Genomic DNA, 144,179 nt, shown 5'->3' with positions numbered 1-144,179 from the left:
CTCGGCTAACTAACGTAATATCATTACGCCATTGATCGACCCCTAAGCATCATCGAGCAAACAAGAAAATTAATTCAGTTCGACAAGGGCTCCCCCTTAAAAATTATCCAGGTATATAGTCACTTAGATACCCCTGAGTACTTAGCCCTAATTTCTGGGCTAATTCCCACATTGCTGGTATTGACTTTTGAGCATTAAAAGTCAATAACTACGCGTAGTGGGAATTAGGAGTGTATTGGGTTATGCATATATGGAGAGTCAGGGAAAGATGTGGGGAGAGAGGGATAGAGGAGGGGGAAGTGGAGAGTCGAGATGCGAACAGGAGCAAATGAGAGAGAGAGAGAGATAAAGGGAAAGAGACAGAGGAAGGAAGAACGAAGAAGTGAGAGAGAGAAAAAAACGAAGATACATGTAGAGGGGGAGAAAGATATTGCATGAGATTAAAATACAGAAAAGAACAAATGAGAAAGAATATAAAAATAATACTTGTCTAAATGGGGAGTCTACTGCTAAGATGGAGTAAAAGGAGAGGGAGGAGATGGCAATGATGATGGTGATGTTAAAAGTAAACATGTATATTAAGTAAAAATGATTGTCAATGATAGAAAAGAAATTTACATAAACTGAACAAATGCAATTGATAATGACCTAGGCTATCAATTTTCAATGTATCATCTACTTGTACATTCCGATACAGTAATTATTGTATAAAACTGTTTCATTTCATTTATTTCCTTTAAAAACATAAGTAAAGCAAACACATAAAAAAAATTTAAAATCAGAAGGGCCCCAAAGAAAAGCATAGCTTGCAAGTATAATGGGACCCTGTACGGAATAAACAAATAGAAAATTTTTAACTAAAAAGTGTAATGTAATAAATCAAAAATGAAGAACGTACCTTATAAATACACAAGCACACTATCACTGTATTTTACTATCAATGGATTCGGTAGAGTGTTTCGTGAATGGACTTGTCAGACAAAGCATCACTTTATTCTACAGTTACCATAGCAACAGTACTTCTCTGCCAATCAAAATCAAGGAAAGTTGTCAGATCTGACAACATGTCAGACCAAAATGTTGATTAAACGTTCCCCAGATGTCAGTTTTTACAGTGGAATACATCTAGTATTTTTTTAATATTATTTCATGAACATTCACAAATGTACATAGTAAATCTGAATGAGAACTACATGTACATGTGACAGTGTGATGAAATATCAACAAATCTGTCTATTAAAGGAGAATGAAACCCTTGAAACCAGCTGAATCAAAAATCAAAGAAACATATTGTTGAAAGTTTGAGGAAGATTGAATGAATAATAAGAAAGTTATGAGCATTTGAATATTGAGATCACTAATGCCATGTAGATCCTCCCATTGGCAATGCGACCAAGATATGTGATGTCACACACGTACAACTCCTTCATTACTTTAGTACTTATTTCACTTATATTCTCACTTTTATAGAGTCTATCACAAGGTGAGGTGTTCTCTTTATGAGAGGACAAGTACAGAGGTTTCACAACATTATATCATTGATGAATCGTTTGTCATATGATTAGAATGAGCAAAAAGAGATGTTTTGGGGTATATTTTCAGTGTCCAAAAGGGGAGAGTTGTTCACCTGTGACATCATAGATCTTGGTCGCATTGCCAATGGGAGGATCTCCATAGCATTAGTGATCTCAACATTCAAATGCTCATAACTCTTCTATTACTAGTCCTATTTTACTCAAACTTTTGTTGATCTTATTCTTTGATTTTTCTGCTTTCACAAAAGCTAACTTGCTCCAAGAGTTTCATTCTCCTTTAATGTCTTTGAAACTGAGGGGCATGCAAAAAATGTATTAGCTCATTCCCAAGCAACATTTTTGTGTGATGTACACTTGTTTCTGTTCTGGAATAGATCATATGCAGTACTTATCATTTATGAAAACTTGAAAGAGGCTTTTAAGACATATGTTAATATCATCTCTGGTCGTGGTCTAGTGGTTATTACCCTAGTCTTTCAATCTGAGAGACGTGGGTTCGATTCCCAACCATGGCATGTTTTCCTTCAGCAAGAAATTTACCTATTTTGTGCTGCACTCAACCCAGGTGAGGTGAATGGGTACCAGGAAGAAAGAAATTCCTCGAAATCTTGAGCTCCTATAGGCAGCACCGCTAAAGCTTATAACATTATTGTAGTGCACAATTGAGTACACAAATATGAAATTTTAACAGTACATACATATAGAAATTGCAGGATATGAATGTACTAGTGTTAATTATTGTTACCAGGGCGATGAACCCCGTACCAATCGTGGATGAGGACATAGACACCATTATCCTGGTCTTCATTACATTCCCAATAGAACTATCTGAGGCAGATCTTATCAGGGGTGACAAATACCAACAGAACCTCTACGTAACCAAGAGTGTAGATGATGGACGGACATGGTCAGAACCTTTGGATATTACAAGTCAAACCCTTGGTAGAATGGATCCAGAACCACTCATATATGCATCAGGTTGGTTGGTATGATGAAGATGAGCAGGATGATGATGATGGTGAAGATGATGATGATGATGATGTTGATGATGGTGATGATAACGGTGATGATGATGGTGGTGGTGATGGTGATAATATTGATGATGATGATGATGATGGTGATGATGGTATTGGTGAATGATGATGATGATGATGATGATGATGATGGTGATGATGGTATTGGTGAATGATGATGATGAAATTGATGATGATGATGATGATGATGATGATGATGATGATGGTATTGGTGAATGGTGATAATAATGGTGCTGATGATAATGATGATAGTGGTGGTGGTGGTGATGTTGATGATGATGTTGATGATTATGGTGACCATGGTGATCATGATGGTGGTAATGATTATGACAAGCTTGTGTATAATTTGGTACAGTGTTAAGGCTGGACCTACCATTTTCAGTAGGGGTGCTTACGCTGTACATGTAGATGAGAGTTGATCAACTTAATGGTGTATTTTGTAATTATTTGTAGGTCCAGGACATGGTTTACAGCTGAAATCCGGAAGACTCATTGTTCCTGGTAACATTCATTGGAAAGAGAAACCGCAGCCAGGCGCCACAGGTTGGTCCTTTTATAATCACTATTATTCTTCAAATTGGCAATATTTTTTTTCTTTCATGGTTGTATTCATCATCACTATAGTTTATGCATAATTGAATAAAGACTGATATTAAAATAAAACATTATTTTTAGAAGTTTGAACACAAGTTACTTTGCCTATAAAGTTAAATCTTTTGCGAAAATATAAAAATCTGTTTGACTCTGGAAAAATTTCTAGTTTGTATAATTTTGTCTAAAAATAAAATGCTTCAACTTGCCCAAATATTTGACTGATGGAAGGTTTACTTATAATTAACCTGTATTAGTGAATACATCTGTTAAAGATGAATACAGACTATTATTATAATCAGTGGTTTTAGACATTTTTAAGTATTTATTTTCCTGTGAAAAAAATCCCACAGATTTTGATGATTATGAAAAATATTTGTGGAACCTAAAATTATGATATTCATTCTGCAGAGTGCCTGAGGCATTCTTATTGTTACCGTAACTGTAACTGGCAACTTTGCATTGGTTTTTCAATGATTTTAGTGATTGACCAAAAGATACCAATGTTAAAACAAATGTTTATAGTATCCATACTCTTTCAGGAACTTTTGTTAAAAATACTTTGGCCAAAGTACTAAGTATGTTTGATTCGACCCCAAAATATGTGTTGAGTGTAATCTTCACTTGAAACGTTATCATCTTTGTTAGATATGAAAATATTTCATCTCTTGGTATTTTATGCATAAAACAATGATTATTTACATGTATAATGTTCTTTAATTCAATTGAGTCAGTTAGGAACACTATGACATGTACAGTAATCTATGGGTGGATGGTGGAGGAGGAGGGATGAATCTACCTCCCCCGCTTGTCTTTGAATGATAGTATACAAATAGCAAATAGGCATGAGTGCTATGGTGCAAGATTTTGCATGAGGTGAAAGAAAGATGCTCTTTCTTTCACCAAATGCGAAATCTCGCACCATTGCATGAATATGAATACAACGCCTCAGAATTTAGCGAAAATATGAAAAAACAAGAGTTTTTCCCTGTAGTAATCTATGAAAAGGGAGCAAAAATATTGAAAGCGAAAAGCAAAATCGCACAGGCGCACATGACCTTGGGCAGCATTGCGCATTTAGCCAGTAGGCTTATACGCGTATTGCACCTTCATTATTACTGAGCGCAATGAATTAAATCGTATTGTGACGTCACCTCCCAAAGCCGTGCAACGGTACATTTTGGACGGTACGTTTTGGATTGTACATGTATGTCTTGTGTGCAACGGTACGAATGTTTGACATTCAGCCTCCCATTTGCTTGCGTACAACAAGCTAAGTAGGCGTTGTACAATATGAAATATTGTCCTGTATGACTTATTTACTGTTCATTGTTTTTGTTTTCCAGGTTGGTTGTCGGAGTTGAAGTGGTCAATATTGGAGTTCTTTGATAGTTTTCATGGTAGTAGGAATTGTTCTATTGTCCTCTTCAGTGATGACGGTGGTGATACCTGGCAGGTTGGAGGGAAGATACCACCAGCCAAAGATGAGTATGGGGTCGATATACCAGCTAATGAATGCCAGGTAAGTTTACCTGAGATTTGTTTCATGTGATATACCGATTGGCATGATTTGTGCTTATGACTGTCCCCTTGTAATTATTTTATCATAAAATATCATTGTTGATTCATTATATATTGTATGTTCATTTGCTGCATGGAAATAAAATAGTTATTCAATCAATCAATTAATCAACCAATCAATCAATTTGAGCTGGGCGGTATAATTTGTTTAACTTTGATAATACATGATTGGTATATATAACAGATATTGACTGCTCGTTTCTTCGGGCTGTAGTAAAATCTATTGCCTCTCAATGGTCCTGAGACTACGAGCTACTATCGCCTTCATTAGCAGTCGATATCTGTAGATATTGATTGCCTTTCCTGTCATTTTTAGGTTGATTGAGGCAGTATCACTATGTCAGTGATCAGGCTAGATGCCTGGTACTATTCGTTAGACCCTGCCTGTTCACATAATACGGGAAATATCTGTTTTGGTTCCATATTCCATGAGGCAAGAGGCCGAACGGAATATGGGCCCAGGGCCCCATGGCATAAAAGTAACTTTGCCATCCAATGGTAACTACATTTAGCATGAAATCCTTGATTTTGATTGGCTGATGAGCATTAAAGGGGAAGTTCACCCTGAAAAAAACTTTGTTGTAAAAATAGCAGAAAAAATAGTAAAAAATATTGGTGAAGGTTTGAGGAAAATCCGTTAAAGAATAAGAAAGTTATTAGAGTTCAAAGTTTTGGATTTGTGACGTCATAAACGAGCAGCTGCCCCATGTGTTATGTAATATAAAATGCATGAATTTCAAATTTTATATGGTTCCTGATGACTTAATTTTGTTTTCTATTCATGATCGGGTGTGAAATGATTTGTCTATTGATATACAAAAGATACAGTAAAAACCATTTCCAATTTTCTGAGAAAATGAAATTTCATTGATTTTTTACCATTCGCTATGTAGGAATGCTGCTCGCATATGACGTCACAAATCAAATAATTGAAATTCTAATAACTTTTTAATTATTTGATGAATTTTTTATTATTTTTTCTGCTATTTTTACAATAAACTTTTTGTCAGGGTGAACTTCCCCTTTAACTTGTTAGTTAAATACCATTGTATGGCAAAGTTACCATCATAGTAACTATTTCGTAAGAACAAGCAGGGCGTCACGATTTTATCTCTTTAAGTATATCCTTATGTTATTGCAAAATAGGGGAAATCAATAGAATAGAATTTTTTTGTGTGCAAAACCCTGCATGTTGAGAACGATTTTTGAAAGGAAGTCATTCATGACATCGCAGTAAAAACAATGCGCATTTGGCCACTAAAATTAATGCACAAATACATGTAGTAGTGCGCAGCGCGATGCATGAATATGCCTGTAATACGGCGTCATATTACTTGGTTGAAATCAGCACTGGGCATGCGCGTAACAATGAAAACAACATTACAACAACAGCTTAACACCAAATAGGTGATACGGCTCATATTACCGGTTTGATCTTTTTGCCCAGTAAAATACGTAAATACGGGATTGTCTCACAATCAAATCGACCAATCAAATATGGTCCAGTAAGAGATAAAATCTTAATAATACACTGTATTCAGGACGTTTTGCTTTAATACTATTTATAATTGTAATAACAAAAATGATAAATATTTCTAATCGTGCACACTTCTGATGAATCATCAGTCAAACTGTTACATATACAAAAACCAAAATATGGGGCATAATCATAAACATCATAAACATAATATTAATATAACAAAAATATTAGTCTACTATGCGTGGAATGTTTTAAGACTGTCTTTAGACTGTTCATATTTAATTTTAAGCTACATACTTGTATTGCCATTGAGCTTGAAGTATTAGCTTTATGAAATTTGTAATTACAGGTGCATCATCTTTTCCCATGACCTACATTGTGTTGACCCTGGCTTCCTCGTTTCAATCTCTCAAACATTTTCTCGAAAAGTTTGTAAAGGCAGTATTATTAGAACAGTTCAATTTCTCTTTTACAAATCCCTCAAAGTCTTCTTCATTGTAGGTGTCATTTATTGGCGGCTTCACAGTGTTATACTTCACTCATTAATGTGATATACTATCTGCCTTTGTGTCTGTTAGATTGCCACATTACCATTAGAGACCAAGATCAATAGGGAGTTCAACTATTGCAAGCCATCAAGGCATCAACTACAGACTTTGCTCTTATATATTGGCGCATTATCTAGTAGCCTATTCAAGGCAAATCCTGGCCTTAGCTCCAGCTGCTCAATGGCGCTTGGTGCATTCACAGAATTAATCTTGCCGAGCACACATCCACCTCACCTGGGTAAAGTGTGGCAGTGTTGATCAATTTCTTGCTGAAGTAAATTATGCCATGGCTGGGATTCAAACCCATAGCCCTCTGTTACAAAGGCGTGTGTCAGGCCCATGAGACATCCATTCAGCATTCTAGGAGCTGAACTGCTCATGCAGTCATTAGTGAACGGACTGTTATGAAATGTCGTGAAAAAATAAATCCAAAATGGGATTTGTCCAAAGACATGAATACTGGAATATTGCTTGCATTGAGGCTGCCCCGTGGCCATGGTTGTATTCATGAGGTAAACTGAACCCAGCTATTAAACAAAAACTGCACTTCTGTGAACATATCATGAAATAAAATGCAAGAATGCTTTAGGATTCAGTGCAGTTTGCAGATCTACCTGTGTAAAGAATGCTTTTTGACAGACAGTATTTTTTCATTCATTAAAAAAAATTAACCTTAAATATACATTTTTGGTAATTACATTAATTTGATCTGAGGTACCTTGAGCATTTAATTAGCATGGAAAGAATGGTATAGAAATCTTATGTAGTATTTTTTTTTAATTATAGAATCTATATTATACCATCATAGATAAATGGTAAATGCAAATGTGACATGAATTGCTTGCCATAGGTAACTGCAATATCCACCTCCCCCAGTCTCTTTGACTCATGGCTATAAACACTATTCCATAACACATTGTAATAAAAGCTATTTCCCTCTCTGTTTGAAGTTAAGCCATAAATGCTATTGATTTCTCTTCTGCAGAAGCCATCTGTTTCAAATTGATTAGCGATTGTGGCGACCTTGGCTTAATTTAACCCCTGACATACAGTGTAAATTGATTTGGGAGAGTAAAGTGAATATGAGGGTAACTTACATGAATGTGTATTGTAAATTGGGTTATCTTGAATCATAGCTTGACTTTTTGATAGCTTTGAGTGTGATTTATATGCAATAACGTTTTTTTTGATAATTTTTTTCAGATTTTTTATTTTTCAAATTTGTTTTTACATGAAATCCTTTGCTCAAGAACATTCTCATGTAGTTTTTACTGCTTTTTAAAGTCAAATGATAAAACTATCATGCAGACTCACCTTGAGAAATCACTTTGGATTTCTTTGCTGTGCAAGAGCTTGTAACCCGAACGGTGCGCCTCGGACTTCAGCGGTGACTTTAATAGCGACCCTTGGCTATTTTCAGATTTTTTATTCAGAGGGGAATATCATGCCTGCCATCTGCTAGTAATATGAAATGACCAACACACCATAATGAAACTATTTGTACAGCCGAGAAGATAAATGAACTTCATTTTTCTATCTACATGACTGTCTCGCTCTCAATAGCCATTTTGTTTGTATTGTGTGGTTATTAATTCTATTTGTCAAGATCCTGTCCAGCCAAGTCAATATTCCAGTTCTGTCCCCCCCCCCCCCCCCCGCACGCAGCCAAATGGTATTTATGAGATGATTTATTAGTTGCACGGTCAAATCTTCATCTCACTCAATACTCATTGCCTGATATTATTGATTTGTTCGCTGAATCCCATTATGAGCTTTAAAAAGCAATAGTGTGTTTATACTGTCATTGAAAGTGCTCCTGAAGCTGACAGAATATTCACTATTGCCAATTTGAGGATGAAATAAAACTAGTTGTATTGATAATTTATATTCTTTTAATATCTGGGGGAGGGGGTGCAGACGTCGTCTTTCCTTGTGTTTAATTGGACATTTTTCAGTTTTGAACGTGGGGTATGAGATGTACATAATTGCCAATTTGTCGTGACCTGTATTTTGATTTGTGACATAAACGAGCAGCTGCCCCATATGTTAAATGCATAAAATATATATTTTTCACTTCATGTGGACTAAAAATTTTCTTCTTTCAGGAGCTGGTATGAATTAATTTGTCTGTTGATATACTGATGGTTCAATAATTTAACCCATTTTCATTTTTTGAGAAAAAAAGCATCTCATTGACTTTTTAATTCATTTAAAAAATCTTTAATGGATTTTCCTCAAACCTTCACTTATATTTCACAGTAATACACTTTCACAGTGCTTGACCTCTGAAACTTTCAAACAATACCTTAAAACGTTTCTCTTCAATTCTTCTTAATTTCCTTTATAATTTCCTAAAAAGCGGCTTGAGCACTCTACAGAGTGGATTTGGCGCGATACAAGTCTAATTATTATTATTATATTTTTGTCTTGCTTGCATAGCAGAGCGAGACTATAGGCGCCGCTTTTCCAACAGCAGCAGTCGTCAACGTGAACTCTTAACCAAGGTTAAGTTTTTGAAATGTCATCATAAATTAGAAACTATTTGGACCTAGTTCATAAAACTTAGACATAGGTGTAATGATGTATCACTGAACATACTGCCTGAGTTTCTGGTCACATGACCAAGGTCAAATGTCGTCAGGGTCAAGGAGCATTGGTCATGTTGGGGGTAATTGCAGAATTGCTGTCATAACCTTGAAAAGTAATGGATCTAGTCCATAAAACTTTGACATAAGAGTAATCAAGTATCACTGAACATCCTGTGCGAATTTCAGGTCACATGACCAAGGTCAAAGGTCAATGAACTTTGGCCTTAATGGGGATATCTGTTGAATTACCATCATAACTTCAAAAGTTTATGGATCTGATTCATGAAACTTGGACATAACAGTAATCGAGTATCATGGTAAATGATTATAGTGTTTTATTTATTATCATATGAATGGTGTTGTTTTGTGAATAATTATTCAATAGTAGTTTTCAAAGTCAGCACTTCTGCTACATTGAATCGCATAATGCAGGCAAGGCTGCCAGAGGCGGTCAACTTGTTTTATTTTTTTCTGCAATTGTATAATAGCAGAATTATTTTTGTCAAGGGGAACTTCCCCTTTAACAGGGAAAAATAGAAACGAGAAATATTCAACACCATTATCACCATCATCATCACCATCTTCATCATGATCATCACCATCATGACCATCACCATCATCATCATCACCATCTTCATCATGATCATCACCATCATGACCATCATCATCACCATCATTATCATCATTATCATCATCTTCTCCATTATCATTTTTATGAAGTCTGCACAAATTGAATTTACTATTTATCAAGTAATGCTAAATGCAATAAAAAAAGGCTGTTAAATTACTCCATTACTCCAAGAGAGTTGATATTGATGACATTCTACTCTACTGGGACATCCATAAATAACTACATGTGCATGCTAAATTCAATACCCATTTAAACAAAGACCTTAGGAAGCAGGGCTGCCATCAATCATGATTTAATATCCTAACTGACATACATCTAGCAATATATCATCTACAATACCTGGATAATTTATTATTTGATAGAAATTGAATATTAGAAGCTATCAGTAATAGGTTCTCATGATTGGAAATAATTCATTAATTTTTGTAATTCCTTCCAATACCAGTTCTGTTATAAATGAAAATATATTCTTGAGTTACATGCACATATTTTCTATGCTTATTTGTTATTATATCAATTAATCAGAGATACATGTAAATAAAAAAATTAACAATTTTTTAACCTCAAGGTGGCATTGATAGATACTGCATAAAGCAAGGTTCTAGATACAGACATTTTCACAATTTTGGACATTTCTACCATACTAAATATTATGTTTAATACTCCAATATACTGAAAGGCATTATTTTATCCTAAAATCTTGCCTCATATCATGCTTGTGATCCTTTTGATAAAAATAAGAGCAAATTATCTGGGACTAGTTATTTAAATAGTTTCTAAAACTGAATTCACCCTTCTTCAGACGAGTGTATGAATTTCATGTTTCATCCAATACATGTATTTAGTCTTTAATTCTATTGGAGTCAATGGATTGAAAAAAATAAAAGTTGTAGCTGGGCAAGTCCAAGAAAAGGTCACCCTGGAAGGCAAAATTTCATCTTTAATTTAAGAAGTTATCTTTGGTGGGGTAAGAAAGCCCAAATGTTGAATTTTAAAATTTCATTAAGAAAAAATTGATAATATGCATATTTATGCTAATTTGGGGCACCTAATTTGCATAATTTGTAAAATGGGCGTTACGTATGGGACAATTATAAAAACTCAGAGAAAATAAAAACAAAACTTGTGAGATTTAGTCATAGGTGGGACATGGACCCCCTAACATCTTATTACTTTTGGGGGAAAAAAGTGGTGTCATCTAATTAAATATGCAAATTAGGTCTTGTCCAAGGATGGAATGTCCCATACGTAACATTTTGAGGATGTTTTTTAAAGTTATTTCTCATAATACAATACTTGTATTGTTGCATCTCTGGGAAGTTCTAATATATTAGGTATGAAAATGTTATACCCCAAAAAGTTTCAAAAATAGAGTTTACTTTTTAATTAAAAGTTAATTAAAAAATTGTTACGTATGGGACAACATGTTACGTATGGGACATTTACACACAATGTCAATGGGGAGATTTGTGTACAAAGTGAATGGAGAAAACAAATTTCAAGAGTGCTCTTAAAAGTGATTATTTACCTTTTCTTTAGTTTTTAAAGACTGATTTGTTATGAATACTGATTAATGAAAACAATTGAAGCGAAAAAATTGTGAAAATGGAAAAATGTTTTAAAAAATTAAAAACAATAGAAATACATAAGAAATTCATGAAACCATGAAAAACAAGAAAAAAAATGTTGAAATGGCTAATTTCCTTTTCAGTCATATCAAACATGTCTCAATAGAACATTTTAAAAGACAGAAACTCTTTTGTTATTTCCATATTTTAAAAATTATTTCAATTTTTTTAATTATGGGGAAAATTGTGTACGTTCTGTATGGGGACAAAATGTCCCATACGTAACTGTCCCATACGTAACATGTCATTAATTTGTTTAATTAGAGTCTGTAATTAGAGGGATTTGGCTTATGATGTGAAACTTGCCTTAGATATACTACAGTATTGTGATTTCTATCACATTAAGTTAAAAGTTGTCAAATGAAATACTTTCAGAGAATTCTCAACTTGAAAAAAATGTTTTAAAATTTGTCTTTTTTCTGCGTCCCATACGTAACGGCACATCTTTTCTCTCTAAAGGGTCAAGGTCATATGTCACCATTTTTTGCATGATTATTCTTCTCCTACATATCTACCATCATGAGGGTATTCAATCTAATCAAAGTCATTTAACACTATTATTCAGGTCATTAAAGCCTATGAAATGTCCCATACGTAACGCGCGCGAATTCTTGGACTTGCCCAGCTCTGAAAGTCTTGTGTGAAAAGGTTTTATGCCTGTCATGCATCAGTCCTCAATGCAAGAACGCTCTTCATTTCAAATGCATTCTATTGTAAAGTATGCTAGAGTGAATGAAATAGAAATAACTTTGTAGATTTCTCACCGGACAATATCACATGTCAATATCTATTATTCATATTTATTGGGGATATAATTATGATGCACCTGCTGCTACCTGTCTATGAAAGTGGCAAGAGATATCATCAATCAAGTACTTGGTATCTAATGTAGAGCAAACAGTGAAGGATATTGGGGTGAGTTTTGGGGTTAATGAAACCATGGACCTATTTCGTAATAGGTCCATGATGAAACAAAGTATTGGGGTTGGTTTGAGGTTTAAGGTAATGTTAAGTTGCATGTTTTTGGGTGAGGAGTTATGTTAATTGCTCTATAAAAAGTGTTGTAGGTTAATTGATTTGTTATAGATGTATGATGTTTGCTTTATGTGTGAGGTGCATGATTTATGGTAAACTGATAATGTAAGTTTAGTTTAGGAACATTGGTGAGCATTAAATCCTCAATTTCTCAAATCTGGCTAGATTCCTATCCCATAGTGCAACATTCTAAGCCGTTTAGTTTCGTAATATCAGCCAACTTTAATGATAACTCATTATGCAATTCATTATTAAAACAATATTTTTTTTCCCCAAGCAGTACAATCAGTACTTTTCATGTAAAAAAAATGTTCTAGTTTTACTATACAAATAATTCTATTGGCTAATTCTATTCTCTATATTATTAATAATTATATTAATGTGGATACATCCGGGGGATACACATATTTTAAGACTTTGTCAGTAAGAGACCTAGCTTACACAGTGCTGAGTCTGTTCCCTTTAAGATCTAATTTTTCTTTTGATTGATGCCCTGATTTCTTCTTAGCTACCAAGGTGTGACTTAATAAGATGTATCTTAATATAGCAATACATTAACCTTATAATCAGGATGACGTACATCCATCATTCATTAAACTACATACATATATAAAGGTATTGATGACTCACTGTTCGTGTGGATGATATAAGATACTGAAGTCTGTACGCGATTTTTATGGGGGAGGGGAGCGGGTCACTTTAATAAAAAAAATCTTTTGAGGATAAAAGCATTCAACCATGGAGGTAGAAAAGATCTATATTTTGACTTCACATGAATTTGACAGGCACACTGAAAGGAAATGGCTTTCAAGACCAAAATGGTAGACATTTTTGCATTCTGCGGGAGTAACTTTTCTGGGATGGGAGGGGGAGGGGGGATTGCCCGCACCCTGTAGCTCTGTATTGTTTTTGTTTGATAGAGAGTAGCAATTACATTACATGATCTTTACACGATCTAATTGTTTAATCACAGAATAAGCAAAACAAGTATTTTTTCAGGTTTTTTGCACCCTGCCTGAATATTCTACTATGTATGGTGAAATTATATTTACACGTATCCAGGCTGTTGATATACTTTTTTTTGCAATTGCATATGCATCACCTGACAGTGAAAACCCACCTTTTATGTACAAACATGATAATGCCCCACTCTCCCTTCCCTGCCCCAGACAATGAAAACTGTTAAGTGTGTATCTAAGGAAATAACTTCAGTTTCATCTATAACTTTCATGTTTTGTTGGTACAAGTTAAAAAAAATATTTAAAAATATTTGCCTCTCTTCGATTCAAAGCAATTTTCTTTACTTTCAAAATTTTTTTCCCTAAAATGATGATTTAGGCAATTTATATATAGCAATTATTTGTGTGTTTATTCAATATTATATAGGCATACCCCACCCCTATATGTTGTAGTTATTGTGGTGATTTTTTGTTTTTCCTTTTTGTCGTTATCATGCAATGTATGTTTGATGTTATTGGGTTAGCTACATATAATGACAAGGCTTGTTCCTTTCTTGCTATCCCTGTCATACTAACTTTATTGGGGGGTTTTCGGAGGGGGTGAATTTGACTCTTTGTATATATTGTGTATTTCATGGATATTTATGAGTAAATGAATTGACATGATAATAAAAGTTCGTTTTATATTGTGTTTTCTCCAGGCCGCCGAGTTAGAGGAAGGTCATGTTTATATCAACAGCAGAACTTGTGATCCTCAGGCAACGCGTCAAGAGTCCTATAGCATCGATGGAGGGATCTCATTCACCATGGGTGAACTCTCAGATGACCTAGACGAACCTGGATATTTCCTTTCAAGATGGATACCTTCCATCAAGAACTTTGGAGGGTGTCAGGTATGTCATTAGTACTGGTGGGTGTTTGGTAAAGCTGTTTGTAAGTTAAGAGCGGCTTTATGAATGACAGGCGGACCTTCCTTACGCACTAAATTATCACCAATGAACATTTAATGATGAATATCATTTACCACAAGATTTTCCAGTCATTCTTAAAGTCGCCCTTAACTTAGGAACAGCTTTATGAAACGGCCCCCAGGTATGTTATTAGTCCTGGGGCCTGCAACACAAAGCATAGCATTGACTACAATGTATAATTAATCATTAGATTTGAGCATATGATTAATCGCCAACCTTTGTGTTACGATCCTCAGATTAGAGATTGAAAGAGGGAAACTGTCTTTCTGCAAGCTAACATAGAGGCCGTTCTCATTACGCTTTCTAAAACTAGTTTACTGGAAACCGATTCAGGAAACCACTTTGGAAGATCGCTTTGCTAGCGTTCCCACTTGATCACACGAAAGTGGTTTTCAAATTCACTTCACGCAAAGCGCTCTTGTTGCTATGGAATCGCTCTCAGTGGGGTGACACGTTTCGCCCGAAATTCGAAACCGCAGCATAGGCATTCTACACCTGTCCGATTGTCGTGTGGAGTAGCGCGCTCAAAATGTGCGAAGATCGCTTCACGAAGAACGGTTGTGTCCTCACTTACGTTAAAACCAGTTTAACGAGGCAAAGCGATCTTGAAAACTACATTACGAGGTGGTTTTCCAAACTGGTTTGGAAGATCGCTTCCAAGACCGCTTCGACCGTTCTCACTACGCGTTAAACTCGTTTCCACTAAACTAGTTTCCAGTAAACTAGTTTTAGGAACGTAGTGAGAACAGCCTCATAGAGAGATCAACTGAGGGGATTAACACTGGGTTAGAGAATTTGGGTGACATCCCCCTACATTAGTAGCTCTGAGCAAAGGAGCTTCCCTCTATTATTGTGGACTAGTATGTCATGGGCAGGGGAAAACCAGGGTTCCAAAAAACAAAGGTCAGCAATTAATTGTACGCTTGATTTTCACAAGTGATTTAACATTGTAGTTAATGCAGTCAATTGTAAACAAAGAATACCATGATTGCTAAGCTTCACGTTACCGGCCACAGGACCTGGTAGGTGGAGTATGGCAGATTCCTATTATTAAGATAAGAATTGATCTACTCCAGATTAATCCTCTAGTCACGGAAATGAGCATCTGTGGATAGATTTGTTTAAATCTTAATCTTCTGACAGCTTTACCTTCCTTGGCCTTCTGCAAGGGTATTGTTTTTCCCAATTCTGCCCCGCTGCAAAAATTGCACGTTTCTCAATCTCTCTCTAAGAAGATGGGAATGCATGTGCTTTACCCACTGCCTGACCATGTGATGGAGACCAAACAAGTGCAAAAGAGAAATTTGATATATTGAATAGACCTTAGTTAATAGAACAAAACTAATTTGTAAAATGATAATTTCAAAAATACAGTCCGACCTCTCTTATCCGGACACTTTGGGACCAGCATCAATACGGATAAGGGATTTATCCGGATCTGGGAGACCCAATATTAAATACACGCAGCTGCTGCCTCAGCTCCCCAACGGCGGTAGCTACACGTTATCTATTGTAGTGGGCGCGCGTACAGACAGTATTCACTGCAGTGTGAGTGCAAATTATAGGCGGTATTTTTACGGAAATGAAATCGATCGATGGCCAAAATTGTTGGATAATTTACCTGCTAAAATGGTTGAGGTATACATCGAGCATACCTCGAAAGAAAGAATGACTAGATGAAACAAAGTTTTACAATTAGATCATCGCTGCAGGTATCGCAGCTTCGATTCGCAATGTCAGCCATTGTTATACCGACTGTAGGCTCAAACATGATAGATGGTGCTGTCCGTATTGCAGGCCTAGTGTAGCTAGCGAGACATGTGTTGTTTTTCCCGGAAAAAAAAAAAAGAGAACGTGATGAAATGTTTGCGCTGCGCCCTGATTTACTGGAAAATTATCCTGCCTAAGTTCTTTCGGTGATTTGGGTGAGATATTTTCATGAAAAAAAATGTTGTATGTAGACTATATTGGAAAATATATGTAATTAAAGTGAGTTTGCGTATAGGATTGAAATCTCATTTCCTCACGTACTAGATTGAATTTTAAAAATAAAATAAAATATAAATAGAGTAAAAACCATGTCTTTGGGAATGGAAGTAGTTTTTAGTATAAATTAATAAGCTTTTTCCTTTCCCACTCTTTAGTTCAATTTCAATTCAATTCATTGTCCTCTGTAAACCTCTTCATATTTACAATGGTAGTTCAATTTACATATACACAACATATAACTTTTAACAATAGCATCATGAAATTAAAATCAAAAGAAACCAACTTAAAAGCAGAGCCTGTATATTAAAAGGCCCCCTTTTCTAAGAACACCATATACATTGTGGTAAAAATGAAATTAAAATACCTCTCTTATCTGGACATGTTGGGACCAGCACCAATCCGGATAAGGGTTTTATCCGGATCAAGGGAGACCCAATATTAAATTCTCGCAGTCTATGGTTGCTACACGTAATCTATTATAGTGGGCGTACACAGACAGTATTCACTGCAGTGTCAGTGCAAATTATATAGGTGTTTTTTATGGAAATGAAATCAATAGGTTAGCAAAACTCTTGGATAATTTACCTGCTGAAGTGATTGAGGTACATGTATACTAAGTACATCGAAGCTTAACTCAAAGGAAAGAGAATGACTTGATGAAACTAAGTTTTAAAATTGGATCATTGCAGCGAGCAACGCAACTTCACAAAGCCAGCCATTGTTATGACTGTAGGCTCAAACATGATAGATGGCGCTGTCCGTATCGAGGCCTAGAGCTAGCTACTGTGACATACATTGTTGTTTTTCCCTGAAAAAAAAGAGAACGTGATAAAATAGTTGTGCTACGCCATGATTTACTGGAAATTGCCCTAAGTTCTTTTGGTGATAATGTGTAAGATATTTTTCATGAAAAATAATGTGGTTGTAGGTAGACTATACTGGAAATTGTATGTAATCAAAGTGAGTTTGCATAGGAATTTTGAGTTTAGATTGAAATCTCATTTCCCCACGTGCTAGCTAGATTGACAAAAAAATCTCGGCAAGTGTGCATCTGAATAATAGAGAGATCCGGATAAGGGGAGGCCGGATAAGAGAACTCGGACTGTAAAATAAATAAATGAATGAATCTTGCTCTCTCTCTCTCTTGTTTTAGGCAAGTGTGATGAGCTTTGAACCCCCGGATCACGTTCCCAAACTGGAAAGAGATGCCGAGCGTTGGATCATCTTCTCCAACCCCGCCAGTCGCAACACACGTGTCAACATGTCAGTGCGGTTTAGTCGCGATGCTTGCCAGACGTGGAGCCCACCACTCTCGTTGAATCCCGGTCCAAGCGCGTACTCCGATCTCACCTGTTACCGGGTGAAGGAGAGAGCGACAGGGAGGAATACCGTCAAGTTTGCTTGTCTCTATGAGTGTGGTAGTCTTCATCCCTACGAGAGAATCGCCTTTCAGACCTTCTCATTGGCAGAACTCACCGCTAACGCTCTGCATCCATAGCAACAGGGACACGCCCAGTCACCTACCCACCTAGCAACAAGCTCAGCTCGGTTTCTTAAACATTGAATGACTCGTTACCCAGAAAAATCACTTTTCAGAATTGTTGCCTACAGATCTACAGCAGATTAGTCACAGGAATCGAATAGGATGTTTTCATATTAGATTGTGGTCTCCCTCTTTGTTACATCTGGATCTTGGTAAAAGATTCGGAAATGTTTGGATTATTAGTGACCAGTAGCATACGCATTGAACTTATTAGAAATAGCCTCATATTTGGACATTTCCTGACTAATTTACTCCCAACCAATCAGAGAGCAATGTTTTCTGAGCTATTTGCCAGGACCCCTGCTTTTACATGGAATCCTCTTCTAGAAGGGTATTCAAGGCTTACTAAAACCGGTAGCTTATAAGATCTGTCAGTGAAATCTCCAGGGGCTTGGGGTGAGTTTGCACCTGAAATACCCTACAGAACCCTAAAAGAAGAATTTGAGAGCCCCTTTCACATAGGGTCCAATGTAAACTTTTATACTATGTAGCCAAATTGGGCTGGTGACTTCAAAAAGTAGCCCCGGAAAAGATCAAAATTATAATTTTTTACCTGGGATGCTCAGTCAGTGTTGATAAGATAAATTTGAAAGAAATTATTATTATAAATGTTTTTGTAGGTGCTGGATGAATAAATAACAGTGCATAAAAGTCAACAAAACACTACAGGAAATAAAATATTGTTGATGATTGTGTCAAAGACCTTCATCGTTTAAAAGGTCTTTGGCAAGCACGTCAACAATATTTTGTTTCTTGTGTTGTTTAAAACCTATCTTTAGTTAAAGCAAATCCCCAAAAGTGCATAAGTTCATAACACAATCTCAATTCATTAACATTATATGAGCGCAGTTGCCCTAAATGGTTTTGGTGTGAAGGATATGAAATCAAAATGTGTTTTTTGTTGTTGATAGATTTACTGATTTTACATCAAAATTTATTTTGATTCAGTGCCCAATCGAATTAAAGTGTCTTTGTATATTTGTAAAACCCCTTTTTAAGCGTGGATTATTGGGCTGAAAGTTTGAAGATATAATCTTTGTAGCTTTCTCATATCAAATTACAAATCAAGCATGTGCTCATATGCTAAATAGAAATAAAAATATTACTTAGAGGAGGCTCTAGATGCCAAATTTGAATATATTGGCTGAAAGAAAAACATTCAATGACCACTACACTTTTTTCATATTGAAATATTAGATGAAGATTGAGTGTAATTCACATTATTGATAGACCCTTTACTAAACAGGCTTTGAATTTGAAATATTCAGATTAAAGCACTTTCATACCTGAAATAACTACCCTATGTATACAAATCATAACTATTTCATTTATTTATTGATGTATCCCATTTGGCACTTGCTTATCTAGGTATTTCAAGAATCCTCTGTAACCTTCTAAAAAAAAAACCCTGGGTAGCGATAACCTTCTTATGGTTAAATGTGCTGCAGTAGCATAATTTTATTAAGAAAAAAAATACAAAAGCAATAATTTACATTGTATATGTGACAATATGTATATTAGATCTGAATGTAGATGTTTAGCCAAAATATGCACTTTGGTACATTCCACTGATAGTGAAGTATTTTAATTGCATATATTTTAGAATAGAGTTAAATGTAGATACAATGAACAGAAGGGGATGTCCCTAAGGTGGTGTTGCAAAAAAATCTTTGCAATCAATCGAAAATATTTTGTTGCAATTTTACAGTTGATTGATCACTTTTAACTTTAGCATATCAGATTACACTCCTTGTTTCATGGAGCAGATTAGCAATCAACCGCAAATTTGCAATTGATTGCACAGCATATGCTTGATTTCGGGAAGGAAAATAGACTTGCAATTGATCGCAAGTTTCTTGCAACGCCCCATTATTAGAGTTAGAGTTGCACATAACTACCCAGTTGCATGTGGAATAATAGACAACACTGCATTGCTAAGGGAAGGCTACTGTGTATCAACAAAAAGACTACAAGGAGAAGATCGACACTTCAGCGATTTTTTGAAATGGTCGATTAATGCTCATAAGGAACGGCGCCCACTAGCGTTGAGTAAGTAAACCATCGCACATCGGCACGCTGCTGTGTTGAAAACATATGGGGAAAATGAGAGAGGGGTTTTGGGAGAGGGCACAAGGGCGGCGCATGGGAATAAGTCCGTATTTTATTACCCAGAAACCTCTAAAATATATATATATATCTTAAAATGTATAAATCGTCTATTCCTCCACCCCTCCACCATTTCCCTCATATGGTTTGTACACAACCAAAAATGGCGTTACGCGAAGGTTGGCGAAGGTTTACTTACTCAACGCTGTGGGGCGCCCTTCACGAGCATTTCATTGCACACTCTATGACTTGTACTGTCCGATCTTCCCCTTGTAGTATCTTTGGTTTTAATCAATAAGATTGATAAGACTTCTACATGACTGTTTGTCACACCTAACTCTTCGTGAAAAACCCCCAGGTTGTTGATTCAGAAGATAATTTTGAGCGTTGAGTGGAGCGTTGTGGCCCAGTGGATAAGTCGTCTGACTTTGAAACAGAGGGTCGTGGGTTCGAATCCCAGCCATGGCGTAATTTCCTTCAGCAAGAAATTTATCCACATTGTGCTGCACTCGACCCAGGTGAGGTGAATGGGTACCCGGCAGGAGAAATTCCTTGAATGCATGAGCGCTGAGAGGCAGCTCGAGCTAAAGCCGGGGTTATGATAATAATAACAACGCGCCTCGGAATAGAATATTTCTAGATAGATGGCGCTATATAAATGCCTATTATTATTATAATTTTGAAAAACAATGTCAAAATAATCCTAATCATCACAATAAAAATTCAGTGGATGGTTGTAGGTCAATTTGCAGAAAATTATTTAATTGTATATTTATTTGTTTTGAATTTAGAACCATTTTATTTCTTGTGAAGTTATTGAAATCAGTAAGTTCTCGTAAACCTGCCATATTTTTTTTGTCATCTATATCACTTTCCTTGTCTCATAGAAACGTTAAATGTGAAGCCACCCATACAAAGATTTGATTTGAATGAAAAGAGCAAAATCAAACCAGCATAACATTTAAAATTTAGTCAAAATCTGATGTAAAATAAGAAAGTTATGACATCTTGAAAATTTGCTTACCGGTATTTTACCCAAAACAGTTACATGTATATACCACACACAACACAGTTGTTTGTAAATAAGAGATTGAATGATTTTACTTACTCACTATTCTTTTTTTTTATTGTTTGAATTATACAATATTAAATTTCTTGCATATTTGCCAAATGAGACTCTTCATCAAATTATGATAGGTTACAGCAATGACATTTCCACATGTTTAGGGAGAAATCAAACTTTGTTTACAATTTAAGAGAAAATCTAGATATTTCATTTAATAAAATACAAAACAGAAAGTGAGTGGATGATGTCATTAGTTCCTTCATTTGCATATTGACCTGGGCCAGAGATACAATTGATGCGATCAACCTCAAAAGAAATTAGCACAATGTCCTTTGAAAGAGAACACACTTAATTTTAAAGAAAACATAGAATGTATGAATGCACATCGTATCTGAAAAAATATTTTGAACGAACATGCAGTTTAGATGTTGATGTTGCTGGCTTTGCATAGTTGTGGTTGATCGGATTGATTACAACTTTTTGTATGACGGTGCCCAGCATGCAGTGTGTATATAACTATTTTGTGAAATTTAATAAAATTGTCAAAATGTCATAACTTCATTATTTAACATCCAATACTGATGAAAATTTCAGCATTAAGCTTGTATGATTTTTCTCTGTTTATGCAAATCAACTTTTTGTTGGGTTGGACCGCTCTTATTTACTTTTGATATGCATGTACTGTAAAACTATAAAGTAACAGAGGTGATTGATTATCCAATGAAATGGATATGATTCATACAGATTCTGATTGATTTTAGCAAACTTCCAATGATAAAATGATGTGAAACAGGAAAAAATAATATTTATTTTTCATTTGATAAGTAATAAGTCAAATTTCTTACAGTATTATTTGTTTGAAGAATTTTTCCTTGAGCCAAAGTTGTAAGTGAAACTTCTCAATATTTTGTTGGAGAATTCAAGAAGTAGGCATCTTAAGATTTGCAACTCACCTTCTGCAACAGCTTCCATAAAATGACTGTGACAGTTTCCATGAGAGGACCGTACAGTATAGGCCTACTGAATGCTTTGACCAATTACCAACTTGTCTACCATCAGTTCGTCCACTATATCCACAGGGCCTAATTGCCATTTTTTCCATATCCCATTTGGTCTAATTGGACTAAGTGTTAATTGTGCAAAATGAATCAAAATAAAATGGATATCAGACCAACTGGTAATGAGACGAAATGGTCATAGACGAAACAGTGATTAGACGAAATGATGATTGGACCGAATGGTTATTGAACCAAATGGTTGTTAGACGAAATGTTGATGGACGGAATGGCATTAGACTAAATGAAAGTAGACCAATTTACCAACATGATACCACATGAAATGCGATTCCCAGTGCCATGTGTGATGTTGCAGTTGTTGTTGTTGATTGGTTTTTAATGGCGCTCTTATTTTTTTAAAAGTTGGTTTGGTTTGGATTTTTTTACCTGATTGCTAAGAAAGCATGAATGCTTGTAAGCAAGCAACCAGAGGACCGACGGCTTAAGGTCCTCTCCGAAGGACCTGGTAATGAGGATTAATGCCTTACCAAAGGGCACTAGCGCATCAAGTGGGAATCGAACCCGGGTCACCGGAATACGAATCCCGCGCTCTACCGACTGAGCTATCGCGCCTCCTTATTCAAAAAAGAATATATGCACCTATCAAAAGTATCTTATCATATCAAAATAATGGTTTTATTTTAGTATTTTTTGGTTCTTTATTAAACACTTTTTAACCAGAGCTAAACATTACATACTCTAAATTGGCAACACCATGAAAACAATAATATCACTGTTTAAAATGCATAGGAAGTATTTCAGTATTAAAAGTTAAAGAAAGGAGTTGCAGCAAACAATTATTACATGAAAAAGTCTTTTAAATAAAGATTAATGGTCGAAATATTATTGATCTGCATCTAGTATATTAGTGTAAACATATCTTTGTGAAATCATGAAATCTTAGCTGAAAACCGATAATTCTGATGATCACTAACACAGAAAGGCAAGTGTGGGACAGTGTATTAATATTGCTGGGAAAAATACCCAAAATTTGATGGAATTCCGAGCATATTTTGCTAATTTTTCAGCAATTATGCATCTTCTTCCAGAGCCATTTGGCACATATTTATTATTTATCCATACAAACACTTGGGTGATAATTTTATTGGATTCTGCTCAAACTCATTTTGAGGTTGTTAGCACTCCTGGGCCCCGTATTACAAAGAGTTACGATTGATCCAATCAATCGTAACTCTATGGAAATCCATCAGTGTCATAATTTTTTCTACAGGAAATGTGCAAAATGTTCTTTGTAAACAAAGGAGAACACACCGAACTGTCAAGAAATCAATGAATTTATGGATATACATTCATATCTAGAATTTTTTTGAGCAAACATGCATTTTATATGTTGACTTTGCTGGCTTTCCATAGTTGCGATTGATCGGATCAATTGCAAATCTTTGTAAGATGGGCCCCAGGTATTTGTCTTTAAAATCAACTCTTATCATGATATTAATAAGGGCATAACTGAGGGGTACGGATTGAGAAACAACCTCCTCTTTTCTTTCATAATTTTTTTTTCTTATTTTGCCATCATCAATAAGATAATAATAATTTGAATTACCTAGTTATAATTGTACAAATAAGTAGAGCTGATTTTTTTTTTTATTATATGTATAATTGACATACCAAATGGACATTACCTATTGTACACTTATATTTATTTAATCTGTGTGTTTTCAATTATTCTCTGCTATTATCATATTTAGGTAAATGTATCGCAATAAATATTTTTAATGGAAATCTTGTATTATAATATGAGATGAAGATATGCTCCCATATGTTTTTGAAATAAAAATGAATTGTTAAATTGTATCATAAAACACATGTCAATTGTTTCCTTTACTCATTAATCAACAAATAGGCGTGGGTGTGATTCTCAAACTGAATTCATTTGCAGGCAAACCTGTCTATTACAAAAACCCATCAGTGTCCACCAAACCTGTCTCTCATTTAAAAAGAATATTTTATTTGCCGTACAGCGTGTCCCACAAAAAAATGCTAATGCCGGTCTAAATGAATATAATTTTAAAATTACCATATTGTATTCTATATATTTTCATAATCGTAAACTAGCATTTATTTTATAGTAGGCCTACTGGCTTCAATTCTTTTAGCACTCATCAGGAAACATCTAGACTAAAAATTGGTCTGAATGTGATGCAAGAATATCCCAACATAAGAAATTCCTTGCAGGTTTACATCTGTGGCTGAACATGAATATATATAATTTGTAACACTTGAATGGATAACAAATTGTTAGCTTAACCTGACTACATATACTACTTAATACAAAACTTGGATGATAAATATTATGTTGCGCAAGCCTGTTGGACTGACGCATTTCTGAAAAAATGATACTGTCGGGTCATGCAGGGCTAATCTAAGTGTGTTAAGTCTTGGGCGACGGAGAGAAGTTGAAAGTGGGGGGGGGGGCAGGGAAAAAAGGGCACCTTTTGGCACTATGTTAACACAAAGAAAATGACTAGGATTATTCTTACAAGTTACAAGTAGTAACATATAAAAAGGAGAGTATTGTTTTCTTGTTTCTTGACATGCACGTATTCTGGGGAGGGCCAGGTAGGCGAAAAGAGGGCGCCAAAAAGAAGAAGAAAATAAAGGAAAAGAGAAGGGAAAGGAGGGAAAGAAGCAGAGAAAGAGCAAAACAAGGGGGAAGAAAGAGAGAAGGAAAACAAAGAAAAGAAGAGGATCGAGCTAGGCAAGGGGGTGCCGAATTGATTTTCAACGGGGGGGGGGGGGGTCTGGCGCCGAATTGATGTCCGACCAAGGGGGGCCGAATTGATGTTTTACTTAGGGGCGCCAAATCGATGTCAGACTAAGGGGGGCACCGAGCATTGATGTTTTACTTAGGGGTGCCGAATTGATATTCGACAAAGGGGGCACCGAATGGATCTTCGACCTAAGGGCGCCAAATCGATGTTCAACCTAGGGAAGGGGGGCGCCGAACTGATGTCCGACGAATTGAAGCTGGAAATAATTGATGCGAGCGCGAAGCACGAGTTGAAAATTTGTTATATTCTAACCCGACAACTGGAAACTTTATAAGCATGTTTTAAAATAAACAAATTAAGTAGGGGAAGCCGGGGTAAGTTGAGCGTGGTAGAGGTAAGTATAGCCACCACCCCAGGCCGATAATGAATGAGTCAGACATTGTGGTGGTGCCATGTATTGATGACCCATTGCATAACCCCCAATCCCACCACATTGTTTTCAACGTTGAAACAAAAAATAATTTTCAGAGGGAAATTTACGAATTTCAGTCATTTTTTTAAAGTGTGAAATAGATCAGCACTTTTTACCCATACGCATCGTTAGATAAAATAAAGACATAGAGAACAATATTGTTAGTCCAGGTGTGGATCCCTATTCTTGTCATAGTCATTTACATGATGGATGCGTAAGGAATGTGTGGATATGAAAATATCACATTAGGTTTGGACTGGGGTAAGTTGAGCCAGCCAACACAGGGTAAGTTGATCCCAGGACCAAAATCCAGTTAAAACCAATTAGGGCAAAACCAATTGAAACCAGTTGGCCAACTGGTTTCAATAGGGAAATTGGAACAACTGGTTCCAATTGAAAACCAGTTGCCAATTGGTTCCAGTTAAAAACCAATTGGTTCCAATTGAAAACCAGTTGCCAATTGGTTCCAGTTAAAACCAATTGGGCAACTGGAACCAGTTGACAATTGGTGTCAATTGGTTCCAGTTGTTCCAATTTCCCTATTAAAACCAATTGAATCCAATTGGAAGCAACTGGTTTCAATTGGTTCCAGTTGAAACCAATTGGAGGCAACTGGTTTCAACTGGAACCAGTTGAAACCAGTTGGTTTCCAACTGGATCCAATTGGAACTTCAAGTCGGAACGAATTTAATTAGTTACAAATTAATTAGCATTTGCACTAACTATTTCTCATGCCAACACAGAAGCAGTGTTATATATCTATTAATACCAATGTAAAGGGCATTGATAAAATACAGACTTTCATGTGTATATATTTATATGGAAGATCTTCAAATATATGTATTTTTATTTGATGTAATTTGGTAACAGTTAGTGGTGTACTAATTATCCTTTAATCTGTTTTAATTATAATCTATAACATTTATGAACATGGTTTTCACTGCTAAGTATTCTAAATACTTATCTTTAAAAAGTGTGGTACTTGAAATTGAAAAGAACTAAATAGAAACATTGTTAATGATGATTAATCTCATAAAACATTAATCTGTGCACACTGGCAGATAATATGCAAATTAACTGGTTTCAATTGGATCCAGTTGGGTAACTGGAAAATTTCTATTGGAAACCAATTGGAAATAATTTCCAGTTACCCAACTGGTTCCAATTAGAATTCATTTCCAGTTACCCATCTTTCCAGTTAGAAGTCATCTCCAGTTACCCAATTGGTACCAGTTAGGATTTCCAGTTACACAACTGAATGGTTCAAGTTAGGATTTCCAGTTACCCAACTGGTTCCAGTTAGAAATCATTTCCAGTTGGAAGTCATTTCCAGTTACCCAACTGGTTCCAGTTAGGATTTCCAGTTGCCCAACTGGTTCCAGTTGGCATTTCCAGTTACTCAACTGGTTCCAGTTAGAAATCATTTCCAATATTGGAAGTCATTTCCAGTTACCCAACTGGTTCCAGTTAGGATTTCCAGTTGCCCAACTGGTTCCAGTTGGGATTTTCAGTTACTCAACTGGTTCCAGTTAGGATTTCCAGTTGCCCAACTGGTTCCAGTTGGGATTTCCAGTTACTCAACTGGTTCCAGTTAGAAATCATTTCCAATTGGAAGTCATTTCCAGTTACCCAACTGGTTCCAGTTAGGATTTCCAGTTGCCCAACTGGTTCCAGTTGGGATTTCCAGTTACTCAACTGGTTCCAGTTAGGATTTCCAGTTGCCCAACTGGTTCCAGTTGGGATTTCCAGTTACTCAACTGGTTCCAGTTAGAAATCATTTCCAATTGGAAGTCATTTCCAGTTACCCAACTGGTTCCAGTTAGGATTTCCAGTTGCCCAACTGGTTTCAACTGGAAATTGTTGAATTCCAGTTAAAACCAATTGAAACCAGTTAAAACCAATTGAAACCAATTGAAACCAGTTGGAAATCCAACTGGTTTCAATTGGATTTTGGTCCTGGGATAGCCATGGTAATGTAAAACAAAAATCGAAAAGCATTGATATGCAGGACCAAATTGACAAGACATTTGTTTTACTTTTAGAGGATGTTAGTATTTATAGAAAATTAGCAAGTGAAAAGACTTTAAATAAAAAATTGTTAGGCTGGTTCTTGTCCCATACCTTTTGTACATAGTTTTTGTGACTCACCTTACCCCAGAAGGTGGCTCAACTTACCCCATGGGTGGGGCAAGTTGAGCCATTTGACATCTCGTTTTTCAAAGGTGACAGTGACTTTCAGTTTGGGGGTAGAATGACATATTTAGGTAAAATATGTTTACCAAGAATTAAATTTAAGGAATGTACTTAATTCTACAAGATTATGAATAAGTTCTAACATGAAAAAAGCAAAAAGTGGCACAACTAACTTACCCCGCCTTTCACTATATATCAGGTTTGTTCTTACACACAAGATATCAAGATAAGTAACTAAACTATGTAACTAAATTATTAATACGAGCGCGAAGCGCGAGCTAAAAATTTCAAGGTGCAGTTTGCAGTGACTCATGCAGATAATATTGCGAGCGTGAGCTGAAAATTTTAATATACTGATTTAAAAAGCGACCTGTTATAATGAGGTTTCCAGTGACTCACAGGGGCCGCGGAACCGGGGGGGGGGGCTGGGGGGCTTCAGCCCCCCCACTTTTTTCCAAAACCGTGTACAAAAACGTAAAATTTACCATATGATTGTGATTTTTAGCATGGTCAGCCCCCCCCCACTTTGAAAACCGTTCCGCGGCCCCTGTCTCATAAAAAGGATATATATGTCACCAATCACATAATGAGGGCGCGAAGTGCGAGCAGTATAATAGACTTTAAGCACTTTTTGTAAAATATGAACATAATGGGCATATCTAAAAAAAAATTTAAAAAGTATTGATGCGAGCGGCAAAGCGCAAGCTTAAAATTTTCATTTTCCAAGTAGAAAACTGGAAATGTACTTTTCGTAATTATTAAGAGGTATACTAAACAATTTGTGCGAGCGCAAAGCGCGAGCTGAATTTTTTTCTTTCTTTTAGTACTTTTTGTAAATAGGTATTAAACCAAACAACTGATGTGAGCGCGAAGCGCGAGCTGACTAAATATTTGATTTTACGACTTTTAAACTGGCAATCTTTAGCACATTTTGTAACTATGTATCTCATGCATGTCATGCACTAAACAATTTATACGAACGCGAACTTTGATCTGCAATTTTTAGCACATAATGGTTAGTCGCGTGCATTTGAGTGATCCGAAAGTCCACACACAGAGCTTCAACACAGGGAACAGTGCATGGTTTTCATGAACGTAATATTGCAGAAATCCGGGTATATTTTTATAACTATTAATAATCTCACACCAGATTGATAATAGTGTGAAAATTTTATCCAATTCCATTAATTTGATGTAAATATTATTACAATTAATTCACTATTTACGTCTCGCTGTTCATTTGAAAGTGTCCATGTTCCTAAAACCACCCATATTTTCGAGACACTGGCACCTTTGTTTCCCCACTGGAATATCCCTAAAGGTCATAAAGATCGAGATTGATTGTCATCTCAATGCTAAATAGATTACCTACAGTTCGATGTATAATACTTTATGACTGGTATAATGGTTACATCTCATTTTTTCCCCAAACTTTGAGATCGAGCAGGCAGAACATGGCATATTCTGTGTACAACGTCACGTGACTAACGTATGATAGTTTCCGTTCCTAGACCCTTTTCATTTGAAACAATTAATACAGTCCAAACAAACTTAATTAACGCATTTAATGTTGAAAGTAACAATGTTTTGTACTATAAAGCTTTGCCTACTGATATTTATAATATAGCTACAGTTTGAGGAAGCAAAATATCGAGTCTGGAATTGATTTTGATTTGCAATAGGGTCTGCGTAAGTATACTATATACTAGCGGGCTTGCATCGTCTGCTACGTAAACCAAATGAGCGAACATGACCGAAACTAACCATTATGTTTTTATAACCCTGAACAGAATAGGTATCTAATAAATACTGATGTGAGTGTGAAGCGCGAGCTGAAAATTTTTGATTTTCCGACTTTTAAACTGGTAATTCTTTGCGCATTTTGTAACTATGAACAGAATAAGTATCTCGCTAAACATTTATGCGAGTGCGAAGCTCGAGCTTCAAATTTTAATTTTTCGACTAGAAAACTGGAAATGTTCTTCTCGTAATCTTTGAAAAGGTAGGTATCTAAATCAACAATTCATGCGAGCGCGAAACGCGAGCTGAAAATATTGATTTTCTGACCTAAAATTTGGAAAGTCTAAAAGCACTTTTGGTACATTCAAAAACAGGATATGGGTATTTATCCGACATTTTTGCGCGAGCTGAAAACTTTTGAATTTCAAACCTAAAACGGGACATTCCTATGCACTTTTCATAACCATGAACGTGATGGATATGACCTAAATCACTAATGCGAGAGCGAAGCGACATTCTAAAAAGCATATTTTGGTAATCATAAACAGGATGAGTATCTAACAAAACATTTTATGCGAGCGCGAAACGTGAGCTCAAAATTTTTGATATTTCGACCCAAAGTTGGACATTCTAAGCACTTTTCTAACAATGAACAGGATCGTCACCTAACAATTATTGATGCGAGCGCGAAGGTTGAGATTATTTTTTTTTATAGTCTGACCTAAAGTTTTTGACTTTCTATACTGCACTATTGTTAATCATGAACAGGATGGTTATTTATATTCAGACCCCAAACTGGACATTCTAAGCAAATTTTGGATAAATTAGCAGAATGGGTATCTATCTAAATAATCGATTTGAGCGCGAAGCGCGAGCTCTTGATATTCTGAATTTAAATTTGGAAAGGCTTTAAGCACTTTTGGTAAAAGCAAGAACTTACAGGATGGGCATCTAATAACGTCGATGCGAGCGCCAAACTGATCGAACCATCAATTCGGAGCCGCTATGTCGAACATAAGTTCGGCGCCCCCTATATCAAACTCCAATTCGGTGCCCCTAGGTAGAGCATCAATTCAGCGCCCCCTCGGTTGAAGATCAATTCGGCGCCCCCTCGGTTGAAGATCAATTCGGCGCCCATATATCAAACTCCAATTCGGTGCCCCTAGGTAGAACATCAATTCAGCGCCCCCTATATAGGTAGAAGATCAATTCGGCACCCCCTCGGTTAAAGATCAATTCGGCGCCCATATATCAAACTCCAATTCGGAGCCCCTAGGTAGAACATCAATTCAGCGCCCCCTCGGTTGAAGATCAATTCGGTGCCCCCTCGGTTGAAGATCAATTCGGCGCCCATATATCAAACTCCAATTCGGTGCCCCTAGGTAGAACATCAATTCAGCGCCCCCTCGGTTGAAGATCAATTCGGCGCCCCCTCGGTTGAAGATCAATTCGGCGCCCATATATCAAACTCCAATTCGGTGCCCCTAGGTAGAACATCAATTCAGCGCCCCCTCGGTTGAAGATCAATTCGGCGCCCATATATCAAACTCCAATTCGGTGCCCCTAGGTAGAACATCAATTCAGCGCCCCCTAGGTAGAACATCAATTTAGCGCCCCCTCGGTTGAAGATCAATTCGGCGCCCATATATCAAATTCCAATTCGGTGCCCCTAGGTAGACCATCAATTCAGCGCCCCCTCGGTTGAAGATCAATTCGGCGCCTATTATATCAAACTCAAATTCGGCGCCCCTATAGGTATAGAACATCAATTCGGAGCCATTATGTCGAACTTCAATTTCTCGCCCCTAGTGCGAACATCGATTTTGCGCCCCTCTCCCAAGTTTGAACATCAATCCCCCCCCCCCCCGTACTTCAAACATTAATTTAATTGGCGCCTTATAGTTTGAACACAAATTCGGCGTCCCTATATATCAAACTTCAATTGGCGCCCTAGGTAGTTTATTCGGCACCCCTCGGTTGAAGATCAACTTGGCGCCCCTAGTTCGAGCATCAATTCGGCGCCCTAGTAGGTCGAACATAAATTCGGCGCCCCTAGCAATTGCCCCCCCCCATAATAGGTTGAAGATCATTTTGGCACCATAGGTAGAACATCAAATCGACGTCCAGGTCAACTTCCGAAATGGGCGCTTTCCCTCTCCCTCTCTTTTTCCTTCCTATATAGCTATATAGCTCTCGATCTTTTCCCACCACCTTTCCCCCTTTTTTCTTTCTCTTTTTCTCTTTCCCCCTCTTTTCCCCTTCCTTTCTCCCCTTTTTTCGTTTCTTTCTTTCCCCCTCTCTTTGCCATTCTCTTCCTAGTTGACCTCTTTTCCTCTCTTCCCCCCCCCCGGGGGGGGGGGCACTTCCATTGACGAGTGGATACCATGCGTGACCATGGGGTCTCAAAAAGCACCCTATAAACAAGCATTTTCCATATTCTGAAAGTCAGTGCACCCCTTAACAAGTAGTGGCGTGTGAAACCCCACCCTTAACAATTAAGTATTGAAAACAAAACGATACTCTTGGCAAGTATTCCCTGAATCGGAACCCCTAAACAAGTACAGCGATATTTTTATTGTTAAAGGACAAGTCCACCCCAACAAAAAGTGGCTTTAAATAAAAAGAGAAAAATCCAACAAGCGCAACACTAAAAATTTCATCAAAATTGGATGTAAAATAAGAAAGTTGTGACATTTTAAAGTTTCGTTTTTTTCACAAAACATTTAAATTCACATGGTCGGTATGCAAATGAGGAGACTGAAGACACCATCCACTCACTATTCCTTTCGTATTTCATTGTATGAAATATGAAATTTTTCTCCTCATTGTCAAGTGAAACAATGATTAATTCCTCTCTGATGAACATGTGAAATCGTCTACTATAACTCTAAACACGTTGACTCTTGGGGCCAAAAGTACATCCTTTATAAAACATGTTTTACACCTTCGTAAAATTGACCCTATAAACGTAGCTTTCCTAGCGAAAATGAATACCCCTTTTTCATTATTTTAGTGTTCTTGACACCCTTAATTTATTACGTTACGTACGTAACGTGCCCTATCTTGAAAAAGACATCCTACGTTTTTTTTGGTCGCGCATGGATATCCACTCGTCAATGTAACCCCCCGGGCCTTGATCCTCTCTCTATTTTTCTTTTCCTTTCTCCTAGCTTTTCCTCTCTCTTTTTGATCTCTTCTTCTCTCTTTTTTCTTCTTTTCTGTCTCCCCTCTTCCTCTCTTTTTTGTCTTCTCTTTTAATTCCTAATTCCCCCTATTCCTCTGCATGCATCCTTAATTTCCTCCTTCCTCTCTCTTTTTTCCCTTTTTTATTCCCCCATTTTCTTCTCTCTTTTTTCTTCTTTCCTTTCCCCCTTTTCCTCTTTTTTATTTTCTTCCTTTCCTCCTCTTCCCCCTTCTCTCTTATATCTCGATTCTTATCGAAGTCGATACTAAACTATAGCTGAGTGCAGGGGCCGCGGAAGCGGGGGGGCTTGCATGGGGGCTTCAGCCCCCCCCCTTTTTTCGAAAACCGTGTACAAAAACGTAAAAATGACCCAATGATTATGATTTTTTGCATGGTCACCCCCCCCCCCTTTGAAAACCGTTCCGCGGCCCCTGGATGAGTGAAACATGCAAATAGAAAAAATTAAAGGTCCGTTCGATGCATGCATATTCGTATTTTGTGACGTCAGAATGGAATACGATAATCTTGAGAGATTGTCGGTTTAGTCGGTCTTTAGAAAATTCCTACAAAATGATACTAGCATTTTTGATATATTTCCACTAAAAATATTGTTAAAATATAAATAAATAATAATAGATGATTTATATTTATGTCAGACTATTTTAGTCCCTTACAAGATAGAATAAAATTATGAAAATTTTGTGAACTTGGCCTTGAAGCAACTCTTTAAATCAATATCAAATTGGCATCATAAGTGTACAACGTGTGCAAGCAGCAGACATGGCCAACCCATCTACTCGACAAGCTCCCCAATTTGGGATTGTAAAGCAGGTATTATGATACATTTCATATTGTGATTTATGTAATGAACCTCGAATTATTGAAAAATTAATCAGTTATTCTATTTTGTGTCAAAATGTTCGTGTTTGTCATTCTGTGTCGTTCCAAAGAGTCGTACCATCTGTGTAATTGGTTCATGTGTCTTGTTGCAAACTTGCATGTTCAACGTAGCCGGAACTGTGACCTATGGCTACGCCTACGTACCGGGCGCCGGTAACGGTGTAACGCCACAACTCAAAGGCACAAGCACGCGACTGCTTAGACCAAAAGCTTCAGTCTCTGTATTTTGGTTGTTCCGCTGAACTACGTTGGCTCCACTCACCATACATAGACTGAAGGGGATGGGGCCCCGTACCTACAGCCAACGTATAGTGAACTAGCATTTTATTAGGGTGTCTGGAGAAAAAAATTATTTTTCTTATATCAAGAAAATAAATTAAATAGGCCTAGGCCCTATCACATTTTCTTTGTGAATTTGAAGAGAAATGACCTTCAGACTGACAGAAATGTAACATTTTTGAAAAAAATCCAATTATTGGCTGCAAAAAAGAAGAATGAAATTAGGTAAATTTTCAGCATTTCTCTGCCATAGACTTGTCTTGGTAGTTAAGAAATGGACACACACAAATCCAAATTTTTAGCTTCCGAGAGCTGTTATAAATTTAGTATTAATGCCAAAAACTTGTCCATAAAGAGTCCAATAGGATTTTTTATGCTCTATCTGATGGTATGATTTTTATAAAGATTTGGAAACCAGATCACAATGAAAAATTGCGACAAAGTGAAAAAAATTGTGCAAAACAGAAATTTCATTTTCCCATAGAAAACGCATGGAGAAATGGCAATCTCAACAAACACAAAAATAAGGGTTTGCAATTTATCTCTAAATCCTTATTTAAAATGATCATATAAACTTGTCCTTACTGTCAAAAGAAGCCCCTGAATTTTCTCTTTCCATACATGCCAAACACAAGTTAATAATCAATTCAGATCACATTTTTCTAGTAGCCTGAACTTCCCTGAAAAAATGTGCCATATTTTCCCCTAAATTAGCCTGTTTTATGCTGACACTTTTCAGTGTGGCTTCAGACACCCTAGTTTTATAGATCGCGATTTAAAACTGTTTTTTAAGCAAAATTGAAAGTTTCATGAATCATGGTTTCCATTATCAGGGAAATATAAAAAACTTAAGTAATTGCATACCTTGGGCCGGAGTTATTGAAAAAATCCTCTGGATGATTGAGAAATCTGTCATCTAAGACATTTTCACCTGACCTGACGGTTTTTCTTGCCAGTTGCCATCTTGAATGACGTCATTATCGTATTAACTTAATGTCTCGAATCGATATATCGCGATTATAACTAGTACTAGTACTAGTATAACTAGTATCGTTTATCTTCGGTTTCGTTCGCATATGGAGCAGATCGTATAATATCGAAAGCAATATCGATATCACATTCGTGATTGTTGACGTTCGTTTGTAACTATTTTATAGTTTGGCTGCCATTTTGACCATTTTTATCGTGTTCAACCCAATTAAACATCGGTAAAGTATATTTTTCATGCCTTTTTCATCTATATCGTTTAAAGTATTTAAATGTTAAAATATAAAGTTTTAAAAGTTTGTTGTTTATACATCCTTAGATTGTAAATTCGATGTGTAAAATTACATCAAACTTTGGACTGTGAATTGACAAAAGGGAGGGAATGAGAACACATGCGAGCCCACACGTACACCCTACCGTCGGTAAATGGGGATTACAGTAAAATGTCAGAAATTGTTGAATAAATCCCCAGAAACGACGGTTATTCCTGTCTAGCGACTGCTATGTATCTGGACTTCGGATTGGGGCGCTAATGCAGTTTCGCACCGGCCGACTTTGAGACAAATTTCCTTACCAGTAACTGTTCACAAATCATATACAATGATATGAGCAAGTAGTAAGTACCTCAATCACAATCAAAATGAATCATGGTCAATATACCCACCGCTTTTACCGAATATATCGGAACGCCCGGCTGTATGATTAATGATGGGGTGACCATAAAATTTGCGCACATTTCAAAAATTATCATGATTATGAAGTTGATTTTCAATCAATTATTTCTCACAGTTCACACAAAATTAATCAAAATCATAAATACCAGACGGAAGGCAAGATCCCAAAGTCAAATTGCTTGACCGAATTATAAAAGTAAGTTCGTGAAGTTAGAGTTAGACTAGTGCTGCAAGTCAGGCGCCATGTTCGGGTTCGGTTCGGTTCGGGAAGGTTCGGCAGAAAATTGCCGAACATTGGTTCGGTTCGGGGTTCGGTAATGATAGACTGATAAAGTTATAGTTCATTCAGGTATACGTAGCGTACCGGTAGACAATTTGTACTTGATTGACTGCATGTGCTCGCGTGTCCTCTGTCACATCAAACCATTTTATCTCTATCTTGTTGACATGAAACTATGAAAGTTATAGCGCTCAACGAATCAACTGTTATCTCGAATTTGATTATCTGATGACAGATTTATTGGGTAACTCACAGTTCTAAAATGGCGACTCTTCCTCGTCGTCCATACCTGGACCACACTTTGGATACTTGCCAAATTAACTACGCTCGCACTCGTACCGGTACCAGCTAGGCCAGCGCATGCAGTCCCCTTGTAGGCTAGCGGGACTCTGAGCTCATGAATATTTATATTTACATTCCGGCCAAACGTGATTGGCCATTGCATCACATACGAGGCGGCCAGCGCCAGTGCACTGAACTGCAGGCATAGTAGGGCCAGGGGCGTGTCGAAGAAAGCGTGCTTATGTAATGCGCCTTTCGCTAATTGGCTCGATGGGTGAACTAAACCACCAATCGCATGTCGCTGATTGTCGCATTGGTACATACAGCCACGTGCTTTGTCTGCCCGCGAAATTCAGCTCACCGATTGAAGAGCAATTGCCGAGATTTCTATGATTTCATTGGTCAGATTTCATTCGACCATGAACATACAGACAAAGTGGGATGCAAAGTTTTACGACTGTAATGGGACAGGGGGAGTAGAGTGATCATCGAATTGTTTATGGTTAATTTGAGAAGTTGATAAGAAAGGGAAAAAAGTAAAGATTGGGGGTCATTTTCCCCCAAGAGATGAATGTTTCCGCTTTATCTTCATTCAACTTTTCAACGAGGGGAAGGGGATCTTGCTATATGCTATACCGTAATCATTCATGAGTGTTTGATTTTTATTTTCATCTGATTGTTAATAATAAAAAAGATAACTTCACCTCATCTCATTTCTATATTATTTGTTTTGCGTCTCTCCTTTCCATCTCTAACAGTCACTCACTTTATTTCCCACTTTCACTGGATCTCTCGTTTTCAAAACTCTTTACTTCTCTCTAAAATCATGAAAACTAGACAGTAACGAGCCGACACCTCAATAATAATGTTAATCACCTCAATCAGATCTTTATTCTCCGCCGCAACAATACACGAGTTACGATAATTCGTAATATTAATGGTACTTCATCTTTCACTTTCAGTTTATTGAGCTCGTTCATTCAAAATACTTTGAAGATTTTCAAACAAGAATCTTGTTCGCCACCTAAAAACAACAATATTTAAATAATTAGATTTAACCAATGAACACTCATACAGTTTTGGTTTTCTTTGCCATGCTTCGGCGATTCGGCCACAGAGCGAGAGATGATGAAAGCCAGTAAAATGATTATAGCGCAAGCTCGCGCAACATCATTCATCGGATCTCCTTTCTTAATCAGGACCGTGAAAACCACAATGTCAACATGAAAATGAAAACAAAATCTAGTAACCGCAAAATAAGCGCATACTTTCAACATACAATTGCAAAGAAGATTAGAGAATGCGCAAATATAATGATTAGAAAGAGTGTAAACTTATAAATTTATTAGCTGAAAGCCGGTTTTTTTTTTTTTTTGCCGAACTTCCGAACCAAGTCTTAGTGTTCGGTTCGGTTCTGTTCGGTTCGGAAGTGCTATGTTCGGCGAACTACCGTTCGGTTCGGCGGTTCGGCTACAGCACTAAGTTAGACCCTGTCAAGTGTCAGTAAAATACTAAAGGCGCACGGCCAATATGGGAGACTCTCTCCAATAGGGGAGACAATCTCCCACATTGGAGACTTGCTTTGCAAAACTAAGGACAAAAGAAACAACATGAACAAAAGCATGATTTTTTCCACCCAAAATTTTGTCTCACTGAGGAGTGAGGTCAGAAGCCCATTTGTTTTGTGTGTGATTGACAACAAAAATCCTTATCAAAACAAAAGTAGACGGTGAATTTTTAAAGTAGAAGGTGAAAAGGGGTAATTTTTCATGAGGAATCTCCTTATCACATTTTTATTTGCCGCCAAGGTAATCCTTTTGCAGCAAATGTAAACAAAGGAAATTGGTCTCCAAAACTGGAGACTGTCTCTGAAATTGGATACCCAAATTCTTTACAAAAGTCTCTGATATTGGAGATAATCTCCCACATTGGAGACAATCTCCAATATTGGCCGTGCGCCTCTACTGCCTGTACCTGTCAAAACTCAAATCAAGGGTTTCGCTGGTACTGCGATCTAAAAATTCCATGGCGATCGACTAGTGCGCGCTTGGCTGAAAAAGTTTCATAAAATAGTGTTACCTTAATTTGCGCACGATCGCTTTGCAAAGCTATACAAATTAAATCAAGCTGATGACAGACAAACTTAGGTAAGATTATCAGATTGAAAATGCCATAAATTCGGTTGGTATTACAATTTACTTATTTGGAGAGCTCTGCTTGCAAACTGGCGATTTCTTGATGCTTGTCGAAAAGTTCGGATTTTCTCGGAGCGTACGCAAATGGTAACAAAATTGGCCGAATTTTTGTCAATATTTTCACAAATTGAGACCAAGAAAATTACCAAACAGTAATTTTGAGTCGCTTTTTCTGTTGGTAATATCAGTTTTTCAAGATTTTAATTAGAAATTGAGATATTTGACCGTGCGCAAAATTAGGTAATGGCTAACGTGTGAATTAAGGGTCACACCACCATAGCTATTCTCGACTAGGCCTTACGACGCACAGTGGCAAATTGTATAGAACGGATAGCGGTGCGTTCAACGCTAGCGGGCGTGTACATTTTGCTTATTACATGACGTCATCCAGCCACTGCCGGGAGCCAATTTATGAATGAAAATATAGTAAGCATGTGCAGTGCAAGCCTTCCATTTCCCCACACAGTATTCCACCAAAACAAGTGTGCAATTCCCTATCACCTCGTACCAAAATCGACCTAAAATTTCACTTTCCTATATTTATATGAATTATGAGAGGTTTTCTCGGAGGATCTATTTTCTCACCGATACCGCACAGGTAAGCGAATTTTGATTACTTCTTGCTTTTCTGTCAAAATCTTACGAATTAGCGTCGATATGGCATCGTGTTCGTTGGAGTTTGTAGAGTATCGCCACGTGTACAAAGTTAATTAATTTCCGGGATTTTCCTACTCTTAAATTTTGCTCTTTGATGGGGGAAAAAGGTAGAAATAATAAAGACAAATTTATATCAAATAAAATCAGCCTACCACCTTTCCAAAAAAATATGCCGGAAAATAGCGAAATTTGATGACAAACAGATGATCAGGATCAGCCATGTTCTTCTTCGATCGCCGTCAGCGCAGCTGAGCGTACGAACGTGCCAGCCAATTATTAGACAATAAGTCTGTTACTTAGGCTTAAGCTACATGTATATAAAGTAAAATAAAATTTGTAAATCTACAGCATAAGCAACTCCTTCAACCTTTTTTTTTGGATAAATCATTTGAAAATCAAACTTTGTCCATTGTTTTGCTTATCAATTATTTTTTGTTACGTCCTCTGTTTATTGTATTTTTTGTGTGGAAAAGTTGATAATTGATAATTGAAAAATTGATAAATAATAACATAACTGAATGAATAACAAATTCAATATTTGATCTTTGCAGGTTCTTTCAGGTGATTCTGTGGTTATCCGGGAACAGCCAAGAAATGGACCTCCACCAGAAAAACAGATCAGTCTGTCAAATATAACTGCCCCCAAACTAGCGCGTAGAGCACTTCCAAATACTGAGAATTCACTACCAACTAAAGATGAGGCAAGTTCATATCCTTATTGTACTGCTTCTAAGTTCTAAGTGGCATTGGCTAACATTGACTTGACTTTTAAAATATCTGTGTCTGTGATGTGTTGTGAAAAGAAAGCCTGAAGAAAATTGCACCTGAAATTGAAAATCATTATTTAGTGCTTAAAGAAAGTGAAAAATAACTTTCCTGGAAAATGCATCCCAATTCGGTAGAAAGTAGTAATGGTGTAATTATCTGAACTTGTTGAAATTGATGAGAACTATTTGGTGAATAACATTGTGATAATGAATTCTGATGACAATATTTTATCATCAAGAGGCATTGGTCGTTCATTTCATTTCATTTTTCATACTTTTATTTGTACAGCCGTACGCATGGCAGGCTAGGGAGATGCTACGAAACAAACTTGTTGGCAAGCAAGTCTGTTATGTGGTAGAATATACGGTCCCAGGATCAGGAAGGGCTTATGCTTGTATCTACATTGGCAAAGGTGTGTATTCAGACTAACCATTTGCGTGTGTTTCACAAAGCTGCAGGTGATTACAATTTTGCCGTAATTATTACTGTTTTGTGGAAGCGCCGTGGTGTAGCGGTCCTGACTCGCCTTGTAATCAGAGGGTCGTGTGCTCGAATCCCACCATGGCCTGGCATCCTTTGGCAAGGCGTCAATCCACACTTTGCCACTCTTACCCAGGTGCTAATTGGGTACCGGTAGGGAACAACCATCATTGTGGTTGGTTTAGCAAGTGTGCGCCTAACATGCTGCTTGAAATGCTATGAATCCAGTGACCGGGTAATAATAATTGTGAAGCGCTTTGAGCAGTCGTAGATTGATAAAGGGCTATCATTATTATTTTGTAATACAGCATTGTTTTTTTTTTTCATTAAAAGAAAAAAACTATACTTTTTATAGAAAATTGTATAATTTTGAATACCTAGTAAAAGTGATGAGAACAACAAAAGTTCCATGAATCATCAATCTTGTGAGCATTTCATGAAAAGTTGAGTGGTTTTCACAGACAAAATGTTAATAAGCTACAACAAATCCTTGCATCTGATTGGCTTAGAGCAAATAAGTCAGTAAAAATCACTGAACTTTGATGGAACACTATCCAGGGTCCCGTAACACAAAGGTTAGCGATTAATCGTACGCTTGATTTATACGATTGATTGTGCATTGTAGTCAGTGGAATCAATCGTAGAAAACTGTTCTACGATCATTCTGGTCATATGTATTGTTTTTGTTTTTTTTAGATACAAGTGGAGAAAATGTGACAGAAGCCCTTGTCTCAGAAGGTTTGGTGGAGGTTAGAAGAGGAGGAATCAAACCCAGCGAGTAAGTAGTATTTTTTATCAAATCCTAAATCCGGGCTTAAATTAATCCAGGATTATCGAATGTCATAGCTGTGCAAACCCTTAATCCTAAAAAGACTGGGTCTTTTTGACATCTAAGAAGACTGGGAGGGATGCGGATTCAGCGAATTTCAGCCCCCCCCCTCCTTACGAACCGGGTCTGTCGATTCTGATGAAAATCGTAAAGTGTGTTACCGATGGCATTTATAATATACAAACTGTAAGCTGAAAAAATCTGATTATGAATTAATTATGCTAATTTATGCATGAAATCTAAAGTTTGCTCTAATTGAATTGAATTCATGTTCATCAATACCCTTGATGTCATGAATACCTAAATTTTATTTCAAACATTATTCAGTGTAGCAGGGATTTCAATACTATTTCTTTATGCAGTTTCACTGCAGTGGAAAATCCTTACTAATAAAAATGTACAATTTCGTTCAACTTTGTCTTGAGTTTTCTTTATTTTTTATTGTATTATATTGTTTGAAAGCATTTTATCTTTAATCCTTGTTAATATTTGCAGTGATCAGACTCGATTGTGTGACCTAGAGGATGCAGCAAAGGCTGCTGGGAAGGGGAAGTGGGCAAAGGAGCAGTCTCCTGATGCTATTCGTGATATTAGTTGGACCACTGAGAACCCTCGTCATTTGGTGGACTCACTCCATCAGAAACCAGTTGATGGTGAGATTAGAAGAGAAGTTCCTAATGCATTCATGGGGGCATGGTGGTCTAGCGTTTCTGACTCTTGTCTTTCAGTCAGAGAGTCGTGGGTTTGAATCCCAGCATTGGCTTGTTTTCCTTCCACAAGAAATTGTGCTGCACTCCACACACAGGTGGTGAATAATTACCGTTGAGCTTATATTTCTTGAATGCACAATGCTTGAAACGGCAGCTTGAGCTTTAACTGGTGTATAGATGTATAGAAGTAGAGATGTGTGTAGATTTATCACATAAGATATTGAGGGATAATGCACATGGGAGTTCTAGGGTTGATATTTGTTAATGTTTGAACAATGAAGATGGGTCATTTATTGGACATCATGCATTGTAGTACTTAACCCTAAATCTCCCGGGGTATTTGATTCTTGTCATTCCCGGGGGGGGGGGGGGGGGGGGCCATTATGGCCCCCCTTAAGATCTCAGCCGCGGATTGCGCGATCACAACGAAAATTTGCATGATGGTAGAGAATGACGTAATCTACGCAGTTGCATTGGTAAATTTCACTGAATTCATATATTTTTATTTTATATGAATTAATTATGCTAATTTATTCATGAAATCATACTTTTTGCTCTGATTCACTAAATAAAGCTCCTAGAATGCTATTTTTTTGTGAAAATATTCTTTATAGCATTCCTAACAATTGTGAATGAAAAAAATTCTGGTACCAAGACCGATTTCTTATGTATTTTATTGTTCTTTTAATTTCTTATGTATTTCCCTGTTTTTTACTTTTTGTTTTTTTATTGTTTTTTCGATGGAAATCGTTCCAGACTTAATTCTGATCATAAACAAGGCAAAATTAATTAAGTTTAATCAATAAAAGTAGAAATAATGATACATTTATGAATTTTGGCTAAATACACAATTTGCATTGGATTTGTACATGAAATCACGTTTATGAGCAATTTTGGGTCTGACATGCACTTACATAATGTTGCGTAATGTCGCAACCGCGTACCCGGGCGTCACAAATTTGGTCTCAAAATTTGCGCGAGACTTGAAAGTAAAAAGTCAGTGAGCAGCGAGGTCAAAAAATTTTGCGCAGCATATATATCGCGAAAATTGTCGAGGGGGGGGGCCATAATGGCCCCCCCCCCCCGGGAGAATTAGGGTTAAAACTTTCAATGAACTACAACTGCCACATATTGAAGCATGCCATGACTTGACAATCGCTGTTCGATTTTGCATGCGATACAATTGAGAAATTAGGCATTATTTTGTGATACAGCATATTATCTGCGAATTAATGAATTCAAATGAATCACTTAAAAGTCAACTTGATGTTTTGTGCTTTTAGCGTGGACCCCCCCTTCCCCCCCACATTTTAAACATTCTCTTAAATTTCAAGTATAGTGGGTAGTTATTTGAACTTAAGAACATTGAAGGATGTAATGTACTTTATCACTGATATCATTTATCTTTCCTTTCATTTTCTACCTTGCCTTCAATAGCCGTTGTGGAGCATGTCCGGGATGGGTGTACTCTTCGTGCCTTCTTGAAACCTTCCTTCCAGTATGTCACTGTTATGCTCTCTGGAATTAAGGTAAATTTTCTCTTTCTTCGTCTTTCTCACCTCTCTTCCTGTCTGTCTTTTTTTTTCTTTCTCTCTCATTCTCACACACATATGCACTCTCTATTTCTCTTGCTATCTCTCTTTCTCTTTGTTGTAACGTTGGTAGAACTATTACAAACCCATTTTGTTGCCCTAGAATAGCCTTGTTGAATACATATAATTGTGTAGTCTCAAAATAGATTTTTTTTCATGGATACATCCCATCATTTGTGCTTTTTACTAGTTATGGTGGTATAGTAAGCCTTAACAGGTCAAGCTAATGCATTGTATCAAGTCTTTGCTTGCCTGAATTGACTATCATAAGAATTATGATGATTCATCCAGCATGCATGTGCTTCCATTTGAAAGTGGTACATTTTAATATAATAATTAATATATTCCATAGTACTGCTATGAAAATGCCGAGTATTCATATAAAGATGAATATTTTCATGCAACAATTTAATGTAACAGGCAAAGAGTCAGACACACATGGGCAAATGACCAATGCTCTATGATGAGTTGCGCCCTGGGGATTTTCTTGCATACCGTCCAGGTTTACGGCAGCATTAAGTCCCTCAGATGTTTGTCATGTGATCATGTCATGTGACTGTATCATGTGATTGACACATCAAGTGCACAGGGGCCATCTGAGAGCGACGTACGTGTCTCCATTCTTACTGCTAGGTATATTGCTTTCTCCACTGAATGAGGAACGCATATCAGAATATATACATGTATGTAGGGGAGGTGCAAGAAAATTGTGCCACTCTGTGCTTATTGGATTTTGATCTTTTCACATTCAAATTTTGATAACTGAGTTATTGCTTTCATTGTCACTACGGTACCTTTCATTTCTTTGATCTCCTTGGAGCATCCATGTAATATGAAAATGTACTTGAGAAAGAATTCTACAAAATGTGAAGTTTGAACTGTTATTTTATTGAAATTTGTAGCTGTAGGGTGTGGATCCACTCTGTGTGGCTCAAATCACCCAAAATTTCATTTTGATAATATTTCTTGCATAATCGCTATTATTTTTAAGTTACTTCTCTTTGTATACAAATCTCTCTATAACCTAGCCCCAAAATACTTGTCTGATTGTTTAGAAATTTATGTCCCAGGTAGAAAAACTAGATCCTCTGAAGACCCACTTAAATTAACATATCCAACAAAAAGAAAACAGACCGGAGATAGAACATTCACCGTTGCATCCTCAATGGAATGGAACAAACTCCCTCTCACAATAAGACAATCCCCAACAATTGAGTCCTTCAAGAAGTCCCTTAAAACCCTTTTGTTCTAGGCAACTGCCTTCATTTAATATGTCATTCTGATTTTTGTTTGTATAAATAAGTTAAATTAAATTTTGAGCGCTTTGGGCCATGTGGGAAAAGCGCGTTATAAATGTTCGAGTATTATTATTATTATTATTATTATTCTTACTAAACTATAGTGTCCCATGTTCAAAAGAGAAGGGGACAAAGAAGTTGCAGAACCGTTTGCAGACCAGGCTAAATTCTTCACCGAAAGCAGATTACTCCAAAGAGAAGTCAAGATCATTTTGGAGGGGGTATCAAATCAGAATTTCCTTGGAACCGTCTTGCATCCTGTTAACGTAAGTATCATGGACACCGTAAATCTAAGCTCACAGGATTGTATGCTGATATTAAAACTTAAGTCCAAACTTAGGTTTAACCCTAGACCGAACAAGATATTCAGTCCACACTTCTCCGGAATGCAAGGTTTCATCTTACTTCTACAATCTTTATTTTATGCAAACTAAGAAATTCAAGTGATCTGAGATACATTGTTTTAAAACACCTGCCTGGAAACCTCCTATTGCAAATGCAATGTACGAAGCTCAGTTCTTGTTTCCTCCTCTCTAAAATAGAATATGAACATTGCAGAGTGCTTGCTTCGTGATGGTTTTGCTCGCTGCGTAGATTGGAGCATGGGACTAGTCTCTTCTGGAGCGGACAAACTCAGGGCGGCAGAAAAGTGAGTTATTTTTACGCTAATAAATGAAAGGAAAATGAGTTTTTCAAGTACTATCTAGTGGTTATTAGTGGTAATAGTAGGGCTGGTGATGGCGCAGAGGAATTGTTAGTATGCCTTATTCACTCAAACAACAAGGTGATACTTTGGTGTGTAGTCCACATATGATATTTTTTAATTAAGGAAATGAAGGAGATTTTTTCTTATTAAAGCCCAAGGCATGAATAGCAAAATTCATGAAAAAGAAATGGATATGTGCACATAGCCTTATACTGGGTAAGATGATACACAGGTCAGCAAACTTTTAATTGAAGATGATATACATGTACAGTGCAGTGCACTTTATCTTGGGTTAGTACATAGTGCAACATACTTTGTTCACTGTGGTTCACTAGATTTCCTGTGATGGTAAATTGCTAATTCGTCTACTGCCAACTCGTCTACTCACCACATGGCCCAACTTCATTTAGTCTAATGCCATTCCATCCATCGACATTTCATCGAACACCCGTTTGGTCCAATAGCCATTAGGTCTGGTCAACAGTTTGTCTATGACCATTTGGTCTGATAACCAGTTGGTCTAATATCCATTTCATTTTCATCCATTGTGCCCAATTAGACCACATGGTATATGGACTAAATGGCTATTGGACCAACTGGTTATTAGATGAAGTGGTGAGTGGACAAAATGATATAGACCATGTGGAAATTGGACGAACTGATGGTAGACCAAATGATAGTAGACGAGTTGGCAATTGGACGAATTGGCATTAAACCAAATGAAAATAACCCACTGTGACTTGCTTAGAAAAAAAGCATTTAACTGAGAGATTGTTTAATGGGCAGTACTATCATTTATCAATTGATTTAAAGGGGAATCCAACCCAAATAAAAACTTGTTTTTATAAGGAAAAGAAAAATCAGACAAGTTGATAGGTGAAAGTTTGAACAATATTGGACAAAAAACAAGAAAGTTATGAATTTTTTAATGTTGTAAATATTGGTAATCACTATACCCATGGAGACTTCAAATTGGCCGCATATGGGATGATATAGTGATGTAAGGCAAGGACTACTCTTCCATGTACTCCAATACATATTATGGCTAAAATGTCATTTTTCCCAAAAGTTTTATTTCAAATTGTATTTTTCTTTCATGAGGACATAAAAAAATATACTACCTGGGTTATATTTAGATTACTGCCCCCAGGGGAATGGATACTTAGGAGAAAACCACAAATCCCTGATAATAAAGTACATGGCCTATGGGAAAGATGTCCTTGCCCCTTGTCATAATTTACTTACCCAGTTGCCAATTTGAAATCTACATAGTATTAGTGATCTCAATTTTAAAGCAGCTATAACTTTCTTATTGCTTGTCCGATTTCTTTCAAACTTTCACCATTCTGTTTAATTTATTTTTCTCCTTCCCAACACAACATTTTATGGCCAAGGCTGGATTCCCCTTTAAAGCCAATATGAACCAGCAGGCTTAATAGCACCATCTCAAATCCTCATCTACTCAAATCTGGCCAGGTTCGCTACCCATAATGCAACATACTAAGCAGTGTAGTCTTGTAATATAGGCCCACTTGAATGATATTACTCAGTATATTCATACTGCAAAAATAATGCCACCAATTAGCAAAACTTCTCTTAAAAATTAAGTCTTCTCTATTAAAATATAGTTGTAGGATAATTTATTGACTATATTTGTAATAGTTATTTCAATAGGTTCATTATTAGATTGGGGTGCAAGATTTGTATTATTTGGAGTATATTTTTTTTCAGTAACCTTGTATCTCTTTGTGTTTATCCATAGGGTAGCCAAGGAGAAGCGTCTTCGGCTGTGGAAAGATTACACCCCACCCACTAAGACTGTTGATATTGGAGAGAAGTACTTCAGTGGAAAGGTTTGCATTCAATTTATTTGGATATCAGTTTATCAAAAGTTGCATTAAATTGTGTTTTGGGGTTGTCCGTCAATCCCGTTTTTATTCATGCGATAACTAAGGAATTGCTCGACAGATCAGCTTGAAACTTTGTCAGATGAAATTTTGGGGTCACAAGATAAATGTCACGGTGGTCATTATTTCTGTCGGGGGGTGGGTTGAGTTAGCCAATTAAGACCGTAACGGAGCAAACTTTACAGATGCTACGGGACACCAGATCTGAGCTTCTTCGACTTTATTGAGGTTTGCCAAAACCAACAAAATGAAAGGAGTAACAAAACAACAACCCTGCAATGACAGAAATGAAATAAGATTATCAATAACACCATTTCAAAAACATGTCATTAGCACGTGCATCACACAATGTACATAATAGACTGCAGATATTGAATACATGGCAAAATATTGATATTGAAAGTGGGGTGTATTCATCTCTATCATTTACTGAAATGATAAAATACATGCATTCCTCAAAAACAGCTTGTAAATATTATCGTTGTAGCTATCATCTCAAAACTATTTAGTAGATGTAATAAGCATATTACTCATATTTAGTCAGATGACATAAGAATGCATCATACACTGTATACATCACGATATTCTATTAAAATGAATCATTTATACACAGAAATAGAAGAGTCCATGTAATTAATGCCTACCCAAAGTCAGAGGCTACTGGTGGTTACACACCACCTACATCACCCAGGATACCACAAAGGAGTAGCAGCTTCTACATTATCAAAATCTCGATGAGGATCAAATGAGTCGGACCAGCTATAATTAAAGAAAGCAACAATCATAACCATAAGATAATCATAACTCCAACTCATGATAAAATTGCTTAGAATTCCCTGAATTTGGATAATCATTGGTAATGATATCAACTCACAAATATCTGTTTTCTTTTGCAAGAATAAATAATCCAGTTAGTAAAAACTATGTTCATTAATTCCAAAGTTTTGATCGAGACCTAAGTACTTGAAATAGAGCAAGTAGCTTTGTATCGAACGGAGTCAAGCTGCATATTTCTGTCTATTGAGCTCAACATTACAATTCTCTATTAGGCCTACAGTTTACTCATCTGATACTGCAATTGAAAGAGTAATTCAAGTCTACAAACAATCTGTGCATGCTCAGTAAGCAAAGAAGTCATAGATCTAACTTCTTAGTTCAGAACCATAATCAGAAATCATCACATCTTATAATAAAACGAGGTCAGCTAGAAGCATACCTTACCATGGGCGCCGCCATCTTGAAATACAATGTTTACTATAGAACGCCCTCTATGTTATCTTTTAAATAATCTACTAAAACTTTCTCTTCAATTCAACAAGTAAACCTAAATTCCTAACCTTTCAAATATCAAGTATTACTTATATTCATTATTCCCAACAATGTCTAGCACAAAAAGTAAACCAGTAAATATCCTCATAATTTGTAAGTTACAACTCATCTTTGAACTTGACCGAGATACACTTGCTCGCTTAAGTCATGAAAGTAAAAGTGACTAAATTCAATCTTAAAACAAGTCATTCTTTTCTCATAATTTTGTCCATGATAGTATAGAAACGATTAGTTATTAAATTAATTACATTTTACTGTAATTCTATGCAAAAATAAGATAAAACGACACTTACATCAGCCCTTTCCCAGGCCTGCTTCGATTGCAGTCCGACCTGCACCAGAACCAGGACGTGCAATAATCTACCTAACGTAAAATGCCAACAAGCAGTGGAGTCACGGAACCACCCAAAACAAATATCATTCCGCCAAGGATTTGTTAAACTTTGAAACAGCCAATATGAAAAGATATAAGTATATATATTGTTTTCACTCAATATTACGAGAAAACAAATCCTTAAAATCCTTTAAAATACATAACAAGGATTAGAAAATAATTAGAATTATATTTTTCGAGCGTACATACATCGATCATCCTAACCCTATCTAGTGATCCGGCCGATCAAGAGAATTCCAAACACCTGTACGAAAATAATATGCAAATTAGACACATTCTTCTCAAGCAACCTAAATGAAAATTCCACTTTCCGACATTTCAAACTATGTGAGAATCCTCTAGTTATTGTTGAAATCCTTGCACAATCACTGTATGTATATACTAAACTCTAGCATCATTATATACAATTCTTTTCAGCTAACGGCAGGCCTTATATTTCAATGTTCCTACGGCAATGCCACTTTTCCTTATAGTAACACTAGATGGAATAATTGAGAAGGTTACATAACTATCCAAGTCCAATGAAAGGAGCATTGATGCCAAATAAAAGGGCATTCAATGACATGGCATTCGATGGCCGAGGATTGAAGAGAAATATGGAGTTATTTGAACAAACTTTCCTCTACAAACTTTATTTTGCCGGCCTGTTTTATAAATGCACATTTTAAAATTTGTGATGTTATTGACAATGCAAGCATCTCAAGTATTCACAGTATTATACAAACGCACACAACACCTTGTGCTTGTTGCAAATTGTAATATCCTCGAGCATACTGCATCACCACAACACGCTCATAAATGCATTATTTGTATGTTATTTTTTGAATTGCAGATATCGGTTGAACATTCACTTCTCATAATAGATAACTTTGTTTGGTTTTATTTGAAACAGGTTATGGAAGTTGTCAATGCGGATGCATTGGTTGTCAAGCTTGATAACGGAACCTTTAAGAAGATCACTCTATCTAGTATACGACCTCCAAGACTTCCTGCTACCACAGAAGAAGCTCCTAAGGTAACACATAAACCTCATCTTCTCACATATCGTCGGCGGTCACCCGAACCGTCGTATCCACATACGACCTTGCAAACCCATTTCAGAGAAAATCGACTTCAAAGTTTACTATAATTTTCACACCTTACAATGCATTCATTTCTAGAAAAATACATGGTTGGAAAGACCAAACAATTGTTTGACAATTGTATCCTTATTTTTACACAAAACCAAGGATCAGAGAAAATATCGCAAAAGAGCTCCATGCTTGTAATTTCGGTTTGAGCGGAATACAACAACCCTGACCGCGATTTCAATGTGCGCGGTCAGTCAAAACGTCGTATTGCTTTTCACGTGCAAAGTCAATGCAGTGCAGATGGCCGATATGACAGTTAGGCTGACCGTGCGCATTGAAATGGCGGTCATTCAAAACGTATCGCTCTGCTGCAGTACACGTTTCCAATGGGATTGCACATTTTATTAAAAATTTGTATGGCATCGCTGTGAAAATCCCTTCATATCTCAGAAAATGAAATAAATTGCTGCCTAAAAATTTAGCTATGAATAGAGTAGGACTTGTATTTCATTTTCTGCAAAATCTCAAAATCGAAAAAAAAAAATTAAAAAAAAATTGTCTGATTTTTCGGTTCGGATGACCGCCAACGATATATCTGTCAATATCATTGTATGATTTTCATGTAACACAACTTTGCTGTTTATGAAAGGCCTCTGACATTTATATTCTGGTTATTTTTATCTGTTCAGGATCGACGGGTTAGACCATTGTATGACATTCCATACATGTTTGAAGCAAGGGAATATTTGAGGAAGAAGTTAATTGGTAAGAGGATCAACGTGTCTGTTGATTACATCAAGCCTGCCTCTGATGGCTATCCAGAGAAAACATGTGCAACCGTCACCATTGGACAAGTGTAAGCTATTCCATCAATTTCATTAGAAATCTTTTTTCCCCCAATTTCATTTATTGACTTTTCAATCACCTGGTGGGTGTTTCATAAAGCTGTTCATAAGTTAAGAGCGACTTTAAGAACGACTGGTGATCCTTTCTTCTGGTAAATGGTAGATTCATTGGCGATGGTTAAGCGCGTAAGAAAGGATCACCAGTCGTTCTTAAAGTCGCTCTTAACTCACGAACAGCTTTGTGAAACGGCCTCCTGAAATGACATTATACAGATGTGCTCAAATGTTAGTGAATCCCACTACAAGATGCACTCCTTCATGCTGAGTGTTGAATGTAGACAATAACACTAGAATGTTCAACGAACCCAGAGAAACAAACTTTATCGAATGTTATATTTCATCACCCGACTTCACAATAAAATATCTAAAACATAGCAGAACTTGAACACTTAAAATAGTAGGTAGGTGTAGGGTTCACAAACTTTTGAACACCTCTGTTTGTAGGATGTTGATTCTATTTTATAGATTTTCTTAGAAATCCCTTTGTTGGTTTTTCAATTAGACATTTTAATTGACTTTCCAATCTCATGCAATCAAAGTATTTACAAGGTATTTATAATTATTGGATAAAATCAACATAAAACAAACAGGCATTGAAAACAAAAGAATTATTGATGATTAAACTGAAAGATAGTGATGATGATGATGATGTTGATGATGACGATCATAGAAGAATGTGGTGGTCTGCTTTCACAACAAAAAGCACAAGGAACCATTGTAATTGGTTTCGGGACACCCCCTCCCCCCCACCCCTTCATAAACAGCTCAACCCATGAAAAATTGAGAGCACTTTCCTTTGAATAAAGATAAGAGAGAAACCTTTTCCAGCCCATCTTCACATAGATCAGCTCGGGTGTTCATATTTTATGGAATTATCAATACTTATTACAATGAATAATTATTAAGATTAACTTTTATTTATTTTTTGCAACAATGATGACAAACAAATCATTCCATTCACTACAAGAATGATAACACATTGTGATTATATATGATCTCGTTAGTCTGAGTTGCAGACCCCCATCTGTCTTCTCTGTCTCTCGGGCAATGAATTTGCATCAGCCGTGATGCATTCATATAGCTGACCAGGGCGATGCTTTGCTATCAATTACAAATACTCATTCTTTGGAACATATGCTTTCAATCAATCACATTGCACCATGCCAAGTGCTGGTAATTGTAACTTGGCATTTCCATTAATAATATTAAAGGGGAATCCAACTCAAAAAGGAAACTTCTTGTAAGAAGAAAATGAAAAATCAGACAGGCAGATAGGTGAAAAATATTGGTCTTAAAGTTATGGATTTTTAACAGCTTTAAAAAAAAAAAAAGAATTGATCACTATACCTATGGAGACTTCAAATTGACCACATTGAGATACATGTATATGGGACAAGGACTACTTTTCCATTTGCTCCAATACACAGAATGGCTGAAATATCATACTGTATTTTCAAGTTTCAAAATTTTATTTTTCTTTAATTGGGACATAAAACAATATGCCTTCTGTGTTATGTTTCGATCACTGCTCTGGCAAATAACTTCTTTAATAATAGAAAATTACAAAGCCCTGATATCAGGGTTGGCCAAGGTGAGAAATACTGCCTGGATAATGTTTGAGGAAAATGGGAAATAGCTGGAAAAAAAGATATACTTCTTTATCATTTTCCTGTTCCTCCCTGTGCATATTAAGTACTTAACCAGCATTTACAAGAAGGTATCGCAGAAAATTTGTGACATTTAATGGACTGTGTTATAAGCTGTGTCTTTGCAAACACGGGTAATTCTCAAGGTTTATTCCATTTGATCATACAGCAATGTGGCTGAAGCATTGGTGAGCAAGGGATTATGTACAGCGCTACGTCACAGACAAGACGATGATCAACGGTCGGCTCACTATGATGAACTGTTAGCCGCAGAGACACGAGCCATCAAGAATGTCAAAGGCCTACATAGTAAAAAGGAACAACCCCTTCACAGAGTCGCTGATCTCTCAGGGGTATGTATCAGGGAAAAAAAAACATGGGGGCTTGGGGCAATTTGCCCCTGAAATGCTCAAGAGAGCCCTGGAAACTGAAAAAGGAGCCCTAAAAAATCCCCATTCATTACAATATTAAAGCCTATCCGATATCGCAGATTTAGGGAGTAACTTGTGAAAAATAGCCCCTGAAAATTAAAAACTATTTTTTTTTTACCGGTATGAAGGCTATTTCATTAATACAGTCTAATATTGATAATAATATGCAACATTTATAGACAGGTGGTTCTTTGTACAATGTTTTTAAGCATGGCATATAAATACTATCATTGGCTTTAGGACAATTACCCTGTTCAGGTGTTTAAAAATTCAAGTTATCTCTTCCTACCAGGTATCTATTTACTACACCCGGGTAAAGAGTGGCAAGTATGGATTTTCTAAGGCAATAAAATTTAATTGTGACTGTTTAATGTCCGAAAGCCACTGGTCTAAAAATTAGCTTGACATAATAATTGAATTCTGCAAAAAATTGTTTCCAAACATACATGTAGACCATTATCAAGAGCAACCAGCTGCTCGTACTTGAAATCTGCATGCATAAGATTATTACCCCCCCCCCCCATCACTGTTACAAATCCAAATACAGAATGAACAATGTTTTGCTTAACAGGATTCTGCCAAGGCGAAGCAGTTTTTACCGTTCCTTCAACGAGCTGGGCGAACTGAAGCTGTTGTAGAGTTTGTCGCTAGTGGATCTCGATTAAGACTCTTCTTACCCAAAGAGACATGCCTTATGACATTCCTACTCGCAGGTTGGTACAATACTCCGAAATATTTCACAACAGGGGCCTCATTTCATGAAGGGCTTGCTATTATCTTATCTCAGAGATGCCAATTGCTCCTTTTTGCAGTATTATATAATGATTTTTTTTTAAAGAAAATATTGCAGGTTTAGTAGAAATCTTTGTCTACAAATGTTTTATTATGCGCCATGTGTTTTACAAAAAAAAGATAAATATGGTTTATTTACCAAATTTTTTTTTTTCCATCTCTCAAAATACTGTAAGTCATTTGAAGAAGTTGGCACCCCTTGTTGACAACCATCATGGTTAAATTGAATCCTTTGTTCATATAATTCCATGTATTCATTTGTTCATTCGTCCGTTCATTCATTCATTCATTCATTCATTTATGTTTTCAGTCTATGAATCAGTCAGTCAGTCATATAATTGTAGGCATTTATTCATTCATTCCTTCAATCATTCATCCATCCATTTGAAATCTTTACTTGATTCATTATTAGAGTTATGTTTTGTGATTACAGGGATTAGCTGTGTACGTATGGCAAGGACTGGTCCAGGAGGTCCAACTCAAGGAGAACCATTTGTACTTGATTCATTATTAGTGTTATATTTTGTGATTACAGGGATTAGCTGTCCACGTATGGCAAGGACTGGTCCAGGAGGTCCAACTCAGGGAGAACCATTTGTACTTGATTCATTATTAGTGTTATATTTTGTGATTACAGGGATTAGCTGTCCACGTATGGCAAGGACTGGTCCAGGAGGTCCAACTCAGGGAGAACCATTTGTACTTGATTCATTATTAGTGTTATATTTTGTGATTACAGGGATTAGCTGTCCACGTATGGCAAGGACTGGTCCAGGAGGTTCAACTCAGGGAGAACCATTTGTACTTGATTCATTATTAGTGTTATATTTTGTAATTACAGGAATTAGCTGTCCACGTATGGCAAGGACTGGTCCAGGAGGTCCAACTCAAGGAGAACCATTTGTACTTGATTCATTATTAGTGTTATATTTTGTGATTACAGGGATTAGCTGTCCACGTATGGCAAGGACTGGTCCAGGAGGTCCAACTCAGGGAGAACCATTTGTACTTGATTCATTATTAGTGTTATATTTTGTGATTACAGGGATTAGCTGTCCACGTATGGCAAGGACTGGTCCAGGAGGTCCAACTCAAGGAGAACCATTTGTACTTGATTCATTATTAGTGTTATATTTTGTGATTACAGGGATTAGCTGTCCACGTATGGCAAGGACTGGTCCAGGAGGTCCAACTCAAGGAGAACCATTTGTACTTGATTCATTATTAGTGTTATATTTTGTGATTACAGGGATTAGCTGTCCACGTATGGCAAGGACTGGTCCAGGAGGTCCAACTCAAGGAGAACCATTCGGTGAAGAAGCTCTTCAATTCACCAAAGAGACATGTCTACAAAGAGAGGTAAGATGGATCATCAATAGTACCAGTCAATGATACACACGTGTCTTAAATAAAAAATGAAAAAAAATCCATATATTATTGTTCAAAATTAAATCTAAAAAAAAAAAAAAATTTGAAAATTCTTTTTGCCCTATTGATCGTGGGTCTGGCAGCCATTATGCAGTGCCAGACCCACATAGCTCTATCCCTTGCATCATTGTAGCAGCAACTCCCATCTTTTAACGTCTTTTGGTCTGACGGGGCTGGGGTTTGAACTCCCGACCTCCTGGATTGTGAGACGGACGCTCTACTAACTTAGCTAACACACCAATAGCACTTGCCAAAGGTATTAGAATATTCTTACGAGCAGGTTTTCTCATAAATGCCTTTCTTTCGAGCAAAGGTACCAAATCTTGGGTAACAGTTTTGTCTGTCATCTGAGAATAGCTCAAGTTGAAAAAGGGGAAAGAGATGTCTCGACTGTGTAATGAAAACAAGGAACATACTCAAAAGTTAATTTAAACAGTTGCTGTTATCCTCACATTTTTATCACAAAAGTGCATTTTAATTGTTCTTTAATTCATCTTTTTGGTGGAGGTAGAAGTTGAGAACATTGATAAGGGTGGCAACTTGATTGGTTAGTTATTTGTTGATGGTTTGAATCTCTCTGTGTCTCTATTCAAAGCTATGAACCAGAATTAGCAAGATGAGACATGTGACATATAATCACCAACACAAAATTGACAGGTTGAAATAAAGCAGTGAGATTAACCCTAAATAGACTGGGCTATTTTGATGTCTAAGAAGACGGGGGGGCTGATTCAGCCCCCTCCCCCTATGATCTCGGCCGTCGACCGCGCGATCGCGACGAAAATTGACATGTGCATTACCCATGGCATAATCTCCAAGACTGTAGGATCAAATTTTCCGAAAAATCTCATAATTCATTAATTATGCTAATTTATGCGTAAAATCAAAGATTTGCTCTAATGAACTAAATAAGGCCTCTAAACTGCAAATTTTTTATTCACAGACTCTTTGAAGGATTCTGATCAAATGTACTTTAAAAAAAATTCAATATCACAATTCTTTTCTTATGTATTTTATTGTTATTAAAATTTCTTATGTATTTCTGTGTTTTTCGACTTTTTGTTTTTTATTGTTTTTTTAATGGAAATCGTCTGCTACTTTATTCTGACCATTAAGAAGATGAAATCAATTGAGTTTGATTAGTAAAATTGAAAATAATGATACATTTATGAATTTTGGCTAAAAACACAATTTGCATTGGATTTGTACACAAATTCACATTTTTGAGCAATTTCGGGTCGACATGCACGTACAAAATGTTGCGTAATTTCGGAACCACGTACCCGGGTGTCGCAAATTTGGTCTCATAAGTTGAGCAAGACTTGAAAGAAAAAAGTCATAGAAAGGCGCGGCGCCAGCTTTTCGCGTTACATATCTATCGCGAAAAATGTCAAGGGGGGGGCTGATTCAGCCCCCCCAGTCTTTTTAGGGTTAACCTGTCAAAATTAAGATCTTTTTCAGTTTCTTGCTAATGTCTCACCCACATAGATAAAAAACATTTCCCTTCGAAATGAAACTGAGATGAGATAGAAGACACACAATTACCATTTTTGGGACATGTCTCAAAACACCCAATGTTGATAAATTTTCATATTTTTCTTTAATCTTAAAAAAAAAAAAAATTTGTAGGTGGAGGTAGAAGTTGAGAACATGGACAAAGGTGGTAATCTGATTGGTTGGTTGTTTGTTGATGGTGTTAATCTCTCTGTATCTCTGGTGGAACAAGGACTCTCGAAGATGCACTTCACTGCAGAGAGAAGCAACTATTCCAGACAGATCTCTGATGCAGAAAGTAAAGCAAAGTCCAGCAAATTAAAGGTAATAATGATAATAATAGTAATTATAAACAGGTCTTGTATAGTACATATTACAATTAAAAAAATGTCTAGGATTTTTTATCTGGCAGTTACATTTTCCATAGGAACGATTCAATTCTAAATCTATTGTAAGCCCCAAATGCAAGCATGAGTTTCTTTATGAAATGGAAATATGTTATTGATTTGCATTTGATTACAACTCAACTTCTTGCTATGGCCCATTACATTCCTTGCTATACCCAATTAGTTTTTTTTGGATTCCTTCAATCCAGAATGAAATTACAATAATGATGGCATTGTTCTTGAAATCCTAGGTTTGGGAAGACTACGTGGAACAGGTTGAAACAGTGCAGGTTGAAGAGACGGAACGGAAACCTAAATATGTAAAGATCTTGGTGACGGAAGTTGGGAAGGAGCTGGACTTCTTTGCGCAGTATGTGGAGTCAGGTGAGTAGATGGGTTTGATCCTATTAGAGATTGACATTCAACACAATCCTTTTGTTGACCGAATGAGATCTGTCACCGAATGATTATGTGCATCTTAATGAGAACATACAGGTGTTCTGACAACAGCGACTACCAAGGCGTATCTGATCATTTACAAAGGCACAGATTCCCTTTTCTTGGGTTTTGTTGGCTGATGCCCTGATCAGAATATACCTTTCAATCAACATGCTTCAGATTGGAAGCAGCAAAATTCAGAAGCAGATGATTTTGTGATATAAAGTATGTTATTATGCGATATGCAAACTTCCGCACACACATAATGACCTCAATACACGATCTCTACATGCTATGTGCTATGTTTCTCTGTAATATTAGCTGGAAACTTGGAAACAAAGAGATTGTAAACAATAAACAATCACAATATTGTCTCTATCTTAAAATATGCATTCATTTTCCCAAATAAACCACATCGAACGAAGGTAGATGAGAACTGCTCATCGACTTACCAGGATTTAAGTGATATATCATCTTCTGCGCAAACTGAGTTTGTGGAATATCAACGTCCAATCATGAATTGTTTCGTTCAACTCGTGGCCTAACTGACGGCGGAACGCAGTAGGATCAAAGTAGACAAAATATGAAGAGAATGTTATTCAGAGCGCAATGACGGTCACATGTTAGTGAATTCATTAACTATTAAATCGATGAGATAGGTCCATGGGTTTGATCGTGGACCTACAAAGAGATGGACATTAATTGGTTAGCTAATGGATTCCCTTACATGTGACTGTCATTGTAACATTCTCTTCTTATCTGTTCCTATGATGGTCATTATGAATTTGGCCATGGGTTGAAAGACGCAGGTCATGATTACACATTGATATTGCACAAACTGTATGCGCGGAAGATGATGAATAACTTAAATCCTGGAAAATCAATGTGCAGTTCTAATTTTGTGGAAGTTAGCGGATCAAATTCTATCACAAAAATTGTCTGCTTCTCAATTTGCTGCTCCAAATCTGAAGCATGTTGACTGGAACGCATATTCCTGCACAGGACAAAAAATCGAGACTAGGAAAAATGTTCCTTTTTAAATGATCAGATGTGCCTTGGTAGCTGCTTTGTTTAAACACTTGTTATGTTCTCATTAAGATGTACGTTATCATAATGTGGTGACTATCATTGCATCAAAGGAATGCTTGTGTTAATCGTCCCATCTTTAAAGGTCCATGGTTTGACAAAGCTAATCTGCAGACCACTCAGGTCATGCTACAATCACACCAATGAATCTAATTCTAATTCAACTGATGATATGCTATGTGCAATTATGTAATAGCTTTGATCGGTCATGAGTTGGTTTCGCTAGTCTGACTCTTGAATGAAGTACTAGTATGTAGAAGTTCGCTGCAGGTAATCTCAAGTTCGATCAAGGAACAAGTACAGATCAAGAAAAGGGGAAATTCATAAATCCTCTATCATGAGTTCCCGACAAGCTACTGGCATTTCATGTACCCAAAGACCCTTGTATTAGGATTATAGGAATTTGACCGGAGTTGCCCTGAGGATCACCTACAAGTATGCAACAGTGATGACAATAAATCATTCCATTCAACTTTAGAATGATAACATTGTGATTATAAATATCTCTCGTTAGTCTGAGTTGCAATCTTAATACTTGATGAAATCAGTCTTTTTTTAAGCCTCCCAACCTCCCTCTCTCCTTCCCCGCCTTTCCTCATTCCAGTCATATGATCCTTCAAAATAGCCAGGAATTTAAAAGTGCCTTGATGATGATGAAGATGGTGTTTTTAGAATAATAATCCTAATGTTTGTAAAATCATTTCTTTAGCATTTTCCTAAACCCCCTCCTAATCATTATTCAGTCCCAAAATTAGGAGCATAGAATATCAATTTAATTTCATTTTCCTAAACACCCTCTCAATCAGGTCTTCACATTTGATGACTTGGTCATGACCCTATGTGCTTAGTTATAAACAGAATAATTTCACTGCATTTTCCCAAAACTCCTAAATCTTTGTTCAGGTCCTAAGTTTGAGCAGTTGATGACTCAGCTACGGACCGAGTTCGAAGCTTCCCCTCCTCTGCAAGGAGCCTATACACCTCAGGTTGGTCAACTCTGTGCTGCTAAGTTTGCTCTAGATGGCCAGTGGTATAGAGCTAAGGTTGAGAGAGTATCATCAAGGGACAAGGTCATTGTACTCTTCATTGACTTCGGAAATGTGAGTAGCTTCAAAGTAGACATTTACACCCGTATTCCGAAGTCGGGTTTAAAGCTAAATGGTAGTAGTTGCAGTAAAACACTAATTTTGTGAGAAAGTCTGTAAAACCAAGGTTAAGTATGACTATAACATCGTGGATCTAGATCTGGTACAGTTACATAAACTGAACTTTGTGAAATCATAAAATCTAAGCTGAAATACGATCACACTGAAGATCGCCAACACAGATAGGCACACGTGGGACAGTGTATTATTATTGCTGGAATAAAGACCCGACGGAAGTGACCGAATCCGCGCTTATTTTGCTTATTTCTCAGCAATTACACAATTTCTTCCAGAATCCTTTGGCACATATTTTTTATTCATACAAACAGACACTTGGGTGGTCATTATATTAGATTCTGTAAATAGTCATTTTGAGATCGTTACCAGAACTTGAATTTACCTTTAACTTAAACTCTGGTTTCAAGTTGTGGTTGGATAGCCGATTGTGACATAAATTCTAACAGAAGAGGTTCAATACATCAACTAATTTGATTCTCAAATCATTATCAACTGTCTGGTAAAGAGTAATGAGATACATGTAGTTGCCTTCACCATTAAAGGACAAGTCCACCCCAACAAAGAGTTGATTTGAATAAAAAGTGAAAAATCCAACAAACATAACACTGAAAATTTCGTCAAAATCGGATGTAAAATGAGAAAGTTATGACATTTTAAAGTTTTGCTTAATTTCACAAAACAGTTAGATGCACATCCTGTTGGGTATGCAAATGAGGAGACTGATGACGTCATCCACTCACTATTTCTTTTGTATTTTATTGTATGGAATAGGGAATATCCTGTTTTTCTCCTCCTTGTCAAGTGAAACGACGATTAATTCCTCCCTGAACATGTGGAATGAGCATTGTTTAATACTATATGATTCAGTCAAGTTGGTCCCTATTGTCATATCTATAAAAAATGAAATATTGTATAATTCAAACAATAAAAAACAAAAGAAATAGTGAGTGACAGACATCATCGACTGTCTCATTTGAATTGTGCATATCACTGTTCTGTGAAAAATAAGCAAAACTTTAAAAAGTCATAACTTTCTTATTTTACATCCGATTTTGATGAAATTTTCAGCACTATGCTAGTGTGATTTTTCTCTATTTATTCAAGTCAGCATTTTGCTGGGGTGGACTTGACCTTTAAAGAATTAAAGTAAAAGCAGAGTAAACATAAGAAACAGGGAATGTAAACAAATTTTGTCAATTTTTGGCTCTCCAAAATTTTATTCAAAGTTAGGCCACTGTCTAAGTTAAACCGGACTTCGGAATATGGGCCCTAGAATTTAACTATCTATTGGTGCTTTGCCAAAAAAAGAAATCAAATTGTGCGTTTTGTTAAACTGACTACAAAGTGTAACATGCAGGGTTTTGGAAATAGATTGAAAACCAGGATGTAGGGAACTACATAACTAACTGGCAACAGAGTGAAAACAAAGGTTTTGAGTCCCACCTACCAAAATAAAAAAAACATCTATATTTTGGTAAAAAATATTTTGTTACATTTGGACACAAAGCTGTGAAGCACATTCAAAACAAACAGTTTGAGAATTAATCTGCATTCGCAACGGTCCGGTAAATGGGTGACAATTAACTGCATACACAATATGCATGCACATGAGGTTCACATCAAAATTAGATTAAAATCATCATACAATGTGCATGTGCATGCTTTGCAACATGCATGATTCTAAGCGTGCTTTATTTTTATTTGACCCACATAGACCGATCGAACATAGCATGTTTGGACAGGTCGGTGAAATATACGATAGTTTTTCCCTATTTTTTTTCTCCATCCGGAACTTCTCATGGCCCACCTGAGAGAGCTTCACGGCCCATCGGTTGAGAAGCAATGCTGTACATGATCATGCTTTAATTCTATAGTGAACCCACTTTATCTAAATTCTTGAGACAGAAATCAAGGTCTGAAAAGAGGGGGGGGGGGGGGGGCATCAAAGTGTCTCAGCCCTGAAACACCAATATAAATGAGTGCTCCACTGTCTTTTGATGTACTAAAAAACATGCATAATTATACATGTAGGCCTAAGATCAACTCCTATTTTGAATTGTTACGACAAATGATTTCTTGGGATCACAGACATCTTTTCGACCTTGGCATAATTCAACTTCGAAGATGCAGATATCACATACTTTGCATGGTGTAATCTGCTTTGCTTTGTCAATTGTTAGAGCCATAGAAGGTTGACATATAACTGATTGTCTTACATTATTCTTTTTACAGCGTGAGCTGGTTCCATCCACGAGTCTAGCAAGTCTACCCCCTGGTTATCACACACAGGCTCCTCAAGCACAGAAATACCATCTAGCATGTGTACAATTACCAAAAGATGTAAGTATTAACCCTAAAAGAGCCGGGTTATTTGGACCCATCTCACAGCCGAGGGGGGGGGGGGGCGGATTCCGCCTCCCCCTGAGATCTCGGCCGTCGATAGGACGAGCGCCGTGAAAATTTGCACAGTGTGCGATAAAATCTACAAGGCTGTATGATTAATTTTTCTGAAAAAATAAGATCTTTTTAAAATTAATTAAGTATGCTAATTTATGCATGAAATAAAACATTTGCTCTAATTAACTTATTATGGCCCCAAAATTGCTAATTTTTTATTCAAAGACTCTTTGTAGGATTCTGATCAAATGTACATTAAAAAAATTTGAAATCGCAAATTTTTTCTTATGTTTTTTACTGTTTTTTAAATTTCTTATGTATTTCTTTGTTTTTTTACTTTCTGTTTTTTATTGTTTTTTTGATGGAAATTGTTGCAGACTTGATTCTGATCATAAACAAGACAAAATTAATTTTAATCAGTAATCTTAAGTAGAAATAATGATACATTTATGAATTTTGGCTAAATACACGATTTGCATTGGATTTGTACATGAATTCACGTTTTTGAGCAATTTTGGGTCTGACATGCACTTACATAATGTTGCGTAATTTCGTAACTGCGTACCCGAGACTCGAGATTCGAAAGTAAAAAGTCAGTGAGCAGCGCGGTCAAAAAATTTCGCGTGGCAGATTAATCGCGAAAAATGTCAAGGGGATGGGGCGGATTCCGCCCCCCCCCCTGGCCTTTTAGGGTTAAATAATATTAATAATGTGTTCCATTGGTATAGTGCAGCTACTATAATTGCATATGTTATACTGCGCTTGATACTTGGTATCGTGTTATTACCCCAGCTGTAGCTGAGAGGCCTCATAGGTGCTAAAGCATTCAAGGAATAAATCCTACCGGGTACCCATTCACCTCTCCTGGGTCGAGTGCAGCACAATGTGGGTGAATTTCTTGCTGAAGGAAAATACGCTATGGCTGGGGTTCGAACCCACGTCCCTCTGATTGAAAGACGAGAGTCGTAACCACTTGACCACAACGCCCCCACATTATTATGAAAAAATGATAATAATCCGCCCTTATAATATAAGAATTATGTAAATGTGTATAGCTGTCTTTTATATGGATACATTCAACTGTGCAAAGAGTTCTTTCAATTAATTCTACAAAGCTTTTTGTATACTGAAGAATTTAAATTTAGATTTAATCCTGTGTAGGCTGGGGTATTGTTGGGAGATCATATGGCCGTCAACCGCATGATCGTGCACGCATGTTGCTTGGAACATAGCCTTCAAAATTCTTGTTTATTTCATGGAAATTGCTATTGATTAGTTATGCTAAATAATGCATAATTAGCATGCAAAATCATACTTTTGCTTGCACTAAATAAGCAAGTATTTGTATCCTTATTTTTTATGTTTGTGCCTTATAGGAAGAGAACTTTCTGGATGCCATAGAAGCAGTACAGTCTACCATCTTAAACAACACCTACTTGGCCAATGTGGAGTACAAGAACGGAACATTAGAGTATGTCACTCTACTCACGCCAGAGAAGAAGGAAGATGTGGTGGAAGGCTTACTCAAAGAAGGCCTGATCCTTGCTGAGATGAGAAGAGAGAAACGATTAGCCAAGCTTGTCTCAGAATACGCCAAAGCTCAAGAAGAAGCCAAGAAAGCCCATGTAAGTTTTTTTTGAGGAATTGTGAATGGTACTCATCATGACTCTTTTCTTTCTACCTCTTCCATCTACACTGTCTCCCCTCTCTTTCTGTTTCTCTCTCTCTCTAATTTATGTGTATACATATGTGTGTTTATTGTTACATATATATTTTAATGTATAATTCATAATGTTAACTTCAAATGTATAGGGTATGTTGGGACCCTGCTTACAAGCACTGTGCTTATTATGGGTATCCCTCCATTTTAAACAATATGTATTTGTATTTCATGTCAGATTTTCTATGCTTATATTCAAAGATGGTATATAAATTGAAAGGGAAGTGTGATTCTACCAAAGTAGAATCTCTTCGGACCAAGGTAATCTGGCCCACATGGATGAAATGTCATGAACAACATGTTTTTGCAGTTTCTGGTCTGAAATGATGCTTCCAGTTAGGTGACAATTTGACCTATGGAAAGTACCTAGACACCTGTAGAGTCTACTGTATTTCACTGTCCCCCCCCCCCCCATAGCTCTGGAACAGAAGGGTGTATTTTATCCTTCTCCGACCCTAATGTCTCACAGCTTTCATCAGGTAGTGGGACCACCACCTATTTGCACTTGTATGATATCTTGTGTATTTTCCCCCCTCTATGTAATGGATGTGAATGGGCCATCTTTAATGTGCGAATAAAAATGATATATATAATTAGAAGATTTAAGTTTAAAATCGGGGAAGAAAGAGTTGAAGGCTTATGGATCGTTCGTATCTCTAATCCAAAATTTGGCGAAATTTGCTCAATTCACCATTCGAATTTGAAGGTAGCTTGGATCATTTGAAAGTGAACACCAAGGGGGTACTGGTCTGGATGGACGGGGTTATAATAGGGTTAGCAGGATGTTGATTATGGGTTTCTTGTTATTCATGTGTAGAGATTCCTTCTCTAGTCAAGACCAGGGTCCTGTAACACAAAGGTTAGCGATTAATCGTACGCTTTATTTTTACGATTGACTGTACATTGTAGCCAATGCAATCAATTGTAGAAAAATGTTCTACGATCATTGCTAAGCCTTGTGTTACGGGCCCCTGGGGATGGTAATGAGGAACGAAAATGCAACAGTGATGACAATAAATCATTCCATTCAACTTTAGAATGATAACATTGTGATTATAAATGATCTCGTTAGTCTGAGTTGCAATCTTGATACTGGATAAAAATGAATCCTTTCCCTGATCAGAAATGATGAAATCCTTAGGCCCATCCCCACCCCCCTCCTGGCATCCATTTTGATCCATTGAAATATTCCTGCCAATATAGGGTGTGTTGTTGGTAGAGCATCTGTCTCACAACCCAGAGGTCAGGAAGTTCAAGTCCTGGCAGCGTCTGACCAAAAAGAAGTTAAAAGATGGAAGTTGCTGCTACCCTGTTTTGCATTAAAAGATATAAGTGACAATTCATATGGATTTGGCACTGCATAGTGGCTGCCAGGCCCACGATCAAGTTAGCAAAGATTATTTTTTGGAGTATTTTTATATCAAATGAACAATGATAGATGGGTTTTGATTTTTTTAATGTCTTGATTATGCTGCTTTAGGAATATTAATCTGCATTAGGGTAAACAAATCGGTTTTGAATTAATATTCTTTCTCTCTCTTTCTCTCCAGAAAAATCTGTGGCGATATGGTGACATCACCGAAGACGATGCAAAGGAATTTGGCTTTTCTGGGTGAAAGGTCAGGCTCTGATCTCGTCTTCAGTCTTCAAGTCGAACATAAAATGTCCCTGACACGATCAACAATTCAAATGAAATACTACAAATTAAATTTCACCAATCAATGAAATACTGCAACAAGTGCTTTATAAAAAAGGTCTACAATGTTATAAGAATGGTGATGAAACGTCTTTGTAATAGTAATTCATTTTTTAAACGATTATTCTGATTGTATTTTCATGTGGGAAATTATGTAGATTATAAGTTATTCATTTGAGGTACAAGAGTGCCAGACACCCGAGGTTTGTTCCAAATGTAGTTTCCAGTGTATTCAATGAATTAATCCTCCCGGGAAAACTATCACCTCACCAGGGTGACTTCAAACTCAATTCATTTAGATAGAATGTTCATGGTACCACAATCAGAGTTTATCTTTATATAAATCATGTCAGTGTCTGTTTTATCTCTACTTGAAGACTGAAATAAATTAGCATGCTCAAGATAACGATAGTATCACTCTAACCAATTGAACGAAAACCTTAGACACATTTAACCAAGAAATACTTTTATTGTTATGCTTCCAAGAAGATGTTTTGACAAATTTGAAATGTAAAATGTATTTCGTAAATCTAATTTTGAATGGAGATAGAAATGTATTGATTTCATGTGTATTTGTAGTATGTAGGCATGTATCTGTCAGGAGAAGGAATAAAATGAATGTCTTTAGTCGTAGAGTAGATTAAAGGTGTTAGGAATTTGTTTTGTCTTAGGTATAAATATATTACGGAAATTTCTTTAAAGTGGTATTTTGGGAAACACTTTTCAGTATTCTTATTTCTCTATCGCCCCCCCCCCCCTTCCCCTGTTTTATTTTAGTGTATTTGAGGGTAATATAAAGACATTTTTTTTTTAATTTAAATTTTCCTTCCTTTTTTGCACTGTAAGTGGAAAGGATATGATTTTTTAATTCTGAGCAGAAGTTATGTAACATTTCCTACTTTTCTCTCTTCTTTTAAATCTCAATATTATCATATGATTACTATCTGGGGGAGTTTCATGAAGCATAATCTGTGATTTTCACTGACAAATAAGCCAATCAGAAGCACGGATTTCAGTAGCTTATAGCAAGTATAACATTGAATATCACCATTTGTTTCATGAAATTTCTTTCCCATTCTTGTTTTCTTGGATTAAATAATTCATATCGACACCATGTTGGGTAGAAACCAATCATGATATTAATTTTCAAATTGTCATTTTGAATAGAGATATTCAGATTTACATTTTGCAATACAAATATGTGTATTTGATTGTGAACTTGAACAGGCAGCTATCTCTTTCTTATGAAGAAACATTCAGTATATATAACACAACTCAAGGGTATTATTCCTCACGGCTATAAATTCGGTATTATATCTTTCTATCGAACGTGCTATGCACTGATCTCAAGTAATTAATTGTGTAATTGGTGACCAATCATTGAGATTCCATTCTAAAATGTTATTATCTTTTATGAGATTCTATTACATTTATGTTTACTCCAGCAATTGAGTAGGATTAAACTTTTCTGAGAACAAATAACTCATGTGTTCAATCGAGTTCTTAATCTATTGTCTATAGAATTCAGGGGCAGTGTTCTGAACATCGCATTTTCTCAATATTTCATATTTTCTCAGATATGATGGAATCGGTATTCTGGTGGATGTCATGATTTTGTCATCAATGATGTCTTTTCTCTAGAGTGCGCACAAGAAAAATATGGTTTTACAAACGCACACAATCCCATTTCAGAAGATATGATTAAGTTTATGACAGGGTCTACCAGTCATCATGTAATTTCGCTTGTTTGACAAAGTGCCCCTCAACAAAGCTCCTTGCCCCTCTCAATTTGCATGCTTTGAAATATGAATATTTATTTGCATGATGCAGGAAACAGTTTGAAAAAAACCTTCCAAGGATTAACCCAGTGCCAGGACACAATGAAAAATATTGGCGAACAATTGCTCCATGGGGGCTTCAAGATGTTGCTGTATGAATACCTTCCTTAACCCTAAACTGACCGGGGGGGGGGGGGGGGGTTGAATCAACCCCCCCCCCCTCAACATTTTCTGCGATCATTTCGCCGTGCGAAATTTTTTAACCGCGCCACTCACAGAGTTTATTCTTTCAAGTCTTGCGCATCTTTTGAGACCAAATTTGCGACGCCCGGGTACGCTGTTCCGAAATTACGCAACATTTTGTAAGTGCATGTCAGACCAAAAATTGTTCCAAAACATGATTTTGTGTACAAAGTCAATGCAAATTGAGTTTTCTCATCTTATTCATAAAGATATGATTATTTTTGCTTTAAACAGCTGAAATCAATTGATTTTAGCTTAATTATGCTTCAAAAAGGTTGTGCAATAAATCTGGTGAAAAAAACAAAGAAAAACAAAAGGTTGAAAAACAAAGAAATACATAAGAAATTCATAAAACAATAAAATACATAAGAAATTGATTTCTAAACCGAAGTTTTTTTCAATTGCGATTGTTAAGAATGCTACAAAGAATATTTTTACTAAAAATTAGCATTTTAGGAGCTTTATTTAGTGAATTAGAGCAAAAAGTATGATTTATGCATAAATTAGCATAATTAATTCATATAAAATAAAATCTCAATATTATGGAAAATTTTACCATACAGCCTTGTAGATTACATCGCATACTACCAGCATGCAAATTTTTGTGGCGCTCGCACGATCGGCGGCCGAGATCTCGGGGGGGGGGGTTTGAATCAACCCCCCCCCCCCCCCGGCCACAGAACAGCCAAAAAAGCCCGGCCTAGTTAGGGTTAAAGGTCAAGTCCCCAGAAAAATGTTGATGTGAATAAATAGAGAAAAATCAAACTAGCATAGTGCTGAAAATTTCATTAAACAATGCCAATTCCACATGCTTAGAGAGGAATTAATCGCTGTTCTACTTGACATTGAGGAGAAAATTAAAATATTTCATATAATAAAATACAAAAGAAATAGTGAGTGGATGACATCATCAGTCTCCTCATTTGCATACCAACCAGGATGTACATATAACTGTTTTCTGAAATTAAGGGAAACTGTCATAACTTTTACATCCGAATTTAATGAAATTTTCAGTGTTATGCTTTTTGAATTTTTCTTTTATTTTTATCAAAAAGCTGTCCGTAACGACTGGTGATCCTTTCTTGTGGTATGATACACAACATTTTGCTCTGTGAATTTTACTCTATTTATTTAGCTATAAATATTTTCAGCCCGGAGCATTCCTTTAAACGGGAACTTTGGAAATCAATATTTTGCATGAAACAATTAGTATTATCACTTTTACTACTGAATGCTGCCTGAAATTGTAGTTATTGGCAACTGTGCTTGGTACACCTTGAATGAAGCTTGAAATTCATAACACATGCACACACTTTTTAGACTATATTGAACATGATTTTTATTAATTTTCTCCAAATGACTTTAATAAAACACATTGTCCAACAGTCAATACGCAGAGATACATGCACATTTACATATATAATCATTATAATAATGCATCACATGTTGCTAAATTTGACAAAGATAAGCATCACAAGGGTTTACAATATGTATGGCTCTTCCTTCATAAAGTAGTACCCAAGTCAAATCGTTTGGGAATTGACTTAGAAGATATAAAAATAACACATATTTGTTTATTCTAGTCTGAAAATTGCTTCTAATTTGGCGATAATCAACTCGTGGAGATTTACTTAGCCCTAATAGAGCCAGGTAATTTGGACCCATCTCACAGGGGGGAGGGGGGGGGGGGGGGCGATTCCATCCCTGCAGCCAATCACGTCGGTGCTGAAAAGAATTGTACATTCATGGTGTGCAATGCAATCTACAAGGTTCACTTTTCTGAAAAAGTAAGATTTTATGTGTTAAGTAGAAAATGTGCTCTAATCAGTTAAATAGCACCACCACAAATTCCTATTCCCCGACTGTTTGTTGGATTCTGATCAAATGTAAGTTAAAAAAGTTGGTATTGTAATTTTTTTCTTATGTATTCTACTTTTAAGAATTTCTTGTGTATTTTTGTTTTTCAACATTATATGTTACAGTTTTTTTGGTGGAAATCATTGCCTACTTTATTCTGATCATAAAGAAGACAAAATTAATGGACTCTAATCAGTAAAATTATAAAGAATGATACATATATGAATTTTGGCTCATGTACATGCACAATTTGCATTGGATTTGTACATAAATTCACAATTCCTATCAATTTGGGGTCTGACATACACTTACGAAAAGTTTTATAATTTCATAACCGCGTAATTAGGGGTCGCAAATTTGGTCTCATAAGAGGCTTAAGACTTTAAGGGAAAAAAAAGTCATGGAATGACGTGGCAGTCACTTCTTGTATTACAGATTTATTTAAAAAAAAACACTGAGGGAGAAAATCCCCCCGGCCTTTTAGGCTTACGCAGGGTCTACCAAAAGCATAGGTATTAAAAAAAGGATATAAAAAACGAAAACATGTATTTTACAACATATTTGGATGTCATTAAACATTTTAGCATTTGGTCAATTTGAGTAGTTATGCATTTTGAAGCACTTTCTAAGACTTACAATGTACATGTACATCAAACCTATTAGGTTTCACAATTATCCACACTGTACTCATAATAAATTATGCAGATAATAAAATAGGAACTGTTTTGTATCAAGTGTTACCATGACCAGCACATTACCAACAACAATAATGCCATACATAAAACGTTACAGATAAATGCCAGTTCTGGTAACGATCTCAAAATGACTTTTTACAGAATCCAATGTAATGACCACCCAAGCGTCTGTTGGTATGAATAAAAAATGTGTGCCAAAGGATTCTGGATGAAATTGTGTAATTGCTGAGAAATAAGCAAAATAAGCGCGGATTTGAGCACTTCTGTCAGGTCTTTATTCCAGCCATAATAATATACACTGTCCCACGTGTGTTGGCGATCTTCAGTGTGATCGTTTTTCAGCTTAGATTTTATGATTTCACAAAGTTCAGTTTTATGTAACTGTACCAGATCTAGATCCACGATGATATAGTAATACTTAACCTTGGTTTTACAGACTTTCTCACGAAATCAGTGTTTTCCTGCAACTACTTTCATTTAGCTTTAAAGTGTGATGCATCTTTTTTTCCCCACCTCAGCACTTTTGTGAATCTCCTATACACACACTATTATTAGCTACACTGTACGTAGGCCATGCAGGGTTCATCCAGAGTTGATGTGTTTGATATACAGATTCACTCTGAACACAAAATCATTGAAACCTACCCTAATTTATTTTCAAACTTTTAAAATAGTTCCTCTAGATATGATACTTTGAAACTTTTGGACTGGTATTTTTACACTAAAGCCTGAAGTTTAGCCCATTTCCAAGAACCAAAATGAGAATTTTTCAAACCACAACAAAATGAAACAATCACTTTTAAAGTGCAAATTTGGCACACTTTTGCTGCATAACATGTGAATAATGGACTTACCGGTAGCCATTTTTTTTACATTAAACATCCTTCAGGAAAAACTTTAGAGTTTGTGGGCCCAGCTGTTTGTGAAACCAGGCTTTAGTGACAGGCATGAAGTTAGAACCCTGTGGCGAAAGTGTGCATTCACTATTGGATGCATTTTTAATACACGCACTGAATACATCGTAATCAATGCATAATGACTTCTCCACGAAAATGGTTTTAAAATTATAGATTCCAAACCACTTTAGTGAATTCTGACCATGGTTTGCTAAGCCCAGAAAAAAAAAAGCTACACGTATAAAGTCGATCATTCAATAAATGAAAAGTCAAATTGGGTATCATTAGTATTCCACAGATAGTAGACAACGAGCGTAACTCATCTCATCCATCTCATAGGGCCATAGATGTTGCGATGTTAATATCATGAGAGATGACCTGGTGATCCCAGCCACATGTTAATAGCTTATTACTCTGACTGTCCCATGATAAACCATGAACAAAGTCATTGTGGGCATAGCTACGGTATCTGCGAAAAAAAAGAATAAAAAATGAAAAAAATAAGGTTAAATGATTGTGTACTTTTCCCGTCTATGGCCAAGTAAAGAAAAAGTAAAAAAGAACATACTGTAGGAATATTATTTCCCTGAAAACAAGAAATACAAAACATGAAAAATTTGAAGTGTATGGAGTCAAACAAGATTTTATACTACAGAAGGAATAAACATCAGGGAATTAATTTTCTTTACAAATTTGAATAGCATTTTTGGTCATAAGAGAAAAGCTGTCAACTATGTAACATACAGTCCTTTGTTAAAATATGCTATACAAAAAACTTTATGTGTAGCAGTCTTTAAAAAACGTGTAGCAAAGTGCGATGCGATACCAGGAAAATTATTCCCTGAACATTTATTTCACATAATGAACTACAAAAGAAATAGTATACAAATATACAATAACACTCTAGGATCTGGCTAAAACTATTCGCATTGAAGGAACATCACATATCTGATGTTCCTGAGTGCGGATAGTTTTAGCCTGTTCCGAAAATGGGTCATTGTATATTTGTTTTATATCCCTTCCACTCATACCATTTTACAGCAAAACGATTTTTAATAGGTCGATATAGAACAATCGTTGAGAAGTTGAGAAAATAATATTAAAGTCTTGCCGTATGGATCGTCTATTCAGCGAGCGCACCTGGTTAGGGCAGCTCGCCAAATTTCCCGTGGCATGCAGTGGAGAGTACCGTTTGGCTGAGCAGCGCTCTTCTTGCATTGCGTCGCACAGCTCGCGAATCGCGAGGCAGGGGGGGTCAAAAAATGTATAGTTCACTTTTTCCCTAGGGAAAAATGGACTATGCGTGACGTCAGCAAGGAAAATGAACTATTTCATGGCAAACGTTTTTCGTAGTAAAACTATTCTTTTTCTCTTTGTGTACACTCTCAATACAACAATCTTAAGTAAGGGATATAATATGTGATATCATTGCAACCCACATTCACATTGATCATATGATTTGAAAATGACTGTCAGAACTTGCTTATCAGGGCCCCATCTTACAAATAGTTGCAATTGATCCAATCAATCGTAACTCTATGGTAATCCATCAGTGTCATAATTTTTTCTACAGGAAATTGTCCTTTGTAAACAAAGAGAAGCACAGAGAATTTTCAAGAAAACAATGAATGCATGAATATACATTATAACTGGAAAATATTTTGAACAAACATGAATAATAGATGTTGACGTTGCTGGCCGTCAATAGTTGTGGTTGATCCGATCGATTGCAACTCTTTCAAAAAAGACAGGGGCCAGATCAGAGGAAGGGGCAGTGTAAAAAGATGGGGAGGAGGAAGGGAAGGAGGTGGGGAAAAGCCCAGCCCATACTATACTTTTTTTTTCTTTATGAGTTTTATTGGTTTTACAATCACAAACATAATCACAATATTTACATATCATTGGTATAATTAATTGGAAAAAAAAAACAAAAAAATAATGAGGTAATAACAGCAGTAATAATAATAAGAGTGCACACTATACAATTCTTTGCCATCGAATTTCACAGAAATTGTAATAACATTTGATATGAACATTCCAACCAATAAAATCTTAGCGTTTAGAGATCAGATTAGTGGTAGGACTACTGAAATCGAAATTCACTCTATTTTGAATTAAATGAAGCAAATTCAATTTCACATCGTAATGACGTCATCACGGCCGGCGACTTGAAGCCGATCCGGACCTTACTCCAACCACCGGGCTTGCCGCAAAGCAAAATTATGATTGTTATTCCTAACATTATTCTAAAGTCCAAATAAAATAATTCTACTTCTTGGGAAATTTAACATTTAATGCAGAATGCGATAGATTAAAATAGAATCATGTGGTATCGGCTTGTATAGTGTGCATTGGACTTGAGCGGAAGGGAAAGGCCTTCTAAAAGAAATAGTGGGAGGTCAATGTGACTTACATTTGTTTCAGCTCTGGTTGTAGCTCAGTAACTGCTGCTGTGCAATCATCTGATACAGATGCAAGTAATAGGGGACTAAAACGAAAACAAATGTATCAATGTGTTAAAAACAAGCTGAATTATTAGCGGTGAAACCAAGCTGAATAATAATGGTATGCTGAAGTCTTCAATACACAGAAACACATGTGATTATCTGGGGTGATTACATGCATAATTGCAATTACTATTAAATGATATCCATATTGGAAGAATGGCCTGACACTTATACTTTATTATGATAATAATAATCAATATATAGAAGGAGCTACATGCCATCCAACAAATTTCAATACAAATAACTAGAGCATTCCCATTACTGAGGATACTCAAAGCAATGGAATCATCAATGCCCAAACCCACAGGCTTCTGTATTTTCGAGGCAAGGCAATTTTTCAAACGGCAGATCTATTACAGCCTTTCGACAAGGCCTCCCGACTTGGATAGATTCCTCGTCAAGTAGTGGCCGAGGCGAGACTAGTGGCCAGGAAGAGAATTGGCACGACCCAAGTGAGCGCGAGATCGAGCGACTTTAGTCGCAAGGCCTTTTGGAACCAGGAGGAGACGTGAATGTCTGAATTATTCATGAGTATGCTGATGCGCCAATCCGCACTGTTGGTGTTGATGACGTCATGGGAGCGAGAATGTTCGCATCTGTGATATGTGATCATACAGGGTTAATTGATGTGAACGATACGCTCACCGATTGACCACTACTTGAGAGGTAGCAATGGAAAACGATGGTTAACATAAGAAAGCCTAGTCAGGTTCCTAAAGGCCCTGTGACTGGACTCGCAATCCTTGCATTCACCCGGAAGGCATTTTATATAAATATCATAACAGACACAGGGCCTTGTTTAAAGGCTCATCTATTATAGCATAAATGGGAAGAAATCCAAGGGGCACAAAATACATCCAAGGCCAGAGAGAGAGAGAGAGAACATGGCCTTGAATTAATTTAAGCTCCATGGGTGTTTCATAAAGCTGTTCGCAAGTTAAGAGTAACTTTAAGAACAACTGGTGAACCTTTCTTACGCACTAAATAATCACCAATGATTATTTAACAGTGAATATCATTTTCCACAGGAAGGATCACCAATCGTTCTTAAAGTCACTCTTAACTTAAGAACAGCTTTATGAAATGGCGTACGGCCCCCTGAAATATATAATGGGGGAGAAACAGATCATATAGGAAGAACAAAATCAACTTACGATTTGGTTGAAAAAGCCAGCCTATGTACAGCTCTGTTGTGAGCTGGTGTAACAATCGCTGCATTTTGAAGATTGCGAGCATCAAGAAGGGAGATGCTACCACTCTCATCACCTGAGGAAGAGAACAATTTATTAAGTATTATATTCTTTATATGAATATTAATGAGTATTCTAAACAACTGATTGGTTAAGTGGTGCTCATGTGATAAAATATTATTTTTTACTTATTTTTTCCTGGGATACTGTGGAAGCTCGATGGATGAAGGTCTCGGACACATATAATAAGCCACTTGACTCTAGTGGGTATTAACTCTGGTGAAGTAATGGTGGAAGACATTAATCAGATTTTGCTGTGTCCGGCGGTTTGGTCCACGATACGGCATGCACCAATCACAATGAGATTACCGAGATTCATAGTTCAGACTTAAAGAAGGAATATGAAACCAAACAATCAGGTATTTCTTTGACAAGTATATTGGCATTTCATCATCTCAGTTAAACTGGTAATATGGTGGTTGCTGGTGTATCTTCGACCATGCCAAAGGGAAGGCTATCCAATTCTGTGGATTCACAATATGGTGCTCCATCTATCGGTTGCAGCGGATGGGCCAAAATTCGCAATGCTCCATGGGAAAAAAAAAATCGACATCTGTTGCGCATGCTAGTACTGAAGTGAATGCATGCATACGATTATTCAGCGCTGGCCGACGCAGCTTGACCGGACATGTTAACTAGTGTCCAGGAGGTGAGAGAGAAATTTTCCTGCATATTTCTGTGCAAAATTTAGACCGCTTTGGTGAATTCCTGCCATATGGTTTTCATTTCTGAAGCATCACAGTCACATTACAGTACACTAGCACTGTCCGCTGCCTGCGTGCGATGCCTGCATGCGATGTCCACCCTAATGTTAGACATTTGGCCTGTTCGCTGCAACCAATCGATGGCGCACCATATTGTGAATCCAACGAATTGGATACGGTGTGATAATAACCAGTTATACGACACAAGGGCCCGTTGCATAAAAGTTACCATTATGGTCACTTTGCCATCCAATGGTAACTTGCATGGAATCCTTGATTACGATTAGCTGTTGATCAGTGTTTCCATGGTAGTTATTGTACAACGCCTACTTAGCTTGTTGTACGCGAGCAAATGAGAGGCTAAATGTCAAACATTCGTACTGTCGCACACAACACGTACCATCCAAAATGTTCCGTCACAATACGATTTAATACATTGCGCTCAGTAAAATGAAGGTGCAATACGCGTATAAGCCTGCTGGCTAAATGCGCAATGCCCAATGTCATGTGCGCTTGTGGGATTTTGCTTTTTGCTTTCAATATTTTTGCTCCCTTTTCATAGATTACTGCAGGGAAAAACTCTTGTTTTCTAATATTTTCGCTAAATTCCGAGGCGTTGTACAACACAAATAGCGAATATTCTTATTCGTGCAATGGTGCAAGATTTCGTTGCGCCCAGTAAAATGAAGGTGCAATACGCGTATAAGCCTGCTGGCTAAATGCGCAATGCAAAATCTCGCACCATCGCACTCTTGCCTATTCGCTATTTGTATACCATTGGATGGCACAGTTACCATTATAGTAACTTTTATGCAATGGGGCCCTGGATAGATCTTTGTCATTTGATTGGTTGTATATAAACCATTCAGTCCATTTTAAAATGACATCATCCTACAGCACATTTCATCAATTCATCATGCAAGTTTCATTCACACAATTTTTGCCCATTGCACGCTCGCCGAGACCACCGGCACTACAGGTAAAAACACTGCAATGCATGCACTTTTGCATCCAAATAAAAAATAAGTTAGATGGCAAGGACCTTTTATTGGGTGTCATATAAAATGAATAATGATTTCATTTTTCATTCATGAAATGTACAGAATACTTCATTCGGTGAAAGATTCAATATTCCGTCCATTGCACTCATAAACATTCATTATTTGCATAACATGTTTATTATGATTTTATATGATTTTATTTTTCATTCATGAAATGTACAGAATACTTCATTCGGTGAAAGATTAAATATTCTGTCCATTGCACTCATAAACATTCATTATTTGCATAACATGTTTATTATGATTTTATTTTTCATTCATGAAATGTACAGAATACTTCATTCGGTGAAAGATTGAATATTCTGTCCATTGCACTCATAAACATTCATTATTTGCATAACATGTTTATTATGATTTTATATGATTTTATTTTTCATTCATGAAATGTACAGAATACTTCATTCGGTGAAAGATTGAATATTCTGTCCATTGCACTCATAAACATTCATTATTTGCATAATTTTTTTATTTTCTTATCATTCTCCTGTTATACGATACAGTGAACAATGTTTTGTAACCAGAAGAAGATATGTAGTGAGAGCTTACCAACTGCTATAACGTAGGACTCTCCTGGCTTCCACACTACACTTGTGGGTAGACCAGCCGGACATGGTAGTCGTTGAGCTGGCTTAGCTTTACGCATATCCCATAATAGTACAAATCCATCCTGCAAAAAATAATATCATTGCTTTCTTGGTGATTCTGCCTTCATGAATATAAATTTTCTCAAGGAAGTTTAGTTTTTTATATTCATTAAAAAATAATAATAAATAATAGTAATAACCTTTCTACATGTAGGGGTCTTCATACGGGTGTTTCAAAGTGCACAGGTGGGCTGACTATTAATGAATCCATAACTATGCTAGTATTGAAAAAAGATGAGTTTTAAGTGAGGATTTGAAAATTTCAACAGGGAAGGTGCAATAACAGAAAACGCACAGAGTGACCGATGAATGGCATATACCCAAATGAAGATTAGCACAAGATAGCTGAAGACCGGATAGGTTTTTGATATTTGAGTTATATCGCCACACATAGATCCTTCTGGGTAGGGTCATTTCTTTAATTCTCCAATCATCATGGAGGTAGAACTCTTATTTACTTTATCAAACAGATTTAACTTTTTGCGGGAGTTTTCTTCAAAGCTTAACTTGGACATTGAGAGAAGTATAATTTTTGCAAACATATCAGAAGGCCTTAAACCCATAATTCTAGGGTTATAGCTATTGTAAATGTGGACACTGTTCACAATAAAGAAAAGGACTATGATAATGATATACCTGTGAACATGATACAAAGACATCTAATTCATTTGGACTGCATGCTAGCTGTTCAATCTTTCCTGTGTGGACATTGAGTGTACGAATAGAGCGCTGTGAAGCAAGATCCCAGATCTTAATCCTGTAAACAACAGGAAAATACACGTAAATAATAACAATAATAATCATAACTGCTTAAGCTTTTTGACATGCACTCATCGGAGTAAAATTGCATAAATGAACGGAACGCTAGAATGAAACAATATATAATAGAACCAAAAAAAGGCAATAGAGGCTAAACGATGAGCTGTGATTGGCTGTCAAGGTCGTGTGGTCCAGTGGTTAGAGCACTGGACTAATAATCGCAAGGTTGTGAGTTCGAATCCCAACTCTGCCATTGTCTCCACTTTGATAAAATGGCCCGAGAGTGATATCTGTCATCTATTACGTCAGCCACTATGACTGATTAACCTAGACGTAAATGTTTCCTAGGTAATTGGTTATATACCAGCTTGCCGTTTACCAGCATAATGCTGTCCTGCCGAGTTCCTACGGGAGTTACCATACACAGAAACAGAAAAATAAATAAATAAAATAAATTAAAGGCTATTTACTATTAAAAAGCCTAATTTGTTTACCTTGACAGCCAATCACAGCTTGTCACCATTCTGTGTGTTTATTACTTACAGTCTGTCTGATGAGCCGCTGATGACACGGGTCTTATTTGAGTTGACGCTGACAGAGTTCACTGTACTATCATGTTCATATAAATAAAATAAATTACGGAATGCGTTGCTCTCAAGCTGCCAAATCTCGATTGCACCTGAAATGAAGAGGACAGATGATTAGATAAATCTTGGGTTCGATTCTCCTTGTGGGTGTTAAGAATAATCTTTCACTGTCGTGATCTACAAGTAAAGCTAAAGCCTGACTTGATAACAAGTCAGAGTGAGCAATAGTTTTGGGAGAAAGCCTTTTTAAAGATCAAAGTCAATTGTTATCACATGTAGTATTTAAGTTTTGAAAATTTAATCCACAGTTCCACAATAAGTTCAAGATTAATTCAATTCTTGCTATCAACAAGAACCAAAAGTTCTAGGATGTAGACAACACCGTTTACTTTTATGACCCAGTAACTTCCAGTGCGTTGAAGGGTAAGAAGAGTACACTGCAAGAGGGATATATCACAAGTAGCAAGTTTTACAGGATGATTACGCCTTAAAATGTAAGAAGAGATTGAAAACGTGGAGTGAAGCTGGATGCTACTAGACTAGGAGGCTGTTCTCACTACGTTCCTAAAACTAGTTTACTGGAAACTAGTTTAGTGGAAACTAGTTTAACGCGTAGTGAGAACGGTCGAAGCAGTCTTGGAAGCAATCTTCCAAACCAGTTTGGAAAACCACCTCGCGATGTAGTTTTCAAGATCGCTTTGCCTCGTTAAACTGGTTTTAGCGTAAGTGAGGACACAACCGTTCTTCGGGAAGCGATCTTCGCACATTTTGAGCGCGCTACTTCACACGACAGGTGTAGAATGGCCATGCTGCGGTTTCGAATTTCGCGCGAAACGTGTCACCCCACTGAGAGCGTTTCCATAGCAACAAGAGCGCTTTACGTGAAGTGATTTTGAAAACCACTTTCGTGTGATCAAGTGGGAACGCTAGCAAAGCGATCTTCGAAAGTGGTTTCCTGAATCAGTTTCCAGTAAACTAGTTTTAGAAAGTGTAATGAGAACGGCCTCTAGCACTAGTTACAGTTCAAGTTAACCTACATGTATATTGTCGGGTCACACATCATTGAACAAGAAGTAAAATATCCAAATCAGTGTGCTGGGTGAACGGCAAATTCACTCCATGCGCAACATCCAGGAACTGTTGGTTATTGTTGACAGTGAAAATGAATTCAGACTGACAATTTATATTCTGCTTTGATATATCACTTGAAGTAATTACACAGTTGCTTTTCGAATCATTTGGCACATATATTTTAATCTATACATGTTTGATAACACTTAGGGAGGTTATTTGATTGCATGCTGTTCAAACATATTTGGATTTTGATACAACTAATATGATAACCTTCATTTATTGCAAAACACACCCTGAACTTTTACAAGGGTTTCTTTTGTCTCGAGAGGAAAAATTGAGGGAAGGGGGTGTCAGGTACAGGAAGAATACTTCGGACCACAAAAATTTGTTTGACTTCAAAGTGGCAAAATTTGAATTCGATGTTAATAACATGTTTAAAATCTGGTCTGAAATAATCAGACCTGCCAACCTCTGGGAATGAAAAACTGTATTCTGTGATAAAAAAAAGTGTATTCTGTGATTAAAAAACTGTATTTTTCCAAAAAAAAAGTGTATTTCATAATAAAATGCTTGGTGCACTCGCTCATTGCGGCGCTCAAGCTGCATGCAAGCTAAAATGTGCACTGATCTTGCAGATGAAAAAAAAAACCATTAAAACATGTGTATATCTTCACCCTGGTTTTAACAAAATGATTGAAAAAAAAAACAAATTACCTGAAATTACATTGATCTAATAACCATATTTGTGTACGTTTTATGAAATAGAGACATATAGAGATTATTTTTCTCAATAAATTACGATTAAAAAAAAAAAAAAAACGTACTAAATACGGCTAAAACGTACTGGTTGGCAGGTCTGAATAATGCTTGAAGTTCATACATGTACATTAGTTTACAGTACTTATTATTATTGAGTTATGCAGAGTAGACCCTACCTGTATCTGATGCAACAGCCAGTCTGTTTTCATCAATCCATTCTAAGTCTGTTATTCCTGCCTCAGTCCGTACTCCTGCACTACTTCTGTTGACATCCGGAGCACTGGATGGATCCTCAAAGTACCACAGGGATCCGGTCCAAAGTCTTCCAGTCAATCCAGAGGCAGCCAAGATCACAGACCCATCTAAAAACAAGAAAATTAAATCCCTTCATGAATGGAAAATTCAAGCATTGCAGGCGGTGTGATAGTTTGGTTGGTACAGCTTTCACAGTTCGGTGACCCGGGTTTCATTTATGCTCGAATAGTAAGGCATTTATCCCCACTACCAGAGGGTTTATTTCCAATTTGTCTAATGCCAAATCGTCTACATGTAATTGCCAATTTGTCTACCATCAGCTCGTCCACTATCCACATCGTCTAACTGCCATTTCGTCCATCCGCCATTTTGTCTAATAACCAGTTGGTCCAATAGACATATACATGTAGTCCATATACCAATAGGTCTAATTGGACTAAGTTTTAAATTGTGCATATGAATGAAATGAAATTAATATTAGACCAACTGGTTATGAGATGAAATGGTCAGAGACGCAATGGTGAGTAGACGAAGTGATGATTGGACCAAATGGTTATTGTACCAAACAGTTGTTAGACAAAATGTTGATGGACTGAATGGCATTAGACTATTAATGATTGTGGTGAGTGGACGAGTTGGCAGTAGACGAATTGGCAATTTACCCTTAAAGAGGATCTGACATGTATAAAGCCTTAGTTTGCTTTCTTTAAATCAGTAGCCTATCTGATATGCGCCGGGCTATAGTGGGCAAGTTACTGGTCGCGCGAAGCAGACTGACGGGCGAGGGCGAAGCCCGAGCGCTTATCACTGGTAAAGTCATCAATATGCATATATGGTTATCATATGCGTGATGTACTTTTTATTATGCATCATTCATGAGATAACCCTTATATGGCAATCAACTGTATTTTTTAACCAATAAAATATCCCAGTCTACGTCACGTTCAAGCCTCGTCGCTTATTGGTCCGTGTCCACGGACAGTTATGAATATTTATATTGAAGCTTAGTTGGGGGTTCGTAGAATTTCTACGAATGGAACAAGGTAAATAACCAGTGATGATAGGCGCTCGGGCTGCGCCCTCGCCGTCAGTAGTTTGCCCACTAGCCCGACGCATATCGGATAGGCTAATCAATCAGGTAAAAAAAAAAAAACAGGAGTCACCACCATACAAAATCACAAGGGGTGGTACATGTATTCTGAAAACGTTGGCATGTCTTTTCTTATATTAATATCTCACCGAGATAGGGAAGACGTTAAAATCATTGCAATTCGGTATTCTGACAATCTTAACACCTTCTTGTCTCCGTAAGGACTGCCCCTTTCTCACCTTCAACATGCCCATATTTTTTAAAGATATTACTAATCAAAATAGACTTTACATTGGCAGTTTAACTAATAGTTAGCATTCCTTATATGAAGAGATTATGCACGCTACATGTAAACTAATTACAGGCGTAATTACATAATTCACAATACCGCACATTATGTTGTCTTTTTAGTGCGCGTTGGTATTATGGGCAAGTTATAAATTTACGTGCTTGGCAAACATGTAGTACAGAGAGAGAAAAAAGGAGTAAAAGATAAGAACGTTTTCAGAATACAGTCCAAGATGAGGGGTGGACAAGTGATGCTAAATAATCAACAAGAGACCAAGAGATTCAGTCAAACGTCTTCCAGTAAATCCAGATGTAGCCAAGATCTAAGACACAGACCCATACATGTAAGTCTCCAAATTGACCAATGGTCTGTCAATGGTCAATCAGGGGAGCGTTTCATAAAAGGACTTGTCGGACGTTTTATCCGACAAGTCCCATTTTATCCGACAGTTACCATAGTAACAGTACCTTTCAGCCAATCAACATCAGAGAAAGATGTCAGATCTGACAACTTGTCGGATGAAAATGTTGATGAAACACTCCCCTGGAGTCGGTTTCGGTCCTGTGATAGTATAACTCCAACATCTTCCAGACAAAATAATCTAACTTTCACAAAACAGACTCCTTTGGTTTTAACTCCAAGATTTGTAATAAATTCTCACCTCTTTCTGTTTCGTTTGTTTTTTCTTTTTAAATTTCCAATTTCCTAACCCTAACCTTTTTGAAAATCAATATCAATGAGGCATGCACTCACATGTATGGGATGTTACTAAATTAGAATAATTGTTTCAAATTTGCAATCAATCGCATCTCTTTGTATTACAGGACCCAACACTAAACACATACCAAGGGAAGTCTCACTTTCACACCAGCCCTGTAACATCACGCTTAGCGATTGTTTTTGTTTTGTAGTGATCTTTATTATTCATTCAAATAAATTTCATACATACATAATCAAGAAAATATTTAACAAAATGATAATTGCAGCAGTGCAATACACAAATTAAATAACAATGTAATAAACATAGCAGGCAAATTGTATCAGAAAAGAGACATAATCCGAACTCATGCAAAAATAACATTTCAACAACTTATGTATGCAGCTATAAAGCAAATAATAAAACAAAGATGTAACAACTTCGCAAATTTAAAGAATGAATGTATATGAACATTCTCCCGTCCCATGAGCCCCCCCCCCCTATCAGACCCAAAGCTGAACAAACTAACGCACCAACAACAACAAACAGGAGAAATAGACAGAAAAAAAAAACACCATACACATAACGAAGAGAGAGAAAAAAAAAAGCAAAAAAGCAAAGGATTGTGATGCTGATGTCTGCGATCGATTGCATTGATTATTGTGTAGGATCGACCGTAAAAAATCAGTCCCAAAGATCAATTGCTAAGCTTCATGTAACAAGGCCAAGTGGGCATTTCATGAAACAACAAGTAAATTATGTATTTTGCTTTCAACCAATCAGAGGGAAGGATTTCAGTAGCTTTGTATCCAGTGAAAACCACCCGACTACTAATAATGAAGTGCTCTCTTTCACTTAATCTTGTAACATGTCTAAGCAAGTCTGACAACTTCCACCATAAAAAGCATCCATAATAAAAGAGATGCAAGTATAATTTTGTGGTCTGTTTCGGAATTGGTCATAAAAGCTTTCAACACCTGGGGCCCATATTAACACAAAACTCAGCAATGATTGTACAATATTTTTTCTATGATTGATTGCATTTACTACAATATACAATTAATCGTGAAAATCAAGCGTACTATTACTTACTAACCTTTGTGTTACAGAGCCCAGAAATCACATGGAATATTCATCATCTACATATAATAGCCCACCTTGCATTCATCTCTCTCTCCTCTTTACTTTTCCCTATACATGTGCGCTATGAAAAATGGGGGGAGGGTATTCATAAAGCCATAAAGCAAATGAATTCATCATTGGGTTTCAAATTACCAAAGATTATCATGATCAGTGTCATACACTCTCATAAACGAAACATTGCTAACACTCATTTAAAAAGATTTCCATGATACCCCCGGGGGGGTCACTTCCATTGACGAGTGGATACCATGCGCGACCATGGGGTCTCGAAAAGCACCCTAAACACATATTTTCCATATTCTGAAAATGCACCCCTTAACAAGTATTGGCGTGTGAAACCCTACCCTTAACAAGTATAGGAAACAAAACGATACTCTTGACAAGTATTCCCTGAAATGAACCCCTAAACAAGTACAGCAATATGTCACGGGTCCGTTGGTCGTCGGTTACTTTTACACATCACTTGGTTTAGAACGGCCCTACCTTCCACACGTCGCGCAAATCGGACTCTAAACACGTAGTGTTGGAGCAAAAAGGTCATCCTTTATAAAACATTTAATTTTGTTTTATCATCCCCACAAATTTGACCCTAAACACGTAGCTTTCCTAACGAAATAGATACCCTTTTTTCATTATTTTTGTGTTTTTGACACCCTTATCACGTTACGTACGTAACGTGCCCTATCTTGAAAAAGACATCCTTTTTACGTGTTTTTTTGGTTGTGCATGGTATCCACTCGTCAATGTAAGTGGCCCCCCCCCCCCCCGGGATGATACCGCATTGAATGTATGAATTGAATCAATCTATGTCATATTCATGACTGCTAGACACAATTTTTTAGGGTTTGGGATATTTTTTTGCAAACACGCATAACTATGTACAACTACATAGATATCCTGTTGACCTAATCTGCTTACTTATTTCCTAACATCAGACAGTTGTCACGGAATGGGTGATCCACTTGCATCCACTTCTCAAAATGAATCATACGCTATAATCAGACACTAAATACACAGAGGCTAATGAAGACTGAAATTAAGAAGAATTGACTGATTGACACTATTTATTGAAATGCCTGTGTTTATTTGGAAAATCCTGCACAAATTCATCCAATCAAATACAGTCAAAACTTTGGAACCACATTAATCTGTTTGACTCGGGAGAAATTTTACGTACGAGAGGTACATGTATAAGTATAACATGGATAAACTCGTGGAGTGCATCTGGCAGTCTCGTCTGCATTGCACGAGTCAATATAGAAGCAGTGCCTACTTTGAAATCGACTATAGAATAATCATTCACAAAAAACACCATTCATAATATGATATAAAAATACTAGTTCATTGACCCTAAATATTTTACCTTGATCGTGTGACTTAAGAATTGTACAAGACGATTAGTGATACTTGATTACCCTTATGTCCACATTTCATGAACTAGATCCATACACTTTCAAAGTTATGATGGCAATTCAACAAATACCCCCAACACAGCCAAAATTCATTGACCTTGGTCATGTGACCTGAAACTCATGCAGGATGTTCACTGATGCTTGATTATTCAAATGTCCAAGTTTCATGAACCAGATCCATAAACTTTCAAAGTTATGATGGAAATCAACAAATACCACCAACATTGCCAAAGTTCATTGACCTTAAATGACCTTTGACTTAGTCATTTGACCTCAATCTCTGGCAGGATGTTAAGTAATTCTTGGTTACCATTATGTCCAAGTTTTATGAACTAGGCCTACATACTTTCTAAGTTATGATGATATTTCCAAAACTTTGGTTAAGATTTGATGTTGACGAAGCCGCCGCCGTTGCCAACATCAGAAAAAGCGGCGCATATAGTCTCGCTCTGCTATGCAAGGTGAGTCAAAAATTGTTTCAATAATTTAGGCAAATATTTGACTTGTGTAAGAGTTACCTGCAGATGGATTCTCAATCGTATGGAGTCAAAATTAATGCCTCCACCATTCCAAGACGATACTCTACTTAAAAAAATTTCAATAATGATCAATATGACCTTTGACTTGTTAAGGCCAAACTCTAATCAAGTCACTGTCACTCCCATATCATGCATACATGTACACAATGTTTTGAGTTGAACCCTCAGTTATTTGGGGGTTTCAAGTGTCCAATATATTCATTAATGATGGTTACAACCTTTGAACAGGTGACCCTTGAATCTACCCAGTTTGATATGCACACATTGAACACTTTATTTTTATTTTCTTGCTGTTGAAAATTGGTTCCACAGTGTAGGAGCTGCATATCTGAATTCACAATCTCCTAGAGAATGGAAATCAATGGACTCTCTTTCAATGTACGCACTAAATTATGCATAATGATTGCATTTTACATGTATGATCTACAAAAACTGTGGTCTAGCCAACAGGTTAAAACCTTCTTTGTGAATTCAGGCAAAAGCCTCTTGCAACCAAGAGGCTTTTGGAAGTGGACTTTTGGACTTTTCCATGACTAAATTGCTGCTTTCCATGACTTCTCGTGACGTACCGAGAGTTATGCAGAATTTGGGATGTCACAAAACTGGGAAAAATGGAAATCATGAACACCAATGATAAAAGCAGAGTATGATCACAGAGTTTGAGTTTTGTGAGTCACAACAAACCGGAAAGCTGCCATAGCCGAGAGGTAAATGAAATTCCATGACTTTTCACAAATTTTCCAAATTCCCTGACTTTCAATGACCACAAATTTTTCCAGGATTTTCCAGGACTGTGGGAATCTTGAAGGTTGATAGAACATAGAATAGCTAAGATCTAGTGGCCCCATAACTTATTTTCCATCACATTTGCTAATAGAGAAAATAATGTGAACTTGTCCTTTCCACAGGTGATGGAGAGGGGGCGGGGGGCAATGAACTTGTCAGCTGTGACCTGGGCTTTCATTTGGACAGACTACCGACTGAAGAGAATTGAGAGCGGATACTGCAGACTGGACATCTTCACATCTAGGGCACTTCCAGCTGCTTCTTTGACCTGGATCAGGAATGCCACAGCAGTTCGAGTGCCACCACTCGCCACACATGCTGCAGTGGGCCATCTTCATCTTTGATTCCTTTGCGATAGCATACCAGGGCATCCTGCAGAGGCAAAACACGTCCACACTAATCGTCCTCTTTACGGTTCGCTCCAAGGACTGATCAATCTTTGGGAAAGGTGTGAGACTACGTTTCTGGAAGCAATGGTAGAGATGGTCTCTCATGGAGGTGATGTCATAACAAACCAATGCCGGATCTTCAGAATACAGGACACTCACGGCAAAAGCTATCGTGAAAAGACCACAATCGGTGAAGTCCTTGGACAACTGAACCGGTTGGATTTCCACAGAGATCTGGGTGTCCTGCGAACATACGATACATGCTATCTGCTTGCGTATGGTGTCTGGAACCGTCCGAGCACCCATACTGTCATAGTACTTGACTGTTCCTGGAGCGCAGGAAATGGACGTGACAAAAATCCAGTGGTCCTTCCCATCGTTCATCAGCTGGCCGAACTCTCCTTGGGCTGCTGAGAAGAGAAGATGGTTACCTAGAGTGGTTTCCTCAAACCCATGCATAAAAGGGAACATTTCTAGGATCAGTGCCTGTGCTTCCCTGATGATCCTACTACTCACTGACTGGTCTGAACACAGTTCCTCACGCATGACCTCACCAAACTCAACCCTCTCGGCTGCAGAACAAAACCTGCAACTTCTATTCTTGCACGTACAACTCTTCCCAGTAGTGTCAGGATGAATTTTACCACTATGCTTCTTGCTATTATATGTATTAGAGGATTTTCTTGATTGTGTACATGTATGTGAATCAAGTACATCTGCACTTGTCTGTCCTGATGGAATCAATACCCGTTTTTGTTTTGCTTTCTGTATGTTCCTGAGGGTGTTTCTGAGTTGTTCCTGCAGAGCATCTAGGATAGATGAATCTTGAATGGCATAAGTCTCTTCAGTTAGCTCCTTAAGAAGTCTTCTGCATTGACTTGCTTGGTTTGAGCCATCACTATCCTTAGTCGATTGACATGAACCCATCTGACTCGCTTGGTTTGAGCCATCACTTTGCCTAGTTGATTGAACTGCATCTAGCGGACTACCACCTTGGTTTGCATCATTGCTACTGTCACTCAATCTAAGTACATCTATATGTACCATCTGTCTTCTACAATCACTTCCTTGATCTGTACCATCTTCAGACAAATGAAATGGTTCTATTTCCTTATTCCTAGATTGAATGGCTAGGATTGAAGTATTGACATCCTTAGCCAACTGAAGTGAATGTACCTGACTCTCTTGGTGATTAATCTCACTTGGCTGGGTCAAAAGAAAGGTATTGTCCAGATGTCTTCTGCACTGGCTGACTTGGATCATAGAATCAGTAGAATGAGTCAATTGCTGCAAGGTTTCCATCTTTCTCCTCTGGTGAATGGCTGCATTTGTACCATCAACATCTGTATTTGATGGGTCAGAAACTACCACCTCTTGTCTGCACTCAGCAACTGTGGTCGAGGTATTGCTGGCCTCGGTAGACGGAGGGGACTGCTCAGCTTGGCTAAATGTTCTGTCTGGTTGCCTAAAATGTAATGAAAAAAAAAAAAGGTTTGGTAACTGGGAAAGAATCATATGCAATTGAAGGGGAAGTTCGCCCTGACGTTAGGTTCTTTTTAAGAAAACATAATATTACAGCAAAAAAAAAAGAGAAGAAATATAATAATTTAAGGCCATGGGCCCGTTTCATGAATGCACATGGTGCATTCGACTCCATGTCATCCCTATGTAAAGCTTTCATGAATCAGGCCCCTGGCTTTTAACATAAAGTGTCCTTACCTATAGTGTGGTCCTGTAGTCTCAGAGCTCATCTGTTGTATTACATCTTGCACAGCAAGCTCCTTATTTAGAACCTGTGTCTGTACATCACTTTGAATCCCTGATCCATCAGAACCTCCTCCACTCACACAAGAACTGCTTTGTACGACCTTGTGTCCAAGGACAGGCACATAGTCTTCTGCAACAGCCTGCAAGAACATGTACATACAGAATTGGAAAAGGTTAATTAAATCCTTGTATAAGAAATAACCCGCTATCACCATCCAAACACACACTTTAAGGACAGATTGTGTGTGGGGAGAAAGAGTTCACAAATAAGATCTGTTAAACTAATTTCCAACCTAGGGCTTAAAGAGAAATTCCAGTAGTTGCAGTAAACACTGATTTCATGAGAAAGTCTGTAAAACCAGGCTTAATTGTCAGTATATCATCAAGGATCTAGATCTGGTACAGTTACATAAACTGAACTTTGTGAAATCTTGAAATCTACGCTGAAAAATGTTCAGACTGAACTTCCCCAACACAGATAAGCGCACGTGGGACAGTGTATAATTATTGCTTTGAGCGTCGGGCCCGACGCTCTACCCGAATCCTGTGCTTATTTGCTGATTTCTCAGCAATTACACAATTTCTTCCAGAATCCTTTGGCACATGCGTTTTATTTATACAAACAGACACTTTGGTGGTCATTTCATTGGATTCTGTACGAACTCATTTTGATATCGTTACCAAAACTAGCATTTACCTTTAAGGATATGTCTCTCATATACATAGTATTTTGTAACTGCCTGTACATATGCACAAATAAGTCCTTGTACAAGAAATACCCTTTTCATCTTACTCCCGCACACACCTATAGAGACAAGAACATAGTGTGGCAGAGGGGGTTTACAAAGAAGATCTGATAATTATTTCTACTAGTTGCAAAACTATGAATTGATAATCCAAATAAACATGCTCCAAATCTAGCGTGAACAAAAGGAAACCTGTTAAAAAGAATCCCTTGCATATAACAACAATCACCAATCAGATAGTTTGCAGGCAGTTTAAAAATAAATTGGAAATCTTCTGGCTCAGTGGCTGTAGATTGATGATGCATGAAAATTATGAAAGAACATTTGAAAAATCTATCTTCTTTCTTTAATAAATTCTTTTTTTTAGAGTTTTATAACCCTTTCATAAATTCAAATCAGAATAGCGCATACCCAGCAATAATAATTACATTCATGAATTCAGAAACAATCTAGATTATTCAATTATCCCGTTCATAAATTCAAGGATGAGATTAAGTGCAGCCGGAGTCCTTCGAATACATGTTCACTCAAATAATCTGTATTCTTACGATCGTGAAAGTTTATCTGTGTTGGTTGAGAATAACAAAAAGGTTAACTTTTGACCGCAACACACAAATAAATTTTGAAGTAATTACCTCATAATTGTTGGCTATTGACTGCAGCCTTCCTCAGCGATGTGACGTGATTTGACCTTATAGATATAGTAATCAATGATGGGATCATAGACAATCTGAGCATCACATGGATATCAACAAGGTTTGAACAAGGAGCCACGGTAATCTGATGCGATCACTACGCAGGGTGCTACATAACTTTTTAGAAGCGCTTGCCCAGTCGGGCCAGTAAATTCTTAAATAGTTGTAATATACTTGCTCCAAAATCTATTTCACTTGCCCGAAAAAATCCTTGAAAAAAAAGTTTTACCTCTTCAAAAGAAAGTTTTGCGGTTTTATAAGCCATTGACCTTTTTCTGTCTTTTGACATGAACTGATCTACCTTGCTATTGCATTTTTTTTTCCAAAGTGAGTTTATCCTGCCTGCCATAACCAAAATTAGGGTCAATATCATATCATATCGACCCTAATTTTGGTCATTCTACTGTGAGAATTTTGCTTTCTACCGTGTGTGAATTTTGCTTGCCCATTTTGGGCAAGTAGTTTTTGGTCTTTACTTCAAAACACTTGTCCAACTCTAACTTCTACTTGCCCCCGGCAAGTGCTACGTCACTAAACTCAATCGAGTCACATTGCTGAAGAAGGCAGTAGCCAAAAATTTCAAGGTAACTCTTCAAGATTTCTTTGTGTGTTGTGATCAAAAGTTTAACTTTTTATGAACTGTATTCTTCTACTCTTCAACCTCTCATGAACAGGAAAATAAGCTTCATCCAATCGGCAACTGAATATGCAAAAGGCCTGGCTCCTTTATGTAGCTGGTTTCAAACAACTCATACATGTACTTGTAAACTCACACATTGGTGATCACTTGGTTCTGGAAATTTGATATAGATTCGTCTCTCTATTTTAACATCTGATTCTGTAGATAGGGATTTCCTGAGCCTTCCTGACATGGCTTTTCTTCTCCATACTGTATTGCTCTCAATCTAAACACAATAAAGCAAGGAATTAAGTAATATGCAATTCCGTGTTCCGATTCATTTGAATTATATTAAATTTGTGTCCCTAAAATGGTTATGATATAAAGGATATACAGACTGAAGCACCACCAAAACTTTCCTTGGGGGGTGCTTTGTGTATCATTTTTATTCTCTTTTTTTTCTTTCTCTACCCCCAGGTATTCAGGAAGATGTGTAAAAATTGAAAAAAATATAATGAAAATTACCTTCATTTCGTTTTTTTTCTTCCAAATTTCTTGGTACCAATTTGACCTCAATTATGCACCTTCAGAGCATTTTTTTTAACCGAAGGCGAGGTTTATATGATAAAAATAGTTTATTAAAGCAGAAAATAACTTTGATGATGACAAAACATAATCATATGGCTCGTGAGAAGACCCAAACAGAACTCACTTTATAATCTGGGAACTTCAAGATATCTCTAAAAGATATTTGTGCTGGACAGTCCACCTTCTTGCCAGATAACCGTTTTCTCCTTTTTTGATCATCTTCCTAGAAATTTGAAGAAAACAAAATTTAAAATCAATACACCACATGTAGAATTTATATTAAATAGAGCAGTGCTTTATGATAAAATATTCTCAATTGCTAGGCATGCATTTAGGCTTCAGTCACAACTTTCCAATCTACAGTTGGAAAGTGGCAAAGTGTAGATTGATGTCTTTCCAAAGGATGTGAAGCCCTGGCGGGGTTTGAACCCATGATCCTCTGATAACAAGAAGATAGTCTGAACCACTGTACCACAATGCACCAAAAAAAGTATGCAACTTAGGGCAAGAACGAGGGGAACACAAGTGAGTCAGTGAGTAAGGCTACTTATCGGTCGGTTGCCCTTCTGAGTTGTGACTGAAGCCTAAAGCCCGTCCCACACTCTGAGATTCGTTGCGATCCAAATTTCAAATTTATTGTGATAACATTTGATATGGATATTTCAACTAATAAAATAATATGGATCAGAATTCAGAATAGTGGTAGGACTACTAAAATCGAAATTCAGTCCAGTTAATAGAGTCTCCCTGAATGAATAGAAACAAATTTAATTCCGAATCGTAATGACGTCATCATCGGCTGCGACTTGAAGCTGATTTGGTTTTTACTCAGACCATAGTGCTTGCGCAAAGTAAAAATATGATTTGAGTTTTCCTAGCAAAATGTGATTTCTTGAAAAATTGTGTCGCACTGGATCGCGTAGTGTGAGACGGTGTCAGGTGTGACTCATTTCTTTCTTTGACAGATATCCCTCAGTGCTTTTGCTAGTTAACCTATTAGCATTTATGACTCCTTTATTGCAGGCCCAACTTAGGAGCTACAGTTTGACTTGATATGCAAATTAACCTCTATAGAAACTGTGTGTTGGCTTGAGCGATTATGAATGGAAGTGTGTGAGCTGATGTGTGGAGTAAGAGATAGTGTGAAGGGTTGCCTTTCTTGTATAGCTTGGGCAAGCACTGTGCCTATTGACTTTTGGAGAGAGAGGACCTGTGTCTTCTTTATTGGCCTATTTTCACAAGTCAAGTTGTAAGTTGAATTACATGTATACCCTTACATTTCTTCCAATTTAATTGAATGATAGACAGGTTAGAGAGTTATAATACAAATGCTGTTTGAAATGTGTATTCTGAATATTGAAATCTTAATTCACTGGATTATTTTTATTTGTCCTTATTTGCAGTGGATAAAATATCTTGCTGTTTAAATGTATTATATGAATAATCATTACTATGGTATGATAAGTAATATCCTGTTGTATTATGATGATTACTGAGATTTATAAAAGGAATGGTTACTGTTACACGCAAGCATTGGTTATGATTTACAGGTAGCTCTTATTACTGAGGATATTGTCTCGACTTCGGCCACGCCCTTTGAGTCTTGGCTTGACACCGGAGACGCCTTTGTGAGGCCCCTTTCTTTGTGGCAGCAACATTAGAAATTGTAAATTGATCTCCTGCTACCTCAGTGAAACGGCAGGGGACTTAAGCTCCTTCTTTGTGGATGTACTTAGTGAGACTTGGTGACAGTTGCTAACGCCTGGGCCAGCGCTCCAAACCTGAAAGTCAACTGTGCGATCTTCAAGACCGCGTTCTTGTGTACATCATGGCCGAACCCTACTGATTCTTCAGTCCTCAACGCCTACCCTAGGTTTGATGAAGTCATATTAGGAGACGTATGCTTGTGATAGTTTTCATCAACATCTTTATAGACAAACCTTATGGAATTGGTGACAACCGTTTATTTCTGAACTTACACTTCCACTCTAAGTTTCAACCATACGTTCATGAACGCGCCTTCTGGGACCTCGTAACTGAATTTAACTGACACTCATGTATACAATTGACTTTATCTTCTAAATGGGGTATATTGGCCAATATGCATGTAGGCATTAGTAATCTTTGGCATCTTTTTATACTGTGATACTTGATTAATTTGAAATCTGTTTTTCGAGCAAGTTGATGCACTAATTAATATGATATTCATTATTTTAACAATTTGATCCATTGGAAGTTTGTATGATTTGATATTGAATTGATTTGATATTCGGTGTGCAACCAATTGAAGATTGTTTTGGTGTTGGATTGACTGGATAAGTGTTAAACGTGATGAGATTCCACAAGTCCTTGATTAAAAAGGGAAGTCAAACTGTTTAAAAGTATATTTCAGTGATCTATTAGTTTCTTTTGTTGAAGTTCTTGGCTCAAACCTGACAGACGGGCTTAAGGCAAGGTTTGAAGTACAGGTTACGTATGGCTTAATGTGTGCATTGTCAGCGCGACCAATTGTCACCGTCTGAGCAAATGTCCCATGGAACCTCTCATTACAGCACATACAGGTCAACAATTGTACCCCACACTACATATATATGATTAGAAGAGATATCAGAAAAAACAACACACAGAAAATTTCATCATATCGGACAAGGAATAACAAATTAAATTTTAAAGCTTTGCATTATTTTGGTGAAACTGTTTTACCCATGACTTCATAGACATGCAAATGAGCAACCTAAATTTAACCCCACTTTTAATTCTTTTGTATTTTATAAAATTATGAATTCAAATTTGTCATAAAAGAATGAAACAATAAAGCTGGATTAACTCCTGATTTTAGGTGTAAGATACATGTAATCATTGCTGCAACCTATTTTGTGTATTACAAGAGAGACATCATAGTACGTATCACACTTACATGTATCAAAATATGAAATAATCATGATTTTATGTAATACATAAAGAAAAAGGGAAGTGGATACATGACATAATCAGCCCAAGAATTCAATAACCTAATTATTTAATATCAATATTAATTTTGATCAATTTTATTCAATTCATTTTAATCACATTCAGATTTCCATGTCCCCTCTCCCTGGTTTGAATGAAAACAAAACTAACCTGTGCAAGAGATCTTTTCTTTCTAGCAACATGCCTGTCCCTTCCATACTGACAATCTAATGTCTTAATTCCAATCACAATGTATGGTACGTGATCAAATACAAGGTGACCTTGACGAAGTCTGGAGCCGTCTTCCCAGCATACCTTATGATGATCAATTTTTATATCTGAAAAAGCAATATATGTAGGTGTTATATACTGATTTGTTATTTTTAGATGAACAATTATGATATATTTAAAGATATCTATCTATCTTTTAGATATATATCTATATCTAAAGGAGAAAAATGGGAACATAAACATGCTATACAATGGACTTCTTTAAACAAGGCAGTGCCTGAGTGAAAAAAAGGAAAATCAGGCCGACTATTCCGAAAGTGCTTTCTCGTATTCAGTATTTACTGAAGCTTTCTTCCCTAGCACACCTAAAATGCATTTACTGTTGTCAAATTTTCAATTGAAATAATGTTAGTAGACGAAGTGAAATTAGACCAACTGTGCAATGAGAATTAGACTACCGTAAGTGGCGTGCATTTGAGACAAGACGTGTCACCATAGATGGCAACTATAAACCCAGATTGAAAGTAGACCAAATGGGTTCATCCCATGTTTAGACTTCATGAAATGTAGGGTCTTGTCACACCTGAATCTTGAATCACAATAAATGATTTTTTTTTTTTTTTTTTTTTGCCTCCAATTAGAGGATTTATTTACATCATCGCAACATAACACATTATAAAAATGAACATACATGAGATGACATGACATTTTAAAGAATTATATCGATACAAAACAATTACATAGTTATGCAATCATCCAATAATCTAACATGAGTTATAACATATTGAATACATCAGTGAAAACAAACGATTTACTGAGTTTCATACGTATTCGGTAATTTCTCTGGGTAAATAAACATATCTTTTCCTGTGCCGAGCTTTCAATTCTATTCTACTTTCTATTTCTCTTAAGAATATAAATTTCAGATTATCTCTCTTTTCTTTTCCGGATATGTTTCTAGAAACAATGACTTTGTGAATGCACCAAAGTGCAATGGTCAGAAGTAAAACCAAATTTTCGTCTACTTCATGTTTAAACAGAATTTTGTAATTGATTTCTAAATCTTTATGAAATAATTTTTTAGTCAGTTCTTTCAAATATTCAAAAAATGATTTATTCAAATCACAAGAAATGAAAGCGTGGTGGATATCTTCCTCCATTCCACAATGCGAACATAGGTTATCATTCACTAAACCCCATTTGTGTAGGTTTCTTCTTACGGGTAATAGGTTATAAAGAAGTTTAAAATTAAATTCGCGTAACTTGCACTCTTGAACTTGATTTAGATTACGTTTAAAAATAACTTCCCAATCGAAATGAGTTCCTATTTTATTTTCCCAGTAAATACAACACGTATTGGTGTGCATGTAATCGGGACAAAGCAGTTTATATAAGAATTTGCTGCTACATTCACTGATATGTTTTTCTTTATCTCCAATGATCAAAAGTGGTATTTGTAAATGTGTAGCTAATTGCTTTGGCTGAGTAAAGGGAGTCGAAGTGTTCCAGATTTTGGGTATCGATTTTCTTAATTTAGTGTAATCATACATTACATTACATTTTTCTTTTCTAGTTTTAAGCCTTAAAGCGATTTTTTCTGTGGAGAGAAAGTTTCCATCACAAATAACATCCTTTAGAAAGATTAGACCACTTTCATACCATCCTCTAAAAAATAGAGTGTTTTTGTTGAATGTAATATTTTCGTTATACCAAAGAATTTGTTTCAGCTTGTTACTTTCCGTTGCATATATTTCCTTTAGGGGAGTGCTTGACCCGATTCTCAACCAGGCTTGTAAAATTTGTCCGTAAAATAGCGGTACACGATTCTTTCTAACATGTGATACGATATTGTCATTATAATTGCAATTCAATAAAAGAGTGATACCTCCCAGTTGATCAAACCAGTAATGAGTCATCTCTTTCCACATTCCCGGGTTCTCATTGAACAATCGGCCTAACCATTTCAATCTAAAACTAAATTCTTGTCTTTGAATATTTACCATTCTTATTCCCCCATCTGTGTAATCATTTGCCAGAGTATCTCTTTTCACTTTTTCTACAACAGAATTCCAAATGAAGTTATACACAATTTTATTTAGTCTTTTTAAAAACATCTTAGGGATGATGTCTACAATGGCGGAATTAATTATTTGGATGAGAGCCAGTGACTTCAATACTGTAACTTTACCGAATATAGTTAAACTTCTTTTCTTCCAACTAGAAAGTGTTTTCTCCAATTTATTTAGTTTGCTGTCCCATTCGGTGTTAAGTGCTAGGTTATTGTCTGAATGAATAAAGTGCCCTAAATATTTTGCTGGTTTTTCGCTCCAATTCAGATTGTAAGGTTTAATATTCCAGCGTTTACTAGTGTCGCCTATCCACATCATTACAGTTTTCTCTTTATTGATAACAATAAATGATGATTGCAATTTGCCTTTAGAATCATCAGACCTTTCACACAGAAAATTTGTACCGTAATTTGAGTGAACACCTCCGGAGTAAAATTTGAATTTGTGATTGTGATTAGCGTTCTTGATTCTAGTTTGGTTTCACACGTGGTAAAAATTTGTCATTAGCCTTACTTTTCACTGGAAACATCATTCAAATTACTGTACGATTTTTTAACCGTGTGAAGGGGCGGGTAGACTAACTTCTCATTAAACAAAGTGAATACAATCTGTTCATGCAACTTGGAATTCAAGTAGGATTTTATTCATTTACATAATTTATAAAACACAGCCTCAAAACCTCTGAATACATGTACATGTACATGTATGTCAATTCAAGTGATAGTAAAATATATATAGAATCCTTTCTTACCTTCTTTTCCATAGTCTTTGCTTTGTCTATATGTTGAAAATCGCACACCAAACTTTTGCTCGAATCGTCTGCGAAGAATCTCTGCACTCTCAATATCACGTACATAGCCAAATGGTGGAGGAAATTCAACGTCAAATTCATCCGACACTGAAACAGGACAGAAATATCAGAGAAAAAGTTGGTTTGCTTCAATGTTTCTCATTAATCTGATGAAAATCTTGGTCTGCATTACAATGAGATTCAATCTTCCACTCAAGTCATCAATCATGTTTCATTGTAGCATTAAAAAAAATGAAAATTCAGATGCAAGTATGATACTTGTCAGCTATTATTTCATTTTTTAACAACCAACTTTTCCTCCTTCATTTCTGTCCATGGGTACTACAATAAATTGTCAACTTTTTGGTACAGCCAATGTTGAATCTGAATAACATGAAGCAAAACTCAACTTGACACAACATGGATTTTTTTTCCAGCAAACCCATGAATGAATCATAAATTCGAAATACATGCGACTAAAGTAGGGTAAAAATAAATTAAAAGCAACAAGTTAATGAAAAAATGGATGAAAAATGAGGTAATCATAGTTTTCAAAAGTGGGCATTTGGGAGTGGGCTGGCACTGGCATGAAAATCTAAAAATGTAGAGATAAAAAGATAGAGATATAGGGGAGAGAGGGGTAAAAAATGCCACTTTTTTAATTTTCCAATTACATGTATATATCTCTTTGATGTAAAGCAGTAGAAACATGATTACATTGTAGATGTCTATTACTAGGTCTAGAGCAGACCTACATTATCCATTAGAAATTTTAGAACTATTCAGCCTAATTTGCATATTAATGAGCCATGAATGTTTTTGTCGGGTGGCCACCGAAATGGGGCAAATGAGGCCGCCTGAAACACTTATTTTATGTATTTAAAGTAAAAATAGTTCAGTTGGTTTGATACAATTAATAAACATAATGTACTTGTAATAATCGTTTAGTTATTTATCAAAAACACCCCCATTTGGATTAATCTATTAATCCTATCCAATATTACGGAACTTTTTTTCTCAGATTGTGTTTTCTACTGTCACAGTTATAAGCTGTTATGTTACAAGTACGCATTTAGAGTATGAAGGCTTACAAATTGGAAAATTACATGTTTGCCCAAAAATCATTGTGGGAAAGGTTGATATTACAATGAAATATAGCATACATGAATAACACAATGTTCGCCACTAGCAATCGGCGATTCGGCATATTACATGACGTCATCCAGCTATGATCGCAAGCCAATTTATGAATGGAAATTTAGTAAGCATGCGCATTGCAAGCCTTCCAGTGCGCATGGCATCAAAACAAGTGTGTAGTTCTCTATCACCTCATGCCAAAATCGACATAGAATTTCACTTTCGTATATTTTATTTGAATAATGAAAGGTGACATTTTTTTTCAGGGTCTAGCTACTGCATCCATCTTGGGAGCCTAGAACCTGTTAGACAAGCATCAATAGAATTGAGGCGGGTGCATGAATTCTTTTTTTTTCTCATTAATTTGGGAGTGTTATTGTTACCTCTTCCTTGAGAAAATCCTATTGGAGAATGGTGAGGTTCTGGGCATCTGGGTAACTCTTTACTAGGCACGGCCATAGGCACTATGTATACATGTATGCCAGTCGGTTCGCTTGTCAATGCGTTGATGCCGATATCGTGGCATATCGCTAACGTTAAAGTCTCTGGCAGTGCGGAAGAATACTCCATTTTCCCCTCTGTGATTGTACCCCTGTACAATATACATGTACGGTGGCATCGTAACCGGCTGGATTTTTATACCAAATTTAGCTTCGAAATCCAACGTAATCTGCTCAAAATGAGCTCGAGTCTATCAATGATTCAGAGAATCAGAGAAACTAATATTACGTTTCGCCACATTTTTTTCACATTTTATGAATTTTGGGTTCGAATGGGATCAAATTTAAGGATTGATTTCAAAGATTCGATGTGTGGCCATATTTAACCTTCGCAGGCATGCAGGGCATCACCAATGCATGCTGAAGCCATAGATATTGGCTTTCATGATGAAGTTCATGGATTTTCATGGATTTTCGCTGGCCCACGACGTTGTCAAAATATGTACCTTTTACGTTTTGAGTCTTGTGATCGGTGCGAACTTGTAATGGGATGAGAGATGCCTGTGTGTGATGCCACGATGTTTTAAATCTAATTTCTAAGTTTGACGTTTCACATTGAAATTTTATTCATTTCTAAAACATTTTCCTTTTCTAACAATTTTTTTAATTTAAGAGTTTTGTTAGATTGGATTTTTTTGTTTTCTTGAAGTTTGAACTTTTTCTTTTCTATCCTTCCTGCTTGCCTTTTTTGTTCCATCTATCTTTATTTCCAATCTTTCCTGATCCTTTCCCTCCCTCTGTTCATTTTTCTTTATTTCCTTCTTTCTCATAGGCCTACTTTTTTTTTTTTAATTCCCTTTTTTTTATATTTGCTTCGTTCTTTCTTTCCCTAAATGTTTCTTTGCCTCCTAGCTCCGGCCTTCTGCCTTACTCTCCTTTTTTCATTCTTTCTCTCCTTCCAATATTTGTTTTCATTCTCTCCTCCCTTCATTTTTTCCTCCCTCTCTTTCATCCTTTTTCTTTTCCCTTCCTTCCTTCCTATTTTCTTCTTTCTTTGTTTCTTTCCAAGAATGAATGAAACATTTTTCTTTCCTTCATTCTTTCTTTCTTCCTCCTTGTTTCTTACTTTCTTTTTTCCTTTTTCTCTTTCACACATTAATTCATCTTCCCTTTCTTTATTCTTTTTTAAAGAATGACGGAAACCTTTCTTATTCTTTCTTCAATCATCCTTCTTTTCTTAGTTAGGCCTACTTACTTTTAGATCTATTTTCCCCCTACATTTTCCCCTTCATTTTTTCTTTCTTTAGCTTTCCTCTCAATTCATTTTTTTTCCTCTCTTTTCTTTCTCTCCTTCATTCTTGCGACAAGACTTAGAATTACACTTGTCTTAGACTTAGACTTAATTAACTTCTATGACTTAGGCCTAGGCCCTAGTTGATTTTTTAAATTAAAATTAGACTAGTCACTAGGTCTACCGTCTAGGCCTACTTTAAATTAAGACCTGGCCTGGCTTGCGCTCGCGTCAATCCGCTCATGCACCGTGCTTTGTCGATTGTCCCATATTTCAATCCGGTCACCCTAGTCGCTGTCATGTAATTGGTAAGTGGAGCCAACGGAGTTCAGCGGAACAGCGGGTAGCTTGCTCCGGCGCCAGCGGCGAGTCCACTGCCGGCCGCGCCGGGGCGATGTGGTGTAGTAGTACTAGTAGGTGCATCGTCACGACCACTGAGCCAGACGACCGCGTGAATGAACATGAGAAATCATGCGATAAAATACCGAATTTGAATAACAAAAACATACCTTTATTGTGTTGTATAGCTTCTAGATATGTTTCCGTGGCACCTAATCCATTTTGATCTGGAGAAGTCATTATCTCGCTGCCCTATCTGAGTTTCTTTTTGTTTGTTTGATGATTTGGCTCCGTGACCGTACCGTGGTAGGCTCACTTGTTCACTGCAACCACCCTGCCTGTGGGGAAACTACAGGTTGGACTATGGCATGCCAATGCTGTACAGAGCACACACTTTAAAAAATGATTAAAATATCACTTTTGTGACCAAAATTACTAATTTTCATACAGTTGCAATTTATTTTTCATTAGTAACTTGGGAATAATTTTTGTATTCACTAGAGCGCTCAAAAACTTGAATTTTGGGCATATTTTTGTGCACGCCCTCTATTGGTGGAAAATAATATGGCAAGAAAATTTTCATTTTTTATCTCTATTTTTAATTAAGAAAAAAATAATTAAAAGAATCAAATTTACTTAAAGGCCAAGTTGTATGACCAATAGGTGTAATGGAAACTGTTGGTGTAAAAAAATCAAGCATTTGTCTCCCCAAAAAAGAGAAAATAAGCCAAACATTGCCATCCTTATTTTGCCACACATGGAGATGTAACTGAGAACAAGGTTATACCATAACCTTGTTCATTGAATGAGTGGGTAGGCTAAGCTATATAGTAATGATATGGAGTTACGAGTATAGTATAGTAGAGAAGAATTATGGCAAACTTATTAAATCCAAATTTATAAATATAATTGCATGAGCCTGATCCGTAGTTTGAGGCGGGAAAATTTATTTCATAATCAGACATATTAATTAAATATTTATTCCATAGTGTATCTTTGATTACTGACTACATCTTTATAGATATATATTCTACTTACTCATTTTGTCATATGTAAATATTTCCATTATATTCACTTACTGCTTATTAAACCACTTGTATTAGGTATTCATTGTTTGTTCCTAGTTATTAGTATGATTTGTTTTTCTCATTTTCGACTGTTTATACTTTGTTTATTCCAGTATTATCTTTGTATGTTTGTCTTGATGTATATTACATGTATGTTATTTGATGAGATGGACCTCTGCATATGCAGCTGTGTTTGGATTGAATTGAATTGTAGGACGAATATTTCGACCTCTCATTTGGCGCTTCATAGTGCAGTATAGTTGAACGCTGCATTTTTTAGTACAAAATATGTCCCACTTGCCCGGGGGGCCACTTACATTGACGAGTGGATACCATGCGCGACCAAAAAAACACGTAAAAAGGATGTCTTTTTCACGATAGGGCACGTTACGTACGTAACGTGATAAGGGTGTCAAAAACACAAAAATAATGAAAAAAAAAACTAGGGTATCTATTTTGCTAGGACAATTACGTGTTTAGGGTCGACTTTGCGGGGATGATAAAACAAAATTAAAATGTTTTATAAATGATGTCCTTTTTGCCCCAACACTTCGTGTTTAGAGTCCAATTTGCGCGAGGTGTAGAAGGTGGGGTCGTTCTAAACCAAATAAGGTAAAGCCGACGACAGAAGGACCCGTAACAATAAAATATTCCTGTACTTGTTTACTTCATTTCAGGGAATATTTGCCAAGAGTATCGTTTTGTTTCCAATACTTGTTAAGGGTAGGGTTTTGCACGCCAATACTTGTTAAGGGGTGCATTTTCAGAATATGGAAAATACGTGTTTAGGGTGCTAGCTTTTCGAGACCCCATGGTCGCGCATGGTATCCACTCGTGAATGGAAGTGGCCCCCCCGGGCCCACTTGGCACAAATGTTCCTTGAGTCAAAAGAAAAAGATTCATCCAAAGAGACACGCTGTCTCTATGCAAATAAGTAAGTAATTTGCATAAATTTGCATATTATGTCGATATAGTGAAATCAAGTATTTAAGAATATATATTTAACCAGAACTACTCTAAAATTGGAAACAAAGACTTTGGGTAAAGTAAGAAAGGGAAGAAAATTGTCATGAAATTATTGGGATATCCTTATTTACTATTACCTAATTTACATAAATTATGCAAATTATAATTTAAAACAAAGTATATTTTCATGAATCCTGAACTGTTTTATAAATAACAGCAATTAATGCACAATGTCAACATTCTACACGTACGAAAGAGAATATAATTTTATTAGCGAAAACATTGATAGCCTATGCTTCATGAGTCATGACAGTATTAGTATCTTAATTTGCTTAGAAACAGGGCAAATAATGCTTAATGTCAAAATGTATTACGTAATATTGCGCTAAAACGTTACCAAAACAAACCTCTATGTCGCAGTCACACTCATGAATCCGACTATAAAGCGATTAATGGTATGTCATTCGAGATAACACAATCTCAACACAAAGACAATAGCTTCCATCGGCTTCTCGTATCGCTTTTGTTGGTGTGTCTGCCACACCGTAAGCTATGGGTATATACGAGCAAAATGCATTTCGGTATCGGTAAAACACCATTTGTTTTATGGCATCTCTTGGAAAATTGAGAGGAGATATTGCTATGCAGGTTACTATAATGAAGCTCTGGCACATCAAAAATATCAACACATGAATCATGACGAATGTACCCCAACCTCGCGATCAATCCATATTTTCACTTTATTAAAATATCTATCTTTTGGAGACCCCAAAAATGGCAAAACTGGATTCCCGCTACTTTACAAAGCCAGTTTGACTTGTATTATTGACATGGAAAAGACATAATTATGATACATCAGTCAACATGTTTCCCAAAGAAAGTTTTTCGTTTATTTAGGCCTACGCCCAAGGGACCCCCGTCCCCCCTTTTACCCCCACCTCTCTCCGTATTTCAACACTATATAAAAATATCGTGTTTTTAAAGCCACCGGCAAGGCAAAAAGTGTTTTTGGTAAAGCAACTTTTATATTTAGGGAACCTCTTTTATTTAGATGGGATATTACTCTGCAGTTTGTAAAGATGCTCTATTACAGTAAAGGCTATAACCCAACAGGAGCATGCCTATGGTACCCTTTCCCTTTTTGATTTTATGTATTCGAAAATAATTAATTGTCTTTAGTACTCCCAAAAGATTACTTTTGTTTGTATTGATATCTTGGAATAGATTGAGGAGAAAATACTCTTAAGTGACATGTAGATGAGCTGTGGTACATTGAAGAACAGCCACATGTGAGCTCTAAACTACCCCAACCCCTTTATTGATTCCACTCTATGTTAAAATGAAATTAGTGCCCCATCGGAAGAAAGATGCATTTCTACTATACAGTAAAGCCGCTTTACATTCTCCTCTTGGAAAAACAGAGAAGGCTTTGTTTTATATCCCATGAAAATAAGTTAGTGTGCATTACGGTGGCCTGTCGAAGTTGCCCACCCCTTATTTTGTTTTGACAATGTATATTGAAAATATCGTCTTAATGAAGTCCTCATCTGGAAAAGGGTAAGCAGCATCTATAACGACAGAGGAGGCCCTGGCACTGGAAGCAGGGGCTGAAGCCCCCCAAGATTTTCGGGGGAGGGGTATTACGTGTATTATTCTCCAAAGACAGCACCCCCTGAAATTCCGGCGGATGTGACAAAACGAAAAAAAAAGTTACCAAAATAACCTTCATTTTGCAGTGCAATCCCTTTTGTTTCTTTGCTTGTTAAATTTCTTGGGCCCAAAGTGACCCTCATTTTATAGTGAACCCTTTTCGCTTTTCAGCACCCGCTGTAAAAATCGTTTACAGTGCCCTGCAGGAGGCATTGTCCTAGTGCACAGGTTATATAAATAAGAAATTCTGTCAAATTAAAGCCTACTTCTAAGGGAGCTAGCTCCCCATATTTCCATATTTTGACTATATTGAAATATTTCATGTTTTTGTAGCCCCAACTGTGGCAAAAAGGCGTCTTTAGTACCTATCAAAGCAAATTTTAGTTTTATGGAACCTCTGTTTAGTAGATAGAAGAGACGTTGCTCTGTCGATTTCATGTTAGTTCATTAGATCCCATTCCATAAAGGAGCCTGCATGTCGAAAGTATCACGTCTCATTCCGTATTTGACTCTATGTTTGAAACTAGCGTCCTTTTGGAACTCTCAATTTTTTCTACATCGAAAAGTCACTTCCATTTTTTTATTGATTTCTTTAAAAAAAACATAAAGGGGACACTCTGTCTGTCTGCAAGTTACAGGTAGAGAAAATCCGGCACATTGAAACATATCCAACATCGTGTGCCCGTCGAAGTACCCCCCCCCCCACAATTCTACATATTATATTACATATTAGATAAACCATCCTGGAAAAGATCTATAGGAGGCATAATTTCACAAGTTGCATGTAGAAAATTCATGGTACAGAGCATACCTTCCTGGTTCCCCACCCCTTTCCATACTTCACTTTTTAAACCCCCTTCGGGGAAAAAACACATTCCTCTTACTTAATAATAGTTACCATGGCTAGCTAATGGATAGGCACCTTTTCCAATGGAATCTCTTCATATTTTGTATTACAATATTGATAGTGGAAAATGTACCATACCCATCTAAATTAAAGAAAACATGTCTATGTTACGCACAATATATATTTTGATGTGTGCCCGTGTACTAGAAATGCCAAAGGGAATCCCTTTGGGAAAAGGCTTTGATGTACCAAATGTTAACGTAACTAGTACAGTATAGGGTCTTCTATTTCTTATCCAAGAGAACAATAAGTATTGAAGTGTTATACAGTGTAGCAGAATTTGCAGAAATGTAATTAATAAGATAATTAGTCGTGTATCTTCTTATAGGTTCGATGGGGATAGGTTTTATTTTGTCAGGATTTATCTTCATTTAATCTTTATGCCTCCTGGACGTTAATGAAAAAAGAAGCTGATTTAATATTCAGCAAAAGCGCCCCTATTACAGAAGGGGCGATATCAACAGGACATTTTAAATAGACTAATAGCATGACTAGAGTCAAAGGAGAGTGATGGGGCTACTTTGACAAGCAACGTAAATAGTAAAGGGTGTAGGCTTCAATGTACCAGGACGTCTTTGTCTTTTTTTTTAATATTGAGAAAAGGGTGGGGAGTACCTTCGAGAGGCTCTCAATGGGGTTAGGCTTTAGTTACCAGAACGTCATTGCATGTAACATCCATAGCAATGTTTTATTTTTCTCCATAAATTGACAGAATAATGTTCCATTGATAATAATAATATAAATACAAAGTAGGAACTAAGCATAAACATGAAAAGTGCACATCGAATGTAAGTAACTCGTTTGACTAAAACATGGCTCAAAATAAGCATTCACAGAAACCTTTTCTGTCTTTCTCTATAATTTGTCCAAGAGCAGAAGAGGTTTCATAAATGCATGGGCGGAAATCCCAGGGGGACAGGGGGGACGTGTCCCACCTACTTAAAATAGTAGGGGGGACACAATATCAAATGTCCCCCTACTATTTTTGGTCTTTTATGATGGTAAGAAATACATCATTCTAAATCGAAATAAAACATGTATTTCGGGACGAGTTGGGACGAGATGACCGTACTTTTGGGACGATAACCTTTTTTTTTTCTTGTCACATTTCCCCGCCCCTTTCCCCATAGGCGGATCCAGGGGGCCGAGCCCCCCCCCCTATTGGCGGAGCAAAAAAAGGGAAAGAAAGAAGGTAAAAGGAAAAAAGGAGGGAAAAGAGAGGAGAAAAGAAGAGAAGGACGACGAGTGCATAAAATAAGATGAGGGGAAGACTTGGAAAATAAAAAGAATCTTTCGTGCCACTATATAAAATTTTCGCTCGCGCTTCGCGCTCCCATTGCCCGTTAGGTGATTTACATATCTTGTTCAATATGGAGCTCAAATATCAAGTTTGGAAGTCAATATACAAAACATATTTCACCTCGGAAATCGAACTTTCTTTATTTGGTGTGATTTACAAATTGATTTTTAAAAGTGCTATTTAAAAATGTCAGTTTTATGGTCTGAATAATTTTATCAACATTTGCTGCTTGCGCTGCGTGCTCGCAAATTTTGATACATCAGGTACGTATTATTTTCGTGTATTCCATAAAGTTTTTAAAATTTCCCTTTTCATGTCTGATTTTCAAGACGTATCAGCTAGCGCTGCACGCTGGCATTTTGATTGGCGAGTTATGTATGTCTCAATATTGATTATACAACAAACTACTTAAAATCCCCTTTTCATGATATTTTATCAAAAATTTTAGCTCGCGATTTGCGCTGGCATTAATGGTTAAAATTATATTAACTGATGCATCCTATTCATAATTACAAAAGTGAAATGTCCAGTTTTTATGCCATAATATCATCAGATTTCGCGCCCTCATTAGGCATCAATAAATATGATATTAATTTAATAATTAAATTGTCACTTTTGTTTCATCTCGCGCTTAGCAAGAGGAATAGGAAGATAGTCATCATTTTCATGACATGTCGTAAGGATATCCCGGTCCTTGTCAAAACTCAAAGTAATAATAATGAAAATTTTTGCTCTTTTTCTTAAGTGCGATCCATATCCACCTTACAATTTTCCTACACAGTGCTTGAAATATAAAGCTGTAATTGACTCTTTTTCAGATCGGAATATCAAAGTTTCATGATTTTCATGATTAAAGATGTATTTAGAATGCCTAGATTCTAGGTCTAAATATGAAACACGCGCGCGCATGTTTATTCAAATAATGAACTTGTTCTCTATTTAAATCATTATCCAGTATCAGATCACAATATCAAAATTTTTCTGCTCGCGCTTTGTGCTCGCATTATTAATGTAGGAAGACCCCCTATTACTCATCCTTTTCATGATTTACAAAACATTGATTTTGATTGATTTATTTTATTTAAACACGGTCAAAAGCCCTCGATCAGCCTATGGCTGTTTACAAAACATGAACAGAGTGGCCCATTTTTAGGTCTAAATCTCGATTTTTTTTCTGCTCGCGCTTTACGCTCGCATCAATTTTTGAATTATATAGCTATCCTGTTCACAATTACAAAAAAAATTGCCATTCTTTCTTTAGAAATTTTCAGTTCGCGCTTCGCGCTCGCATTTTTTGATTGTTGAAATATGTAACGCCTTCATGGCTAAGTGCAAGCAGTCCTTAACAGGTACTTTTTCAACAGGTACCAGTTCAAAGCTTATATAAAAAATTTCTGCTCGCGCTTTGCGCTCGCATTATTAATACTCATCCTTTTCATGATTTACAAAACATGAATAGAGTGTCTCGTTCAGTAAATATCATATGACTAAATCTCGAAATTTTCCGCTCGAGCTTCGCGCTCGCATCAATTGTCTACTTATATACCTATTCTACTTGAGTTACAAAAAGTGCTTAGAATTTCCATTCTTTGGGTAAAAATGTCAAAAAAAATCAGCACGCGCTTCGCGCTCGCATTATTTGATTGTTAAATGCTATCTGCACGCAGTCTTTAACAGGTATCTTTTCCATCAGTTCATTTCTGCTCGCGCTTTGCGTTCGTAGTAATTATTAAGTTGCATACACATTTTTTCAGGATAACAAACATTGCCCAGAATGTTCAAATTTTAGGAAAAAATACATAAAATTTCCAAAAAATTAGCTCACGCTTTGCGCTCGCATCATATAAATAAAGATTATGATATTATATATGAATTTATAAGAATAAAGCTAAGAAGTGACTTTTGAGGACTACCCCTTTAAAGAAACAAACACAAATCATCTTCGAGCTGCCGATTGGGGAAAATATGGCTGAAACCAATTTCCGCCCCCCCCCTATTGGCGAAGGCTGGATCCTCCCCTGTGTCCCCCCTACCTTTTGGGAGAGATTTCCGCCCCTGCATAAATGTAAAATTTGTTTTGCTAAATGTGGCATCGCAGCGTTTAGGAAACCCTTAAAATTTCAGACTGCGAACTCTTAACTGTGGGACCAACGTTTATAAATATAATCCCCATGTATAATGTCAGAAGAGAATCAATTTAGTCGATACAAGCAATTAAATAATACACAGTCTTGAACTATAAGCCAAGAGCATTAGACCAAAATAGGCTTAAGAAATGAAATTTCTGGTAACAAGCTGATTTTTTTCAGGATAGGTCCAGGAATATGTCTAGAATAACATACTAAAAGTCCCTATGTATCCTCCGTGGGGGTTTTCCGTAATCCAAGATGGCGTCCAAAATGGCCGCTGATTCTTGAATTTCTTATAAATTTGCAATTAGATAACCCAAAACCAAAATTTAAATGTTTAGATATATGTTTTGAGACAAAAGGAACTCAATAAATACAAAGTAAAAGATTTTGGAACATGAAAATGTAAATTAAACCGTATTAGCCCTTCCTAAAATTCAAAATGGCGTCCAAAATGGCCGCCGATTCTTCAATTTCTTATAACTTTGATTTGATTTAATTTGATTTGATTTAATTTCACATATTTCACAAATACAAACAAAATTATGAAACAATAGATAACCCAAAACCAAAATTTAAATGTCTTGATATTTGTTTTGAGATACAAGGAATACAATGAAATGCTTATTCAAAGATTTTGAAACACACAAATACCAATAAAATAATTTAGGCTATTTCTGAAATCCAAAATGGCAAAAAAATTGCGGCCGATTCATGCATTTCTGATGACTTTGCAATCAGATAACGCCAAACCAACATTTAAATGTCTAGATATATGTTTTGAGACATAAAGAATTATATCAAATACATAGTAAAATATTTTGGAATAAACAAATGACAATAAAACTGCTTTAGCCCTTCCCGAAATTCAAAATGACGTCCAAAATGGCCATCATTTCCAATTTTATCTCATATAGTAATTGTAAATATACAAGTTTGACTATAATTAAATTAGTGTGTTGACTAGACTAGAGACATAGAGAAATATACAAATATATACCAGTAATGAATTAATGTGTGATATCAACAAAAACAATCTTATACATTTGAAAGTCTGTCTTTTTGTCCTTAATCACTTATAATCTTATGGGAGAAAATTGTATTATCAGCTCTGTGGATGAACAGAAATGGTGACACTTTGTACACAGGGTCCATTTTCTCTACCTCAAGCACATGAGATGGAAATTTGGTGCTAGTCTTCCTTCTCTTAACTACAGGATGCAGTTTATATCTACTATAAGGTAAGTTTCATTTCTATTTTAATTTGATTTGATTTGATTTGATTTAATGTTTTCTTCTGAATTTATACAATTCGAATGAGACATTATATGTATTGATTAAATACATGTTTTTTTTTTTGCATGAATCATAGAGAAATAAAATGGATTTATTAAGAATATCATTTTAAACGGAACTTCAAATCATCACTTAGGGAGCACAACTCTCATTTTGGTACCCGCACTTCATGCATGTCTTTAAAATTAAACAATCCAAGTGCAAAAAATGTCACATAAGAGTAAATTTACATGGACATGATGTAGTAGCATATTGTTTCACCTGACAACATTGTGATGATCACATTCAGGCTCCCCACATGTTTTGACAGCTCTTCGATTTATGTTCATGGTTTATATAAAAGTATGGCGGTACAGTAAAATACTAAATCCTGTGATGTATGCCTTTCTCTTCCTTCATTTTATACATATATACACTACCCTTTCTTATTATGAAATGGGCCAAAAGCGTATAATCTTGGGCATTGAAACCAGCATTTCAATTACTGAATAAAGGTTATCTTAAAAGTTACTAATCATTTTGATAACTGGTTCCTTGGAAATCATAACGGGTATATATAAGCTACAAACCCAGTTCGAATATTTTCAAAACAAATTATATCCTTTCTGACGGACAGGAGATATTATATTCATAGCATCAAAAAATAAAAGGCGATTGGAAGAGACTTCTTAACACCTTTTGACTGCAACAGAAGGTGACAAGTAAGGGCAATTAATTTTGTTTACGTTACTAACCCTATATTCCAAAGCAACTATGTGATTATTAAATTATAATTTCCTATTTCCCGAACAATATTTCACGAACAATTGAATCCACTGCTCATTTATTTTCATTACAGATAATGGATTCGCTTTGCATTATATGTAAAGAGACATCAGCTGATACAGTAGCAGTGGGGGAGAAGGGAAGAAGGACACTTGTTGCGTCAAGTTTAGAACGCGGTGATGGCTTTCATGAGTTATTTGAGAATACAACACCTCTTTGGATCCATGCTATTTGTCGCAAGATTTACACAAGGAAATCTTCCATAGTTTCTACAAAGAGAAAATCTTCATGTCTTGAAGAAGATGAAGATGTAACTCAACTTCGATCAACTTCAAAAACATTTGACATAAAACGTGATTGTATGTTTTGTTCGGAGCCAATCACTCGGGACAGTAGACATCCTTTTCGCAGAAAATATTCAATAAGTGTTGAGACCCTAGAGTTCCAGGAAACAGTACTGAACCATGCAAAGGAGCGAGGTGACAAGTGGGGGTAATGATGTCTCTGATCGTGTACAACATGCGTATGATCTGGTTGCAGCTGAAGCCAAGTATCATCGAGCATGTGCCCAATCTTTTCTCCACAAAAAGAATGAGGGAATATCAACTGAAACCATCCGAGAGAAAGCATTTAAGAAACTATGTAAGTTTCTAGATGATACCCAGGTAACAAGCCAACGTTGGCTCCACGTTGGAAACTTGAAAGTCGTTGGACGTTGGAAAAACTTGATGGATTAACGTTGAATCGACGTTGGAAACTAGTTTGATGGAAAGATGATGGACAATCAACAATGACACGACGTTGGCATGCGTTGGAAACTTGTTAGTTGGAGAGTTGTTGGACAGTCGACAATGTCACAACGTTGGAAACACGTTTGATTGGATAGTTGTTGAACAGCCAGCAAAGGCACAACGTTGGCAACTAGTTCGCTGGAAAGTTGTTGAACAACCGACAATGGCACAACGTTGGCAACGTTGGAAACTTGTTAGTTGGAGAGTTGTTGGACAGTCGACAATGGCACAACGATGGAAACTAGTAGGTTGGAGATTAGTTGGATAGTCGACGATGACACAAGGTTGGCAACGTTGGAAACTAGTTCGATGGAAAGTTGTTGAACAACCAACTATGGCACAACGTTGTCAAAGCTAGAAACTAGTTCGATGGAGATTTGTTGGATAGTCGACGATGGCACAACGTTGGAAACTGGTAGATTGGAGATTAGTTATATAGTATACAATGACACAACGTTGATAAAGCTGGAAACTAGTTAGTTAGATGGGAGGTTGTTGAACAACTGACACTGGCACAACGTTGGAAACTGGTAGATTGGAGATCAGTAGGATAGTCGACGATGACACAACGTTGGCAACGTTGGAAAGTTGTTGAACAACAGACAATGGCACAACATTGGAAATTAGTGTGTTGGAGATTTGTTGGACAGCCAACAACGTCACAACGTTGGAAACGCGTGTTTGATTGGATAGTTGTTGAACAGCCAACAAAGGCACAGCGTTGACTACGTCGGAAACTAGTTCGATGGAGAGTTGCTGAACAACCGACAAAGGAACAACGTTGGAAACTATTTTCTTGGAGATTTGTTGGACAGTCGACAATGGCACAACGTTGAAAAAGTTGGAAACTAGTTTGATGGAGAGTTGTTGAACAACGGACAATGGCACAACGTGGACAGCGTAATTGGAATAGTTTATTGGAGAGTTGGTGACAGTTGGTGACAGCAACGCTGTTATTGATGACTCAGCCAACATTATACCAACGTTGGAGCATTGATGGTGGACAACGTTGAACTGACGTTGGAAATGTTGTTGGTCTGACGATGTATGGACGTGCACTTATATCGATGATGCAACGTTGCTTACCAACGTTGTAGCAATGTTGTATTTGACTATTTAGCCAACATTGGATCAACGTTGCCAGACAACGTTGAAACATTGTTGCTGGACAACGTTGAACTGACGTTTGAAATGTTGTTGGTCTGACGATGTATGCGCGTGCACTTCTATCGATGATGCAACGTTTGCCTGCCAACGTTGAGGCAACGTTGGGAAAAAAAATTCCCAACGTTGATCCAACGCTGTATTGTTACCTGGGTAGTGATGAATGCCAATACTCACTCCAAGAGCTTTCAGAATACATGGCCACATATGTGGAAGGAAGTGAGGGTTACTCAATGAAGCATCTTTTAGAACAAGCTCAAGGTACACTATGGTGATGATTTAGTCCTAACAAGCATCAAAGGAAAGTCCACTATAGTTGTGAGTTTTCGTGACTCGGCACACAAAATTCTTCATGAAAAGTGGAACAGTGATAGAGTGTCAAACGCTGAGAGCCAAAGTGATCGTATAATAGATATGGCTGCTTCAATCATCCTCAATGATATCAGGCTGATGGTGTACAACCGTGAAGAGTAATCAACATTAGATGGAACTGAAAGTGGAGACACATTAGTTCCAAGGTCCCTAAAACGGTTCATGCATAATGTAGTGGACAGCAAAGGCAAAAATCTTAAGTGTACACAGAGGAAATGCACCACAATTGCACATGCCATCATCTCTGCTAGCAGACCAGGGTCATTTGTGTCACCAATATTATTGGGAATAGCGGTGTATATACACCGAAAGTATGGCTCACGTGAACTGGTAGACATCTTGAGCAGTATGAGCTTTGCGGAAGACTACAGAGAAGTACAGCGGTTTGAACAAGCCCTCCTGTTAAATGATGAACCATCCTATCACCTGGGCGCCTTTACCCAATTTGTTTTTGACAATGCTGACTTCAACGTTGCAACATTTACTGGCCGCAACACTTTCCACAACATGGGAGGAATCGTGTATGTTACTCCACCTTGGAATGTGGATCCCTCACCCATTAAACGTACCGTGACATTGCAATCGGCTGACAAGGTTGGAGCATTTGGACACATTCCGATAAAGACATACAGCAAACCTGCTCTCCCTGGCTTACGGTCTGTTGTAATAGATCCACTCAAGAAATCTGACCAGCAGTGCCTGTCTCTCCAAGCCGCAGACGCCTTAGACTCCCTCTGGGTTGCAGGGTATTTTATGGAGATAGACATGTGTCCTTCATGAAGTGGCTTCATGAAGGTGGCCATGCAGAGTGATCAGTACCAGATGACAAGAATTGAAACACTACCCTTCATTAATTTGGACCCCTCAAATCCAAGTACCATCTACACGGCATTATGCTTTGCACGGTCACAATGTGAAAACCATGACTTGAGAATATGTGCAGTAACATTTGATCAGCCGTTGTACATCAAGGCAGCAGAAATTGTAGCTTATTCGCAAAATCTTGACAAAGTGATTGTTCGTCTTGGTGTATTTTACCTCCTCATGTCATATCTCGGCAGCATAGGGCATATCATGGATGGAAGTGGGCTTACAGAGCTGTGGGAGACAGTGTATGCCAAAGGGACTGTCATACATATTCAATCTGGCCATGCATTTTCCCGTTCGCTCCGTGCTCATATTCTCACTGCAGCAGCCCTCATTGGCGTGTTAATGAGTACACCTGGCACCTTAGAGAGCCTAGACAAGGATCACCTAGCAAATCTTTATGGTGAACCAGGACAAGAAGGCAACAGATGTAGCCGAGGATGACTGTGTTCTCCAGTTAAGTAATATCATTTCGCAAGTTCTTAACAAGGCAGCAGAAGAAAGTAGGACAGGAAAGCTTTGGGTGCAGTATATCCGACAGGTGGTTCTTCTGCAACGTTTCATTCGAGCTGAAAGGACAGGGGACTGGGAGCTCCATCTAACATGTGTGAGGGAAATGATACCACATTTCCACGCAGCAGGAAATCTTCCCTATGCCAAATCTGCCAGGTTATATTTGCAACAGATGGAAGCCCTACAGCAAACCATGCCAAGAACTGAATACAAGCAATTCACAGAAAAGGGTTATTTCACCATCCGACGTACAGATTCATTCTGATTCTGGGGTGGAAATGTCTCTGACCAGACCATTGAACAGTTCCTGATGCAGCAGCTGAAAACATCTGGAGGAATGACTCATGGACGTGGGATCACAGACAGTACACCAGCAAAATGGGTTTATGCACTTCCTCGCTGTGTTCCTATTTGTGATGAACTTGAACAGTTCACTGGAGTGCACACTTGTACATCGGAGCAACACAAAGACATACGGCAAAGTACCAGGTCAAGGGACAATAAAGATCGATGCATCTTTGTTGGATGGCTACAAGCGCATCCACCATTCGCTTGATATGAATCCGAAAGCTTGGTCTCCTTGTCCACTGGCATTGTCGCTGACTCATCTGTCAATTGCGATAAAGCTGTAGAAATTGGCCTAGAAGCAGCATCCAAAATGAATGGTGGAAACTTTGCAGATATCAAGCTGCATCGTAATGATAGGGTAAAGACCATTGGTTCCAAGAGTAAGACAGTGAAAATCAGGGGCCAAAGCACAGAGGTCAACCCAACGCTACTATTCAATAGAATCACCTGTGTCCTGAATAACAGTGCGGAAATGGAGACGTTCTTTGCCTATGAACTTTCTCCCCAGCCACCTTCCCTTTTCAAAGGTGGGGTGATGCGGAAGCCAACAAAAAGCTCTCTGGGTCTCCTGCTGAAGTCGTTCACCAAACAATCCAACCTGCCAGAAAATGGGCTCTTCGTTTTAGATGGTGGACACCTACTCCAGTCAGTTGTTTGGCCACAACCTTCAACCTATGCTGATGTTGTTCAGTCATATATTGCATACATTCTGAAGCATTATGGAGCCGATTCGACAGTTGTATTCGATGGATATGGAAGTGCAAACTCGACAAAGGTCGCTGAGCAGAGACGAAGAGCCCAGATGTTTACCTCTAGTGACATCATATTTGAAGACAATATGCCAATCTCCACAACCCAAACAGCTTTCTTAGCCAACAACAACAATAAGATGAGACTTATACAAAATCTACGTGACAAAATGCTAATGGCTGGTATACGCGTCAAGCAGGCAGAGGCAGATGCTGACACCTTGATTGTCTCCACAGCACTAGCGGTAGCAGAGTCAGAACAGATGCCTGTTGTTGTAGTTGGCACGGACACAGATTTACTGGTCATGCTAGTTGCTCGGGCAACTTCTTGCACCGATATGTACATGCTATGCCGTAGTAATCTAGTCTCGGTCTTTAGCATTCATGAAATTCAGCTTGCAATAGGGGACACTAGAGATCACTTGATGTTTCTTCAGGCTATAACAGGATGTGACACAGTTTCTGCAATCTATCGCCAAGGCAAGCGTAAAGCTTTCAATATGGTACACAAGAAGCGGGACTATGACTTGCTGGATACTTTCACAAAGAAGGGAAGCACCCATGACGAGGTAAAACGAGTTGGAGAGGCCTTCATTCTGAAGCTTTGTGGAGCCAGCAGCTTTGAATCTCTTTATGGCTACCGTCATATTGCATACAAGAAGGCTATTGGCCGTAGTTCGCTGAGTTCATCTTTTCAGCTAGAAAGTTTGCCTCCAACTAGTGCTGCAGCAAGGCAACATTCATACCGCACCTATCTCACAGTACAAGAATGGATGGGAAACTCTTTACCTCCAACAGATTGGGGCTGGCGATTTCAAGATGGAACGCTTACACATGTAGAGACAGACACTGCTGTTGCACCTGATACTCTTCTCAACATGGTAGCATGTGGGTGCAAACCATCAGCGCATACACTCGTAATTCCGAAGCTTCGTTATTCCGAAGGTTCGGTTATTCCGAAGGTTCGTTCTTCCGAAGGTTCGTATTTCCGAAGGTTCGTAATTCCGAAGGTTCGTTAGTCCGAAAACGAAATGAGGTTCGTAATTCTGAAGGTTCGTTAGTCCGAAAACGAAGTGAGGTTCGTAATTCCGAAGGTTCGTTAATCCGAAAAAGAAATGAGGTTCGTAATTCCGAAGGTTCGTTAGTCCGAAAACTAAATGATTAACTAACCTTATTTCGTTTTCGGACTAACGAACCTTATTTCGTTTTCGGATTAACGAACCTTCGGAACATCGAACCTTATTTCGTTTTCGGATTAACGAACCTTCGGAACATCGAACCTTATTTCGTTTTCGGATTATCGAACCTTCGGAATAACGAACCTTCGGAATAACGCCACAAATGTTCGGATTAACGAACCCTTTTACGTTTTCGGATTAACGAACATCGAGGTATAGGCAATTTGCGTGTTTCGGAATTACGAACCTCCGGAATAAAGAACCTTCGGAATTACGAACCTTCGGAATTACGAAGTGTAACCCAAACCAGATGGTTGCAGAAGCATGACATGTAGCTGCAAGAAACTTGGACTCTTTTGTACCTCGATGTGCAGTAAATGCAGTGGCCTCAATTGCAACAATACAGCACCGACAGTAATAGTAGCCGATGATGATGATGATGATGATGTTACACCAACTTCAGCTGACTTAAACACTGAAGAGACAGCATCGACAATGAAGATGATGACTGATGTAACTGAGAATTATACTATATGCATAGTTTATGCACCTTTAAGGTAAAGACAATGTGATCTATCATTTCTTCGCCCCCCCCCCCATGGGCTATGAACATATTAGGCTACACAGCGCGTCCCAGATGAAAAAAAAAACCGTAATTCAGTGAAAGTTTTTGCAGTTAACATCATTAATTTACTTCAAGAGATGCATGTCAATGAAAATTTGTTTGGCTTTCACCATTGTCATTCAGAAAACAAAGTGCATAACTTGAAATTGAACATTATTTTTTTCTTCTTTCATAATGAGACCTTATGCATAACATAATTATGATTAGCGCATGGGCGAGAAAAAGTTGAAAACATGCTTAATTTCTATCTATTCGATGGATTGTTAAAAAATAATTAAAATTTCTCAGCAAGGCAGCAGATTATAGGCTAACGGTGTTTGCTGTTTGGGCCGGGGAAGGAAAGTCCTTTGTGGTTTTTTGATTGAATGCTAATATCGTGACGCTATGCCCATGAGAATTCCGCATACATTCGTAATTCCGAAGCTTCGTTATTCCGAAGGTTCGGATATTCCGAAGGTTCGTTTTTCCGAAGGTTCGTATTTTCGAAGGTTCGTAATTTCGAAGATTCTTTATTCCGAAAACGAAATGAGGTTCGTAATTCAGAAGGTTCGTTAGTCCGAAAACAAAGTGAGGTCCGTAATTCCGAAGGTTCGTTAATCCGAAAACGAAATGAGGTTCGTAATTCCGAAGGTTCGTTAGTCCGAAAACGAAATGATTAACAAACCTGATTTCGTTTTCGGACTAACGAACCTTCGGAACAACGAACCTTATTTCGTTTTCGGATTAATGAACCTTCGGAACAACGAACCTTATTTCGTTTTCGGATTATCGAACCTTCGGAACATCGAACCTTATTTCGTTTTCGGATTATCGAACCTTCGGAATAACGAACCTTCGGAATAACGCCACAAATGTTCGGATTAACGAACCCTTTTATGTTTTCGGATTAATGAACATCGAGGTATAGGCAATTTACGTGTTTTGGAATTACGAACCTTCGGAATTACGAAGTGTAACCGAAAATTCAATGTTACAATTACTTTTTACAAGTGTAGATCGAGTAGGCCCTACTGAGGAACCCTTTTTTTTGGGGGGGGGGGGGTGCTTATTATATTCTTTAAGTGGGTCACTGCCACCACATCCAACATTTCGCTGCCCCTGCCTCGTCTTATCATTTCAATCTATATTAGTAATAACATTCCAGCCACCTCCAAAATCACACTCACTGCACTTTGACCATTGTTCTTAACCGTGAGTCAATCATATTTTACAAACAAAGTCCAAGTCTCAAAGTCCCACAAACAAAGAAGATGACATTAATATCATAATGTGAACTTTAATTGCTTTCGTAATAGGTTGCAGTAAAAGCCTGAAAAAACAATTAAAAATCATAATCAATTTGCTCGTGTAAATGGAATATTGGTAGCAGCCCTTCCCATAGTTCTAACTCAGTCAAGCATACATGATGAACGTTGCGATTGGCTTCAAATTAAAGAGTAGAGATATATCTTTTCATTGATGTTCATCTCATAAAGCAAATTTATGATTATGATGACACAAAATACTTTGAATTATGATTTAACTCTTTTTTCTGGGACGAACTGTGTATTAAAATATGTAGAAATATGCAAAACAGCAGTAATATTAGTATTTCTCTTAAATCAACTCAAACTTCTGAGTTTTGATTTTCTATCTTTACCAGGTTTTGATTCAGTATATCTTGAAAGAGGCATAGGTATTTGTTTGAAACTTGTCTGTCAAGAAAATTGTGATGTATTAAATAAATGGCGGCCACTTTAGGAGCCATTTTGGATTTTAGAAAGATTCCAGTTTTATTGGTAATTGTGTGTTTCGAAATCTCTGAATAAGTATTTCATTGGATTTCTTGTGTCTCAAAAACATTTATCAATACATTAAGTTTTGGTTTCTAATTTCAAAGTTATTTATAGAAATTAATGACTCGACCACCATTTTGGACGCCATTTGAATTTCAGGAAGGGCTGAAATGGTTTTATTGTTATTTTCCCCCCAAATGTGTATTTAATTGAGTTCCTTATGTCTCAAAACATATATCTCGACATTTAAATTTTGTTTTGGGGTTATCTTATCGCAAAGTTATAAGATATCAAAGAATCGGCGGCCATTTTCGACGCCATTTTGGATTTTAGAAACAGCCTAAGTTGTTTTATTGGTATTTGTGTGTTTCAAAATCTCATAATAAGTATTTAATTGGATTTGTTGTGTCTCAAAACATATATCTATACATTTAAATTTTGTTTTAGGGGTTATCTTATAGCAAAGTTATAAGATATTTAAGAATCGGCTGCCATTTTGGACGGCATCTTGGATTACGGATTTTCCCCACAGGGGATATATGAGGACTTTAAGTATGTTATTCCAGGCCCATTTCCGGACCTATCCTGAAAAAATCAGCTTGTTACCTGAAATTTCCATCTTAAACCTAATGCTCTTGGACTATATATAATTATACCAATTATAATTATAATAATATTTAAAGTTGTATCTACACCCAACAAAATGTTCTATCTGTATTTACTTTTCTCTTCATGTCACAATATGAACGTTAATTTTAGTTGTGCCACATTTTAATTGGGAATCAGGTATAAACTGCGAAAATTAGCCATCTTATGTTCGAATTTGCATAATGTATGGTAATTTATGCATAATGTATACATAATTTATGCAAATTAGACGACAATATGGATAACCGGATAACCAGCCCGTTGGTAATTTTTTTTCTTTTCCTACATCCATAAAAAGTTAGTACTGAGTAAAATGCCTATTTTGTGGATTGAAGTTTTTTACACTATTCATGGATTAGTAAGGGTTAAGTCATTAATATGTATTTATGGTAATAAGTGGTCATTTGCATAGATGTAGTGAATCCCTTGTGCCCGAATACTTTCTAATAACCATGTTTAAAACATATATCATTATTTGTTAAATTTAGATCATTCAAAATCACACAAAAGCTTAATATAGTACTAATTTGCATAATTTATGCAAATTATGCACTAAAAATATCACAAACAAATAAATTTAAATAATAATAATAATAGTGTATATTTGTAGAGCGCGCACACCGTCAGTAGACGCTCATGGCGCTAGCCGAGCAACAGTTCTCTTTTACAATGGGAAAATGAGATTTTATAGAAATTTATATAAATACTACACAAGAACCATGAACAAGTACAATGTAAGAATAATAATTTCACATCTGCTTCATTCACCCCAACCCATCCATCAGCCCATCATCATGCGGAACCCAGTGCCCTCTAGCTGCCCCGTTCACTGACAATTTAAGGGGTAAACCCAGTCAGTACATAACTTACAGGAGCTCTAGCAATCTGAGGACACCGGGTCCCACATGAACGGCCAGTAAACGGGAAGAGATGAATCATCTTTCTTATAATCATAAATGGAATACAACAAAATACATTTAAAATCAGCTACAATTTAAATAGGTATGTCTTAAGGTGATCTTTGAAAGTAGTATATGTCTTTAACGCAAATATTGAATATTACAAAGAAATAGTTTTCTCATGTACAGTTCCTTTTCTTTTCATCATAATTAGACTTTCCCGAGTGAGACATGTTTTACTCTTAAGGCGGTTTTTCTAATGTTCAAAGCATTTTGCAGTTTTATGCATAAATTACGGTAATTAGGGATTATTTGCATATTTTAAAAAGTTAGTTTGTTCAATGTCTTTTCCAGACCCTAAGACACATTCCCACCATTTATTATTTACATACCACATTTATTGATAGTTTTATTCAATTTAGATTATCCAGAATCATTTAACAAAAGGCACTTTTTTATTGAAAATGTGTATAATTTATGCAAATTAGCTAATGAAATGTATGGTTACCGCATTCTTTTTTCATTAGTTTTCTTATGCTACTTCCACAAACGCTTTGCATCAAATTTGACATTTCTATGAAGTAGCTTTACATTTTTACAAGTGTTTTTGGTAAATTACTCATTTTATAGGCTAATTTACATAATTTATGCTAATTAGGGTTAATTTGCATAGATACAGAGTGTCTCTTTGGAAAAAAAATTGCCAATGGGTTCAAGGAATATACATGCTAAGAGGCACATTTGTACTAAAAAATGCAGCGTTCACCCCTTTTTTGCATTTAACAAGTCTACCATTACAGTAGAATTCAAGATAATCGGTACAAGTCCAATGTTGTAAGTAAAAAGACCTTACCCAGGTAACAATACAGCGTTGGACAGACGTTGGATCAACGTTGGGAAATTTTTTCCCAACGTTGCCTCAACGTTGGCAGGCAAACGTTGCATCATCGATAGAAGTGCACGCGCTTACATCGTCAGACCAACAACATTTCCAACGTCAGTTCAACGTTGTCCAGCAACAATGTTCCAACGTTGTCTGGCAACGTTGATCCAATGTTGGCTAAATAGTCAAATACAACATTGCTACAACGTTGGTAAGCAACGTTGCACCATCGATAGAAGTGCACGTCCATACATCGTCAGACCAACAACATTTCCAACGTCAGTTCAACGTTGTCCACCATCAATGCTCCAACGTTGGTGTAATGTCGGCTGAGTCATCAATAACAGCGTTGCTGCAACGTTGAAGCAGCGATGGACGTGCACGTGCATACATCGTCAGTCAAACTATGTTTACAATGTTGGTTCAACGCTGTCCAGCAACAATGCTCCAACGTTGTCTGGCGACATTGTTACAACGTTGTTACAACGTTGTCACAACGTTGCTCCAACATTGCTCCAACGTTATTCCAACGTATGACAGTAATTAACAAAACATTAATTGGTTTCAAGGTGAAGTCCACCATTACAACTCTACACTCTAATCTTTATCATGTCTTATCCTATCCTAAAATCCTACATCCTATTCCTATATCCTACATCTAATCCACTGAATCCTGTCATTGACTCCTATATAAAGAGCAACTTTGCTATACTTGGCAGAATACAGTTAATATCATTTTCCACACTTAACCTTGAAAATTTCACTTAGAATAATATGTTTTGATTATAAATGATATGGTAATGGAGCCACATACTTTTTTGAAACTTTTCATGGTGGAAATATTGAATAAACATAAATACTCTAATTATTATAGCAATATTACCTACAATTTTGGTCATTTACTGATGTAAAGAATATTCATGAGTGCATAATTATTATGTCCAGATGAGGCAGGTATGGCAGCGTTGGTCCAACGTTGGGTGACGTTGATCCAACGTTGGTCTAATGTTGGTCCAATGTTGATGGAAAGTTGATTCAACTTTAGTCCAATGTTAGTCCAACGTTGGCGTAAACGTTGATTCAATGTTTGTCTAATATCGGTTAAATGTTGTTGTAACGTTGATTCTTTGTTGGTCTAATTTTAAACAAATCCAACGAAGCACCATCTCCATCAAACAGTTTTCAACACTGTGCCATCATCATCTGTAACCTGTTCATGATTCTGTCAAAAAACATTACAACTATTATTACAGCTATTCATTTCTTTTCATTCTTTCTGTTACAAGTCTCTTCACATAATTAAGAGGAATCAAGAGAATTACGTGTGATATTTATTGAGGCCTTTGTAGCATTCAAACTTTTTAGACATCCTCTTTTTCTCAAACAAGACTAATACCAAAAAAATATATGCATATATAATAAGAATTAAGATGTATTACATTTTCTTGCGAGTTGCAATCTCTGTTTCTGTCTACAATTGTTTAATGACTCGGTATGCAATGCCAATTGCAACGTCAGTAATCATCACAAAAACTCACATGTGTAATTGCAGTCTCTCAGTATTAACAAAATCTAAAAAGGAGGTCGCTTAACTTGGCCTCACTCAGAGTAACGTAGCTACTGCCTACTGTAACTAAAGAGCGCCTCTTTTTTATTAAGATAGAAGTCAACTGATATCTCAATGTGCATGGCCATGGCCTAGTCTTGCTTGTGCCATAACTCTTAGATGATATTTCAGCGTCAAGTGTAAGCATGCCTCACGTAGCAACTACAGGTTTGACTGCAGTTGGAAAACACTCGGTCCAGGTTAGGCCAGGCAGGACCGACCAGGTCAATTCAAGGCAGCGTATAATGAATAAGGCATGAATGCCAGGTAGCAAGTCATTGGGTGATTTCAAGTACGGTGTACGGTGTTGAGAGCGCGAAAGGGCTGCTGAACTGAGCTCCAACACCAAGAGTAATATTATTTTTCATTGAAATGTATTAAAACTCTAATGATTTGCTCTCATCTTAAATGTAAAAGATAATTTTACCGAGATGGTTCGTCATGTTCGCCCCCTGTTTGTGAGGCCTACAGTTCATCAACACCAACACCGAACTTTAAATCGCGATTCTCCCAATCCCTGGGGGTCGGTGTTGCTGAATGGGGAAATTGCACGTAGATCATCAACACCATGCACCATGCAGCCGCAGTGCAGTGTTGGGTTCAACAGATGACAATCAACACCAGCCTTCGATCAACACAAACTGCCGGAAACCATATTTTCCGAGGTCGATCTCAACACCAGCATGATTCAAGTACGGTGTTGTCACAACACCAACACCACATTTCAACACTGTACTTGAAATTATTGAAATCACCCAATGACTGTTGCCTTGCCCTTGGTATCGCATACTCGTTCCCACTCACACGTATTGCGAGGTTAGTTAGTATGTTATACTGTGCAGTGACTGGTGTTAAGTACTTACACGAAAATACTAGCGTCGGACTGTACGCGCACAGAAGCTGACTCCGGGATCTTTCGGAGGGAATCAACGGTTGCAGTTACCGATTATCTGCAAGTGCAAAGAAAATTCCACTGTAGATTGTAGGTCCTAAATATGCAGCTTATAAGTACTGTTACTGGATATTCAGGAATTTAATTGTCTATATCCAGTTCAAATTCTGCCAGATTCTTCAAGTTCAAAATTGAAGAAAGCAGACTACACACAAGAAGGAGTCCGACGTCGCGACTAATTCTGCGCATCAGAATAGTATGGTATTTTTAAATAGGCACATTTGATGCTTGTATTTCCTTCTTCAATTTCTTCTAGTTATGTGACGGTAGGCCTATATATATCTCGTACTTACTGTGAGAGGCTTAGCCAGCTTCAAAGGACGAGGGCGTTTCTGGAAATTCTGTTCTTGATCTACATTTGTTTTCTTGTTTTTCTCCTTCATTTTCTATATTAATCGACACATTTGCATCCCCCGGTGCATGCAGCCTCTCTATTCTACCCCATCTTTATTTTTGTTTTCCCCTTAGTTTTAGTTCCTCTTTCCCTTCCCATTATTTTCCTTCTCTCTCGATTTCTTTTCCCCTTATTGCTGGGGGATACCAAGGGTGGCGTGGATAGACAAGCAAACTTACTTGATCGACTCCCCCCTTGGAAATTATGCGAGTAGTAGTCGTCTGTATATCAATTCTCCAATAAACCAGTTTCTAACGTTCTCAACACTGTATATTATGCCGGGATATTATGTTGTCTGTCAAACAAATATCCAACAAACTATAGTTTCCAACGTTGTGTCATTGTTAACTGTCACCAACTCTCCAATAAAATATTCCAATTACGCTGTCCACGTTGTGCCATTGTCCGTTGTTCAACAACTCTCCATCAAACTAGTTTCCAACTTTGTCAACGTTGTGCCGCTGTCGACTGTCCAACAAATCTCCAAGAAAATAGTTTCTAACGTTGTTCCGTTGTCGGTTGTTCAGCAACTCTCCATCGAACTAGTTTCCGACGTAGTCAACGCTACAGGTGCCTTTGTTGGCTGTTCAACAACTATCCAATCAAACACGTTTCCAACGTTGTGACGTTGTTGGCTGTCCAACAAATCTCCAACACACTAGTTTCCAATGTTGTGCCATTGTCTGTGGTTCAACAACTTTCCAACGTTGCCATCGTTGTGTCATCGTCGACTATCCTACTGATCTCTAACCTACCAGTTTTCAACGTTGTGCCAGTGTCAGTTGCTCAACAACTTTCCATCTAACTAGTTTCCAGCTTTATCAACGTTGTGTCATTGTCTACTATCTAACTTATCTCCAATCTACCAGTTTCCAACGTTGTGCCATCGTCGACTATCCAACAAATCTCCATCGAACTAGTTTCTAGCTTTGACAACGTTGTGCCATAGTTGGTTGTTCAACAACTTTCCATCGAACTAGTTTCCAACGTTGCCAACCTCAGCCACACAACTTGTGGTGACAGAGCCTTCTACATCTCTGGACCAAAGCTGTGGAATAGCCTTCCCAATTCATCAGGAGAGCAGAGACCCAATCAACTTTTGAGTCTTACCTGAAGACTTTTCTGTTCCCCACTCCAACATTATTGCAAGAATAACTCAATTGTAGCATTACTAGGACAGTACTTGAACTGAATGATGATCCTAAGCACTGTTTGAAGACATTGAAATTTGTGAGATGTTTCCTATTTTTGAGCAAGCGTCATGAGCGCCCAGCTGAGGTGGATACCGGCGCTATACAAGAACCCATCATCAAACTAGTTTCCAACTTTGTCAACGTTGTCTCATTGTCGGTTGATCAACAACTTTCCATCGAACTGGTTTCCAACGTTGCCAACGTTGTGTAATTGTTGGCTGTTTAGCAACTATCCAATTAAACATGTTTCCATCGTTTTGCCATTGTCGACTGTCCAACAACTCTCCAACTAACAAGTTTCCAACGTTGCCAACGTCGTGTCATTGTTGATTGTTCAACAACTTTCCAGCGAACTAGTTTCCAACGTTGCCAAAGTTGTGCCTTTGCTGGCTGTTCAACAACTATCCAATCAAACGTGTCTCCCATGTTGTGACATTGTCGACTGTCCAACAACTCTCCAACTTACTAGTTTCCGACGTTGTGCCATTGTCGACCGTCCAACAAATCTCCAACAAACTAGTTTCCAACTTTGTCAACGTTGTGCCATTGTCGGTTGTTCAACAACTTTCCAATCAAACGTGTTTCCAACGTTGTGACATTGTCGACTGTCCAACAACTCTCCAACTAACACGTTTCCAACGTTGCCAACGTCGTGTCATTGTTGATTGTCCATCATCTTTCCATCAAACTAGTTTCCAACGTCGATTCAACGTTAATCCATCAAGTTTATCCAACGTCCAACGACTTTCAAGTTTCCAACTTAGAGCCAACGTTGGCTTGTTACCTGGGATGCTTATTATTGTTTGTTTATATTTTTATGCTACAGATTGAACATGCTCGATGGTATGCTAGATGGTTTGCTAGTTGGTATGCTAGATCGTATGCTTGATGGTATACTTGATGCATCGTATGATAACTGGAAATTCTGCGTCACCGAGTCCTTTGTTTGAGTACTGTCTACTGTCAAGTCACTTGTAGTTATACGTCACATAAAGTTCAATAACATTGTTCAATAACAGTGTTCAAGAACAGTCGTCACCGTCAGTCGCCATGAGTGGATCATCTGAAAGTATCAAGCCCGAGGACTCAGCCAGCCAAGGTGGGAAGAGTTCAACAGCGTCATTGAGGATAAAGACGAAGGCCAAGAAGGCAGCCCTGGCAGCAGTGCTAGCATCCTTGAAGGAACAGCATGAGTTAGAGCTTCAAGAATTTCATATACAGCAAAAGAAGGCACAGTTTATGTTAGAAACTAAGCTCAAAGTTGCAGCAGCAGAAGAGGCTGTATATGAACAATTTGATCAGCATCCCAGTCAACTCGACAATAAGATAGAACCCACAAGTGAATCTTGTTTGTCCGTCGATGCGACGAGGACCATCTAATCATCCTGGGTTTAATCATTAGCTTGATGGGTCCGCAGATGGCTAGTCAGGCCAATCTGTGCCCTAAATAGTCTCTGGTAGTGTGGACAGGGAATATTGGCTGCTGCTACAGGGTTGGCAGTCCTTGCCTTCCTGGCCTGCCTGCGGGCTACGGCCACGACGGTCCTATTGGCCTCACATGCTTCAGCACCCTTATGTACAGCTGTTCGCCATGCTCCACTGTCTTGGGCTTTCTGTTCCCATGTGTCATGGTTGATGTTAATAGACTTAAGTGATTCTTTTAGTGTGTCTTTAAAGCGCTTCTTTGGGCCTCCATGAGAGCGTCTTCCTTCCTGGAGCTCGCCAAACAGAGGTTTCTTTGGAAGACGTTCGTCCGGCATGCGAGCAACATGTCCTGCCCACCGGAGCTGAGACTGATCAGGACGGTGTAAATGCTGGGTAGGTTTGCATGAGTGAGGACCTGTGTCTGGTATCCTGTATTGCCACTTGATGCCAAGAAGTTTTCTCAGACAGGTGGTGTGGAAATGGTTCAACTTCCTGGCATGGCGCCGATATACTGTCCGTGTTTCACAGCCGTACAGCAATGTGGTAAGAACCATGGCCCTGTACACCTTGATGTTGTATAGTCTGCCGAAGGCAGCGCTTGCCTTAGCAAGTCTGGCATTGACTTCATCGTTAATGACAACGTTTCTTGAGAGTGTGCTGCCGAGGTATGTGAACTTGTCCACCACATTTAGACGTTGTCCGCTTATTGTGATGTAAGGTTCAACGCAAGGCTTTCCTGGAGCTGGTTGATGTAATACTTCAGTCTTCTTTGGGCTGATGGTAAGGCCGAAGTTGTTGCAGGTCTCAGAGAACTTGTCAACACTATGCTGCATGTCAACCTCTGTGGAAGCATTGAGGGCACAATCATCAGCAAACAGGAAGTCAGTGATAGTGTCAGTTGAGACTTTGGTTTTTGCTTTAAGCTTCCTATAAAGGTTGAAGACAGAGCCATCAGTCCTGTACCTGATGCCAATACCCATGTTTGTATTGCTGAAGGCATCAGTCAGCATGGCTGAGAACATGAGACTGAACAAGGTGGGAGCAAGGACACAGCCTTGTTTCACTCCGTTGGAGACATGGAATGAGTCAGTGGTCTCACCGTTGTCCTGAACTCTTGCCAGCATGCCATCATGAAGCTGTCGTACGATGGCGATGAACTTTCTGGGGCAACCATACTTTGCCATGATTCTCCAAAGACCCTCTCTGCTAACAGTGTCGAAAGCCTTGGTAAGATCGACGTAGGTGGAGTAGAGGTCAGCATTTTGTTCCTGACACTTCTCTTGTAGCTGTCTAGCAGCAAACACCATGTCAACAGTGCCACGTGCTTTTCGGAAGCCACACTGGCTTTCAGGTAGGAGGCCTTGCTCAAGGTGTACGGTGAGGCGATGGAGTAGGACTCTAGCAAGGATCTTGCCTGCGATGGACAACAGAGATATTCCACGATGATTGTCACAAGCTTGGCGATTTCCTTTGCGTTTGTATAAATGTATGATGGAGGCATCTTTGAAGTCCTGAGGCACTGTCTCATGTTGCCAAATTTGTTGAAACAACTGGTGGAGTTTCTTACACAGGGCCATACCACCTTCTTTGTAGATTTCAGCTGGAATGGAGTCCAAACAAGGAGCTTTGCCACTAGATAATGAATGGATTGCTTTCCGAGTCTCCTCCAAGGTTGGTATGGTATCCATTGTCTCATCGACCGGGACCTGAGGCAGCCTGTCAATGGCCTCGTTTTTTACGACTGAAGGCATGTTCAGTTCACCGTTGAAGTGCTCTGCCCATCTTTCTAGAGTTTTCTCTTTGTCTGTGATTATAGTTGACCCATCAGCACTGAGGAGGGGGGACAGTGAGCCTGTGGTAGAGGGACCATAGACTTCCTTCAGGCCATCATAGAACTTGGTCAACAGCAGCAGCCCGTTCAGCTACAGATTCAGACCAGTGAGCATGACAACAATGTACAGCAGGAGGATTTGGAAGACACAATGCCATACCCGCAGCACAAGCAAGATTTGTATCAGTATCAGCAAATGCAGCATCGTTTGTTGGAAGCAATAAGCCTGTCAAATGTGGAAATCATGAAGTTTAACGGTAACCCTTTACACTATCATGAGTTCATGGCATGTTTTGATAATTTGATAGGCTCGTCTACACTAGACAGAGGGACAAAGCCCATGAAGCTGTATCAGTGCTGTGAAGGTGATGTCAAGAGCATCATACAGTGTTGTATGGTAATGGATCCAGTGCTAGGATATCAACGCGCCAGAGAATTATCTAGAGAACGCTTTGACAGTAGATTTAAGATAGGAGAAGCATGGATCGAACAGATAACTAATGGTTCTGCACTTCATGGAAATGATAGAACTGGACTACGCAAGTTTGCTGACGAATTACAGGTATGTCTTGAGACTCTTAAGGCATTGAATCTAACAAAGGAAATCAGCAGTAACAGAGAGCTGGTCAAACTGGCAGAAAGACTCCCATTTCATCTCAAAGCTAGATGGTTGAAAGTAGTGAGAGACATTAGACAAAGAGGTCGCTCACCAGATATCACTGACATGGTGAAGTTTGTATCTGATTCCGCCGAAGAAGTTAACGATCCAGTCTTCGGTGAGCTGACTGCGACTTCTCCAAGATCAGCATCTAAACCAAGCTTCAACAAGCAACATTCCAAGTGCAGCTACTCTACAGCAGTCACTGATAATTCAAGCTTTCCTAGGCCCAAGAACTGCTTCAAGTGTCATCAAGAGTATACTTTGTTTAGTTGTGACAGCTTTAAGTCCTGATGAGAGATTTAAATTTGAACAAGAGAATAGACTATGTTTCAATTGCTTGCAACAAGGTCATAAATTTGTAATTTGTAAGTTGAACAGAACATGCTCAGTTCCAGGATGTCAGAGAAAGCATACAAAGTTCCTCCACGTAATTCGGGAAAGCTCATCACCTGTAAGAGGTACTCCACATCAAGAGATAGAGAATCAGCCTCAACCAAATAAACATTTGAGATCATCTTCCACTCAAACGCCATTTGATGAAATCCAAACAGCTCAGAATAGCTTCATTGATAAATCGGTCACAGGGGCCGGTAGGTGTGTACTTCCCATCGTTCCAGTTAGGGTAAGGGTTCACAACGAGAGCAAGTCTGTTGAAACTTCTGCTCTCCTAGACACTGGCTCTACCAGCACGTTTTGTACAGCAGCCCTATCTAGACAACTTAATGCCGTGGAAAGGAAGCAAAGTCTAAATCTATCAACACTTGGAAGATCTAACAGCACAGTAGATACATCAGTTGTTAGCCTCATAGTAGACACAGGCAAAGATACAGAGAAAGTGAAGTTACCACGTGTTTATACGAGAGTCAATCAACGTCAAAGAATCTCACATCGCCAAGATGGATGACATCAGAGGATGGAACCACCTAGAAGGAATCAACATTCCTATCGTCACACAACATGAAGTTGGACTTTTGATCGGACAAGATGTGCCTGGAGCATTGATACCTATAGAAATTAGGGTATCCGAGGATGAACCTTATGCTGTAAGAACCAAATTAGGATGGGCAGTAAGTGGTCCTGTCCAGCCCAAGATGCCAGAAGACATACACACAGCTACTACAAGCTTTGTTGGTAGCGACATCAAACTGGAGGATGACAGACTTCAGAGATTCAGGAAGAATGAAAGCTCAGAAGTTCTTCAGAAGGACAATGTTTCGTCCGTCAATGTTAGTAATGCATCAGCTTTCCGGGAGAGTAGTGGTGAAAAGGATGGAGTTCACAACCTATCGCCAACGGCATTTGAGAAGAAAACGCCAAAACCACCAGACGACATTTTGACTGCAGAACAGCATTTGCAGTCATCACCCAAGAGATTACTGATAGATGATACACTTCAGAAGAAACACCAAGTGGACGTAGAACATATGCTAAGTAACGAATCTGTAATGAAAGTTAATAAGACAGAACAATTAGAAGATATAACCTCATTGTACTTACCTCACCATTTAGTCATAAGTCCACAAGTTATTAGTGATTGTGTGGCAAAGCATAATGAAGAAGCATTACCTGACAAGGTTCCACAGGGGCCGGACCTGGCTAATCTGCCCAGAGTGTCACCTGGTTAACCTTTATTTGGCTACATGGATTTTGGAGTTGATAGTTTCACACCGTACATTGTAAAACAAAGTAATTCAGAAAAGGGATACGGTTGAAAATTCTGTACATGTTTGGTCATTAAAATTATCTGATACATATGTATTTTGTTAGAGAAAATATTTGAATTTAAGGCACTACAAAGATATATTTCTCATTGTGGTGAAAGTGTAAAAAGGTAGTAGTGAGATCCAAAAAAGACCAGTACACAAATTGTATATTTGGAAATAGCAGAAAGTTTAAATCAGTGAGCGAGTTAAAATGGCAGTGTCTAAACTCCTACCTCCCTGGCCTAAGTGCACTTAAAGGACAAGTCCACCCCAACAAAAACTTGATTCGAATAAAAAGAGAAAAAATCAACAAGCATAACACTGAAAAATTCATCAAAATCGGATGTAAAATAAGAAAGTTATGACATTTTAAAGTTTCGCTTCATTTCACAAAACAGTTATATGCACATATCGGTCAGTATGCAAATGAGGGAACTGATGACATCACTCACTCACTATTTCTTTTGTATTTTATTATATGAAATATGAAATATTTTGATTTTCTCGTCATTGTCATGTGAAATGAAGTTTTCATTCCCTGAACACGTGGAAATCCATTATTTTAACATTTTGTGGTTCAGGCAAGGAGGTCCTAATTGTCAAGATCGTAAAAATTGAAATATTGTGTAATTCAAACAATAAAAAACAAAAGAAATAGTGAGTGAGTGACATCATCGACTCTCTCATTTGGATGTAACTGGCTCGTTCATATAACTATTTTGTTAAAAATAAGCGAAACTTTGAGATGTCATAACTTTCTTATTTTACATCCGATTTTGATGAAATTTTCAGCATTGTGCTTGTCTGATTTTTCTCTATTGATTAAAATCAACATTTTTCTGAGGTGGACTTGACCTTTAACAAGCAATTTGTGCGGAATATAGATCTGATAAATGGATTAGAAGTGAATTCTTATCTGAGATTTATCTGTCAAATCTGTTTAAGAATTTCTTAATACTGATTTTGCTCTTATTGAACAAAGCAAGAAAATTAGTGTAGTACCAAGTCGATTGAATATTGATAATTTGATAGCACAGCAAAAGCAGGAATTGCTAATCAAGGAAAAGGAATTTGCATCAGTTATCAAGAATTGTGTTAAAATGCACAAAGGAATGTTTAAGAATGTGAAAGCAATCATTCTCATTGTTTCGCGATAAATGACTGTTAGCGAGGAAGACATTTTCAAGCAATTTATCACAACGACATTCAGCCAAGCAGCAATGAGTGAGGCATCATCGTTAGAACTGTTTAAGTCTCTCCTTAAAACCCACCTCTTTTAATAAGTTTCACTTGCCTATTTTTCGCTTCTTTTGTTCTGTATGAAATTATCCCTCTTAGTTAATTGGCATTATCATATTGTGTTCAGATTTTTAAGTCGGATTGTAAGCTTACTTATTAGGATTATTTAGATTTACATACATGATTATCGACCCGTTATATTTAAGTTGTGTATTCACCGATTATCTCTTTATTTGTACGTATAATTAAGTTTTCGTAATTTTGTTTTCACTTTCAGTTCCTTTGTTGTTCTTTTTCTGAGATATCTTGTATTTTCCCCCTTCTTTCTTAGCGCTTTGAAACTTTTGTATAAAGCGCTTTAAAAATTTTGTATATTATTATTATTATTATAATTCTTGAAGAATCGAAAGTTTCGAAAAATTCAAGACTTGAAACAAGGCTATCATGAATCATGAGTTACAACATGAACAGTTTGAAATTGACAACATGAATAACTTTGAATTTCAAGACGATGGACATAATAAGTTCCGAAATTCATTAAAATGTTTATTAAATTGTAGATTGAAGAAAGACTATATAAAAAGGACATTTCAACTTGATAAGAGACTAGTTAAACTAGTATTTATATATCTAATCCTCAGGATGTATTTTTGTGTATTTTGTTATCTAAAAAGCATATTGATGATCACAGTTGATAAATTATGTTATTCAAACAAGACTGTATTCTTACAAATGTGTCAGATTGATACAAAGAGTTTGATATTGTTATTGCCAATTAAGAGAAGACAAAACCAGGTTCAGTTTAGCACCAACTCAATTCAAGTGTTTTGCAAGAAAAGACAATATTTTGAGATATTCAAAGAGTTGTAAGCATTGAAGATGCATAATGTTAGATTTATATTTCATGTATACTGTAATACTGTATGCTCAGCTAGAATTAATTTCAATATTGTGAAAACCCAGAAAATTACATGATATTGTGTAAGGTAACACAATGTTTTGTGGAGGAAAGAAAGACATAGTATATTGAAGTTTTAACAATGACAATGGTTTATAGTTGATTGTAGGAAGAAACCAATGCATTAATTTTCCTGAGTATAACTGAATGTCTCTAGGTCACAGGCAGTTTATATTGAATTATTTTCTAGACCGCCATATTAAAAAGGGTTGTCGATTACATTTGTTGTCGAAGACAATTATGTGTACGGAAGCAAATAGTTCATACAGTCAGACGGCAGGTCCCAAGAAAGTGGCCTCTTTCATCCAAGTGATATTCATGACTTGAGATGTTTTGCATATTTAATGAGCTAGATGCGGACCAAAACACCTCTTTTCATTCGGTCATTGCTGCTCTAATTGTGCATCGAATTTCATGATTTTGGTATTATTGTAAAGAAGAAGAAGAATTCTTTTAGGACATGTGTTTGAATTTAATCAAAAAATTTGTAATATAGTTTAAAATTTTGATCTAAAGTGTGCTACAAAATAATTATTTTACCTGACAAAAGATGCTATTTTCACACCTTATTTTAGTTTGAGCCCAAATGATTTTTAGATTATGATAAAGCTGAATATGTATGCTTTAAAATGGTATAGATTTCAAAATAAGAATTGGTTTAATCGGGTCAAGATCACACTTTTCATTGGCCAAGTACATAAAGCAGCTTGAAAACAAGAATACTGCACTCTGATTGGTCAAAGAGACCACACACTGGCAAATTCCAACGGTTCCAGTGCCTGGGTTCATGGAAAGGCCACACTTCCCATGTGGTAATCTCTTCAAATTCCCCGCGCCTGTTGTTCTGTGAACCTTATCCAGCCAATCAGAACTCTGGATTTCATGTACAAAATTTCAGAAATCTCGTCTTGTACCTTGGTGGGAAAAGTGTGATCTTGACCCGATTAAAAGGTGCCGCATATCAAGAGTGGCATTGTGAGAAAGTACAGAAGTTCAGCTTTATGGTGATGTACAGTGCGTCCCAGAAAAAACGAAACCGAGATTAAGCGATGAATTATCATAACTTAATCACAAATACAATAGACAAATGACCTACCAATGTATAAGCTTAGAATCTCCTCTTTCATCTGATATTACTTAGAATATTCCTCATTCACGCATGAGTGAGCAAAAACAATTTGAAGAAAGGATACCAAAAACTCATTTGGCGGGGGGGGGGGGTATCTGAATTTCAAAAAGAAAATCACATGCCTAAAAAGTTCAATATCTGCTCTTTTATTTGATACCTTAATCACAAAAAATGGTCAAGAAGTAAAAAAGTTATGTTCCCTCGAAACAATGCTTGTATTACCATACTTTCATTAAATAAACGTGTTTTCACCGGTTTCCAACAGGAGCTATCGCATGGTTAACAAAAGACTTAATGCATGGCTGATCGTCAACAAAACGGAGTGTCAAGTGAGTTTGAACGCTTGCCTGTAGAACCTCTTCATTTTATGAAATTATTGAAATACAAGCCTTATTTCAAATAACCAGAACTTTGTTATTTCTTGACCATTTTCTGTAATTGAGGTATCAAATTAAAGAGCAGATATTGAACTTTTTAACAATGTGGTTTTCTTTTTGAAACCCAGATACAGCCCGCCAAATGACTTTCTTTGATCCTTTCTTTGATCCTTTTCTTTGATTTTTCTGTTTTTTGCACAATCTTGTTCGAAAAGGTTTCATTTTCCTTTAAGATTCAGTTCATGATTATGAGGCCTTATTGCGTTGAATCATGGATCATAGCAAGATCAATACCTCGCCATGCCTGTAAACATCGATTTCCAGGTTACCCAGGTAACAAGCCAACGTTGGCTCAACGTTGGAAACTTGAAAGTCGTTGGACGTTGGAAAAACTTGATGGATTTACGTTGAATCGACGTTGGAAACTAGTTTGATGGAAAGAGGATGGACAATCAACAATGACACGACGTTGGCAACGTTGGAAACTTGTTAGTTGGAGAGTTGTTGGACAGTCGACAATGTCACAACGTTGGAAACACGTTTGATTGGATAGTTGTTGAACAGCCAGCAAAGGCACAACGTTGGCAACGTTGGAAACTAGTTCGATGGAAAGTCGTTGAACAACCGACAATGGCACAACGTTGAAAAAGTTGAAAACTTGTTTGTTGGAGATTTGTTGGACAGTCGACAATGGCACAACGTTGGAAACTTGTAAGTTGGAGATTAGTTGGATCGTCGACAATGACACAACGTTGACAAGGTTGGAAACTAGTTCGATGGAAAGTTGTTGATCAACCGTCAATGGCACAACGTTGACAAAGTTGGAAACTGGTTTGATGGACATTTGTTGGATAGTCGACGATGGCACAACGTTGGAAACTAGTGTGTTGGAGATTTGTTGGACGGTCGACAATGGCACAATGTTGGAAAATGGTAGGTTGGAGATTAGTTGGATAGTCGACAATGACACAACGTTGATAAAGCTGGAAACTAGTTAGATGGAAAGTTGTTGAACAACTGACACTGGCACAACGTTGGAAACACGTTTGATTGGATAGTTGTTGAACAGCCAGCAAAGGCACAACGTTGGCAACGTTGGAAACTAGTTCGATGGAAAGTCGTTGAACAACCGACAATGGCACAACGTTGACAAAGTTGAAAACTTGTTTGTTGGAGATTTGTTGGACAGTCGACAATGGCACAACGTTGGAAACTTGTAAGTTGGAGATTAGTTGGATCGTCGACAATGACACAAAGTTGACAAGGTTGGAAACTAGTTCGATGGAAAGTTGTTGATCAACCGACAATGGCACAACGTTGACAAAGTTGAAAACTGGTTTGATGGACATTTGTTGGATAGTCGACGATGGCACAACGTTGGAAACTAGTGTGTTGGAGATTTGTTGGACGGTCGACAATGGCACAATGTTGGAAAATGGTAGGTTGGAGATTAGTTGGATAGTCGACAATGACACAACGTTGATAAAGCTGGAAACTTCTTAGATGGAAAGTTGTTGAACAACTGACACTGGCACAACGTTGGAAACTGGCAGGTTGGAGATCAGTTGGATAGTCGACAATGACACAACGTTGACAAAGCTGGAAACTAGTGTGTTGGAGATTTGTTGGACAATTGACACTGGCACAACGTTGGAAACTGGTAGGTTGGAGATCAGTTGGATAGTCGACGATGACACAACGTTGGCAAGGTTGGAAACTGGTTTGATGGAGATTTGTTGGATAGTCGACGGTGGCACAACGTTGGAAACTAGTGTGTTGGAGATTTGTTGGACGGTCGACAATGGCACAATGTTGGAAAATGGTATTAGGTTGGAGATTAGTTGGATAGTCGACAATGACACAACGTTGACAAAGCTGGAAACTAGTTAGATGGAGAGTTGTTGAACAACGGACAATGGCACAACGTGGACAACGTTGGAAACTATTTTATTGGAGATTTGTTGGACAGTCGATAATGGCACAACGTTGGAAACATGTTTGATTAGATAGTTACTGAACAGCCGACAATGACACAATGTTGACAAACATTGGAAACTAGTTTTTTGGAGAGTTGTTGACAGTTAACATTGACACAATGTTGGAAACTATAGTTTGGTGGATATTTGTTTGACAGTCAACATAATATCCCGGCATAATGATACACAGTGTAGAGAACAGAACTGGTTCATTGGAGAATTGATATACAAACGACAACTACTCGCATAAAATCCAATGGGGCCGGGGGGGGGCGATCAAGTAAGTTTGCTTGTCTATCCATGTCACCCTTGTATGCTCCCAGCAATAAGGGGAAAAGAAATCGAGAGAGAAGGAAAATAATGGGAAGGGAAAGAGGAATTTAAAGGGGAAAACAAAAACAAAGACGGGATAGAATAGATCAGGCTACCGGGGGCTGCAAATGTGTCGATTAATATATAGAAAATAAAGGAGAAAAACAAGAAAACAAATACAGTTCAAGACCAGAATTTCCAGAAACGCCCTCGTCCTTTGCAGCTGGCTAGGCCTTTCACAGTAAGTACGAGATATGTCATAGGCCTACCGTCACATAACTAGAAGAAATTGAAGAAGGAAATACAAGCATCAAATGTGCCTTTTTAAAAATACCATACTATTCTGATGCGCAGAATTAGTCGCGACGCGTCGACGTCAGACTCCTTCTTCTGTGTAGTCTGCTTCCTTCAATTTTGAACTTGAAGAATCTGGCAGAATTTGAACTGGGTATATAGACAATTAAATTCCCGAATATCTAGTGATCTGGCACAGTACTTATAAGCTGCATATTTAGGACCTACAAACTACAGTGAAATTTTCTTTGCACTTGCAGATAGTCGGGAACTGCAACTGTTGATCCCCTCCGAAAGATCCCGGAGTCAGGGAGTCAGCTTCTGTGTGCATACAGTCCGACGCTAGTATTTTCGTGTAAGTACTTAACACCAGTCACTGCATTTTACAGGGATGGTTCGTCGTGTTCGCCCCCTGTCCGTGAGCGACAGAAGGCGAACACGACGAACCATCCCCGTAAAATTATCTTTTACAGTTTAAGGAGAATGAAACTCTTGGAGCAAGTTAGCTTTTGTGAAAGCAGAAAAATCAAAGAATAAGATCAACAAAAGTTTGAGTAAAATAGGACTAGCAATAGAAGAGTTATGAGCATTTGAATATCGAGATCACTAATGCTATGGAGATCCTCCTATTGGCAATGCGACCAAGATCTATGATGTCACAGATGAACAACTCTTCCCTTTTGGACACTGAAAATATACCCCAAAACATCTCTTTTTGCTCATTCTAATCTTATGACAAACGATTCATCAATGATATAATGTTGTGAAACCTCTGTACTTGTCCTCTCATAAAGAGAACACCTCACCTTGTGATAGACTCTATAAAAGTGAGAATATAAGTGAAATAGGTACTAAAGTAATGAGGGAGTTGTACGTGTGTGACATCACAGATCTTGGTCGCATTGTCAATGGGAGGATCTACATGGCATTAGTGATCTCAATATTCAAATGCTCATAACTTTCTTATTATTCATTCAATCTTCCTCAAACTTTCAACAATATGTTTCTTTGATTTTTCTCTTTTATATGGATTCAGCTAGATTCAAGGGTTTCATTCTCCTTTAAGTTACAGTAGGCATTAGCTACGTTACTCTGAGTGAGGCCAAGTTACGCGACCTCCTTTTTAGATTTTGTAAATACTGAGAGACTGCAATTACACATGTGAGTTTTTGTGATGATTACTGACGTTGCAATTGGCATTGCATACCGAGTCATCAAACAATTGTAGACAGAAACAGAGATTGCAATTCGCAAGAAAATGTAGTACATCTTAATTCTTATTACATATGCCTATGTTTGGTATTAGTCTTGTTTGAGAAAAAGAGGATGTCAAAATTGTTTAAATGCTACAAAGGCCTCAATAAATATCACACGTAATTCTCTTGATTCCTCTTAATTATGTGAAGAGACTTGTAACAGAAAGAATGAAAAGAAATGAATAGTTGTAATAATAGTTGTAATGTTTTTTGACAGAATCATGAACAGGTTACAGATGATGATGGCACAGTGTTGAAAACTGTTTGATGGAAATGGCGCATCGTTGGATTTGTTTAACATTAGACCAACAAAGAAGCAACGTTACACCAACGTTGAACCGATATTAGACAAACATTGAATCAACGTTTACGCCAACGTTGGACTAACATTGAATCAACTTTCCATCAACATTGGACCAACATTAGACCAACGTTGGATCAACGTTACCCAACGTTGGACCAACATTGGAACAACGTTGCCATACCTGCCTCATCTGGACATAATGATTATGCACTCATGAATATTCATTACAACAGTAAATGACCAAAATTTAAGGTAATATTGCTATAATAATTAAAGTATTTATGTTTATTCTAAATTTCCACCATGAAAAGTTTCAGAAAAGTATGTGGCTCCATTTCCATATCATTTATAGTCGAAAGATATTATTCGAAGTGAAATTTTCAAGGTTAAATGTGGAAAATGATATTAACTGTATTCTGCCAAGTGTAGCAAAGTTGCTCTTTATATAGGAGTCAATGACAGGATTCAGTGGATAGGTGTAGGATGATAGGAACAGGATGTAGGATTAGGATGTAGGATTTTAAGATAGGATAAGATATGATGAAATAAGGATTAGAGTGTAGAGTTGCAACGGTGGACTTCACCTTGAAACCCATTAATGTTTTGTTAATTATTGCCATATGTTGGAATAACGTTGGAGCATTGTTGGAGCAACGTTGTAACAATGTTGGAGCAATGTTGCCAGACAACGTTGGAGCATCGTTGCTGGACAGCTTTGAACCAACGTTGTAAACATAGTTGGACTGACGATGTATGCGCGTGCACTTCCATCGCTGCTACAACGTTGCCCATCAACGTTGCAGCAACGCTGTTATTGATGACTCAGCCGACATGAGACCAACGTTGGAGAATTGATGGTGGACAACGTTGAACTGACGTTTGAAATGTTGTTGGTCTGACGATGTATGGACGTGCACTTCTAACGATGATGCAACGTTGCTTGCCAACGTTGTAGCAACGTTGTATTTGACTATTTAGCCAACATTGGATCAACGTTGCCAGACAACGTTGGAACATTGTTGCTGGACAACGTTGAACTGACGTTGGAAATGTTGTTGGTCTGACGATGTATGTGCGTGCACTTCTATCGATGATGCAACGTTTGCCTGCCAACGTTGAGGCAACGTTGGGAAAAAAATTCCCAACGTTGATCCAACGTTGGTCCAACGCTGTATTGTTACCTGGGTAGTCGCGTGCATTTGAGTGTCCGAAAGTCCACACACACAGCTTCAACACATGCAGGGAACAGTGGTTTTCATGAACGTAATATTGCAAAAATCGGGATATATCTTTATAACTATTCATAATCTCACACCAGATTGATAATTGTGTGAAAATTTTATCCAATTCCATTAATTTGATGTAAATATTATTACAATTAATTCACTATTTACGTCTCGCTGTTCATTTGAAAGTGTCCATGTTCACAACTCTTGCTATGGCAAACGGTCTGAAATCACCCATATTTTCGAGACACCGGCACCTTTGTTTTCCCACTGGAGTATCCCTAAGGGTCAGAAAGGTCGAGATTGATTGTCATCTCAATGCTAAATAAATTACCTACAGTTTGATGTATAATAGTTTACGACTGGTATAATGGTTACATCTCATTTTTCTCCCAAACTTTGAGATCGAGCAGGCAGAACATGGCATATTTCTGTGTACAACGTCACGTGACTTACGTATGATAGTTTCTGTTCCTAGACTCTTTTCATTTGAAACAATTAATACAGTCCAAACAAACTTAATTAACACATTTGATGTTGAAAGTAACAATGTTCTTGTACTATAAAGATTTGCCTCCTAATATTAATAATATAGCTACAGTTTGAGGAAGAAAATATCGAGTCCGGAATTGATTTTGATTTGCAATAGGGTCTGCGCAAATGTACTATATACTAGCAGGCTAGCATCGTCTGCTACGTAAACCAAATGAGCGAACATGACCGAAACTAACCATTATGATTTTTCATGTCATCGTTTGGTTAGGATGGACTGCCCTTTGAGGGAAAAGGACAGACTATACGAACGACTCCCCCTTTAAAGATTTATTCAATTCAGTCAACGGTTTATGCAATCATCCGGTTTTCAAATAAAATAATCTGCCAAACAATTGTTCAAATGTCGAATGCCGTAACAGTAAATTCAAAAATCTTTCGTACAAATAGATTATTGACCTTATCTCATCCCCTTTAATTCGGTTTCAATTCGATCAACATTACACTGTAAAAAAGATCTGAATCTGTAGTTAACACTTAATGTATTTAAGTAGAATTTATATTTTGTAATTATTTTTCGTTTTTTCAGTAGTTTTAACTTGTCTTTTAATTTACTTGATTTATTTGGGTTCAATATACATTAAAAAAATTCACGTATTGCTAGCTTGCTTCGATTGAGTAAATCTAACTCAATTAGGCAAAGATGATTATTACTTATAAAATCATGTTGAAAGTACTTATATTTTTCAATTACCGCCTTATTTAAATAATGCATGAATATTCATAAGAGCAAGTAAATGTTTTTTTTTTAATAACTGTCATATCTATTTGTGTTTGAAATTGTTTTGGATAAGGGTGTGCTAGCTATTTTATTCTTTTGTTGAATCAAAGAAAGAGCATCATTAAATAGTCATTTAGCAGAAAATTTCAGATTTTTTTCAGGTTTTCGGAAAATGCTTATATTATTCTCACTGTTTTATTTGTAAGAATGAAACGATCAATGTCAGTTTCTATACATGTGTAAGTGACAATGCACAAAGTCTAATATTTGGATAATAATAACAATATGTTCATTTATATAGCGCTCTTACAATATATCATCGTTTCACAGCGCTTTACACATTGTCAATAGAAAATTATAATAACTAATACATGTAAATATTATTGATTAAAAAGCAGAGTCTTGAGATGTTTAAGATGTTTAAAAGATGTCTAAGATGAAAATGATGCCACTAAAAGTGGGACTAAAAGTCGGATTATTTCAAATATTTTAGTGATTGTTTTACTCAATTGAATTAAGTTATTGTAACTTAGTTTTCTTGAGTAAAATGGATGTAAAGAAAATAAGTAAATTTTACTTAAAACTTCCAAACTCATAAATACTTGAAAAAACTAAGGCAATTTTTTGCCACAATTTTATTGAGTAATTTCAACTATTTTTTTTAACAATGTACAAGCCTTGCTTTTTAATCAGGTTCCTTCATTCTTTTCACCTACGTTGTGTTCATGTCGTAATCCAACACTCAATGGAATCTGATTTAGTCCGATGCAAGAAAGATCAGATAGAATAGCTGATCATATTTCTACTACTACTAATAATAATGATAATAATAATAATAATAATGATACTGATAACAACAATACCAATAATAATATAAATAATAATAATAATCATCATCATAATAATAATCATAATAATAAATGAATAGTGTAATTATAATAATTGTCTCTAAGCGCATTTCATGTACATAATAACCCCGGTCATCGGATCCTGAAATGCCCGAACACAAAGTATGCGCTTTCTCCACTCCCTTGGGAGCATTCCAACAAGACTTTCAAGACCTATGTCACGTATAGGCCTCGAATTTTCAGCTCGGGGTGTCCCTTTAATGCCTTCCAGGGTGCCAAAGAGACGAAGCGGCCAGTTAGCATGTGAAAAGACGCTGGCAATTAGCCGACCTATTTAGCCAATACATGTCTATGGCGGGCCGTAATAGCTATAGCACATGGCAGGCGCGGATGGAGGGGGGGGGGGGGTGCAAAAATGCCTTGCAGAGTTTGGCGGCCCTTTTTTGGGAGGGGCCGGGGGGCGGGGCTTGTCAAAATATTTAGGACACAATGCACCTCCATGAGCCGGTATGATCCATGATATCCCCGGATGATATGTTGCATATAGTTGCGTGTTTAGGGAGGACTAGAGGTTTAAATTTTCCTTAATTCTGATTAGTTAAAAATTCCAGAAAAAGAAACAACAACAACTACACATATATGATATCATCTACTCGAACTGGCCGTATGAGTTGCATCAAGAACCGTCGCGTCGTCGTCTATATACACACACATAATGATATGTACACACGGTTGTATAACATTAAAGGACAAGTCCACCCCAACAAAAAGTTGATTTGAATAAAAAGAGAAAAATCCAACAAGCATAACACTGAAAATTTCATCAAAATCGGATGTAAAATAAGAAAGTTATGACATTTTAAAGTTTCGCTTAATTTCACAAAACAGTTATATGCACATCCTGGTCGGTATGCAAATGAGGAAACTGATGACGTCATCCACTCACTATTTCTTTTGTATTTTACTATATGAAATATGAAATATTCTAATTTTCTCCTCATTGTCAAGTGATAAAACGATTAATTCCTCCCTGAACATGTGGAATTAGCATTGTTTAATAGTGTATGGTTCAGTAAAGTTGGTCCTTATTGTCAAATCTATAAAAATGAAATATTGTATAATTCAAACAATAAAAAACAAAAGAAATAGTGAGTGATGGACATCATCGACTGGCTCACCTAGTTGTGCATATCACTGCTTTGTGAAAAATAAGCGAAACTTTAAAATGTCATAACTTTCCTTCTTATTTTACATCCGATTTTGATGAAATTTTCAGCACTAAGCTAGTTTGATTTTTATTCTATTTATTCAAGTCAGCATTTTTCTGGAGTGGACTTGACCTTTAATGGCACCAACGAATGCTGTGCGTACGAGCTTTACGTGGATGCACCTGCATGCATTTGAACTTGCAGATACAAGTAGTCCAGGCCGCGAAATTATTTTTCCCACCGAGTTCTGGACCAACATATGAATATTCATGACTTGCGTCTTCGGATTAAGAGTACGCATGCGCGTGGACTTTGCCTCGACCAGTGCCGGTCGTAAGCATTCACGTTCAGTCGTCAGAATGAATTAGCATCGTCAAATTACCGGTACCCTTACATAGTTACATAGGCCTTACAGGCTTATATATATATACAGTGGCGTAACTACGGGGGGGGCATGGGGGGCA

General features: G+C 37.2%; 6 protein-coding genes and 1 long non-coding RNA gene across 8 annotated transcripts; 4 read left to right on the top strand and 3 right to left on the bottom strand.

The window, feature by feature from the left end:
* Window positions 1–2,286: 2,286 nt before the first annotated feature.
* On the top strand, window positions 2,287–19,506 carry LOC129282957 (sialidase-3-like). The gene is made up of 5 exons (XM_064114840.1): window positions 2,287–2,513; window positions 3,023–3,112; window positions 4,507–4,682; window positions 14,312–14,503; window positions 17,724–19,506. Exons 1-5 carry the CDS (start codon window positions 2,288–2,290, stop codon window positions 18,066–18,068), a joined length of 1,029 nt encoding a protein of 342 aa, XP_063970910.1. The 5' UTR covers window position 2,287; the 3' UTR covers window positions 18,069–19,506.
* A 13,903-nt stretch (window positions 19,507–33,409) lies between these two features.
* Window positions 33,410–67,065, top strand: LOC129283072 (staphylococcal nuclease domain-containing protein 1-like). Its single transcript, XM_064114653.1, has 20 exons — window positions 33,410–33,495; window positions 39,470–39,619; window positions 39,975–40,098; window positions 40,863–40,944; window positions 41,491–41,648; window positions 43,143–43,234; window positions 44,700–44,861; window positions 45,138–45,244; window positions 47,064–47,154; window positions 49,824–49,946; window positions 50,691–50,857; window positions 52,722–52,905; window positions 53,555–53,696; window positions 55,025–55,134; window positions 56,833–57,021; window positions 57,335–57,467; window positions 59,511–59,707; window positions 62,003–62,110; window positions 63,544–63,792; window positions 65,438–67,065. The coding sequence occupies exons 1-20, from the start codon at window positions 33,445–33,447 to the stop codon at window positions 65,501–65,503; spliced, it is 2,685 nt and encodes an 894-aa protein (XP_063970723.1). The 5' UTR covers window positions 33,410–33,444; the 3' UTR covers window positions 65,504–67,065.
* Window positions 67,066–69,878: 2,813 nt separating this feature from the next.
* Window positions 69,879–81,020, bottom strand: LOC135157817 (methylosome protein WDR77-like). Its single transcript, XM_064114759.1, has 8 exons — window positions 80,999–81,020; window positions 80,574–80,759; window positions 78,521–78,656; window positions 77,855–77,975; window positions 77,121–77,241; window positions 74,714–74,825; window positions 73,466–73,540; window positions 69,879–71,521 (listed from the first exon to the last, which is right to left on the bottom strand). The coding sequence occupies exons 1-8, from the start codon at window positions 81,018–81,020 to the stop codon at window positions 71,386–71,388; spliced, it is 909 nt and encodes a 302-aa protein (XP_063970829.1). The 3' UTR covers window positions 69,879–71,385.
* Window positions 81,021–84,909: 3,889 nt separating this feature from the next.
* LOC129282955 (uncharacterized) lies at window positions 84,910–101,000 on the bottom strand. 2 transcript variants are annotated; one of them, XM_064114993.1, is made up of 7 exons: window positions 100,829–101,000; window positions 97,413–97,559; window positions 94,533–94,699; window positions 91,537–91,635; window positions 90,979–91,110; window positions 88,717–88,904; window positions 84,910–88,462 (listed from the first exon to the last, which is right to left on the bottom strand). In XM_064114993.1, exons 1-7 carry the CDS (start codon window positions 100,896–100,898, stop codon window positions 86,764–86,766), a joined length of 2,502 nt encoding a protein of 833 aa, XP_063971063.1. In that variant the 5' UTR covers window positions 100,899–101,000; the 3' UTR covers window positions 84,910–86,763. The 2 variants fall into 2 exon arrangements, with proteins under 2 accessions (XP_063971063.1, XP_063971064.1); XM_064114994.1 differs by lacking the exon at window positions 97,413–97,559 and having other exon boundaries at window positions 84,926–88,462; window positions 100,829–100,987.
* Window positions 92,533–93,796, top strand: LOC135157910 (uncharacterized). Its single transcript, XR_010296816.1, has 2 exons — window positions 92,533–92,661; window positions 92,963–93,796. It is a non-coding gene; the product is annotated as an uncharacterized LOC135157910 (long non-coding RNA).
* A 26,086-nt stretch (window positions 101,001–127,086) lies between the features above and the next one.
* Window positions 127,087–128,871, bottom strand: LOC135157816 (uncharacterized). The gene has a single exon (XM_064114758.1). The coding sequence runs from the start codon at window positions 128,869–128,871 to the stop codon at window positions 127,087–127,089; it is 1,785 nt and encodes a 594-aa protein (XP_063970828.1).
* A 231-nt stretch (window positions 128,872–129,102) lies between these two features.
* Window positions 129,103–129,903, top strand: LOC135157815 (uncharacterized). Its single transcript, XM_064114757.1, has one exon. The coding sequence runs from the start codon at window positions 129,103–129,105 to the stop codon at window positions 129,901–129,903; it is 801 nt and encodes a 266-aa protein (XP_063970827.1).
* The last annotated feature ends 14,276 nt before the right edge of the window (window positions 129,904–144,179 follow it).

Source organism: Lytechinus pictus, unplaced genomic scaffold (genome assembly GCF_037042905.1).
Source record: "Lytechinus pictus isolate F3 Inbred unplaced genomic scaffold, Lp3.0 scaffold_20, whole genome shotgun sequence".
NCBI classification, from domain to species: Eukaryota; Metazoa; Echinodermata; class Echinoidea; order Temnopleuroida; family Toxopneustidae; genus Lytechinus; species Lytechinus pictus.
Note: the sequence above shows the minus strand (reverse complement) of the source record. Positions and strands in the feature narration are given on the sequence as shown.

Excerpts from the sequence above, each read along its gene's own strand:
- LOC129282957 (XM_064114840.1), top strand. The coding sequence starts at position 2,288 with ATGAACCCCGTACCAATCGTGGATGAGGACATAGACACCATTATCCTG. Across the intron at positions 2,514-3,022 it reads ACCACTCATATATGCATCAG|GTCCAGGACATGGTTTACAG; the intron begins GTTGGTTGGTAT and ends AATTATTTGTAG. Across the intron at positions 4,683-14,311 it reads TACCAGCTAATGAATGCCAG|GCCGCCGAGTTAGAGGAAGG; the intron begins GTAAGTTTACCT and ends TGTTTTCTCCAG.
- LOC129283072 (XM_064114653.1), top strand. The coding sequence starts at position 33,445 with ATGGCCAACCCATCTACTCGACAAGCTCCCCAATTTGGGATTGTAAAG. Across the intron at positions 41,649-43,142 it reads CCATCAGAAACCAGTTGATG|CCGTTGTGGAGCATGTCCGG; the intron begins GTGAGATTAGAA and ends TGCCTTCAATAG. Across the intron at positions 44,862-45,137 it reads CCGTCTTGCATCCTGTTAAC|AATATGAACATTGCAGAGTG; the intron begins GTAAGTATCATG and ends TCTCTAAAATAG.
- LOC135157817 (XM_064114759.1), bottom strand. The coding sequence starts at position 81,020 with ATGGCGGATGGACGAAATGGCA. Across the intron at positions 77,976-78,520 it reads AGCGGCTCATCAGACAGACT|GATTAAGATCTGGGATCTTG; the intron begins GTAAGTAATAAA and ends TGTTGTTTACAG. Across the intron at positions 73,541-74,713 it reads CTGGCTTTTTCAACCAAATC|TCCCCTATTACTTGCATCTG; the intron begins GTAAGTTGATTT and ends TTTTCGTTTTAG.
- LOC129282955 (XM_064114993.1), bottom strand. The coding sequence starts at position 100,898 with ATGACTTCTCCAGATCAAAATGGATTAGGTGCCACGGAAACATATCTA. Across the intron at positions 97,560-100,828 it reads AGCTATACAACACAATAAAG|TGTCGGATGAATTTGACGTT; the intron begins GTATGTTTTTGT and ends GTCCTGTTTCAG. Across the intron at positions 88,905-90,978 it reads AACCAAGTGATCACCAATGT|GCTGTTGCAGAAGACTATGT; the intron begins GTGAGTTTACAA and ends ATGTTCTTGCAG.
- LOC135157816 (XM_064114758.1), bottom strand. The coding sequence starts at position 128,871 with ATGCCTTCAGTCGTAAAAAACGAGGCCATTGACAGGCTGCCTCAGGTC.
- LOC135157815 (XM_064114757.1), top strand. The coding sequence starts at position 129,103 with ATGCCATACCCGCAGCACAAGCAAGATTTGTATCAGTATCAGCAAATG.